This window comes from Mesoplodon densirostris, chromosome 7, assembly GCF_025265405.1.
Source record: "Mesoplodon densirostris isolate mMesDen1 chromosome 7, mMesDen1 primary haplotype, whole genome shotgun sequence".
NCBI classification, from domain to species: Eukaryota; Metazoa; Chordata; class Mammalia; order Artiodactyla; family Ziphiidae; genus Mesoplodon; species Mesoplodon densirostris.
The window spans coordinates 26,444,621-26,588,799 of record NC_082667.1 but is presented as its reverse complement, the minus strand read 5'-3'; the positions used below and the strand labels follow the sequence as shown (position 1 = coordinate 26,588,799).

At 38.3% G+C, this 144,179-nt stretch overlaps 1 protein-coding gene across 3 annotated transcripts; it reads left to right on the top strand.

Moving 5' to 3' along the window:
- The first annotated feature begins 48,734 nt into the window (after positions 1-48,734).
- HIPK3 (homeodomain interacting protein kinase 3) lies at positions 48,735-142,641 on the top strand. Of its 3 annotated transcripts, XM_060103094.1 has the most exons (18): positions 48,735-49,323; positions 73,877-73,924; positions 77,437-78,532; positions 117,245-117,368; positions 125,296-125,415; positions 126,325-126,411; positions 126,905-127,089; positions 128,159-128,318; positions 128,736-128,859; positions 133,229-133,350; positions 133,974-134,095; positions 134,187-134,348; positions 134,505-134,567; positions 134,861-135,157; positions 135,464-135,604; positions 137,105-137,340; positions 137,624-137,751; positions 138,687-142,641. In XM_060103094.1, the coding sequence occupies exons 3-18, from the start codon at positions 77,439-77,441 to the stop codon at positions 139,161-139,163; spliced, it is 3,642 nt and encodes a 1,213-aa protein (XP_059959077.1). In that variant the 5' UTR covers positions 48,735-49,323; positions 73,877-73,924; positions 77,437-77,438; the 3' UTR covers positions 139,164-142,641. The 3 variants fall into 3 exon arrangements, with proteins under 3 accessions (XP_059959077.1, XP_059959076.1, XP_059959078.1); XM_060103093.1 differs by lacking the exon at positions 73,877-73,924; XM_060103095.1 differs by lacking the exons at positions 73,877-73,924; positions 134,505-134,567.
- The last annotated feature ends 1,538 nt before the right edge of the window (positions 142,642-144,179 follow it).

Sequence of the window (144,179 nt, the reverse complement as noted above, 5' to 3'; positions counted from 1 at the left end):
ATGTCTGATGTTTACTCTCTCTTTCCCTCTCCCTCTTCTGGGGTCTCATGCCCCTCCAGGCAGCGCAATTGGGCAATGTTTTTTTTTTTTAAATTTTTATTGGAGTATAGTTGATTTACAGTGTTGTGTTGGTTTCTGCTGTACAGAGAAGTGAATCAGTTATACATATACATATATCCAGTCTTTTTTAGATTCTTTTCCCATATAGGCCATTACAGAATATTGAGTAGAGTTCCCTGTGCTATACAGTAGGTCCTTATTACTTGTCTATTTTATATTGGGCAATGTTATTTTTAAGCCAATTTCAACCTGGGTTTTGCCCATGAATCCACTTGGTCCTCATATCAATGCAGCTCACTCCCAGGGAAGCTTGGCCTCTCCATTCTCCACTTCTTCAGGCCTAAAGCCATAACTTCTCACCTTAGATTCCCCAGGTGTACATCAGACACCATTCCAGAATGCCCCCACCCCACTAACTGTGAGGGATGCTATCCAGCCCAGACCTAGAATTGGTCTCTTTGAAGGCTTCTTTCTGGTTTAGTGTAAGGGGAAACACCATTGTCCTGACGCCCGTGGACATGAGGAATAACAAAATCCTCCCCAAAGAAAATCCCCCTCTCAGGTCACTTCAGCTTCAAGCCTTTAATACCCTCAAAATTGGCTAAGGTTTGCAAAGCTAGTTTTTGATTCTCACCTTTGTAAGTCCTGTTTGAAAGGTGGCCACTCTCCTTGGAATGTGAATGTATGTGGTAGCTACTATTTTCTCTCAACCTTTGAGGCTGTAGCTGAAACTAAGACAGAAAGTGTCTCATTATAACATCCCACTTAACTTACATATCCAGAGAATACTTCTTTAAGGGTACCCAAGAGACAGGTGCTTGCCTCCAGGAGACTGAGGGGCTGCGGGTGAGAGATATAGAGGGAGACATTTCACGGTATAGACTCTTGTACCTTTAAAGTTTTGTACCATGGGCATTTGTTACCTATTCCATATGTATAATAATCTTATCCTCAGATGCTTCCTCTTGTAAAGTCAGAGCAAAAACACACTAAAAATGATGGTTGTTTTTTTTGTTTAATATATTTATTTATTTATTTATTTTTGGCTGCATTGGGTCTTTGTTGCTGCACGCGGGCTTTCTCTAGTTGTGGCGAACAGGGGGCTACTCTTTGTTGTGGTGCGCCAGCTCCAGGCATGTGGGCTTCAGTAGTTGTGGCTCACAGGCTCTAGAGAGCAGGCTCAGTAATTGTGGTGCACGGGCTCTGTTGCTCCACGGCATGTGGGATCTTCCTGGACCAGGGCTCGAACCCATGTCCCCTTGCATTGGCAGGCACATTGTTAACCACTGCGCCACTAGGGAAGTCCCAATGGTTGTTTTTTAAAAGCAAAATTATAACTCAAGGCACGAAGTGAAGAATTGTTGTAACTACATAGATTGTCAAACCAAGAAAGGCAATTTATCTTTAATTCTCCAAGTATCTCAGTATATTGTCTCAATTCTTCACTGCTTATTTCTGCCTTCCTGGTACCACTGAAGTGATAAATTATGGTTGACTCAGTTGTACTTAAATTCTGTTTAACATTTGAGTTTGAGTTATAGAAGTGTAAAGTTGGAAGGAAACTTAAAAAGTATTATTTTTATTTATTTATTTATTTATTTTTAAATTTTTTTTGGTACGCGGGCCTCTCACTGTTGTGGCCTCTCCCGTTGCGGAGCACAGGCTCCGGACGCGCAGGCTCAGCGGCCATGGCTCACGGGCCTAGCCGCTCCACGGCACATGGGATCTTCCTGGACCGGGGCACGAACCCGTGTTCCCTGCATCGGCAGGCAGACTCTCAACCACTGCGCCATCAGGGAAGCCCCAAAAAGTATTATTTGACTGTTCTTTAAGTCATGAATGAAAAGCTGAGGCCTCCATAGTAAGTAATCACAACAGAAACATACTTCAGTAAGTCTTTGGAGTGCAAGGAAGCCTGCCTGTTTTTTGTCGTGTGTGTGTGTGTGTGTGTGTGTGTGTTGTATTTTCTTTTTTATTTAAAGCAAGTGTTGAAGATAAATGAGAGTATTTACTGCATTATATAACCAGGGATAGCGATTGTTCCTGCCTTGTGTTACCCTTAGGGTAGGACTCAGTACTTCCCTGTATATCTCAAAAGAAAATCCATTCTACAAGGCAATAGAAGGAAGTTTTTGTAGAGAAGATGGGGTTGGAGGGTTGCATGATATAACACACAGTAAAATTTAATAAAAATCGCCATTAACCAGTTCTGTTCACTCCCCAAGTTCATCTCCAGACACCAGCTACCTCCTCTCCCTTCTAAGTCTTTTTTTGAGGCAGCCTTGTCAGGTGCACCTGGTTACAGCCTGCTTTTTAGCCCCTGGGATCGTCCCTCCAAACTCATAAATCTCTCCTTTTTCTCCTGCAGAGCAATTCAGCTCTCTTCTGATTTCTTCACACCTAAAATCCTGTTCACCTAATAATATACTTCCATTAGAAGAAAGCAAGTAATAAACAAAATTTTAAAATCCTCTTTGTCTCAACACAAATTTTTTTTTCTTGTCACCTTGCAAGAAAGCAACAATAAGTAACACAGAATCATGTTTCTACAGTGAGGACATTGGGTGTCACAAAACCCCAGACTATTAGAGGTAAAAAGGTCCTGATTTCGTAGATGAAGAAACTGATACCTAGAACAAGATCCATGAAAGACTGTTAGTTATCCTCCAAAATGTTTCTCCATCTTCCAAAGTAATAGATTTATAGCTTGGTGTGGCCACATGACTAAATTCTTACCAATGGAATGGGAACAGAGGTGACTTGTGCAGCTTCTAAATCACAAAAACATCATGATATTCTGAATGTGGTCCTTGGGCTAGTAGCATCAGCATCAGAACTTGTTAGAGTGAGCCCCACCCCAGATGTACTTCATCAGAGTCGGAAGTTTAACAAGATGCCCAAGATATTCACATTTATTTTAAAGTTTGGGAAGAACCACTTAGAAGATAGCGGGGCTACAAGATGGAAGGAATCAGGGTCCCTGATTGTTAAGAGCTGGACCCCCCTAACAACCACCTGCTTTTTCCCCCAATTTTTTTATTGTGGTAAAATACACATAACAAAACTTACCATCTTAACTATTTTAAAGTGTACACTTCGGGGGTATTAAATACATTCATATTGTTGTGCAACCATCACCACCACCCATCTCCGGAACTCTTCTCATTTTGCAAAACTGAAGCTCTATACTTCCCCATTCTACCTTCCCCCAGCTCCTGGCAACCACCATTCTACTTTCTGCTGGATGCACCTACTTTGGAGCTATTAAGAGAGAGAGAGAGAAACAAACTTCTAACTTATTTAAGCCACTATGGTTGGGGGGTGTGCTACTCAGATTCCCCTCCTGTAGGACTGAAACACTCAATTCCTCAGCTGCTACAAGTGCTGGCAGATGACAGCCTTAGCTGAGCTTCTCTCCAGAAATTGCCCTTGACTGAAGGGAGATACCTCACCCAAAGGCTTCCCAGGGATAGCCATTCCAGATCCAATGGATACAACTTGGAATAACTCAGAAAAATCATTCCAGCTACAAAGGTTCCTTGAGTTATTGTGATTGTGTAACAGTTCAACTTTTCCCTCTGCCTAATTCTGCTTCCTTTACTCCCCCACAGGGTTGATCTCGTGAATACTCCCCAATAAAACCTCATTTATTATCCTTGGCCAGGGACAAGAACTATCATAATGGGGAAAACCATACCTCTAGATCTAGCAGCCAAGATAGTAAATAAAAAATAATACCGTGTTCTTGGGAGTTATGATAAAGATAGTTGGCTTCATAGGGTCACTTTTTTTAAATTTATTTTTTATTAAAAATTTAAAAAATTTTTTGGCTGCATTGGATCTTCGTTGCTGCGTGCAGGCTGTCCCTAGTTGCAGCGAGAGGGGGCTACTCTTTGTTGCGCTGAGCAGTCTTCTCATTGTGATGGCTTCTCTTGTTGCGGAGCACAGGCTCTAGGCACGCGGACTTCAGTAGTTGTGGCACACAGGCTCAGTACTTGTGGCTCGCGGGCTCTGGAGCACAGGCTCAGTGGTTGTGGTCCATGGGCTTTGTTGCTCCGCGGCATGTGGGATCTTCCTAGACCAGGGATCAAACCCATGTCCCCTGCATTGGCAGGCGGATTCTTAACCATTGTGCCACCAGGGAAGCCCCATAGGGTCACTCTTATGAGACCTAAAGGGTACAGAGGTGGTTGTCCCTGCAATATCTCCATTTCTAAAAACTACCAAAATGTCTTTCAAAGTGTCTGTGCCATTTTATGTTACCATCTGCAATGTTTAAGAGTTCCAGCTTATCACTTAGCTTTGGTCTTGGTTTTGGTTTTGGTTTTGAGCCATTTGGTGCATAGTTGATTTTATTTATTTATTTATTTATTTATTTTTTTGCGGTATGCGGGCCTCTCACTGTTGTGGCCTCCCCCGTTGCGGAGCACAGGCTCCGGACGCGCAGGCTCCGGACGCGCAGGCTCAGCGGCCATGGCTCACGGGCCCAGCCGCTCCGCGGCATATGGGATCCTCCCAGACCGGGGCACGAACCCGTATCCCCTGCATCGGCAGGCGGACTCTCAACCACTTGCGCCACCAGGGAGGCCCCATAGTTGATTTTAAATTGTATTTCCTTAATGACTAATGTTGAGCATCTTTTCGTATGCTATTTTCCATTTGTATATCTTCTTTGGTAAAGTGTTCAACTCTTTGCCCATTTTTAAATTGGACTGTTTATTTTCTTATTAAGTCTTGAAAGTTCTTTGTGTATTTTGGGTAAAAGTCTTTTATCAGATATGTGCTTTGCAAAATTTTCTCCAAATCTGTGGCCTGTCTTTTCGTCTTTAACAGTGTCTTCAACATTTTTCCAAAGAAGATGTACAGATGGCCAACAGGCACATGAAAAGATGAACAACATCACTAATCATCAGAGAACTGCAAATCAAAATCACAATGAGATATCATTTCATACCTGTCAGAGTGGCTATCATCAAAAAGTCTACAAATAACAAGTGTTGGAACACATGAAAGGATGCTCAACATCACTAATCATTACAGAAATACAAATCAGAACTACAATGAGGTATCACCTCACACCAGTCAGAATGGCCATCATCAAAATATCTACAAGCAATAAATGCTGGAGAGGGTGTGGAGAAAAGGGAACCCTCTTGCACTGTTGGTGAGAATGTAAATTGATACAGCCACTATGGAGAACAGTATGGAGGTTCCTTAAAAAACTAAAAATAGAGTTACCATATGACCCAGCAATCCCACTACTGGGCATATACCCTGAGAAAACCATAATTCAAAAAGAATCATGTACCACAATGTTCATTGCAGCTCTGTTTACAATAGCCAGGACATGGAAGCAACCTAAATGTCCATCGACAGATGAATGGATAAAGAAGATGTGGCACATATATACAATGGCATATTACTCAGCCATAAAAAGAAACGAAATTGAGTTATTTGTAGTGAGGTGGCTGGACCTAGAGTCTGTCATACAGAGTGAAGTTAAGTCAGAGAAAAATAAATACCGTATGCTAACACATATATATGGAATCTAAAAAAAAAAAAAGAAAAAAATGGTTCTGAAGGACCTAGGGGCAGGACAGGAATAAAGACACAGACGTAGAGAATGTACTTGAGGACACGGGGGGGGGAAGAGTAAGTTGGGACGAAGTGAGAGAGTGGCATGGACATATATACACTACCAGATGTAAAATAGATAGCTAGTGGGAAGCAGCCGCATAGCACTGGGAGATCAGCTTGGTGCTTTGTGACCACCTAGGGGGGTGGGATAAAGAGGGTGGGAGGGAGAAGTAAGAGGGAGGAGATATGGGGATATATGTATATGTATAGCTGACTCACTTTGTTATAAAGCAGAAACTAACACACCATTGTAAAGCAATTATACTCCAAGAAAGATGTTAAAAAATAAAATAAGGGTGGGATAGGGAAGGTGGGAGGGAGGGAGACACAAGAGGGAGGAGATACGGGGATATATGTATATGTATAGCTGATTCACTTTATTATAAAGCAGAAACTAACACACCATTGTAAAGCAATTATACTCCAAGAAAGATATTAAAAAATAAAATAAGGGTAGGATAGGGAGGGTGGGAGGGAGGGAGACGCAAGAGGGAAGAGATATGGGAACATATATATATGTATAACTGATTCACTTTGTTATAAAACAGAAAGTAACATATCATTGTAAAGCAGTTATACTCCAATAAAAATGTTAAAAAATAAAAATAAAATAAAATTCAGATATACAGTGTAAAAAAAATTAAATAACAAGTGTTGGTGAGGATGTGGAGAAAAGGGAACCCTAGTACACTGTTGGTGGGAACACAAATTCGTGCAGCCACTATGGAAAACAGTATGGAGGTTTCTCAAAAAATAAAAATACCAAATGATCCAGAAACTGCACTCCTGGGTATAAATATGAAAAATATGGAAACAGTAATTCAAAAAGATACATGCACCCCAGTGTTCAGAGTAGCATTAATTACAATAGCCAAGGTATGGAAGCAACCTAAATGTCCATCAACAGATGAATGGAGGGACTTCTCTGGCAGTCCAGTGGTTAAGACTCTGTGTTTCCACTGCACGGGGCGAGGGTTTGATCCCTGGTCGGGGAATTAAGATCCCACATGCTGGAGGGTACAGCAAAAAAAAAGAAAAAAAACCCAGATGAATAGATAAAGATATATTATATATATACTGTAGAATATTATTCAGCCATAAAAAAGAATGAAAATTTGCCATTTGCAACACATAACATTTCACTATTATGCCTAGTGAAATAAGTAAGACAGAGAAAGACAACTACTGTATGTTATCATTTATTTGTGGAATCTAAAAAATAAAACAAACGAATATAACAAAACAGAAACAGACACAGATATAGAGAACAAGCTAGTGGTTACCAATAGGGAGGGAGAAGGGGGAGGGACAAGATAGAGGTAGGGAACTAAGAGGTACAAACTACTATGTATAAAATAAAAAAAGCTACAGGGATATATTGTGCAGTACAGGGAATATAGCCAATATTTTATAGCTTTATATGGAGTATAATAACTTTAAATGGAGTGTAATCTATGAAAATACTGAATCACTATATTGTACACCCGAAACTAAGACACTTTTTTAAAAAGTCTCTTTTGCAGAGCATAAGTTTTTAATCCTAATAAAATCCACCTTAACAGTTTTTTCTTTCATGGACCGTGCCTTGTTGATATTTTCACCTCTTCCCATGAATCGCAAATGTTATTAATGGCATCTAGAATGGTGAATCCTTTCCAGAAGGTTTTCAGTTTACTTTACCCAGATCCATTAGAGGAACCAATATCTATGGCAGCTACAGCTTTATAAAATGTAAGTAATAAGACTTGAAAGTTGAAATGACTCCTTGAATACATGGGCTACAGAATGGATGTTGTTTTAGCAGGCATGAAAACAACATGAATCTCATGTACATCTCCATCAGAGCTCTTGGGTGACCAGGTGCATTGTCAGTGAGCAGTAATATTTTGAAAGAACTTTTTTCTGAGCAGTAGGTTTCAGCAGTGGACTTAAAAAATTCAATAAACCATGTATAGACATATGTGCTCTTATCCAGGCTTTGTTGTTCCATTTATAGAGCACAGGCAGAGTAGATTTAGCATAATTCTTAAGGCCCTGGGGTCTTCAGAATGGTAAATGAGCATTGGCTTCAAGTCATCAGCTGTATTAACCCCTAACAAGAGTCAGCCTATCCTTTGAAGCTTTGAAGCCATGCATTGACTTCTCTCTAGCTATGAAAGTCCTAGGTGGCATCTTCTTCCAATATAAGGCTCTTTTGTCTACATTGAAAATCTGTTGTTTAGTATAGCCACCTTCATTTATCATCTTAGCTAGATCTTCTGGATAACTTGCTGCAGCTTCTACATCAGCAATTACTGCTTCACCTTGTGCTTTTATGTTAGAGATGCCTTTTTTCCTTAAACCCCATGAACCAACTTCTGCTAGCTTCAAACTTTTCTTCTGAACCTTCCTCACCTCTCTCAGCCTTCATAGAATTGAAGAGAGTTAGGGCTTTTCTCTGGCTTAGGCTTTGGCTTAAGGGAGTATTGTGGCTGGTTTGATCTTCTATCCAGACCACTCAAACTTTCTCCATGTCAGCAATAAGGCTGTCTCACTTTCTTATCATTCGTGTGATCACTGGAGTAGCACTTTTAATTTCCTTCAAGAACTAGTACCTGTTTCATAGGGTTGATGCAAAGATTAAATGATATAATATTTAATATGTAAGGTAAAACCCTGGCACATGACCAGCCTCAATAATATTAGCTGGCATTATCGTTATTTCTGCATGGCTTCTGGCATCTAAGGAGTCTCCCTCTTTCTTTGCTTCAGCTTATCCTCAGCCTGGGCGTCCCATTCAGACTAGGCAACCCTGATTCCTGAGAGTTCATTTTAATCCAATTACTCAAGCTGAAAACCTTGGCTGGCAAATGGAAGGGAGAACACTAGGATTTGCCCTGGTATATGTGCCACATAGAGATTTCCTTGAGTCTCATAGGTATTCAACATGTGCATACAGCAATTGCACACATGACTATAGAAAATGGAGAACCGTTCATTTGTGCCTCAAGTGTCATTATCACTACATTATCAGGAAGGCAGTTTTTCTTTGAAGGCAGTAGTTCTAAAAGGGTTATCGCTGTTTTACAAATACAAATACATCATAACATCTTTATTATCCTGAAATGAAATTCATTGGTACAATAACCCATTCACACATGTAATTTAAAAAATGAAGGCCCCAAGTTGAATACAAAAGAAAAATGAAGGGAAAGTATTTTATAATAAAATAAGTATTTCAGTGTATCAATACTCAGGCATGACCACATTATGAGACAATGAGGCAATGGGATATTTGCACCTGTGCCTAGGATCTTGCGTGTAAGAGCTATAAATGCAGGCTGCTGCAGTTGTGTTTAACTAGTGACTTGAATGTTGGGAGAACTGTGATTGTCAGTGATTTTTTTTTCTGAAATGGTGAGACATTCTTTGTGAAACTCCAAGCAAAACAAAACACAGCCTTCCCTCATTTTACCTAAAAGGCGTGTTTCTAGAAAATTCAGTGTGTATTGGAACTGGGGGAAAACTCTGTATTTATATGGAAAATTAAGGTTGGTTCTAGGCTCAGGTAATTATGAGCAGATATTTCACTAATATCTGGAGAGACATCAAAAGTTGTGAGGGGAACTTCCCTGGTGGCGCAGTGGTTAAGAATCCGCCTGCCAATGCAGGGGACACGGGTTCAAGCCCTGGTCCAGGAAGATCCCACATGCTGCGGAGCAACTAAGCCTGTGCGCCACAACTACTGAAGCCCATGCGCCTAGAGCCCGTGCTCCACAACAAGAAGAGCCACCACAATGAGAAGCCCACGCACTGCCACGAAGAGTAGCCCCCACTCGCCACAACTAGAGAAAGCCCACGTGCAGCAACAAAGACCCAACACAGCCAAAAATAAATAAATTTATAAACAAAAATCAAAAGTTGTGAGGGACCCAGGATAATTCTTTGAAGTGGACAGCATCCTTGGCAACCATCCATTAGATCCCAGCAGGGCTTCTAATAATTATGAATTAAAGATGAAGCCAAATGGCCCTGGAGAAGTTCCACCTGCTTTGAGAACCACAGCTTTAAAGAAAATGCTATCATTATGTATGTTTTTATTATGTCAGGACAGGGGCACTGAAAAGTTCCCAGAAATTTTGTCTTCAGTATAATAATTATTTTACACCATTTATCACCACTTTACAAATGAGGAAACAGGCTCATAGAAATTCAGCTACTTGTCCCAGGTCACATGGCCAAAGGGGCAGATTTAAACAGTTCCAGCTCTTGGCCTCACCCCACCCTGCTCACTACAACCCCTCACTGGGAATGCATTGAAAACCTGTGGGTGTCTGGCTTGGGGGCCCCATAATGAAATTGCTAGAACTTCAGTCTCCTCTCTTACCTTCATTCCCTGGAAATCTCCTAAATTCTGGTTCCAGGGACTCTGCTGAGCTGTGTTTACCTCTCGTCAGTGACCCTCCCTACCTCCTTTCCATGGCCACTGGCTGCTGTTCAGGTTTTCTGCCAGAGTGACCTGGCTGAAGTGGCAGAAGGATCATCCCATCCCTCACCCTCCATTACTAGGTCACGAAGCAGAGAAGACTTTGCTTCCTGTTGCCTGCAGGGTTTCAAGGAGGCAGCTGCTGTCCTATTTGATTTGGTCTTTACTCTCGGTCACTCTCCCTGGGAGTCTGATACGGGCTCCTGAGGCTGTCTTAGAGGCTCTGTGTCCACCCTCACCCAATAGTGTCCTTCCCTTCCGTATCCCAACCATGCTAGTGTGCTCTGCTTCTCTTCCCCTCCCAGGGACTCCTTGTTCCAATTATATGACTGTATGGGAACTTAAAAGGGGGGGGGTCATCATTCAGCGGCTCCTTAGGGGGAATCTCAGCTCTGGTGGCATATTAACCTCATGCTTCTTCAACTGGAGTTGATTGGCCACGGCAGTAATATCCCTCAAAATATGCAGCGGTGTGATGGAGAAGCAACAGGGTAAACAGGGAGTATCTTCTGGGACCCTCCATTTTTCTGAATGGTAAGTGATTTCAAATATCTGAATCTTAGGATAAATGTGGAGAATAGAATACAAAATAGTCTTGAATGTTGGGGATAAAGTTTGTGATGTAGAGAGATTTCTAGCTTCTAGATGTTCAGTATGCCTATCCTTTCCCCTACCCCTTCCCTCCTCCATCTCACCGTCAGACTATCAGAGCTACACATTCACTTTCCTCTGTCGTAGGGATAGAAACTGGGACAATGTTGGCTTAAGACATCTATAGTGTAATCAGATGTTTATGGCAACAATCTGGTCTTTGCCCCAACTCCTCCATTCTCACCCCCAAATATGTGCATTCTCAGAAGATGCCCTGCTTTACCATTCATTTTAGGGTGCCTTGCTGTGTACCCCAGGGCAGGGTCTGACCTTACTTTATATTTGTTTCATACTGGAACCAAATGCAGTGCATTTAGTAAGTGCTCAATAAGTATTAGTTAAATGTAAAGCAATTATACTCCAATAAAGATGTTAAAGGCGAAAAAAAAAGTATTAGTTAAATACATGTATGTATGAATGAATGAATGAATGGAATGCTCTATCTCACCATTAATTCAATGCAAATTAAAATAAGGGATGCCGGGCTTCCCTGGTGGCGCAGTGGTTGAGAGTCCACCTGCCAATGCAGGGGACGCGGGTTCGTGCCCCAGTCTGGGAAGATCCCACATGCCGTGGAGCGGCTGGGCCCGTGAGCCATGGCCGCTGAGCCTGCACGTCCGGAGCCTGTGCTCCGCAACGGGAGAGGCCACAACAGTGACAGCCCCGCTTAAAAAAAAAAAAAATAAGGGATGCCAATTACTACCATTTTATTTGGCAAATGATTTTCAGAGGATAAAATACAGTGTTAGTGTGGTAGAAGTAGGTGTGCCGTGTAAGGTACTCTGCAGGTTTACTCTACAGCACTCAGGAGTCCTGAGTGGAGAGGAAGAACACCATGCTTATATTCATAGTGAGATTGTACAGAGTGAGACTGTACTGTATTGCTGAGGGGCAATTTGGCAACATGTGCCAATAATATTTTTGTGCTCTTGACTCAATGAATTATCTTAGGGAAACGATGAGATATATGTAAAAAGATTTGTTGATGGCTGCATTATTTATAACGAGAAAACTTGGAAACAATCAAGTATACAAAATATGGTACTGATTAAATTAATTGTGGCATATCCACACAATGGGTTATTATAGAATCATAAAATAGTATCTTCAAAGAATAGTTAATGACATGGGAAAAAATTCCATAATGTGTGAAATAGACAGAGAGAGAGAGAGAGAGAGTGAGAGAGAGTTTTATCTTAGGAGAAAAAAGAGGGATTTGAAGGTAGATAAAGAATGATTTTTATATTTTGCTCTGTATATTTCTTTCTTTCTTTTTTTATTGGTCCGCACCATGCGCGATTTCAGTTCCCCAGCCAGGGATTGAACTCGGGCCGGGGCAGTGAAAATGCCAAGTCCTAACCACTGGACCACCAGGGAACTCCCTGTATATTTCTTTATTGTTTGCATTTTTTACAATAAGGAAGTGGTCATATAATATTTGCAAAAGGATATTTTTATTTAAAAAAAGATGAAAACATTTTAAGCAATAAAGGTATTTTTAAAACCAAAGAAATCAATGAAATGGTTTTAGGAGGGGAGATAAGATTTAGAAAAATAATAATAATATTTTCTAAAGTAAGAGCTCTGAAGACAAAAAGATCTGATAATATATGTTTGACAGGGCTAGGAACTAAATGTCTTTTTTCACTTTCTTTAGTGACTTCTAAAAATGAATGTGTTTTTTTTTTTTTTTTTTGCGGTACGCGGGCCTCTCACTGTTGTGGCCTCTCCCATTGCGGAGCACAGGCTCCGGACACGCAGGCTCAGTGGCCATGGCTCATGGGCCTAGCTGCTCCGCGGCATATGGGATCTTCCCGGACCGGGGCATGAACCCGTGTCCCCTGCATCGGCAGGCTGACTGTCAACCACTGCACCACCAGGGAAGCCCATAAAAATGAATGTTTTTATAAAGTACATTTTGGTGTGTATGTGTTTATTTTGGAGCCTATTCACTTATTATAATTCTCATGAGTCCACCGTATTTTCTCAGCCATTTCAACAAATAAAGCTTTTTAGTGAACATGAAGCTGATGGCACTAAATATCAGCCATCTAATATTTAGTACTCAAGATACATATTCTGTAAAAATGTGAAACACTTTTTTTTTAAACATTTATTTATTGGCCACACCATGCAGCATGTGGGAATCCTAGTTCCCTGACCAAGGATCCAACTCATGTCCCCTGCAGTGGAAGTATGGAGTCTTAACCACTGGACTGCCAGGGAAGTCTGTGATATACTTTTTTTTTTTTTTTTTTTTTGCGGTACGCGGGCCTCTCACTGTTGTGGCCTTTCCCGTTGCGGAGCACAGGCTCAGCGGCCATGGCTCACGGGCCCAGCTGCTCCGCAGCATGTGGGATCTTCCCAGACCAGGGCACGAACCCATGTCCCCTGCATTGGCAGGTGGACTCTCAACCACTGTGCCACCAGGGAAGCCCTGTGATATGCTTTTAATGGTGTTGAATTGTATCACTTAGGAGACTTTCAGCTGTAGATAACAGAATACTTAACTAAAGTTTGGTTAAAACAGTGTTTCTAAGTATGCCACTAGCATTTGGCAGGGCTGTTTCCCCCATGGGAGGATATTTAGCATCCTTTACCTCCAAGCACCAAATGCTACTAGTCATTGATTAAATCAAAATTGCCCTACACATTTCCAAGTGCTCCTAGCTGTGCTGCACAACCCCTGGCTGAGGACTACTAGCTTAAATAGTGAGGACATTCATTATTGTCATATGACAAGAAGCTTGAGAAATGGTAGTTCCAAGGTTGATGCAGTTGCTCAAAGATGTCATGAAGAACCCAGGATCCTTCCATCTTTTTGAACTCTGCTATCTACACTATGTTGGTTTTTCACCTTCAGGTTAGCTTCTCATGGTAACAAGATGGCTGCCTCAGCTCCAAGACGAATGTCCTCAAACAATTGTGTCCATAGGCAGAAAAAGGGCGATTTCTCTTCATGGGTCTCTTTTTATGAGTAAAATAAATTTTCTTTAGAGATCCCTCAACAAACTTCCCAAAAAGTCCCATAACAAGGATTGGGTATTTGCCCATGCTCTCCCTACCTGCAGAGTTGGAGACAGGGAGAGTGTTATCTGGCATTTGCTCCTTCCCTATAGGGAGGCAGGCTCGGTGGTCAAAGTGAATGGCTATTGGTATTCTAATGTCTTCAGACCTCCTGATTGAAGAGAAAGACAGAACTGTCTTCCCAGTCAAGTAAGTCTTTGTGGTCTGGAAAAGACTAAAGTTCAAAAACGTACTGCTTTTTGTTCCCTTACTTCATCATATTCCCATTTTTTTATAGTCAATTGGATTCAACGAGAACTCTGGAAGGAAACAGCATGGGGACTAAATGAATGAGACTTCAGGAGGCCACATTTTAGGCAAGAAGGTTTAATGTCTGCAGCTCATGTTTAACATATTTACTCTAGCTTTATTTTTCTCCCAGGGGTTTGAGCTGGCATAGTTGTAGTAGTATAATAGTGGCTCTGGATTATGCCCTCTGGAATATTCCAACTCTGACAAATGGCGGCGATGTGGTTAAGTTTCTTCATCTACAGGCACTGAAAAAAAACAAATATCTCTGCCCTCCTGGAGCTTACATTTTAGCAGAGAGATATACGTAATATTAAGATAGACTTAATGAAGTATGTAGCACATTAGAAGATGATTACTATAGAAAAATAGAGTACGGAGATCTGGTATATTGGGTGGGGGGCAGGCTGCAGTATTGCAGAATGGTCAGAGGTAGCCTTACTGAGAAGATGACATGTGAGCAAAGATTTGAAGGAAGAGAAGGAGTGAACCATGTGGACATATGGGTGAAGGGTATTCCAAGAAGAGGAAAGCTAGGTCCTAAGGCAAAAGTACTAAGGCAGGAGAGTGACTGGTACTGGTATCAACAACAAGGGTATTAAAGTGGCTGTGGCTGGGTGAAGTGATTGAAAGGGAGAAAAGTAGGAGATAAAGTCAGAGAAACGAGGGGAGCACAGCTGATATCAAGCCTTTTGGCCATTGTTAGGATTCTAGCTTTTATTTTGAGTATGATGGGGAGACATTGGAGGATTTTAAGCAGAGGAGAGGCATGAACTGACAGGTTTTAAAAGGATCCCTCTGAATATTTTTCGTGTGTTGAGAATAGACTGGAGGAGAGGCAAGGGTAAAAGCAAGGAAGTCAGTAAGGTGCCTATTGTAGTCATCTGGGCACAAGATGGCTGGGACCAGGGTGCTAGTGATGGAAGTGGTGAGAAGTGGTCAAACTCCAGACATATTTTGAAGGTAAAATTGGCAGGATGTCCTGATAGACTGCATGTATGACTCCCAGGGTTTTGTCCTGAGCAATTGGAAGGATGAAGTTGCCTTCAACTGAGAGGTGACTGTAGGTAGAGCCAGGTTGGGAAGGAATATCAGAAGTTTCATTTTGAACATGTTAGGTTTGAGACGCTTGTAAGACATTCAAGAAGAGACGTCAATTAGCTGGTTGGCTATACGATTCAATAGTTTTATAAATAACTCTTAACTAAGGATACAAATTGCATGTTGAAGCCTTTAATTCAGTGCCAGGAAAATGGTAAATGCTCAATAATGTTAACTATGATGATGATGATGATGATATTTTCATTACTCACCTCTGAAGGTATTCTGACTCCCAGTTTAACCATTCCATCCCTTTAATTCAGCAAAAATAAAATTGGGTTTTATACTACTCCACCTTGATTTTTATTTATAGCACAAACAAAAAAAGTACAACATTAGAGCAAACTTTTTTTCTTTTTCGCGGTACGTGGGCCTCTCACTGTTGTGGCCTCTCCCATTGCAGAGCACAGGCTCCGGACACGCAGGCTCAGCGGCCATGGCTCACGGGCCCAGCTGCTCCACGGCATGTGGGATCTTCCCGGACCGGGGCATGAACCCGTGTCCCCTGCATCGGCAGGCGGACTCTCAACCACTGCACCACCAGGGAAGCCCCATTAGAGTGAACTTTAAAAAGAAATTAAAGCCTCAAAATCTCACTTTCTAACTATATTGTTTTTGGTTTTCCTTTTGTCTCATTTTGAAAACATAATTTAAAATAGTTGAATCATGGTGTATGCATACATATGTATCCTGATTACTTCAAGTAACATTATCCTATAAGCTATTTTGCAAGTTGCTACATAGTTTCCATATTTATGAGCTTTAGTGGTTACAAAATAATCCGTATTTACTTTTCCCCTTTACTATTGTTGCTCATTTAGAGTGTTAACCTATCACTCTTATAAGGAGGGTATATTGCCAGTAGCAGAAGTACTGGGTCAAAAGCTATGAACATTTTTATAACTCTCAATATATAATACCAAATTGTGAAAGACTTGTACTAATTTACAAGGCCAAAGGTTGGATTTTTACATAAGAAAAAAGAAAGAGTAAATTCAAACACATGAAACTAGAGTATTTACAAAATAGATTTCCTAATTTCCTTTTAACGAAACTCTATCCACAGATGTTTTCAGCTGGGTTGCACAGGCTAGGCTCATTTTTCTAGCTGACTTGATCTCTGTGTTACACTTAAATTTTAGCCTCGATTAGAACTTGCTTGCTGCTAGATATGGTGACTGCACTGATATAATCTTTTTGTTACTTATACTAGAATTGATTTAAAAAATCATTTTATAATTAAAAGACTCTTTGTATCATACTCTCTTATTCAGATGTTCTAGTTTTAGGTCTAATTCCAGCTGTTTTAATGCACTGGGGGATAAACAGTGATTTAATCTGGCTCCACCCCACTGCTCGGGCCTAGGTTAGCTATTCAAAGATATTTAAGAGGTAGAAGTAACTGGCTTTGCTGATTAACTGAACATCTAATTCCCCTTCCTCTTTTTTTAAAAATTTATTTATTTGGCTGCACCGTGTCTTAGTTGCGGCATGTGAGATCTAGTTCCCCCACTAGGGATCGAACCTGGGCTCCCTGCGTTGGGAGCGTGGAACCTTAGCCCCCGGACCACCAGGGAAGTCCCTAATCCCCCTCGCTGGGTACTGAAGTAAAAACCAGGCAAGCTGGTTCAGACTTGGGTTAACTATGCCTCCAGGTAACACTATAAGAGCAGGAACAGTAAAAGCCAGTATACTGGTTTATTCTGGGCACAATAATGTTACTTAACAAACTACCCCAAAACTCAGTGGTTAAATCCCCAATTATTGTCCTCCTCTTCCCTTCTCTTCTCTTCCTTCCTTTTCCTTCTTTGATCATTTCGGTGCTGAAGCTATTAGGTAGGGCTGAGCAAGGTGGCACCTATGCCTGGCTGAGTTGGGGGAAGAAGCCATGGCTGCCAGAACAGGGACTGACCAAGGCAGGTGGTGGAGCCTGGGTAAGGTGAAGAAAGTGTCTGCTTGGGGTGTGGTCTACTTGGGGAGTCAAAGCCTGAGCAGGGTAAGAGATCTTCTGCAGGGGGGAGGGGGTGGTGGCAGGGATGGGGGATGGGATACATACAGAGGGTTCATAAAATAATGATATTGAGAATAATGGGAGAATGGTTTGTTTTGAAAAAGGAAAGTACAACTATAGAAAGGGAAAAAAAAAAACACAACTAGAATAAATCCTGTGCTATTGGATTGGGGTTGGGTGTATCAATGTGAATTCATGGTTCATATATATATGTAATATATGTTTATATATATGTGTGTGTATATATATATATGTATATGTATGTTCTGGAATTAGATTAGATAGTAGTAATGGTTGCACAGTATAAGAATACATTATTTTTTTTAAATGGAAAGGAGAAGATTTATTTGTTTTAATCATATTTTATATTATAGTTGATTTACAATGCTGTGTTAGTTTTAGGTGTACAGCAAAGTGATTCATTTATTTTTTTATATTTAATTTTAAAAAATAAATTTATTTATTTATTTTTGGCTGCATTGGGTCTTCGTTGCTGTGCGCGAGCTTTCTCTAGTTGTGGCAAGTGGGGACTACTCTTTGTTGTGGTACGTGGGCTTCTCATTGCATTGGCTTCTCTTGTTGCAGGGCATGGGCTCTAGGCACGTGGGCTTTGGTATTTGTGGTGAGCGGGCTCAGTAGTTGTGGCTCGTGGCCTCTAGAGCACAGGCTCAGTAGTTGTGGCACATGGGCTTAGTTGCTCTACGGCATGTGGGATCTTCCTGGACCAGGGCTTGAACCCATGTCTCCTGCATTGGCAGGTGGATTCTTAACCACTGTGCCACCAGGGAAGTCCCTCATTTATATACATATACATATATCCTTTCTTTTTCAGATTCTTTTCCCATATGGGTCATTACAGAATATTGAGTAGAGTTCCCTGCGCTATACAGTAAGTCCTTGTTGACTATCTATTTTATATATAGTAATGTGTATTTGTTAATCCCAAACTCCTAATTTATCCCTCCCTATCATGTTTCCACTTTGGTAACCATAAGTTTGTTTTCAAAGTCTGTGAGTCTGTTTCTGTTTTATAAGTAAGTACATTTGTATCATTTTTTAAAATTCCACATATAAGTGGTATCATATGATATTTATCTTTTTCTGTCTGACTTCATTTAGTATGATAATCTCTAGGTCCATCCATGTTGCTGCAAATGGCATTATTTCATTCTTTTTTATGGCTAAGTAATATTCCATTGTATATATGTACCACATCTTTATCCATTCCTCTCTGATGGACATCCAGGTTGCTTCCACTTCTTGGCTATTGTAAATAGTGCTGCAATGAACACTGGGATGTGTGTATCTTTTCCTTTTTTTTTTAACTTTTTATTTTATATTGGAGTATAGGTAATTAACAAAGTTGTGTTAGTCTCAGGTGTACAGCAAAGTGATTCAGTTATACATATATCAGTACAATACATGTATCTATTCTTTTTCAAATTCTTTTCCCATTTAGGTTGTTACATAATATTGAGCAGAGTTCCCTGGGCTATACAATAGGTCCTTGTTGGTTATCCATTTTAAATATAGCAGTGTGTACATGTCAATCCCAAACTCCCTAACTATCCCTCCCCCCCGACCCTTCCCCACTGGTAACCATATGTTCATTCTCTAAGTCTGTGAGTCTGTTTCTGTTTTGTAAATAAGTTCATTTATATCTTTTTTTTTTGGTTCCACATATAAGTGATATCATACCATATTTGTCTTTCTGTCTGACTTACTTCACTCCATATGACAATCTCTGGGTCCATCTATGTTGCTGCAAATTGCATTATTTCATTCTTTTTAATGGCTGAGTAATATTCCATTGTATATATGTACCAATTCTTCTTTATTCATTCAAATTATGGATTATTATTATTATTCTTTCTTTTTGAATTATGGTTTTCTCCGGATGCATGCCCAGGAGTGGGATTGCTGGATCATACGGTAGTTCTATTTTTAGATTTGTAAGGAACCTCCATACTGTTCTCCATAGTGGTTGTACCAATTTACATTCCCACCAACAGTGTAGGAGGGTTCCCTTTTCTCCACACCTTCTCAAACATTCATTTTTTGTAGACTATTTGACGGTGGCCATTCTGACCCGTGTGAGGTGATACCTCATTGTAGTTTTGATTTGCATTTCTCTAATAATTAGTGATGTTGAGCATCTTTTCATGTGCTTTTTGGCCATCTGTATGTCTTCTTTGGAGAAACATCTATTTAGATACTCTGCCCATTTTTTGATTGGGTTGTTTTTGGTTTTGTTTTGTTATAGAGCTGCATGACTTGTTTGTATATTTTGGAGATTAATCTCTTGTCAGTTGCTTCATTTGCAAATATTTTCTCCCATTCTGTGGGTTGTCTTTTCATTTTGTTTATGGTTTCCTTGCTGTGCAAAAGCTTTTAAGTTTAACTAGGTCCCATTTGTTTATTTTTGTTTTTATTACTCTAGGAAGCGGATCCAAAAAAGGTATTGCTGCGATTTATGTCAGCGTGTTCTGCTTATGAAGAATATATTAAAAGCCTTTGAATAGTACCCTTTAAAATGGTGAATTTTAAGTTATATGTACTATATCTCAATAAAATTATATATGTATATTATAGACAGATAGATGAGAGAGAAATAAATATAGATGTAAATATGTGTACACACATACATACATGTATTGCCCAGCTCTGTCCACTGAGAGAACCTAGTAGCAACAAGCATGTCTAGTGACCAGATCTTGATTTTTAAATAACATCCTCTACTAAAAAGAGTTAGGGCTCCTTAAAGAAATGGCTATTTCTAGGTCTGGCACAGGGAAATTACAAGATGATCTTGGGATAGCTTATTGTGTCAGAGTAATGAAGTAGCCAAGGAATGTTAGGGACATGTCAAAGGATGCAGAGGCCAGCTCGAAGGGACTCCCATTGGCCAAGTTTGGAAAAATTTGAGCATCAAAATAAACAATGAAAGTAACATATTACAATCTATTGAATAAAATACAAAACTGTAAGTCTATATTGATATAAATCATTGAATAAACCATAAGTTTGATGAGGAATGGGACATTTGCATAGTATTCACAAAATATTTACTAGTTATTTAGAGAAAACTAATAAGTTTATAGTGGAGAAGCCTGGCAGACATCACTTAAATCAAGTGATCAAGTTAACATCATTGGTAATGGGACATATTGAAATCAGGTGTCACTGGACAGGATGAAGTAAGAAGAAAACAGCATCACTTCTGTAATGTTCCTGCTAGAGGGGAGGAGGGCATCCACATGGGTATGTGCCCTGATGGGGAGTATGGAAGCCCAAGTGTGGTGACAAAGGCATCTCTGTAGAGGAAGGCCTGGTGCAAGATGTCAGAACGAGGAGAGAGCATCAACTTTTGGGGTTGACCTGGTGTGTGGCATCAGAGCCCAAGGAAGGTGCAGGGGGGCAGCCTGAAGTGGGATGTTGGAGCCCAAGTGAGCTGAGGAAGTTGTCCATGCAGGGTGGGTGGCCCACTGTGGAGAGGCAGGACCTGAATGGGGAGGAAGGCTTATGTGTTCAGAAGTGACCTGGCCCAAGGTGTCAAAACCCAAACAAAGTGTCTACCTGGAGAGGAGTCCTGGTGTGGGGTGTTGGAGCCAATTAAGAGGAGCAAAAGCCATGCCTATGCATTTCATATTCAAACTGCAAAAAAACAAAGACAGAGAAAACCTTGAAAGAACCCAGAGCGGGGGAAAAAAATCACCTTAAGTATAGAATTATAGTGGAGTTTTCAACAGAAACCACGTAAGAAAGAATTGAGTGGAGTGAAATATTTAAAGTGTGAAAAAAATAAAAACTGAAAAACAAATCTATGAACCTAATGAATATAGTGAATGATATAGTGATAATATCCAGTGAAATTATCCTTCAAAAGTGATGGAGAAATAAAGATTTTCTCAAACAAATAAAAACTGAGGGAATTTGGTGCAAGAAGGCTTACCCTACAAGAAATGTTGAAAGAAAATTCTCAGCCAAAGGAAAACTATATAGGTCAGAAATTTAGATCTACATAAAGAAAGTAAGAGCATTGGGGGCTTCCCTGGTGGCACAGTGGTTGAGAGTCCGCCTGCTGATTCAGGGGACACGGGTTCGTGCCCCGGTCCGGGAGGATCCCACATGCCGCAGAGCGGCTGGGCCCATGGCCGCTGAGCCTGCACGTCCGGAGCCTGTGCTCTGCAATGGGAGAGGCCACAACAGTGAGAGGCCGGCGTACCACAAAAAAAAAAAAAAAAAAAAAGTAATAAGAAAGAGCATTGGAAAAGGAATAAATGATGGTAAAATAAAATATTTTATTTTTCTTTTTTAATTGAGTTAATATTGAATAGATAACACTAGGTTTAAAGCAATAATAGTAAAAATGTATTGAGCGGTTATAACATATAGCCAAGTGAAATGCATAACAGAAATGTCACAAAGAACAGGAGGGAGGAATTAAGAAAACTCTTTTATAGGGTATCTGCACTATACATGAAACAGAACAGTGTGATATGAAAGTGAACTTACATTAGTTATAAATGTATATTGTAAACACTAGAGCAAAGACTAATTTTTTTTGAAGAGTTTAATTGAACAGCAACATTCACAAGCAATGAGCACATCTAGTGCCCAAATATTGGCTTCTAAATACCATTCTCCAGTAAAAGGAACCAGAATTCCTTGAAGAAATGGCTGGTTGCAGTGCTGGTACAAAAGAAGTAAAAGATGCATCTGGACTATATTATGTTGGAATGTTATATTATGCAAGGAATTGTTTGAAGAATAATAAAGACATTTCAAAAAGACACAGAAGCCAGGGTGAATGAGCTCCTAATGGCCAAACTGGGAAAAATTAAGCATCTAAATAAAATAATAGTAAAAAGAAATAATAAACCATTGAATAGGGCTTTCCTGGTGGCACAGTGGTTAAGAATCCACCTGCAGGGGACAGGGGTTCAAGCCCTGGTCCGGGAAGATCCCACATGCTGTGGAGCAATTAAGCCTGTGAGCCACAACTACTGAGCCTGCGCTCTAGAGCCTGCGAGCCACAACTCCTGAAGCCCAGAGGCCTAGAGCCTGTGCTCTGCAACAAGAGAAGCCACCGCAATGAGAAGCTCGTGCACCTCAACAGAGAGTAGCTCCCGCTCTCCACAACTAGAGAAAGCCCACGCGCAGCAACAAAGACTCAACGTAGCCAAAAATAAAAAAACAAAACAAAACAACAACAACGAAAAAACCCCAAAAAACCAAACCACGGAATAAAATGGAAAACATGAGTTCATATTGTTATAAATGAATGAATTGAGAATTTGGCAAGGAATGGGAAATGTATATAGTTTCAAGAGACTCCTACAACATGTTAATTACAAAGGGTAAAAGAGTAGCTTCACAGTGAAGTCTAGTAAACACCACCTTTGTCAAGTGACCAAAGTGAATATCAACAGTAATGGGAGGGGCTTCCCTGGTGGCGCAGTGGTTGAGTCTGCCTGCTAATGCAGGGGACACAGGTTCGGGTCTTGGGCTGGGAGGATCCCGCATGCCGCGGAGCGGCTAGGCCCGTGAGCCACAGCTACTGAGCCTGCGCGTCTGGAGCCTGTGTTCCGCAACGGGAGAGGCCGCGATAGTGAGAGGCCTGCGCACTGCGATGAAGAGTGGCCCCCGCTTGCCACAACTAGAGAAAGCCCTCACACAGAAACGAAGACCCAACAGAGCAAAAATAAATAAATTAATTAATAAACTCCTACCCCAACAACAACAAAAAAACAGTAATGGGAAAATTGAAATTGTGTGTCACCTAATACATTGCAACAAGAAGAACAAAGTGTTATTTCAGTCATATTCCTGCCACACATGCATAATCTGAACCGATTTATGAGGAAACATCAGAAAAACACAGTTTGAAGGAGATTCTACAAAATAGCTGTCTTGTAATTTTCAAAAGTGTCACAATTATGAAAATCCAAGAAAAATTGAGGAACTGTTTCAGGCTAAAGGAGACTAATGAGACATAACAACTAACTAACTATTGTATGAAATTTTTTGGGAAAAAAAAAGTCAATCTGTATCTCTGAAGAAAAAGGACCTAAATTGAAATGACTGAACTTTAAAGAGCTGCTAGTCATAAACAACACTTCTGGCACTCTGAGGCATCCAGACTGCTGGTTTTAAAAGACTTTTAATGATAATTTTATATATTAGCTCTCACTGTAGAATGATAATATTGCAATCTTGCTTCTGTCTATAGAGTCTGTTTTAATAGTCAGTCAGCCTTATCATAGCAAAGTTCAGCTACCGATTTGTTTTGGCTTTGTTTACTTTCTCTAAGCTTTCTTTCGTAAGCGTTTGGGGATTTTTAAGTACTTGATTCAACAGGACTTTCTTGTATTGTGATAATAGAACCAGAGGTGTAAAGAAATCAGTAAATATTTAACAAAGAAAAGAAAATGAATGAGTACACTATTGGGAAGGGCTTATGTTACAAATACTAAGTTTAAATAAAAGCCTAAATTCTTCCCATAACTCCTGATGAGTCCACAAGAATTTAATAATTGTTTTAGGGAAGGATTTTACACTGAACTTTGTGTGAATGCTAAACTAGAATTTAAATTGCCTTCAGTTTTAATGAGTAGACATTATAAATGTAAAGAAAAAAAAAGGAAAAAAAGAGGGAGAAGGAATTTTAAAACCATACAATAATGTTGTCTCTCTAACCACAAAGTTGTGCAATTACCTTTTGTTTTTTGGGTTTTTTCAAAAGGAGTGTTGACGACTCAGAGATAATGTGTAGGCAGGGACACAAATTTCTTGAGTAACATATTTAGGAGAGTTTGTTCTCTGAAGTGTTTTAAGTCAAAAGCTGTATATATTTAGATTACAGATGACCATACTAGTTGGAGTCATAAGACTCTTTAAGTCATTGCAGGACCTCATTTCTGGCCCCATTTTTTCACTGGCCTGTAATGACTGTTACATAAGGCTACATAAAATTCAACATTAACAAAAGATAGCAACAAATATATACATTTAGGGAAACTGTCCAACATGGGAGGCACCTGATGAAAAAGGGAACTTGAGTTTGAGGAGCCATTAAGTTTCTGCTTTTTAAAAAAAAAAAACAACAATACAAAATTAGGTGGTAGGCTTCTTTTGCAATGTCCAGAGTGCCTAGTACAGCGCTTGGCTTACAAAAGACTCAATAAGTACTTGCTGACTTTAGAAAAACTTCCTCTGATATGAGTCCTTAGAGACATATTTCCCAGTCCTGATTCCCTGAGGTTCGTATAAAAATAGAACATGACCAAAATGTGATGCAGAAACAAACTTCTGGAAATATGCAGTACCGGGTCATGCTTTTTTACCCTTTCTGCCAGTATCCACAGGAAAGCTACATACATGGAATTGCAGTTCCACCTTATGTAAGTTTTCACTAACACTCTGGAAACAAATGATCAGTTTAGGCATTTAGTTTTACAATTTTTGAACGTAAGAGTTATCTCTCTCTCACTTAGTAGTGCTTCCTCACAAAAAAATATTCTAGAGAGTCTGGGATTTGACTTTCAAGCTCTACTAATATTAATAAGTAAAAGTTTTCAAAAGGATTCTTTAGGCATAGTTTCGTATATTCTCTACAATAAAATTCTATGTAATAGTCATGCACTGATTAGAGAATAATTCATTCATTATTCAAAGATCTGACTCTTTAAAGGTTTCTAGTTTGAGTAAACATAATTTTCATTCAGAATAGAACAAAGCACCATTTATTTTCTTTCCAAGGCACCATTATTTTTATTTATTTATTTATTTTTAAAGAATCAACTTTATTTATTTATTTATTTTTGGCTGCGTTGGGTCTTCGCTGCTACACACGGGCTATCTCTAGTTGTGGCGTGCGGGGGCTACTCTTCGTTGCAGTGCGCGGGCTTCTCATTGCGGTGGCTTCTCCTGCTGCGGAGCGTGGGCTCTAGGCACGCGGGCTTCAGTAGTTGTGGCACACAGGCTCAGTAGTTGTGGTAGATGGGCTTAGTTGCTCCACGGCATATGGGATATTCCCGGACCAGGGCTCGAACCCGTGTCCTCTGCACTGGCAGGAGGATTCTTTTTTTTTTTTTTTTTTTTTTTGCGGTATGCGGGCCTCTCACTGTTGTGGCCTCTCCCGTTGCAGAGCACAGGCTCCGGACGCGCAGGCTCAGCGGCCATGGCTCACGGGCCCAGCCGCTCCGCGGCATATGGGATCCTCCCAGACCAGGGCACGAACCCGTATCCCCTGCATCGGCAGGCGGACTCTCAACCACTTGCGCCACCAGGGAGGCCCTGGCAGGAGGATTCTTAACCACTGTGCCACCAGAGAAGTCCCGGCAACATAATTTATATTTCTACGGCACTGTGGTTCAGAGACTGAGCTCCTGCAGACAACTACCTTGTTTGAAGCCCTGGCTTCACTGCCTGCTCACTGTGTTGTGAATTCAGTTATCTATACCTGTTTCCTTATTTCTAAAAAGGGGATAGTTAAATCTATCCTTAGACAGTGATTGTCAGGATCATATTACTATATACTACTTAGCACAGTGTCTCTGACACAAAGTAAATGCTATGAAAAGTGTGTATTAAACTTTGACTGAGGTGCAAGGAAAAATGGTTTCAGTTTCCAAAGTGTTTGAAGTCTTAAATCGACTTGCACTAGCATAATTAAGTGCTAAGCTAAAAGATAACATCTCTGTGTTCAGAATGAACTCAGGGTAGGAAGAAATCTGCAACTGAAGTCCTTGGAGGGGATTTTATGGAGGAGTAGAACCTGCACTGGGCTTTGAAGAATGAGTAAGGATAATAACTTAGGACCTTGTGAGAACAGAAGCAACTTTGATCAAACATTTGTTTAATTTGAGGATTTCTTGGCAGTCATTCATATAAAACTATTTTGATTATTTTGTTTTTACCAAATATTTATATGTATTTAAACTGCTTAATTTCTTTATAAATGGTAATACATAATCTAATCAGAGAAAATCCAATTAAATGGTAAATCCTTAATTACAGTTCTTTCAGATCTGAAGAACACACTAATTTACTAACTACTAATGACATAGATATGCCTTCTTCATTCATCTTTATGGAAAACTTGTATCTGTTATACCCCTGAAGCAAGTATATAATTGATCTGCTAGTACCAGACTTCACATAAGAATTACAGATGTTCAAAAAAAAAAAAGGATTACAGATGTTCAAAATCAATGAAGATATTGCTGCAAAGTTCTGTTTAGTGTTCAGTAGGCTGTAACATACTATGAACATTCAAAATATATTGTAATTTCAAAAAAGAGACATAGGAACCCAAAGCTGAAAAAGACCTGTTAGCAACGGTTTAGGCTGACTTCAGCCTTCTTTGTGTTAAAACTAGGAAACTAAGTCAATTCTCCCAAGGGCCTAAGTAATCCAGAGAGTTGCATTAACGCTTCCAGGGGTACCATTTGATGTTGTTGCCTTCTTAATCACCAAACCACCTACAAAGTGGGAAAATTACATGTGTCCTCAAATGTGATTCCTAGGAGCAGGCCCACACAAGTTGAGAAACTGGGAAAGGATATTGCCACAACCTCTGTCAAAAAGCTCCATCTTTTTAAGAACACACTTTGCCCTATTTACGTTCTGCAGTAAGTTTATACAGCTTCCAGAACCATCCCACACTCCCAAGCTTTTCTATCACTGTGGGTACTACTCTTGTGACTCCTTTCCTCTCCAAGTAGTGCTCTGTGCTTCACACTTTCTGCTCATCAAAACTTATCTGTTCTTTGTCTTATTCCTGTAGGGTCTTGCTGCACAAGTTACCTAATTTAATAAAATAATTGTAATAGGAAATCAACAGTTGCTTCCCTTCAGTATTTTACTGGAAAGTCTATTGCTAGGAGTATTCAGAACATTGAAAGCAAAGAATGCTCTGTCATTCTTAGAAATTTCTCCTCTAAATGTTGACTTGGATAAATTATTTTACCCCTAGTGAATCATGAGAGGAACAATCACTTTTATAAAGCACCAAAATGCGATGGAGAAGAGAACCACCTAGGCAAAATTTAGATCTGTTGAAATGTATTTTCAGCTTAGAAATCTATTGTTAATTTGCACAACATGTTCTGAGGCAGAATGACTTCCTAAATTTGAACTTGAAGTTGACAGAGAGAGAAGCAATCTGACACCTCTGTTGCAACCAGCCTATTTTCAACAGTCAGAAAAACAAACTCAAATAAAACTTATCTCAGAGTTTTGGGTAGGGTACCACTGAAAGAATGATGTCACTTTTCCTTTCTTGTGCTTTTAAAGCTCTATGAGGCCATTTCCTGGGAGATGTGTTCCTTTAGTTACAGTGAACATGGGCAGGCAGATAGGTATCACAGGGATGTCTCAATGTCTGAAAATTTGCAGTTTCTGATAAGAGCCGGAAATTTCTATTTTAAGTGGAGGCTTGGTAAGCAGCCCTGATAAATGTTTACTAAATTGATTTAATTACTGCTGATTTTCACATTCTGCTTTTGAGTTCAATCCTAAATATTTGACAATTTTAGAATGTGGAATTCACAACCAACAGATAAAGAAGCCATCTTTGCAAATTTCTCCAACATTTTAAAAAACAGTAATAAGCATTTTGAATTTATAGTAAGCACTTGTTTCAACAAATTGGGCTGTTGTCTCAAAGGGAAGAAGCTTTCTGATAATTGGAGGTCTTGACTATATCACTTTTATGATGAAAAATGGTATAGTGTTTTAGGTATCTTTTGCCAAGAAAATAACTACAGAGTAATACTAAGACGGAATGGACTGTTTGGGAAATGATTCTTCAAAATACAAATGCTTACAGGTAACATCCTTTTAATAAATTAAGTGGCAAAAAAGGAACATACATATCACCGTGGCTGAATAAGTTGCATAATTTTCAAGGTCCAAACAAGAAAATAAAAAAGAGATGAGTGACTATTATGTGTTTGATGTCAGTGAATTAAAATGTATTATAAAGATAGTGAATATACTTTTAATATGCATATTTCAGCTCCTGTCCCCGGGTAACACATCAAGTGAGAATTAGAAGTGCAAGAGATTTATTAGGGATAAGGCCTGTGAAAGATAAAGGAGAGAGAACAGAAGTCAGCTTGTGATGAAGGTCTGACACCTGTGAGAGGAGGGAGGGAAGAACTGAGCAATGAATAGGAAGAACTTTGGGCTGTGGTGCAGCTCTGAGAGTCTTGGCCCTTCCAATGGAGAGCTGCAATACAAAGATTGCCAACCGAGGAGTTCTGTTTCTGTTACCGAACCAAACTTAGGTCTGTTCACCTGATGCGCTGCAAAGCCAATCTACTGGTGTTGGGTTGTCGTGAAGGAAAGCACAGAGTTTACTGCAAGGCGCCCTACATGGAGCCAAGTAAGGAGACGGGGTAGCTCATGCTCAAAAGACCGGAACTTCCTGGTGGCTTTCAGGGAGGCTTTTTTTTTTTTTTTTTTTTTTTTTTTGTGATACGCGGGCCTCTCACTGTTGTGGCCTCTCCCATTGTGGAGCCCAGGCTCCGGGCGCGCAGGCTCAGTGGCCATGGCTCATGGGCCTAGCTGCTCCGTGGCATGTGGGATCTTCCTGCACTGGGGCACGAACTCGTGTCCCCCTGCATCGGCAGGCGGACTCTCAACCACTGTGCCACCAGGGAAGCCCCAGGGAGGCTTTTTAAAGACAGTGTGGGGAACTTCCCTGGTGGTCTGGTGGGTAAGACTCCACGCTCCCAATGCAGGGGGCCTGGGTTTGATCCCTGGTCAGGGAATTAGATCCCACATGCATGCCTCAATGACGAGTTCGTATGACACAACTAAAGATCCCGTATGCTGCAACTAAGACCTGGTGCAGCCAAAATAAATAATAAATTAATTAATTTTAAAAAAAGACAGTGTGAGGGAGAGGCTTAAGGGGTGTATAATCAGCTCATGCTCAATTCCCTGATTTGTTGATGATGAGGTAACAGGATGATGTTTGGGGAATCTCAATCATCAACCTTCTGGTTCCAACTGGTGTGGGGTCTACATGCTGGTGGTCAGGAGGTGGTTAACTTTCTCCACCTGGTAGGGTTTTTGGTATCTGCAAAACAAATCAAGGATATGGCTCCGGATATTATCTCTAGCCCTTGAGGAGGAACTAATGGTCCTTGACTTTGTTTTATGGTTAAACTATTATTATTTTGTCTTGCATGACTATTTTCTTTTGTTTCTGCATTTTCTCACTTCTCTGATTAAATTTGATATTTGGAACCTGGGGAAGGCCTAGGAGGCTAGGAGCTTTTCTACAAACAAGAGGTGGGGGCTTTGGGGTCTGTCCCTGGGAAGGCCGAGCAGGGTCCTGTTCAGTTTCACGTTGGACAGAAATGACCAGGATCCAGGCTCCAAGCTCTGTTCAGTCGTTGGCTGCAAGCTGTCTGGGGAGAGTGTGCCCTGGGTTTGGATGCCATGACAGATCCCAAAGGTGCTGCAGCTGAAGACTCTTAGCTGATGGCACTCTTCAGCAAGTTCTTTCTTGAAAGGATCCCTGCACAGTGCAACTATATGGGCGACACAATATGCATTATATCAAACATGAGGAAGAAAATAGAAATCCATCTGAGTCAAGTTTTCCCTGTTGACTAATCAGACATCAATACTATTTTGTTAAATTTGCATTTTTTTCTTTGCCAAGATGTGTGGCTTATAAGCCAACATGCTATTCTTTGATTCAGATGACTTGCTTCATGCTTTCCAACTCTGGTTCTGGTTTTTCATCCTCTGGATAAAAATTAATTTGTAATGCAAAGCGTCATTTGTCATCTCATGATAATATCTTATTATAGGTAGATTCCATGATTATTGGATTATGTAAGTTTTGAGTATTTATCTGACTTTTACAATATAAAAAATTGTTATTAGGGATGCAATTTTGAAACAAACTTATCCTAAATCTTTGCATTTCTGAATGAGTTTAATCAAAGCGCAACTCAAAGTTCCAAGGCACACTATTTAAAAAAACAAACCATAAACAACCTATTACTCCCTGTAACCATATATTTCTGTGATAAGGAATATTGTGATACTATACAATCAAAACAAAGTATAAAAATTAATTCGAGGAAAAGGCAGATATAAGGCAAATGATTATATATAACTTCTGATTTCTGTTTTTCACATTCATCAAAATGGCTTCATTTCTCCTTTCAACTGACTTGATAGAAGTAAATATAAATGCAAATGAGCTTATAAAATAAATGTATGTCAAAAATTAAATTTATTCTGCATGAAATATTGACATAAAATTGATTTTACAATTTTAAAATTTGGAGAACACCTCTTTTACACTGTAGATTAAAGGGATGTATTTCTTGGGGTGGAATAGAGAATAGGAGCTTTTTCAGGAAATAAAATATACTGAAAAATAAAAGAGGAGAACTCCACAAGGTGAAATGGAAATTGACCAGTTTCTTAAAGACTTGCCTGGTTCTCTCCAAGCCATCAGTTGCTGCCACATCCCATCTTTAACTTAGCGGGATTCTCATGTGAGTGGGAATTGTAGCAGGCAGTCTCCTCTTCAATCCTCAAATCAATGCTGTCAATTTTTTGTGAAATCAAAGGCATATCCTTCTTAGCAATTGCTTCAAAAAATGGAAAGGACTATACAATGAAAAGTAAGTCTCTCTTCTTCTGGCCCCTACTTACCCAGGTAATTTCCTGGAGAGAGTACAAAACAAAACCCAAACCAAAACAAAAAACAAAAAACAACAACACAACCAAACCCTAAGTTATTAGCTTTCTTGGTACATATACAATAACTACAAAAAAATTTCATTTAGAAAATTTTAATTTCTTGTTTATTCTTTCAGAGATATTCTATATATTTGAATATATACATATACCCATAAATCTTTATCTTCCACACTATTACGCGCATGTTATTCACATTGTTCTAGACCTTGCTTTTTTCACAGTATAGCTTGGTGATTGTTCCAGATTAGTGCCTAGAAATTTGCTTCATTTTTATTTCAATAGCTGCACAGTATTCCATTGTATGGATATGCCATAATTTAACTAACTGGATTCCTATTGATGGACATTTGGGTTGTTTCTAATCTTTTGGTATTATAAACAACAGTGCAAAGAATATACTTATACATGCATTATTTCACAAATGTATATCTGTAGGATAAATACCTTTCTCTTTTTTTTTCTTGTATCAAGTTGTTCTTTTTCTTTTTTTAAAAGTTAATTAATTAATTTATTTATTTAGTCTGCATGGGGTCTTAGTTGCGGCACGCGGGGATCTTCATTGCAGCATGCAGGCTCTTTTAGTTGTGGAATGCAGACGTCTTAGTTGCGGCATGCAAACTCTTTTTTTTTAAATTTATTTATTTGGTTGCACTGGGTCTTATTTGCAGCAGGCGGGTTCCTTAGTTGCAGCATGGGGGCTCCTTAGTTGTGGCATGCATATGAGATCTAGTTCCCTGACCAGGGATCGAACCCGGGCCTCCTGCTTTGGGAGCGTGGAGTCTTACCCACCGGACCACCAGGGAAGTCCCAAGTTGGTCTTTTTCTTAATGATTTGTAGGAGCTGTATATTCATATAAAGGAAGCTAGGCTTCTATGTATAAGTCCCTAATTTTTCAAAGTTCATGTTAAAAGTGGGTTGAGGGAATTCCCTGGTGATCCAGTGGTTAGGACTTGGTGCTTTCACTGCTGGCCTGGGGTTTGGTCCCTGGTCAGGGAACTAAGTTTCCACAAGCCGCCTGGTGTGGCCAAAAAAAAAAAAAAAAAAGTGGGTTCAAATCTTTCTATATTGACTTTTCATTTTCTTACTGTGAATGTACATAGTATAAGGGAAAGAGGGAATTGTGTAGATCTCCAGTGAGGATTATTTGTTGAAGTTTCCTTATTTAAAATATTTTCCTTTATAGTACAGTAAATTATTATCTAAAGGATATATAAAATTTTTACAGTGATGGCCCTATGAAATAAAATAACTTTTAATATTTGTCTACTACCTGTGCAGACTTCTTTTCTGTTTGATATTTTGTCATTTTCAGTAATTTGTCTGTTTACTGAATGCCAGCCTTAACAGCATGTTACATTAAGAACTTGAAAACATAGAAACATAAGTAAAGTTGGGCCTTTTGTAACATAATTCCCACAGACAGATGCAAAGCTGTAATACAACCCAGTATTTCAGGAGCAGAGAGAACTATTCTGTAATATTTGATAAGAGTTAAACCCTACTGAACTACAGATGCTTTTGTTGGCATTACAGCAGTTGTGATCTGCAAAATCTTAAAGCAAACTTCCAATGTAGCAAGTTAAATAATATCTAAGGAGTTAGTTTAGTTTTGACTCAAGATTTTTTAAAAAATGAAACCCTTCTATGTCCAGTGTTTACAAATTAATTTCCTTTACTTTTCAGAATTTTTTTCATTTTGACAAGAAAAGAATGACAAAATTGTCATGTATTAAGTGGTGCCATCTTCCTATGATGCCAGTTTTGGAGAACTCTTTAAAGAACAAAAACCTTTATAAAGATGCTTATCTACTTGTACAGAACACAACCCACAAGAGATTTTCTGGACTATTCCCTAATTTGTTGGATTTTTATCAAGTTTCCTGCATATGCTCATTTACTCACACTTAATTAGTCATAATTCTCCTTTAGAAAAGGCTTGTTTTAAGAGAAGCACAACAAATGTGATATCTTTGCATCTTATAAATATCTAGTCTAGGGTTCCCTTAAGCCTGTCATCTGTTTCCTCATTTCAAAACTTAAAACAGTGTTAGGCTGTGTTTTTAAAATGTTGGGTTTGTTTTGCAAATACAGGAAAAGCAACGCTTCCTAATTTGCTTAGATGAGTGCCCGCCTAATTTGGAATTATATCAACTCAAGATAAATATTGTTGTTGTAACAATAGGAATGATCATGTTATACATGTGTGCATACACGTAGATGCCTGCATGTGTCTGTGGTGTGAGTGTATATAGTTAATCTGATACAGGATTTTAGAGAATCAGTATGAAAGTCAATTCATTCTTTAAATATTGCAACAGAGAGACTGAACTAAAGTGAACATACCCGGTTCTACTAAGCACATTCCCTTTCTTTTAGTTATTGATTAACCTATTTCCCCTAACTGGAAAAGTGGTAGCACTTTTTGATTCTTTAAATCCTTGAGTTAGGATTTATTAATAAGAATATTTTTCATGGGAGCATGTTATTTCCTAAAATGGTGTTTTAAAATTAGTTACATATTAGTTCAGTCTTTTAGATACTTAATAGTTGCTAATAGTCATCATTTATGTTATAATTGTACTAAAAAATTAGACTACTGATCTAGCCCAAAATTCTATTCTATATTGGAATTTCCCTTATAATTTCTGTGATAAATGGCTTTTTGTTTTTCTCTTAATTAAGAGAATGTATGGGAAAGCACCTCGTACTGTTTCTGGTACAATTAATTTTTTTGCTAAAAATATTTTTAAAATGAAGACATTTTACCAGTGGATAATCATTAACTTTATTCAAAGATTTACCATAAGGTTCTTCTTTTCCTGATTGTTTATATGTTTTACTGATTATGTGAGTAAAATATGTTTATTTTTATAAATCCAAACAAAACAGAAAGTTAAAGTGCACTATAATCCCACTTCTCAGTAATAATTACTATTAACAATTACATTTATGTAAAATACATATATATTTGAATACATATAAATGTTAATATATTATTTTTTATTTTACAGAAATAAATCATATGTAACAACATTTAAAAACAATGTATCTTAGATATCTTTCTCTGTAAATAAAAGTAGATTTTTTTCTTTCTTAATGCTGCAATGTTTCCATTGTATGGCTGTAACACAGTTAGTTATCCAAACTTTCTAAGACATACATTTCTTTTCCACATTTTAACATTTCGGAAATCAGGATGCTGCTTATATTTCATGATCCATGATGTTTTAGAACTACTATCCACTAGGCAGCATTTGTGACCTGGCTGTCTTTGCCTAGTTGTTTTTGTGAGTTTAGTTACAATTGTTCAAACTGCCATCACTTTAATTCAGTTACGTGCATTGTTGGTGCTATAGGTGTTGTTTAATTGCTGCTTAAAATGGGAAAAGGTGGCACTAGTATTTTTCATTGAAACAAAAATTTATTGACAGAAAGGCACAGACACAGAGCAGCAGGGCATAAATTTGATATTTGGTAAATATTTGTCATTCAGGAAATAACTGTAATTCCATTTTTTTTTGCAAAGGAACAAATTCTTTATGAGATGGAAGAAAGTAAGCTACTCGTAAATAATGAAGATATGTTTCAATTTATTATGAAGATGTATGCAAAAATATTGCCTATCATAAGCCAAGCAATGCAAATGAGAGCTGGAGAACATGCCAAATTACTGAAAATTGATGAAATATACTTCAGAGTAATGGGAGGCTGGCATGACCAATTCATACATCTCACAGGACCATTCTTAAGACATTGTGTCATAGTTTAATTGACAGCAATTTTTCTTTCTTGCTGGCCCATAAAATAATAATGATTGTTTTTTACTATCAACCATGGCTAAGATTAGATGAACCACAGTATCTACAATGACTAGGAGGTTCTGTGCTGAAGACTTTATATAAATTTTCTACATACTTTTTTCTGACTGAATTTTTAAGAATAGACTTTGTTTTTTAGAACAGCTTTAGATTTACAGAAAATTGAAAACATAGTACAGAAAGTTCTCATATATTTCATACCCAGTTTCTCTTATTATTAATATTTTACACTGGTATGGTACACTTGCTACGATTAATGAATCAGTATTAATATATTATTATTAACTAAAGTCCATGGCTTATTCAGATTCCTTTAGCTTTTAATGCCTTTTCTGTCCCAAGGTCCCATCCAGGGTACCATAGTACACTTATTTATTATGTCTTCTTTGGCTTTTCTTGGCTATGATAGTTTCTCAGGCTTTCCTTGTTTTTGATGACCCTGAAAGTTTTGTCAATTATTTTGTGGGCTGCACTACCACTGGAAATTGTCTGATTTTTCTTCATGATTAGACTGGTGTTATGGATTTTTGGGGAAGAAAACCACGGAGATAAAGTGCCATTTTCATCATATTATATCAAGGATACAAAGTATCCATGCAATTTATCATTGTTGATGTTGACCTTGTTCACTTGGGTGAGATAGTGTTTGTTAGGTTTCTCCACTATAAAGTTACTCATCCCCACCCTCACACCTTTAGATACTGTCCCCTTGAAAGGAAGTTACTATGTGCAGCCCACACTTAAGGAATGGGAATTTATGGTCCATCTTCTTGACGATGGAATATCTACATACATTTTTTGATTCTTCTGCATGGGAAATTTGTCTCTTCTCTCCCACTGTTTATTTATTTAATCATTTATTTACATCAGCATAGACTCAGATATTTATTTTACACTCTCTTATAGTCCAATATGATTTTATATATTTTGTTGCTTAAAATGTTCCAGATTGCCCATTGAGAGCTCTTTCAGTTGGCTCCTGTGTCTCTTTGGCATACCCCTCATCAATATGGGTTTTTTGTTTTTGTTGAGCACTTCTTTCCTTCTTGGCATCTAATTGAATCCTTACAACAATTCTAAGAGGTAGGCTTTATTATCTCCTTAGTTACAGATGAAGAAATTGAGGCTTAAAGAGATTAAGTAGCTTGCCCAAAGTCACATAGGAAACAAATGACAGGATTTGAATTTTGCTCTGTCTGAAAGTTTAATAACTTTTAATATATTATGCTGATATGTTAAATTGTAGTAAATTACATATCCTTTTATGAAAAAGAATTCTGCAATCATAATTTGATGGATACATGCATTACTATCTTTATTTTGGACTAAGGGGAGAAATGTATCTCCTGGAGTCAAATACATAACTTTTGGAATCTCATAAGCCTGTGGATGTCTAACTCATAGTTCCAGTTATCTATGGCTCAGGGCTTGCCCACCCTCCTGCGGGAGTTGATTTTCTCTTCTACGGAGAGGTGGCTTACTGCAAGCCCTTGTAGTAGAGTATGTCAGGCTGTAATGTTGTTGCATTGTCTTAAAGGAATATATTCCTTTCATTCATCTGACAAGGTTTTATGAGAATCTACTGTTCTGGTGGAGCTTACATTCCAGTGAGAGGAGACAAAATAAACATGTATGTAAGCAAATGAACATATTTTTAGAGGGTGATAAATGCTAGCAGAAAGCCAGTGTGACCAGAATGCAGTGATTGATGGGTATCCGGGAGGGGATGAAGTCAGAGAGGTAGGTCTGTGGCCCTTGGGAAGGAGCATTCGTGTCATTCTCATTTCATTGGTTGGCTTAGGAAGCTTTCGGGAAGGAAGCTCCATGGTCTCCCTGACTACCCACAGATCTTACCTCACACCACTCTTTGGCTGATCTCTTCTCCCTGGCCACACTGGCCTGGCTCTTCCTGAAATATGTCAAGCTCTTTCTTGCCTTTGGGTCTTTACATTTCTTATTTGATCAACCTAGAAGAAAAAAACAAAAATCAAAACCACTATTCCTCCACATAATGATGTGGCTCCCTCCTTCATATTATTATTTGGGTCTTTGCTTAAAGCCATCTCCTTGGATGTCCTGTTTAAAAATGCTTCCCCCCCAACCCCTACCATCATGTCTCCACTCCAGTCTCCAGGCTCTCTCTATGCCTTTCTCTTGCTTTATTTTTCTTCAGAGCATTTATTGCTACCTGACATTATTTATTTCTTGTTTATATTCTGTCAGCTCCACTACAATGTAAATGCCACACATGGACACAGAGTTTGTCTGTTCTGTACATCACTGCTTCATACCCAGTGCCTAGAAAATTGTCTAGGACATAGCGGGTAATTTTATTAGTTATCTATTTCCATGCAGTATATTACCCTAAAACTCAGTGGCTTAAAAGAGCAAACATTTATTATCTCACAGTTTCTGTGGATCAGGGATTCAGGAGGGGCTAAACTGTGTCGCTGTGGCTCAGGATCTTTTAGGGGCTAAAGTTATCTGAAGGCTTGACTGAGGCTGGAAAGTCTGCCTTCCAAACTCTCATATGTTTGTTGGCTAGAGGCCTCAGTTCCTTGGTTTCTCCAAAGGGCTGCTCTCAACATAGCATGAAAGCCATAATATCTTTCTGTGACCTAGTGTCCAAAGTTGCACACCATTATTTCTGCTTCATTCTACTTTTTTTCTTTTGGCTGTGCTGGGTCTTTGTTGTGGCATGTGGGCTTTCTCTAGTTGTGGGGTGCGGGGGCTTCTCTTGTTTCAGAGCATGGGCTCTAGGCACACGGGCTTCAGTAGCTGCAGCATGCAGGCCCTAGAGCACATGGGCTTCAGTAGTTGTGGTGCACGGGCTCAGTAGTTGTGGCTCATGGGCTCCAGAGCACAGGCTCAGTAGTTGTGGCGCATGGGCTTAGTTGCTCTGTGGCATGTGGGATCTTCCCAGACCAGGGCTCAAACCTGTGTCCCCTGCATTGGCAGGCGGATTCTTAACTACTGCACCACCAAGGAAGCCCTAGGATTCACTTCTTGAAGAGAAGAGTATCAAAGAATTTACGGACATATTTTTTAAACTGATGCACTGATCAATTAATATGTATTGAATGCAGGGATGTATAAGTTGGGTTATACCTTTAAACAATCACTCTGACTGCTGTGTAGAGAATGGACTTTAGTGGGGCAAGAACAGAAGCAACAAGACTGATGACAAAGATGACAGCCAGTGTTTATGGATTGTTTTTTTGTGCCAGGCCTTGTCCAAGCACTTTGCAGCTATTAATGCTTTTAATCCTCAGAACACTCTTATGAGGCGTGTATCATTCTATTGTCTCCATTTTATAGATGAGGAAACTGAGGCACAAAGATATAAGGAACAGTAGTGTAGGTGAAAGATGATCTGATGCTATTGTTACACCAGCTCTGACTGGGAAGATTTCAAATGCCTCTGTGTTCTCTAATTTGTGATCCCAACTCATAAAAACCCTGAGCACAAGGCATTACAGGAATCTCTAAATTGTTTGAAGACAATACCACAGACATAAAAACTAATAATTATAAATACGTACCATAGATTCTAAGTTTCTTCCAATGATATTAAAGTAGCCCATGATTTATCTCTTTTTTTCAGTAATAGGAGTATGTTGTTATGATGAGGATAAAACCATGGTATTTAAATTTTTATTTTAAATGTTTTGGGGAAAAGAAATAACAAAGTTATGGGGCTTCCCTGGTGGCACAGTGGTTAAGAATCTGCCTGCCAATGCAGGGGACACGGGTTCGAGCCCTGGCCCAGGCAGATCCCACATGCCACGGAGCAACTAAGCCCGTGAGCCACAACTACTGAAGCCCGCGCGCCGTGCTCCACAGTAAGAGAAGCCACTGCAGTGAGAAGCCTGCGCACCGCAACAAAGACCCAATGCAGCCAAAAATAAAAATAAATAAAATAAATTTTAAAAAAGTGTAATCTTAAAAAAAAAGAAATAACAAATTTATAAACACAGGAGAGTCATGGGTGTATTTACCCTTTTGCAGATTTTATTTTATTTTTTAAAAGCCTGTAAGTAGGGCTTCCCTGGTGGCGCAGTGGTTGAGAGTCCGCCTGCCGATGCAGGGGACACGGGTTTGTGCCCCGGTCCGGGAAGATCCCACATGCCGCGAAGCGGCTGGGCCCGTGAGCCATGGCCGCTGAGCCTGTGTGTCCGGAGCCTGTGATCCACAACGGGAGAGGTCACAACAGTGAGAGGCCCGCGTACCTCAAAAAAAAAAAAAAAAAAAAAAGCCTGTAAGTATTTTTTAATATAAATTTATTTATTTATTTATTTATGGCTGCGTTGGGTCTTCGTTGCTGCGTGCGGGCTTTCTTAAGGCAAGTGGGGGCTATTCTTTGTTGCGGTGAACAGGCTTCTCATTGCGGTGGCTTCTCTTGTTGTGGAGCATGGGCTGTAGGTGCGTGGGCTTCAGTAGTTGTGGCACGAGGGCTCAGTAGTTGTGGCTCGTGGACTCTAGAGCACAGGCTCAGTAGTTGTGGCACACGGGCTTAGTTGCTCTGTGGCATGTGGGATCTTCCCGGACCAGGGCTCAAACCCGTGTCCCCTGCCTTGGCATGCAGATTCTTAACCACTGCGCCACCAGGGAAGCCCCTGCAGATTTTATAAGGCTAGTTTTTTTGGGTTTTCAGACATTTGAATAAGTGTATCTTCAGCCTCAGAGCTTAATATATAATTATAAATCACCTGAATTTTTTTTCTGAATCTAGATTTATGTGTGATACATGATTTCCTATCATATCAATTACATAAAAATGACACTAATATACCATTATTTTAGTTCATTTATATTTTAAATAAAACAAACTATATATAAACAAAGTAGATTTTCCTTTACATGGTTTCAAAATATTCTGCTCCTTGTCATGCAAAGAATGAATAAATTGTCTTCTTCATTTTAAATGAAATTCTGTAGTCTGTTTGCAGATCAGATATGACCTTTACACAGTAATTCTCAGTATACTGATTAAAAAAGAATGCTTGTTTAGGTTTTGTTGCACATTTCATTTAATTTTACCGCAATGTGAACTAATTGAACTCTACATGGGAAAATATATCATTTTTATTTTTTGCTTCACATTTGATTGCTTTCCCCATAATCTCATAGGCCCTCTAATAATTTCCCCTCCTTTTTTTCTTTCCATTCTTTTCTCTGCAAATATGTTTTTTTCCCTACTAGAAAAGGAAAAAAGTATTACTGCATTAACCCCAATAGCAATTTTAGGAATAATGTTTCCTGCATTATTGCAAAGTTGTGAGCTTGTGCTATATAAAAAACAAACTATGGGGCTTCCCTGGTGGCGCAGTGGTTGAGAGTCTGCCTGCCGATGCGGGAGACACGGGTTCGTGCCCCGGTCCAGGAGGACCCCACGTGCCGCGGAGCGGCTGGGCCTGTGAGCCATGGCCGCTGGGCCTGCGCATCCGGAGCCTGTGCTCTGCAACGGGAGAGGCCACAACAGTGAGAGGCCCGCGTACTGCAAACAAAACAAAACAAAACAAAACAAAAACAAACTATGGGGGCTTCTCTGTTGGCACAGTGGTTAAGAATCCGCCTGCCAATGCAGGGGTCACGGGTTTGAGCCCTGGTCCGGGAAGATCCCACATGCCGTGGAGCAACTAAGCCCGTGTGCCACAACTACTGAGCCTGCGCTCTAGAGCCGGCGAGCCTAGAGCCCGTGCTCCACAACAAGAGAAGCCACCGCAATGAGAAGCCCGTGAACCGCAACGAAGAGTAGCCCCTGCTTGCTGCAACTAAAGAAAGCCCGCGCACAGCAAGGAAGACCCAACACAGTCAAAAATACATAAATAAAAAACAAATTTTTAAAAAACCCAAAAAACTATGAAACCCTGAAAATACTTGAACAGGGTTCAATGTTTCAAGAAAAAGACAAGATTAATTGTTTTTAATTAATTTGAGTACATAGTAATTTAGACATATGAGTAGTGAGCAAGTGACATAAATAACTATACTTATATGTATTGAAGGCAAAGCAGACATTTTGGGGGTCAATTGGGGATAAGGTAAATGTGAACTTAGTCTGAGCAGAAATTTCAGTTGCTATTTGATTATTAACTGAGAGTAATCCAGACAGTTAGGACTCTAAACTTTCTGGTTGGGGCATACCCCCAGGAAGGACTTCAGAATTTTGCATTTAGGGAAAGACAATTCTCTTCTCTCAGGGAAAACTGCCCCTCTCAAAGTGGAACAAAACTGAAAAGGATGGTCCAGACATAACACTGAATGCAGTAAAGGGAAGTAGAGAGGTTTAAGCTTGGGAGGACCAATCATTTTTGCAGTAGCAAAGGAGGAAGGGAGGCAGAGAAAGGGAATCTTGAGGAAAGGCAAACATTTCCTTTTGTAGCTCAACCCTTCCCCTTTTCTCCCTGACTTCTGGGGCTGATCTCAAAAGGGACATAGACTGAGCAATGTAACACTAAATATGTTCTCCAAGTAGCCTGAAATTTTACTAATAGACATTCTTAAACATTTAGATTCACCTAACATTTTTTCTTTTTTCTTCCAGCTTTATTGACCTATAATTGACATACAGCACTGTATAAGTTTATGGTGTATAGCATAATGATTTGACTTATATACATCATGAAGTGATTATCAAAGAAAGTTTACTGAACATCCATCATCTCATATAGATACAAAATAAAAGAAAAAAATTTTTTTCCTGGTGGTGAGAACTCTTAGGACTGACTCTCTTAACAACTTTCATATATAACATAGAGCAGTGTTATTATATTCATCATGTTGTACATTACATCCCTAATACTTATTTGTCTTATAACTGGAAGTTTTTATATTTTGATGATTTTCATCCAAGGTGGTCACCTAACCTTCATGTTGAGCCCACCATATACTGGGTTTGCATAATCTATCTCATTTAATCCTAAACTTCTCTGCAAGATAAGCACTATGATATCAAATTTAAAGATGAGGAAAAAGACCTGGAAAGGTATGAAATGCACCCAGAGTCACACAGTTAACTTAGTAATCTCCTGATTCCTCCTTGCCCAGTCTCCTTTTGCCACTTCCTGGGAGGGTCAGAGGACAAGAAAGCGAGGCTGTATCAGCAGGACTGCTGGGGGTGAGGGGTTGGGGTGGAGGGCATGAGTCACACTGCATACATCACAAACCTGTATGTTTATTGTGACGCCTTTCAGACATATGGCAGAAAAGTGTGCTGCCTCAACAAAATTGATATAGTAAGACAATTTTCTGACAGATGGAAGCAAAACATCATGAGAAGTGCCTTTTCTAATTCCAACAAAGGCTTTATTTGGGCTATTGGCTGCTTTGACTATTTTGAAACATAAAAATTTAAAGGATGGTTTAAATAGCATGCTTTCCTTAAGATTAAACTTGAATTTACTTGGAGGAATGGATATTTTGGTCAAAGAAAGAAGAAGCGAAGCAGCAATCCCACTCCTTGACATATACCCAGAGAAAACCATAATTCAAAAAGATACAGGACCCCAACATTCATTGCAGCACTATTAACAATAGCCAGGACATAGAAGCAATGTAAATGTCCATCAACAGAGGAATGGATAAAGAAGATGTGGTATGTATATATATATATATATATATATATATATATATATATATATATATGTGTGTGTATATATATATATATATATATATATACACACACATACACACACACACAGTGGAATATTACTCAGCCATAAAAAAGAACAAAAGAGGGACTTCCCTGGTGGTGCACTGGTTAAGAATCCACCTGCCAATGCAGGGGACATGGGTTTGATTCTTGTTCCAGGGAGATCCCACGTGCTGTGGAGCAACTAAGCCCGTGCGCCACAACTACTGAAGTCCGTGCGCCTAGAGCCCATGCTCCGCAACAAGAGAAGCCACCGCAATGAGACACCCATGCACCTCATTGAAGAGTAGACCCTGCTTGCCGCAACTAGAGAAAGCCCGTGCGCAGCAACGAAGATCCAAAGCAGCCAAAAATAAATAAATAAATAAATTAAATTAAAGGAAAAAAAAAGAATGCATTTAGTAAGAAATCTGTGATTTGGGCTAGATGCTTAAGGCCAGACAGCTTAATTACAAATCCAGCTCCATTATTTACTGTGCAAACTTGGACAAGATTCTTCATCTCTCTGTGATTCAATTCCCTCGTCTCTAAAATGAGGATAGTAATAGTTATCCTTTAGTAATTAAAAGCATTCAAAACAGCATCTGGCAAATGGTAGGACTTAAAAAATATTTGTGAGGTGCACTTATATCACTTACGAATAGTATGTTCAATCAAAGCCTTTTGGAGGAGTGAACAGTTAACTTTGACTTTGAAGGGTGGTTGGGATTTCAAAGATGGGAGGGCAACACTGATGATCAATGATGGGAGGGGAACACTGATGACAAATGGCATGAGCATGGAGAAATAAAGGTTATCACTGGGGAAAGAGAAAATCACACCTTGGTAGAGTCACAGGGCATATAGGAAAAATGGAAGAAAAGGTTTTATGGAGTCCAACTGCAATGTCCCTCAACAGCCAAATTAAGAAATACACACATTTTTAATAGGTGAAACAGTCTGAAGGTTTGTGAGCAGGGAAATGTCAAGATGAGAACAAGATCGATGGTTTATTTTATTTGTCTGTTTTGCATTTCCTTAGTTTAAACATTTTTTTCCCCAATATAAAAACTATGCTACTCCATTAAATTGCATCATTAGTACATTTAACTTCTGAGAATTAAACTCCAGAAGCTCTGGAGAGGATGGAAAATGTAAACAGTGTGGGTGCTGGCAGGCCTTTCTTCTCCAGAAGCTGATGCAATGGATTCAATCAAACTTGAAGGAGAATGCAACTAGAGATTATCATACTAAGTGAAGTCAGTCAGAAAGAGAAAGACAAATACCATATGATATCACTTATATGTGGAAGCTAAAATATGACACAAATGAACCTATCTATAGAAATAATGTGCCAAGGATTTTAAGGATTCTTCAACAAAGGAGACATCATTTGGGTGTCAGGTGAGTGGGTGCGTTAGTGTCTTCACCATCCTGGAGGAAGAAATTAAAGATTTAACAGAAAAACTGTAACAAAGTGATTGCTAGACTCCATCTTAAGAAGATGATGAAACTGGAAAAGCTGAAAATGTATTATCTTCATAAATTTTCTAAAGCGCTCTAAGAGGTGAAACACATGAAACATTTACCCTATGACAACCTACAAATAGCAGATCATTAATATGTACATATTATTGTGTAGGGTTATATGCACAACGCGATGGTTACTATACCTTGGAAATTCACAAATCAAGGTTGAATTTTGCTGTATGAGATTTTCGTGCTGACTATAGTACCAAACTCCCAAATTAAGATGAGATTTGTGAATTTCCAGATTAAGATGAGGTTATTTTTATCTGTATTTAGTGGGAACCTTTTTTTTTTTTTTTTTTAATTAAGAAAGGAAACAGATCTACAAAGAGTTACTTGAGTGGGCCTTTCTATCATGCAAATGTAGGCACCAGTGAGACAATCCAGAAGGAAAGTTTTTTCTGATCCCATCTGCCCATCCCTGAGGCCCAGGTACACAAAGCTGATATCTAGGGAGAAAGTTGATTATTTGCATAAAGTGGCCAGGAGCTCCGAGGAGGGAGGAGACAGAGGCTCCCTGCTGAACCTCTCCCCTCAGAGATTTGTAGCTGGGAGCTCTTTCTCGTTGACTAGGTCCTCCTCTCCCCACTCCCCACCAAGGCAGGAAAGGACACCTAGGATCTAGAGGGAGACAGCAACTACAGCAACAAATCCCCAGTTTCTTTGAGAAACGGGAATGTGGGTTGATGACTCAGGCTCTGTGACAGAATTCCAAGGTTCTTTTGAAGAGGTATCAGCCTCATCCCCTAAGGCTGGGGAGGGCCATTTCTGCATACTGGAACCTATAGGTGCTAAATGAGGAACAAGGGCAGTGATGAACACAAGGTAAGTCGGAGGAGTACTGTCCTCCTTTGGACTAATTTTGGGGTGTGGGGGTTAGGAAAGACCTGAGAGAGAGAGAGAGAGAGAGAGAGAGGGAGGGGGAGAGGTCTTGGATTTCACATTTGGGTGATCTCAAACAACTGTGACTGTTTGCACTCTGAGTTTATGGAGTGTTTCATACTGTTTACAGAGAAAATTCATTTGTTCATTTTACAAATATTATATTAAGTTACTTTTGTAAGCTTACTGTCTGGGTCAGGGTGAGGAGTAGGTAGAAGAGAAAGAAAACCTATAAAATAGTATCTTAGATCGGGCTAAAACTTAAGGATAAAGATAAGGATAAAAAATGGGGAGTTTATGTATATAGATAGGTGGTTATTGCTGAGGAAGCCTGCATGGAGAAGGGAAATTTGACTAAGGACCTGAAAAGGAGGTGCGTGGATACTTAGGGAATGTTTCAGGCACCTGAGGTACCTGAATGATCCAGGTACCTGAGAAGGGAAAGTGACGTCTTTGAGGAATTGTGGGTGGAATGAGGAGACAGAAAGTGGGAGGTGAGCTCCTTGTGGGCCTTATAGACCATTTTAGGTCCATTGTACGTGTTTTTTTAGCTTATACTCTGAATGAGATTGAAAGGAAAATTTGAAAAATACAGAAAAGTGGAAAGAAGTAAAATAGATGGTTTTGACACCAAAGCCTATAGCTTCTTTGACCATGCTGTGTCTCTCCTTAAATCCTTCAATAGCTCCCTTTGCCAGTAGAATGAAGTTCTAGATCCCAGTCTGGACCTTGCTTCTCCCTCTACCCTCATCTGCTTCTGATTTATCCTCTCACTCTGACTAAAAACTACCAGTTTCTCAAATTTGTACTCTTTATCACATTTTTTTTCTACATGACTTTTGCATAAATCTTATCTTCTGCCCTCAAGTGTTCTCTCTTTCTTTGGGCTAATTCCTATATCCTTTAGATCTCAACTTTAATTCAACCTGTGTACTTGCACATAGTCCTGTGCTTAGGAAGTCCCCAGGATTGGTTTCACACTCCTCTATCACCAACTTGAAATCCTTAATAATTTTGAACAAGGGGACCCACTTTTTCACTTTGTACTGGGCCCTGTACCTGTATGTATGTAACTGGGCCTGTTGATCATCTACTATGCACCACTGCCTCAGTGCTGAGGATACAATGGAGTACAAAAAAGATGTGCTCTCTACTTTTCATATTGGTGGAAGAGGTAGACATTAATCAAACAACCAGAAAATAAACATAAAATGGCAACTGAGAAAAATGCTACAGAGGAAAGATATATGGAAATTTGGCTTAGTCAGAGAAGTCAGGAGATTCTTCCCTGAGGAAGTGAGCATTTAGTGAGTCCTGGAGGATGAGAAATGAACCAGTCTTTCCATGGCTCCCCCCCCCACGACATCCCCATTTGATTAGATTCTCCTATTCTGTCCCCTCTTTCAACCCTGTACTTTTCTTTTATAATGCCTGTTATTATTACTAATTATTTGTATGATAGCCAACTTTCTAGAGAGAATATAAGCTCACAGCGTGTCTCACTTTTCACCACTGTATTCTCAGATCATAGCACAGTGCCTAGTACATAGTATTTAAGCAATATTTTTGAATGAAAAGACTATGAAATTTTTTGGTTATCATCCTTTTATTCATAAACTTTTTTAATGTACAATTTAGTAATCTGCATTTTATTTTATTTTGTTATTATTTAAACTATCACAACATTGTTGTTTTTTTAAAATTTTTAATTTATTTTGGCTGCATTGGGTCTTCCTTGCTGGACGTGGGCTTTCTCTAGTTGCAGTGTCGTCGTGGAGCACGGGCTCTAGGTGCGCGGGCTTCCGTAGTTGTGGCACGCGGGCTCAGTAGTTGTGGCTCTCAGGCTCTAGAGCACAGGCTCCATAGTTGTGGTGCACAGGCTTAGTTGCTCCGCGGAATGTGGGATCTTCCTGGACCAGGGCTTGAACCTGTGTCTGCTGCATTGGCAGGCAGATTCTTAACCACTGCACCACCAGGGAAGCAGTAATCTGCATTTAAAAAAAAAAAAAACTTAACAATGAGAAATTTTCAATTTTTTAAAACAAATTTCATAAACTGGCTAAATCAGGGGCTTTGAAGAATTATCTGGAGGTTGGTGTTCTGAATGTATTGGAGAGGGAGAGATTGGAGGTAAAGAGATTAAGTTAGGAGACAATAGGTATAAAATGGAGGAAGACCTGAACTAATAGTGTTCATTTACTTATTCAGCTATATTTACTAAGGACTTGTTATAAATTAGCTAGTGTATTAGGCATTCACAATACAATTGTAAAAAAAAAAAGATGACAGGGTCCCTTCCTGGAACTTACTGTGTCCTGGAACTTACTGTGTATCAATGACAGGGCTAGAAAGGAAAAAAAAAAAAAAACTTCCCCTTTTCAGCTTCCTTCATAGATGTAGCAATGCTGTAATAAGGAGAATGGAAGCCTTCCATTAGGGGTGACCCAGAGAAATGTTTTGCAAAAATTCTGGAAGTTTGAAGTTCTAGTGGAATATCTTCCTTGTTTCACTGATAGATTTTTCTATTATTGTAACTTTGAGTCATGTTTTTATCCTTTTTTGGTTCTTTTAACTATTTAAAAAAAATCAAAAGTAACTAAATACTAAGTAAAAAGGAATGGCTAATATGCTGCTATCTGAGAGACAGTCAGTGTTTTGTTTTTCTATTTTGGAAACATTTGCAACTGGTTACCCTCCCTAACTTGAAGAAAACTGTTATTCGAAAATGTTATCCTCTACTGCCTCAGGGCATACTATCCTTTTCTCTTTTAAAGGTATTCTTCAGAATACTCTTCTCCCAGTTTGAAAACCAGCAGGGAGTTAAGGTGTGGAATTAAATATGCAGCAATTTGCCACTCCCTTTAGGCCCTGCCTCAGTTACTGCAATAGAAAATGTCTGGGGATAAATAGTTGTGGGGTAGATTCAATCCTCCTAGTGAAGATTATGACGGGAACAAAGAGGGCGCTTCCACTCCTCAGAGAAAGGTGTTCCCAAAAGGTTAAACACTAATTCAGGACAAAAAGAAACGAATATTTAAAAAGATTCACTCTGAATGATACTTAGAAGGTCAGTTGTTTGATAGGGAAGAGAAGGAGCAAGGGAGTGCAGACCGGGGCTTGGCTATATAACCTTGGGTAGGTAACCTAAACTTCTTTGAACCCCTGCTCTACTTAAAGAGTTTGGACCAAGGATCTCAAACGTTCTTTTCATCTCTAAAATTCTATGGTTCTGTGATTCCGTTGAGATGGGCCATTCCGTTGATCTCCTAGTCTCCATGAAGGAGGTAACTAGTCTCTGGGAGTGGAAATGACTACCTTGATGGAGAATTATCAACGCAGAGGTGGGTGAACTTCATATTTACGGGGATTTGGACCATAGAGATGCTCTTGGAAAATTTCCACGCGGGCCTTTTCCCCGTTCTTTAACCTGATTTTACAATTCCCTTGACCCTTTGGGATGGGGGAGCGGGAAGGACCTATTTCAGACTGGGATTGTTCACTTTAAGCATTTCCCCTTATTATTAGACCTTAAAAAAAGAAAGATAGAAAAAAAAAAGGCAAGAAACAGATCCCAAAGGGGTGGCAGGGGAAACTGATTACGGGATCTCGAAAGGCCTGTAAAATCCGCTTCCGCATTTTCAGCCTTTCTTTGGTGTTAGGATCTTTTTACAATATATATTTTTGGCGGAGTGGGCCTAAGACTGAGGTTCGGAACAGTAAAGGGGGCGCTGGCGTGAGGGAGCTCCGGGTCAGACTCCCGCCGGCCGCCAGGCGGGCTCGAAGCTATCAACACAAGGGCGCGGCCGCGGGCGGGCGGGCCCCGGGGAGGGGCTTCACAGAGGCGCCGCGGGCCGAGCCGAGCGGGGCCGCCCGGGCTCGGCGCGCAGAGCGGCCGGGCGAGCGGTGGCGCTGCGGAGGCGGGACAGAGGCCGGCGGGCGCGGAGGAGGGGCCCGAGAGTGGGGCGGCCGGCGGCAGCCGCCTCCGTGACGACTGCCGGCAGCGCGGCGACCTGAGGAGACCGAGCCGCGGGCCCCGCCGCCGCCGCCGGTCCCTGTTGTCTTCTTTCTCTCTCGGCGGGGGCGTCAGGAATGGGCCCCAACCGCCGCGGGCACCGCACCGCGCGCCGCCCGTAGGCCCCAGCAGTGGGAGGCTGGCCGCCCGACCTCTCAACCACCCCTTCGCCCTAGCCAAGCCGTCCCCACCCCAGATCCCCGGGAAGGAAGATGAGGGACACGGGCCCGGCGCTCAGCAGCCAGAGCAGCAGCAGCAGCAGCAGCGGTCGGGGGAGGGTGTTTCGCCGTTTCCTCTCAGCCGCCAGGACAAGATGGCAGCGGCCGCGGAGAGGGGCTGAGCCCGGGCTGGGTGGTGCCGCCTGCTGAAGCTCCTGGCTCCCTGTCCCCGACACGGCCCCGCACCCACCCCGGACATGCTCAGGGCTGCGGCCGCCCGAAGAGGGGAGAGCGCAGGCCTCTAGGAAGGTAAGGGAATAGGGCGAGGGGCGTACCCACCCCGGGGCGGGGGCACCGGCTCCACCGGCCGCGCCTGCCTTCGGGGGGGGGGCAGCGGGCCCCTCCCCTGGACCCTCGCGGGCCCGACGCCCCCGGAGCGGCCCGCACCCGTTGCGCGTCCTGCACCCCCATCCGCATCCCCTGCGCTCATGCCCCGCGTTTCCGTCCCGGTCCCGGCGGGGTGGCGGGACCAGGCGTCTCCCTTGAGGCCTGGGCGCCCCGGGACCTAGGCCACCGGACGCGGGGGCCGCGCATGGTTCCTGCGCGCGGTGGCGCAGCCTCGGGGAAGCCGCGCTTGGGCTGGGCCAGGCCGGGCGGCCCCCGCCGCCTCCTGCCAGCGTTGCGCAACGGCTCTTCCCAGCAACTGAAGTTTTGTTTAGTCCCACATGGGGCCTCTTCCCTCACCGCAGCCTGGGCCGTCACTACGGAGACCTCTTGTCTTTCATTAAAGGGGAACAAACACAAACGCACGCACGCACGCAACTTGAGCGCCGCGGCCGATGGCTGCGTCCCTGGCTTTGTGGCCCAGTCCCCAGCGTCGCCGAGCGGCGGGTTTGGAGGGTGTCAACTCTGGGGACGTGAGTGCGTGTGATTGTTGGGGAGGAGAAATGTGATCCGCCGCTCCGCGTCCCCCGCCGCGGCCGGAGGAAGGCGTGGCGGCCGCGCGGCGGGTCTGCTGCCGGCGCCTCTCGTTAGGGTGGCGGCCGCCCGTTTTCCTTCGCGGCGCTGGGAGAACTCGCGGAAAGACTTCGGATGAGCGAGAATGTCTGTTGTCCTGTCGGGAGGGAGACGGCTGTTTTAAAATGGTATGTGGCTCTTGGCCGAAGCCTGTTGTTTCCCAATCTTATCTCTGCTTGAGGAATTGCGCTTGAAGGGTGTGTGCGTAAATTACCTTGGACCTGTTACAGAGCAGTCATAACACGTTCAGTCCTTGAACCGTGTTTTCACAACCTCTTGCTGCCCTGTTAGAATTTATTTTTTCACCTGCCGTTCGCTGCTTCTCATTAAAAGGAGCTTCTTTTAGCAACAGTGAAGTTTTTCAGATTATCGTCCAGTTTACAGGGAAAGCTCATGGTTGGTTCTGTTGTCAGCTTTGATGTCTCTTTGGTCTAGGGCCAGAAAAGTTAGCTGGTAAACCAGCCTGTGCCTGTGTTTATGCATACCTTCTAGTAGTTTGGAGATGGGGGTGAATTTTTTATTTTTTTTTCTATTTTAGGTATCTGCTTGTTAGGTGTAGCTTCTGAAGTGGAAGGATTTATATTTAAACCATTTCAGTTTATTTCTAAGATTTAATTGCTGGGCGCTCTAAATTTTTGAGAGGTTCTCGATCAAATTTTTGATGCAAACTTTTAAACAGGATCTTTTTTTGTCACCCAACCAAAGACATTTTAATACTGCATTCTCATTTGATTTTTCAGAAGCTAGGCATGCCTCACCATATGTTTGATAAGTCTAGATTCTGCTTATGCTTGCAAGTGCGGTGCTAATTTTATACAGTGAGCCATGATAAGATTTTGATAGGTCATGATTAAACTTAGTATTTAAGTAAACAAAATAAGACTGACCTTTTTTTGAAACATAGTTTTTATAGTTTTGTTAGTTACCTTATGTCTTTATATGCCACTTAAGAGAAATTGAAATGTAACCAACCAAATAAAGTTCCTTACTTTTAAATCAACAAGGTATTTCTTGGTATATTTATGGGTGCATTCCTAAAGTACAGGGAACTCTGATTTATGAAATATAATGCTCACCCTGATTGAGGTTTATTTTTCTTTTATTTTTGAAACTTGTTTTTAATTTGTGTTAAGGTAAAGGTGTGCTGATATATTTGATACTTTGGACATTTCATTGTGCAGTTTTTTTCTTGCATTTATGGGAAAATTGAATAATTTGTTCCTTAATTTTTAATACTCTAGGGACTGTATTTAAAATTTTTTTGTGGAGAGCCTTAGATTAAAACTATGTTTTAGAAAGATAAAATGAGCTTGAAATCTAGAACAGAACCAGCCATTAAATATTTCAGATTTATATTTGGACATTGCTGACTATAGTAGCTAAACATGCATATTAGGCAAGCAGATCATAACATGGTGAGCCAGCCTGAGTCTATTGTCATAATATCTTTTCCATTGAATTTGTCATTATATTGCTTATAAACCAGTCAATGGCTTCTGGGCATGGAGTTTTAGAGTCACATAAAAGTGGATGGTTTTTATGAGGTAATTCTTCTTGTAAACATGCTTGAAAAGAAGTTTCAGATCATACTATTTTAATTTTTTCGATCTTCTGTCATGGGGTATCATAAAACGGTGCAAATTACAGAGGTAGATTGCTGTAGCTTGTATGGCAGGGCACATAAGTATTTGTTGAATGCAGGTTATTGAAAGCCCCGCCCCCCTTTTTTTCTTGCAACTTAAAATAGCAACAGCTGTCAAGTGAACTTTTTGATTGAGCTTCGTTTTAAATATTTGATACATCAGTATTGAGGGAATCTATATGTAAGGGTGGAAGAGGAAAATGTAAATTTCAGAGTGCTAAAATGCTGTTTCCCAAGCCTGTTTCACATCCATTGAATGGAATACTTGTTTGCATGTTATTTTCCATTTGAATATTAGAATGACTTATTCTGGTAACTTTTGAAGTTAACTTTCTTAATATGCTTTTCTGATTGTAGCAGTTCACCACTGAGGATGATGATATAGTACATTAGAATTGCATTATTAGTGGTTAGTTAATTCAGAGGTTTTAAAAATAGTTTCCATATCAACTTTACATACGTTTGAATTTGGAGATGAAAATGACATGGCAATATTTAGATTTAAAGGTATTCCAAGGAACTGTGAAATTTTTCACATTTAAAAATATTCCTCCAGAATTATTCTTGCCTCTTAACTATTAAAGGACATAAAGTAACTTGCTACATGATTATATTGTTGCTGCCAAAAGAAATCTTCATGTATAATTTCTGGGTTTGCAGCTGTCCTAATTTCCTAATATCTGAAGTTGAAACTCCCAGTGTGGTATGTTTAAATTGGAAGTTACTTTTGATGACAAATACCTAGAACTTTGTTGAAATCAAGGAGCCTGTCAGTGTATTTTATTACTTTTGAAAAGGTGTTCCCTCCCGCCCCCCACCCCCACTTGCTGAAAGCTGTGTCATGGGAAACCCTTTCTGTATGATACATATGTAAGTCTAAATAAATTATTTGAAATGTCCTTACTGGTTCTGGATTCAACTGCTTAAAATACATTTTGTCTAGTACCTTTAAGCATTTAACATAAGTTGAACATAGGGATATAGATTTGGAGTAGAAGTTTTGAATCAGTGGAGGATTTTAGGATAGCCAAAGCACTTATGTGACCGACTTGAGGAAATACAGTCCACTTCTTTTGGTTGGATTGGTATAATTAAGAGTGATTTGGGGGCTTCCCTGGTGGCGCAGTGGTTAAGAATCCACCTGCCAATGCAGGGGACACGGGTTCGAGCCCTGGTCGGGGAGGATCCCACATGCTGCGGAGCAGCTAAGCCCATGAGCCACAACTACTGAGCCTGCGCTCTAGAGCCCATGATCCACAACTGCTGAGCCCATGCGCGGCATCTACTGAAGCCTGCGTGCTCTAGAGCCCGTGCTCCGCAACAAGAGAAGCCACCACAATGAGAAGCCTGCGCACCGCAACAAAGACCTAACACAGCCAATCAATCAATCAATAAATAAAATTGTTTAAAAAAAAGAGTGGTTTGGGGAAGAACAATTTAATGTTAGTGTGCTGCTTCTGTAGCTTTGTCACAGCTGTTGGTTTGGACTTTATCTTAATCCCTGTTAGGAGCAAGCTAGAACAGATATTTAGAGGATGTTTGTTATACATTTTACCTAAATGTTTGTTGAATTAGACCTTGACTGATTTAGCAGATCATGCTGTCCTCCTCAGTTGGTACTTGGGCCATGTGTCACTACACAAAGGCAACATATTGCCTAGATTCTGAAGCATACCACTGTATGCTAGGGTGTTAGAGCCTCTGCTCTTACTACTTGTGTGGAAATTAAAAGAACAGGATGAGTATTGGAAATACTATATTTTTAGGGTGGCATTTGTAGTTTGGGGACAGCTAAGTCATTAAACTGATTTACTTTGTGTTTTATATTTAGTAGTTAATGCCAAGTCAATACTTTAGAAAGCTGTCTTATTCTAACAGATAAATCTTTGAAATGAAACAAATCAAGGATAATATTTTTTACCTTAAATGTATTTTCTTTTTATCCAAATAATTCCTCTAATTTTCTGAGAATTTTTCACTGCAAAGGGAGACTGAATGGGAGGGAAGGTAGGGGGACAGATGAGGTAGAAGAAGCTGGGCTGTAGTGGGGGTGACTTAATTGGATTTGGGAGACTTAGAAATCTGTTTTGATTTAAATGTTCCAGTTGCTAGAAACCAGGGTTCTCTTAAGTTATAAGGTCAGTGAAATATTGTGGTAGCTATTAGCGGGGGCTAATCTTCGTTGCGGTGCATGGGCTTCTCATTGCGGTGGCTTCTCTTGTGTGGAGCATGGGCTCTGGGTGCGAGGGCTTCGGTAGTTGTGGCATGTGGGCTCAGTAGTTGTGGCGCGTGGGCTCTAGAGCGCAGGCTCCGTAGTTGTGGCACACGGGCTTAGTTGCTTTGCAGCATGTGGGATCTTCCCAGACCAGGGCTCGAACCCGTGTCCCCCGCATCGGCAGGCAGATTCTCAACCACTGTGCCACCAAGGAAACGCCGTCTTTTCTTTTGAAGATTAGATTTCCAGATACTTTTTCATGTTGCATTTTCTTTGCTGCTTTGTCTTTTTTTTTTCTCCTTAACCAAAAAGGTTACACCTAAAAGAAGTGGAGATTTAGAGAAGCATAAAGAGAAGTATAATACTTTGCTCCTTTGAGCTCTACTTTTTCCTTTAGGTAAGGATCTAAATTGTGAAAGACTGATTATTTAGTATAACTCTTGGTCACATTGAAAATAAAGGATTGCCAGAGGTGGTCAGATAAATTCTTTATTTTATATAATTATTAATGCTGGAGCACCTTTTCTAATTGGAAAAAAAATTGTTTAGGCTTGATGGATATTGAAATAATCAAATCAACAAAATATGAGTCACTGTCTCCCCCTTTTAAAATTTTGTAGTCATTTATTATAAACTATATATATATTTTGTTTGTTTGTTTGCGGTACGCGGGCCTCTCACTGTTGTGGCCTCTCCCGTTGCAGAGCACAGGCTCCGGGCGTGCAGGCTTAGCGGCCATGGTTCACAGGCCTAGCCGCTCCGCAGCACATGGGATCTTCCCGGACCGGGGCATGAACCTGTGTTCCCTGCATCGGCAGGCGGATTCTCAACCATTGCGCCATCAGGGAAGCCCTATTATAAACTATATTTGATTACATATGGCTTACCAAGAAAATTATCTTTAGAATTTGATAGAAAATATAAAACTTGGCTGCATTTGACTAGCCAGTTATTCCCTTTTAGAAATTAAAAAAAGTATTTGATTTACTAAAAACATTAATATTAGTTTTAAATTCAACTTCTTCCTACTTTGTTGTATATTATTCATAAATTAAACAACCTGTTGCAGTTTTTAAAAAACAGAATAGTAAACTTCGCAGAAAATAACTTGCTTAGAAAATGTTTTCTCCCCTATAAAGCAATTCTTTTAAAGGCGTAAAAATTTCACTTGTGTCTATTTTGACTGTGTGTTATCTGTTTAATAATACAATAAGAGTCTTGTAGGTTTGGTAAACTATACTACTTTAGATAAATAATGCTACAGTCTTAAATAGTTAATAAGTCAGATGGACTGATAACATATTGAAAATTGAACCTGACTTTCTACAGACATTTTTAAGAGTATAATTTAATACTTCTGAGGGCTTTAAATCTGTAATTTATTACAACTTTTATTGAGATTAAATAGGGTACAGTGACTTAAAATCACAATGAAAATTACAGGTTATATGCTAGATAACCTATTGCAGTGATACTACGCTTCACTACATTCTCAAAACAAAAGAAAACAAACACGTTTTGAGCCAACTTGTGATCAGTTTCATCGGAGACAGTACAAGTATCTCTATAGCATATTAGTTGTAGTTTTGTATTTTAAGTTAGATAAGAATAGTATTGGGTTCAAAAGTATTAGCTTTTTAATCTGGTTAGTATGCTTTAAATATTTTTTTGTAGCTGGATCACTCTGACCGCAAATAAATGAATTTTATTATGGCAGGTAAAACAATGATAAAATAAGTGTTTGAAAACTATTTTATCTAATTTGAGTGCCCAATAAGTGCAAGGTGTACTGTGCTGTGAATGAAGAGAGTAAGACATGATGATCCCTGCTTTGAGGAAGTAAATTTTATTTTTACCTGTTATTTTTACCAGTTTAGTAGTATAATTGCCTTATAGAGATGTGCTGTATGTTAATTTAAATGAAGGAGTTGGTCATTTCTCAAATATGATTAATCTAGTTCTCTTGGTCTCTCAGGGTTTTTCCTTCTGGACATGCACAATTCTTGCATTGCCTGAGAAAGTTGTTAAGGTTTGCCTTTTCTAATTATATTATTACCTTCTCAGTTTAGAGTACAGAGACCTCCAAACCTCTCTTATGCCACCTGTGGAAAGAAAATAGGTGAAAACAGCATATAGATAGAATTCCATTTTACTGTACTTTAAAAAATATTGAAATTGCTAGCTGTAACTTATTTTTGAAACCACTATTCAGAAGGGATATTATTTCTGTAGTTAATTTGTGTAAATCAAAAGTCTGTTTAACTTGGGCTCCTTAAAAACATTCGTGCAAAGGGCAAGTATTGTATTGTGTTGCTCCTATTATAGTTGTATATGATATATTCTTTTTCTTAAAATAAACTTATTTATTTATTTATGGCTGCGTTGGGTCTTCGTTACTGCCTGCGGGCTTTCTCTAGTTGCGGCGAGTGGAGGCTACTGTTTGTTGCGGTGCGCGGGCTTCTCATTGCGGTGGCTTCTCTTGTTGCGGAGAACCGGCTCTAGGCACGTGGACTTCAGTAGTTGTGGCACTCAGGCTCAGTAGTTGTGGCTCTCGGGGTCTAGAGCTCAGGCTCAGTAGTTGTGGCTCGTGGGCTTAGTTGCTCTGTGGCGTGTGGGATCTTCCTGGAGCAGGGCTTGAACCCATGTCCTCTGCATTGGCAGGCGGATTCTTAACCACGGTGCCCCCAGGGAAGTCCTGTATGATATATTCTTTACGAGCTTTGACAATTTGGTAAGATTTTGATATTTTATATATGTGTATTTAAAATTGAATTCTTGGTTTTTTTGTTTGTTTTGTTTTGTTTTTGGCTGCACACCCCACGGCTTGCGGGATCTTAGTTCCCCAACCAGGGATTGAACTCAGTCCCCAGTAGTGAAAGCGCCATGCCAGGGAATTCCCAAAAATTGAATTCTGCATGGAAACCTACTTAGGGTGTTAGGGACTATAGCATAATTAGTTTGCCAATAGCTTTTTTTTTTTTTTTTTTAACTTGGAGTATAGTTGCTGCCAGTAGCTTTTGCGTAGAAAATAGTTGGAATGCTTGCTTTGTGAGTTGCCCTAAGCCTAGTGTGGCTTTGCTGAAAGTATTTCTAGTGGCTACTTTGTAACTTGTAAAATCTCTTTAAAGTATCTCATATCTGAAGGTATATCTAGCTTGAAATTGTTTCGTATTAATCTGACTGGAAGAAAATGAAATACCTCAATTTATAACCTATTAAAGGGTAACCTAATACCTTACCTTTTGGGGAAGGGTTACGTATAAAGTAGTATCTGAACTGTTCCTTGCGGACAGAGACCATGTCTTAAAGGTTTTTTTTATATCTCCTAAAGTGCCTAGTTGACATTGGGGAATCAAATATAATTATTATAAAAGTAATCAAATACAGGCATTCTATACTCATATCCTTTAATCAAAGGATAGCGTCTTTTATTGAGTAGCTTGACAGGTACCTCAGCAAGCAGTTGTGAATGTGTCATAGACACATTTGACTTCTCAAAACTCTCCTCTTCCCCTCACTCCTTAATTCTAACAGATGAGTCTCTTTCTTATGTAGAGGTTAACAGGCATGAATTACTCCAAATTTCCAACCCTCTACCTCTGAGCATAACTTCTACTGCTACACACTTTGTGTTTTCACTACACTCAAGAAAAGAAATATCTCCTTCCCTCCAAGATTACTCCCTATTCTCTCTTATGGGTTTCATCCTGAATTATGTTTTTCAGCATCTTGAACCTGTCTGATAACTTCAGTTTCCCCCTTTTTCTTGGCCCTTTTTCCTCAGCCTTTTGAAATGGTCAGGTATCTGGCATCCTTAAGCAGCCATCTTTTAATTGTGCCTCCCCAGGTCTGTGGACCTGTATCTTCCACACTTCGTAATGTGTACTCTAGCCTCTACTTGAATTTCTATTCACTTCTTAGCTCTTGGCAGTGTAGCTCTCTGTCCATGCCACTCTAGTGAAGTCTGATTTCAGGTAATGATAATGGCTTAGTGATAATTTTTACTCTTTGAATTTGCAAGGTTTCTATGAATAAATAATATTTTAAGTGATAACATTGTTATAAAATAACCATTTTGGCATATTCATCATGTATAATTAATATGTAATCATTACTTTTATAGCTGAGATTTTATCTAGCCTCTTATGCGGTTGCCTGAAAAATGGCATGAGGTCAGTTTTGGCCAATAAGAAATTTTTAGTTATTATCTAAGAATGAATTTCTCATCAGTAAACTATAACTACTTTTTGGCCATTTTCAAATGATTTAGCATGTTTTTCTTTATTTTATGCCATGGGATCAATAGCTAGCCTTAATTTTGAACTTAAAATGTGTTAGATATTACTTAGGCAACTTCAATCTGAACTAAACTTTCTTTTTTAAAAAATTTATTTTATTGAAATATAGTTGGTTTACAATGTGTTAATTTCTACTGTACAGCAAAGTGATTCCACTATACATATATTTATAGTGTTTTTCATATTCCTTTCCATTATGGTTTATTATGGGATACTGAATATAGTTCCCTGTGCTATATAATAGGACCTTGTTGTTTATTGATTCTATATACAATAGTTTGCATCTGCTAATACCAACTCCCCAATCCATCCCCCCTTCCCCCTTGGCAACCACAAGTCTGTTATATCTGTGAGTCTGTTTCTGTGAATTAAACTTTCTTTTTTTTTTTGAATTAAACTTTCTTAATCATCTTTTTATCTTTTTATTTGTTTATGGCATTAAAAAACCTCTTTAGCCAGATAAATCTGAATACGTTTTTATCATTATAATTCTGATACATATAATTGTATAGTATCCTATATGACAGTGTGGCTTTTTACACCAATATAAAATTTTTTTCTCAGTGTGTTTCTGTGGAGCTTGTTGTAGCAGAAATATTTATGTGACCCTTGCTAAATGCATATAAATCTGCAGTTTTAGTTCACAGCTTATTATATCCAACCCAACAATGTGTCACTTTAAGAAGTTAATGATTAGAGGTAGTCAGAGCCAAACAGAAGCAGTTCTGATAATTTCTAAGAATTCAGGGTCCTTTCTTTGAGAGTACTTTGTTTTTTTAAAGTGTATTTTTAAAAATTTTATTTATTTTTGGCTGCATCGGGTCTTTGTTGCTACGCGAGGGCTTTCTCTAGTTGCGTCGAGCGGGGGCGGGGTGGGGGGGCTATTCTTTGTGGTGTGCGGGCTTCTCATTGCGGTGGCTTCTTTTGTTGAGGAGAGCAGGCTCAGTAGTTGTGGCGCATTTGCTCCGCGGCATTTCGGATCCTCCCGGACCAGGGCTTGAACCCATGTTCCCTGCTTTGGCATGCGGATTCTTAACCACTGCGCCACCAGGGAAGTCCCATCTTTGGGAGTACTTTTGAGAAGCTGTTGGTTTTCTTTACTCTTTAGGGCTTTATGAATTACATTGTTCTCGTTTTTTCTCGTTTTTCTTAAGGATACCTTTTGTGAATCTCTGCCCTGTCCTCAAATTTTTGTCATGAGAATAAGAATGAGATCTTTATTTTTCTTAACATAGTCTCATTTCTGTTCCTTCTGTTGTTTCTCACTTGATACCATAGAGTTTCCTGAAGCACAGGATTTCTGATGCCATTGTGAAAGATCATCCTCAGTTCCTAAGGTATATAATATGACATTTAAATTTTGAAACTCAAAGGTTTCTGCATTTAAAAAGATTTTTGAAGGTACTTCACTAAATTCCTAAAAAGGGACATTTATATAAAGCGGCATATCTGGCAACCAAATATGAATAGAGAAAACATAATTGTAGGGAAGAAAAAAACAGCTTTGGATTTAGCAGTGTAGGTCACATCATGACCATGTAGGGTCTTAACATAATTTGGAAAGAACAAGTAGTTGAAGTTTTTGTTCCAGTTTATTTTTTCAGGCCCTAAAATGTCTTTCATAAAGATTTTTTAAAACTAAAAGTACTAAAATCAGGCTTATACAGCTGTAAATTTTTGTCTTTTCAGCTCTTAGAAATGCAAAACTGTTGTTAGTGTGTGCCTGTGGGGGGGCAGCTACTGTTACCACTTCACACTGGTTTTTAGACTTCTAATTCTTGTAGCATACACATTACTCTGGATAGTACTCTGATAGTACTCCTTCAGTAGTACTGACTGTAGAATGCTGTACAAAAGGAGAATGTAAAAGTTATTTATTTAGCATAGCCCATAATTTAGAAAAGTTTTATAGAACTTGATCTTTAATTCTGTAAATGTTCATTTAGAACTTTGAACTATTATCTCATACAAAAATCTTATATGTCAGCATAATCTTTTCCTTTATATTGCTTTATCAACAGTGGACATTTGATGAAATTATTAATCTACGATTCATCTTCCAATGAATTGTTTCAGAGGTGTTTTAGGTTAGGAGATATTCTTCTGGTAAGGATCATTTGATCTTTGCCTTCTTAATCTTTAATAATTCAGGATTTAAAGGATTTTTATAAGAAATAAAAGTTTTGTGGTGTTTGTTTTGGGACAGATTTCCTACAAAATAGAAAATAATTCATTTGGCTTTCTAGTAAGGGAGTTATTCATAACCTAAAGATGTAAAGCTGTTTAATTTTTCTAGCAGTCCATTGGTAGGTATTGGTATTGATAGATATTGTGTGAGGAATTTAAATAAAGTTTACTTTTGTATGTGTTTTATAAACCAGATGTGAATTATTAATCTTAAAGTTTACTTCAATAAAGAGTGCTTCAGGTGAACTTTTCATTTTTATTCAACTTTTCTGTCGAAATTTCCATTTCTGACTTTTGATTTTTATGTAGCTTTAAAAAAAACCTAGAGAATTATATGCTTTAGTAAGCGTAGCTCTTAAGTACTGTTTTTAATTAACTCTTTTCTAGCCTTTCTAAAGTAAAAACTTGTATTAACAGGGTGAATTCTAGCAGCTTTGAAATGTCCAACAGATCACTTTCTGTTCCAAAAGTTAGAATGTTTTGCTAAGTCAGATGAAGCTTGTTATTTAACATGCTGATTTGTGTTATAGTCAACACATTCCCTAGATGCTTTGCTCACAATACTGCTGGAAAATACCCAAGACTTTAGTGTTTTCAAATGTTTTGTGAGTACCTGAGACAGCAGGTTTATTTTATGAAGCTTTACAATTTGTGGTGGTTCATTTATATGAAAAGGTTTCTTACATGAGATGTTTTAGTGTCAGTAATTTCCTGGATATAATACTGGTAAAATGACCTGTGTAATGATATAGGTATTAAAATGTCCAATGAAGAGTTAAACTTACTATTCACACTAAAAACTTATTTTCTAGTGCACCCTGTCTTTTATTTCTAAGAAGACATGCTGTTTTGTCTTTTATAAATATGCACTTTAAACAAAGTAAGTGAAAAATGGAAGTGTAACTAGATACTGCTTTTTATTGCCTGAATATTGCTAGTCATATAGTTCCATTTTCTAATTCCTATTGTAGAGCCTTGTATAGACTAGTACTAAGGTTCTCTGTCTTTCAAGAATGAAATTGAATTTATTGGACCACATAGTGAAATACTAATTTTAGCCTCTGTTGATTGAAGAAATTGCATAATGACCCAAGGCTCCAAAAACCAATGTGAATTAAGTAATACTTCTTTTTTTTTTTTTTTTTTTAATTTTTGGCTGCGTTGAGTCTTCGTTGCTGCGCACGGGCTTTCTCTAGTTGCAGCGAGCGGGGACAACTCTTAGTTGCTGCGTGCAGACTTCTCATTTCAGTGGCTTCTCTTGTTGCGGAGCACAGGCTTTAGGTGCGCAAGCTTCAGTAGTTGTGGCTCGCAGGCTCTAGAGCTCAGGCTCAGTAGTTGTGGCTCACTGGCTTAGCTGCTCCGCGGCATGTGGGATCTTTCTGGACAAGGGCTCGAACCCGTGTCCCCTGCACTGGCAGGTGGATTCTTAACCACTGTGCCACCAGGGAAGTCCCAAAGTAATACTTTTAAATTAAAAGATTTCCTCTCACTGTTTATGAATACTTTTTAAAAAAAAATTAGTGCTGGCACATGATCCCACGGACTTGTTCTGTGCCTGAGAATTCTGGATTTTAGGTGATCTGGGCCATGCCTAAGATATTCAGCAGTTCATTTCCAAATGAGTAACCCTTGAAGAGCAGCCTTGTGCAAGAAGAACATTATTTTATGCCTGTCACTCATATACTCTTATTTTTCTGTTTAATTTGTCACTTGACAAAAATTCTAACCTACAGAAAATTTACAAGAATAGTACAAAGAATTCCTCTATATATTTTTCACCTAGATTCTTCAAATATTAACATTTTACCCCATTTGCATTTACCTTTTCTCTCTACATCTGTATTTTTTTCCTTCAACTTTTTGTAAGTTGCAGACTTGACGTCCATATACACCTGATTTTTTTCCTAAAAGCAAAGACTGTTTTGTTTTATGTCTATGTTTTCTGTAATCTGAAAAGTTTCTCAGTCTTTGTGTTGTTTGCTGATATTGACATTTTGAAGAATACTGCCAGTTATTCTGTGGAATGGCTCTCAATTTAGATGTTTGTTTTCTTGTGCTTGGAAGTATCACAGTGACATGTATTCCTCTCAGTACATCATACCAGGAGGCATATGATGTCAATATATCCCATTACAAGTGATTTTAACATTGATCACTTGGTTAAGGTGGCATCTGCCAGTTTTTCCTTTTGATTTGTATGTATCTTGTGGGAATGTACTTTGAAATGTATGACCATGAAGGGTCTTGCAAGCTAACAAACTAGCCATGGCTGCTGGCAGAAGATAGACTCTGAGGTCAGAGCTAAAGGACTTTCGTACTCAGCGATAGTGGTAGTCAGTGTGTCAGTATTTCCTGTTTCCCCAATTCAGTTCCCACAGGGTGCTGCAAACAGGGCCCGGTGACTCCTGCACAAGAGGAGTTGTGCTCCAGGAGGGGAACCCCAGGTTTAGGAAGCTTTTATAAGGGGCCGTGAGCCTGCCTGACATGCGCCCAAGAAGGAGTCATTATCTTTTGTTATCCTGGACATGAAACAACCTGCCCTTTGCTCAGGAGGAAGACGCTATCTCTACCTTCAAGGCTGTTCAATATACAAATATCCTTGAAAGGAGACTGCAGAACAAAGGCATTCAGTGTCCCTGCTTGCAAGACATGGGGAAACATGAGAGATCCATGGTGAATTGTCTCCCAACAATAATATCCTGTTATTCTTGAAACTTTCACCCACTAGTTTTTTTTTTTTCCCTTAAATTTTACTGGAGTATAGTTGATTTACAATGTTGTGTTAGTTTCAGGTGTACAGCAAAGTGATTCAGTTATACATATACATATATTCATTCTTTTTCTCACCTGCTAGTTTTTGCATCCATTGATAATTCTTGTTTGAATCAATTATTATGATTGTTGCCAAATAGTTAATTTTTAATTCCATCATTCCTTTATGTTTATTAATTGCTTTTCCCTCTTTCCTGACTTATTCTCCACGTCCCTTACTCATGCCCTCTAGGATAACTTCCCAAGTAAACTACCTGAATGTAGGCCTTTTTATAAGAGTCTACATTTAAGGGAACTTGGGCTAAGTCACAAGGTACCTCAAACTCAGCATGTCAAAAATTGAGTTAATTTTTCCTCTCTCATTTCTCCTTAAAAAAAAGTTTTTTTTTGGTTAACATTTGGCTATCAGTTTTTCAAGCCAGAAACATGGTTTTATCAATTCCTTCCTTCCTTCACTTGTCACCAAGTTCTGTGGTTCTATCTCCTAGCTACCTATAGCTAACTATTGGTAATCAATACTCTCTCATTCTATTACTACTGCTTTTGCTCGGGCTCTGATCAACTATTATCTGGATTATTACCCTAGTCTTTCAACTGTTGTTTCCATTTTTTTTTTGGCCATGCTGAGCGGCATTTGGGATCTTAGTTCCCTGACCAGGGATTGAACTCTTGCCCCCTGCAGTGGAAGCGCAGAGTCTTGACCACTGGACCACCAGGGAAGTCCTCCATTATTGTTTCTTTCCAGTTTATCCGTCACAAATTTTCCTGAGTAATCTTTCTAAAATACAAATATGATTATATTGATTTTTCTATTAAAACCCTTCAGAGGCACCTCATAGCTCCTTACTATGGAAGACAAAGTTCTTCATCATCATCTTTCTTTTTAAGGTTTTCTTTCTTCTTCTCAAGGATCATCTTTTTACTTCAGCTGCCCTCTCCACTGGCTGCAAGTTATGTTCTAGAGCAGAGCTTGGCAAATTTTCTTAAATGGCTAGATGGGAAATATTTTAGGCTTTGCAAGTGGCATATGATCCCTGTTGCATGCTTTTTTTTAAACCTTTAAAAATATAAAAACCATTCTTAGCTTGTGGGCCATACAAAAATAGTCTGGGTTGGATTTGACTAACCATAATTTGTGGGCCCCTCTTCTAGCCAAATAAAGCTAATATGTCATATTTTTCATTAGTCTCTGCTCTCATATGTGCTATTGGTTTGTGCTATTGGACTGTCCCTCCTAAATAGCAGGCTTCTTCCCATCATCCTTCAAAATTTAGTTCAGATTAACTTCTTACTGAATACTTCAGTGCTCCTTCAGGGCATATGTTAATCATCCCCTTTTCTTTGCTGCCTGTGTGCTTCACACATCCTTATGTTACTGCCCTCATTAGTGATGTAGCTATGTGTATACATGTGTTTGCCTCTTGCTAGAAGGAGCTCATTGATGAAAAACATACTTCATTGCTAAATCTTCCTGCTCCTAAATGTCTTTACTTGATTTGAATTGAAAGAAAAACTTAAAAATTGAAAGAAAAATGGGATGAAATAGTGTATGGCTGATTGAATACACTAATAAAATATATCTAAAATGGCATTTTTCTAACTTTTAAAAATACAATTAATTAAAGAGGTTATTCTATTCTCTGGTAGATTTTTTCCCCTTCTTATTTAAAAATTAATGTAAATTTAGGCTATGAAAGTACAGAGAGTAGTAGAACCAGTTCCTATGCAGCTGCCACCCTGGGTGCAAAATAGTTCCTGCAGTTGAAGTCCCTCCTTTTCCCTTTCTTCCTGGCATGTTTATCATTTCTATGCATGATTTTATACTTTTACCACATACTTACTATATCTAAAACCACAATATTGTTTTGTCTGCTGCTGACTTTAAAATAAATGATACATGCTGTTTTGCAACTTGTTTCTTGTTCTATATTGTTTTGAGATTTATCCACGTTGATATATATATAATTTCAGTTAATTCATTTTGCTGCATGTCTTTAATTCTAATATGCACAATTTTTCCCATGTTTAACATCTTTGAAATTGTGATACATCTTAATCAGTGTCTTACTCTTATAATTGGTATTTTTTCTTTTTTTGTGGTACATAACTGTATGGTGACTGTGCTATAAGCCACAGTCATTGTGTGTTATATGAAAAAGCCACACTACTATATCCATCCCTTTTCTGACAATTAGGTTATTTCAAAATTTTATCATTATGCTGCAGTGAACATTATTTTACCTGTTTTGTTGTACTTACGTGTGAGAGCTTCTCCAGGCAGGGTATGTACCTGGGAGAAGACTTGCTAGATTATAGACCACATCCATTTTCAGCCTTGCTTTCTAAAGTGGTTGTACTTCTTACCCTACCTAGTCTCTAAGAGTCTTTGCTGCCCTGCTCCTCTTCAGCATTGGGTGTTGTCCTACCTTTTGTCAGCCTGATGGGTTTAAAATGGCATCTTCCTGTAGTTTTTTGTTGTTGTTGTTTTCTTTGTGATATGCGGGCCTCTCACTGTTGTGGCCTCTCCTGCTGTGGAGCACAGGCTCCGGACGTGCAGACTCAGCGGCCATGGCTCACGGGCCCAGCCGCTCTGCGACATGTGGGATCTTCCCGGGCCGGGGCACGAACCCGTGTCCCATGCATCGGCAGGCAGACTCTCAACCACTGCGCCACTAGGGAAGCCCTTCCTGTAGTTTTAATTAGTATTTTTCTTACTACTAATGAGGTTGAAAAAAAATTTTTTAAAGCCTTTTGGCTTGTACTTCCTTACCTGTGAATTGCCAGCTTATACCTTCTACCCATTTTTTACTGTGTTTTGCTAAACACACTATGACTTCTTTAGATCTTTTGTCAGTTATGTATGTTGCCAGTGTCTTCTCCATAGCTGTGGCTTATCTTTACTGTATCATTTGATAAATAAAAGTTTTCAGTTTTAATCAAGTCACATTTTCCAATCTCTTCCTCTTATAGTTGGTGCTTTTTGTATCTTGTTTAAAGAAAACCTTCCTTCCTTTCTATCAGAGGTTTGTGATTTGTTAAAAATGTAACATAAATTTTAAACGGGAAAGATCCCCCCCCCCCGCCTTTTATATTTATCTTCTAGAAGGAAATTCTAGCACCTCAGTTGGAGAATAATTAGAGCCTGTGGGTGTGAAATTGTTTAAATGTAATGAGGGACAAATATAGCATTATAAACTTCTCATGATAAATTCACAGGTGGTCATAATAGGATAAAAATTGGGGAAATAACTAACTGGAGACAGTTGTGTGTCTTGTGTGTGTATTTTTTTTTTAATTAGTGAAGAACTCTCTTTTTGGATGGTGTAGGGTGAAGTGGGTAAACGTACCAAAGTGAAGCAGATAGTTATCTGTTCAGTCCGTGTAAGATGTAAAGGAGTTATAAATGGCTTTACCTTTGTAGGCTGTACATGTTAAAGAACAAATGAGGAGTGACTAAATTTTGGATAAACTAACTTGATCATTTAAAAAATCGTATTCCAGAATTTGAATGTACAGTGAAAATTTATGAAAGAGTTTTCCATTGGATTTAATTAACAATTCTTCCATTTCTTCCACAAAATACGATCTGTTTCTTTGATGTTGTCAGAAAAAACATTGGTAGGTTCATATGTATTTCATTGTCATAAATTAAAGTCTGGGTACTAATGAAGGTATCTAGACTTTTCTTTTCCCTCAAGTAATTGAATCTTTAAACTTCAAACTTGCAACCTGAGAACGAGGCCAACCATCTGTTGTTGTCAGGGATAAGTATGGTAAAGGTAGAATTAAAATATATGAAAACATTATTTGATAATCACAGTGGATGTAGCTATGAGACATTAAAAAAGTGAATTTGGGGCTTCCCTGGTGGCGCAGTGGTTGAGAGTCTGCCTGCTAATGCAGGGTACATGGGTTCGAGCCCTGGTCTGGGAAGATCCCACATGCCGCGGAGTAACTAGGCCCGTGAGCCACAACTACTGAGCCTGCGCTTCTGGAGCTTGTGCTCCACAACAAGAGAGGCCGCGATAATGAGAGACCTGTGCACCGCGATGTAGAGTGGCCCCCGCTTGCCACAACTAGAGAAAGCCCACGCACAGAAACGAAGACCCAACACAGCAAAAATAAATAAATTAATTAATAAACTCCTATCCCCAACATCTTCTTAAAAAAAAAAAAGTGAATTTGATGTAACTTTCATAGATTATTAACTCATTTATCATTTGAACAATACGTTGAAAATTAGGTCAGTTAGTAGGAATTTAAACTTCAGCCCAAATAATACAGGTTTTCATTTGTGGTATCACAATAATTATTTCAGGAGCTGATTTTTTGGGGAAATATATACAACAAACTAACGTTAATTAAAAGTTATATTTATGAACTGATCCAAGATAAAATGGTTAAAGGGGCATTACAGTAACAAATAGTTGTGCAATTTATAGCTTTGTTCAATCACTCTAAGTAAAAGTGTGATATTTGTTTTTAACATTCTTCTCTATATTTGATGCCTTTCAGTTTTAAAGCTCTTAAGAAAAATGTCCTTTTATCCCTCAATAAAATGATGACAAATTTTCAGTTGAAACAGAAATGAAATTCTGATATTGTTTGCATTGTGTCCAGTTACAAGTATCAAAAAAATGATTCTGAATGAAACTTTATTGTAATGTCTTAATATCCTTTGAAAATATTCATGTGCCTGAAAATATCTTAAAAATGGAAAAAATGTAACTTTTTCTAAGTATATTCATGAAAGCAAAATCTTAAAGTCTATGGATAAACCAAGCTGGAACAATTTATTATTTACATGAAACTAGATTATGGACAGTATTGTTACCTTGAAGATTTCCTTCTATCTCGTTTGATCTCTTTGCTTGTCAGACCTTATGAATCCAAGACATAGCCATTTGTACAGAAATTAGAGTTGTGATAAAGCTGGTGTTTCCAATATCCTATAAAAAATAAGTGAAAAGGTTTGAGATGATAATAGCTTGAGGCTTTCTTTATTCATTTAACTCTGTGCTAGACTTTGTGAGGAATGCAGAAGTAGTGTAAGAACGGCATCATTTCTCTTTGGCCCACTACCTAGATGAAGTAGGTTGACCCTGCTGTTCTGCAAAAGATTTTCTGCAGGTTTTTTAAAAAAATTAATTAATTAATTAATTAATTTTTGGCTGTGTTGGGTCTTCGTTTCTGTGCGCGGGCTTTCTCTAGTTGCAGTGAGCGGGGGCTACTCTTCCTTGCGGTGCGCGAGCTTCTCATTGTCGTGGCTTCTCTTGTTGTGGAGCACAGGCTCTAGGCGTGCAGGTTTCAGTAGTTGTGGCACGCGGGCTCAGTAGTTGTGGCTCACAGGCTCTAGAGCTCAGGCTCAGTAGTTGTGGCGCACGGGCTTAGTTGTTCCGCGGCATGTGGGATCTTCCCGGACCAGGGCTCGAACCCGTGTCCCTTGCATTGGCAGGCAGATTCTTAACCACTGCGTCACCAGGGAAGCCCAAGATTTTCTGCAGTTTTGAAAGTCATTCTAATGATGTGCAAACCTCCTTTCTTAGAATGACTAAATTACTTCATTTGCATGTGTTAATAAAAATGCTTTTGTGAAGACCACCTTCCCCAAAGTACTTTTACTTCTCTGAAGAAGTTTTGCCCTTTAATACTACCTCCCCTAAAGTGCTTCACTTCTTCAAAGTTCATCATACCTGAAATGTTTCAGGAAAAAGATTGAGAGCTACTGTATTCAGATTTAGAATTTTGGGTTCTTTTGCTCCTAAGCATCTTCAAAAATATTTTTGTGTGTTACATAAGAGAAGTGTTAATTTTGAATCTGTTTTACTAGAAGGAGAGGAACTAGAATTTAGCAAGGAATATTGGGAGTTTGTGTGGTGGGAGATAATCAGAAAGAGATGGTAGATCAAAGGAAGAGATAATATTTTGAGGACAGAATGTGAAGTGCTGTGTTGATGTGGGCAGGTCAGACCTTGGGGTTTAATTGAGCTGAGGGAAGGAAAGAGGATTATAAGAGGTGACTGGATCCAATAAAGACCAGAATAGGATGATGAGGACTTGGTAGTAGGTGAAGAAGCACTGGCTTGTGTGTGGGGGGGTGTTGTTGTTGTTTTATTTGTTTTTTAGCATGCTCACTGAGTTTTTATGAAGTACATTTCAGTCTTTTTGTCTCATGCTAATCATAGCATGCTGAAAGGCAGTTGTAATCATTGCTGAAAGGCAATTAATGTGTATTTGTGTGATTTGACTAAAAACACATTATTCCATTAGTGAATTTAGTACTACTCTAGCTGTGTAGACATGATACCATTACTGTTTGAACAGGATGATTCTTTAGCTCTTAGCTTTGAAGCTGGTAGATTAAAGGTACATTTGTACATTTTACCTGATAAAAGAGTCTCAACTTTATTTTTGTTTCCTGTTCCATTCTGTCTCCCTTTATAGAGTGGTAATAAGTTCACTTTTGAAAGTGAACTGTACTTGTGTCTACTTATTTTAGTATATCCTGGAAACAGAGTTGATAGGTGTGTTCAGAAAAGAAATCTTTTTTTTTTTATGTTAGAAAAGAAATCTTAATGCAGGGTTTTTATGTAACAGAATCAGTTGTTTACCTTGATCTAGTGTAGCTGTTTGCTGATTTCCAGTTGAATGAAAATATTCCCTAAGGTAATGTTCATTGAGCCGACTTTTTTGTTTGTTGTATTGACAGCCTTTTTTTTTTTTTTTTTAATTGTGTAGTACTGGCTATGTATTTAATGTTTTGGTCTTTTATCCCTGTTTATTATGAGATAATCTTTTAGTGCCCTGAGCCTCTCTTTAGTTAAAGGAAACATTTTTCCTGTGTTTTTAAAAGGGTTTTGTTTTGTTTTGATTTATTTCTTCTTGTAGATCTTTAGAAATCTTCAATACTGATCACATTTCCTTATTTGTATCTTAACTTAAAACTTGTTTTTTAAATTAATTAATTAATTAATTAATTAATTAATTATGGCTGCGTTGGGTCTTCATTGCTGCCCGTGGGCTTTCTCTAGTTGTGGTGAGCAGGGACTACTCTTCGTTGCGGTGCGTGGGCTTCTCATTGCGGTGGCTTCTCTTGTTGCGGAGCATGGGCTCTAGGCACGCGGGCTTCAATAGTTGTGGCGCGTGGGCTCAGTAGTTGTGGCGCTGGGCTCCAGAGTGCAGGCTCAGTAGTTGTGGTGCATGGACTTAGTTGCTCTGCCTCATGTGAGATCCTCCGGACCAGGTCTCGAACCCGTGTCCCCTGCATTGGCAGGCGGATTCTTAACCACTGCGCCACCAGGGAAGTCCCTAAAACTTGATGTTTTTAGTAATTTAATAATTTCTATACTTTTCAGTGATGGTCTGAAAGAAGGGGGTTTGTTCAGTGATCACTTGGGAATTGGTTTCTGTAGAGCTTAGTCTTAAGTGTAATGTTTAATATTCATCAGTAACTCAAATGAAAAAATACAAAGTTTACGTGTTATAGCTACTGATGACATCAAGCTCTAAGTGTTAGTGTAGCCAGTATTGATGAAGAATCAGATTTAAAAAATTGGAGATTTGAAAATCACAATAAGATACCCCTTCATACCCGTTAGTATGGCTATTGTTAAAAAAGAAGAAAGAAGAAAATAACAAGCATTGGCAGGGATGTGGAGAAATTGGAACCCTTGTGCACTACTGGTTGGAGTGTAAAATGGTGCAGCTATGGAAAACAGTCTAGTGATTCCTCGAATTAAAAATGGAATTACCAGGCTTCCCTGGTGGCGCAGTGGTTGAGAGTCCGCCTGCCGATGCAGGGGGCATGGGTTCGTGCCCCGGTCCAGGAAGATCCCACATGCTGCGAAGCGGCTAGGCCCGTGAGCCATGGCTGCTGAGCCTATGCGTCCGGAGCCTGTGCTCCGCAACGGGAGAGGCCACAACAGTGAGAGCCCCGCATACTGCAAAAAAAAAAAAAGGAATTACCATAGTAATTTCCTGGTGGTCCAGTGGTTAGGACTCCGCACTTTCACTGCCGAGCTCACGGGTTCGATCCCTGGTTGGGGAACTAAGATCCTGTAACCTGTGTGGTGCGGCCTAAAACAAAACAAAACAAAAAACAAAGGAATTACCATATAATCCAGCAATTCCGCTTCTGGCTATATATACAAAAGAATTGCAAACAAGGTCTTGCAGAGATGTTTGTACATCCATGTTCACAGCTGCATTAGCCACAACAGTTGAATGGTGGAAGCAACCCAAATATCTTTTTTTTTTTTTTTTGCGGTACGCAGGCCTCTCACTGCTGTGGCCCCTCCCGTCGCGGAGCACAGGCTCTGGACGCGCAGGCTCAGCGGCCATGGCTCACGGGCCCAGCCGCTCCGCGGCATGTGGGATCTTCCCGGACCAGGGCACGAACCTGTGTGCCATGCATCGGCAGGCAGACTCTCAACCACCGCGCCACCAGGGAAGCCCCCAAATATCTTTTGATGATGGAATGGATAAACAAAATATGGCATAAACATGCAATGGGAAATTACTTAGCGTTGAAAAGGAAGGAAATTCTGACACATGCTGCAACGTGGATGAACCTTGAAGACATGCTGAGTGGAATAAGCCAGTTATAAAAGGACAAATATTGTATAATTAAACTTACATGAGGTACCTAGAGTAGTCAAATTTGTAGATACAGAGTGTAGAAAGGTGGTTGCCAGGGGCTAGTGGGAGGGGACAATGGACAGTTGTTTTAGTTTTAGTTCTGGAGGTGGATAATGGTGATGGTTGCACAACAGTGTGAATGACCTTAATGCCACTGAGCTGTGCACTTAAAAATGATAAATTTTATGTTATGTATGTATATTTTACCACAGTTTTTTAAGGAAAAAAAAGTTAAAAAATTGAGATTTGAACAAGTAGAAGAAGAAAGTTGAGTGAGGAGAATGCAAGGCATTATTTACCTTTAATTAAATGTATTTGTGATATCACAGGATATTTTAAAGAAGAACCTGATTACATATAGGGCTATGTATAAGTTTGGCAGGAAATGATCCAGAACTTTGATATTGGCTAATAAACTGAATATAAGATAGTCAAAGTATTTCTATCTCTGCTACCTCCCTCCGTTTTCAGAAGGCCTGATATTATGTGTAATAAGAAGAAAAAAAAGAAGAAACCATATCTTTATGGTTAGTGGTAGTTTAGTTATCAACATTGGTTACATTGCTGTTTTGGTAATTGTAAAAGGATGTGAAGAATTTGAATAGAATTCAGATGAGTCTTAAAGTTTTTTAGAGGCTTGGAAAAATAAGGCCTATTAAAGTACCTGAGATTATTAAGCCTGAGGAATGGAAACTTAACAGTTGCTCTAACAGGAGTCTTTTTTTATTTTAATAAATTTATTTATTTATTTATTTTTGGCTGCATTGGGTCTTCATTGCTGTGCGTGGGCTTTCTCTAGTTGAGGCGAGCGGGGGCTACTCTTCCTTGCGGTGTGCAGGCTTCTTATTGCGGTGGCTTCTTTTGTTGCGGAGCGTGGGCTCTGGGAGCGTGGGCTTCTGTAATTGCAGCACACAGGCTGAGTAGTTGTGGCTCACGGGCTTAGTTGTTCCACAGCATGTGGGATCTTCCTGGACCAGGGCTCGAACCCTTGTCCCCTGAATTGGCAGGTGGATTCTTAACCACTGTGCCACCAGGGAAGTCCCTAACAGGAGTCTTGACTGTCCTTGGAGTGATTTTATAGGCAGCTCCAGCTCACAAAAGGGTGGTATTTCAAAACTTCATTTCTTAGTCAGTTGGTAAGAACAAATGATAAAGTCATGAAATATAACTGCATTAGTAATAACAGTATATATTGCAATGAAAAATAATAGGAAATATGTAGTATTGTACTGAATCAGTGTTTTGGACTATGGACTTCAGCAGCTTCTTGGAATACTAACTATACTCTGTAAAATCCATAAACACCAAGTATAAGATACTCTTCTCAGGTCATGAGTTAATCTGATGGAGTGTGGGAGAAGGGAAAGACTTAATACCTGTGGTAGGGAGTCACAGTAGTCAAGTTGATTAGTAATTTAGAGTTCTTTTCTTGTGGTCTGTTATAACAACTATCTCCAGCATTACCCCCTCATCCACTTCTTCTTATGTGCTATGTAAATTATGTGACATTCCTACCCCGTGTTTATTTTCTAAAGTTTCCTTTGAGATTGGTCCCACAGAGTACAGTGGTTGGTGAGGGGTAATTACTTTTTCTAAGCTTTCTTTAGTTGGCCCTGGTTGGAACCTTTGGGCTGTTTGCCTTCCAGCTTAGCATGTTGGAAAAGAAAAGGTAGGGACAGCTGGATTCAGAAATTGCAGTAGTTTTAAAAAAAAAAAATCTCTAGGTCAATTACTTGGATCTCAGCTGTTGTTCACATAACACCTTTATTTAACATGGCATGGATTGGCCTAGCGTGGTATGCATTTTATTCCCTAGGACTTCATCCTGATTTTTCAGACTTGAGGGCCCTGAAGTGGTAGGACTTGAATTTGCCTAGGGTTTTGTACAGATGAGATCATTGGTTCTCAGTAGTGTGAATAGTTGTGAATCTGTCAATAAATGGCCTTGGGAACTTGTATACATACAGATACCTGAACCTCACCACAGATTTACTGAATCAGAATTTTTCTGGAGTTTTAAATATATGTTTACTTAACTTTTTGTTCTTAAACATTTTTTTTAAAAATATTTATTTATTTATTTTGTCTGTGCAGGGTCTTAGTGTGGCACGCGGGATCTTCGTTGTGGCATGTTTAGTTGAGGTATGTGGGATCTTGAGTACGGCATGCAGACTTCTTAGTTGCGGCATGTGGACTCTTAGTTGCAGCATGTGAACTCTTAGTTGCGCCGTGTGTGGGATCTAGTTCTCTAACCAGGGATTGATCCCGGGCCCCTGCATTGGGAGTGCGGAGTCTTACCCACTGGCCCACCAGGGAAGTCCCTTACTTAACTTTTTATTAAGGAAAAATGTATACATATTCAAAAGTAGATAAGATAGTATAATGAACCCCTTTTTATTCACTATCAAGCTCCTATGGTGAATGATTTATGGCTAATTTCATTTTATCTGTATCCCCATCCACTTTATCTGTTATTTTGAAACATATCCCAGATATATTATTTCATCTTGAAATTGTTTCATCTGTATGTTTTAATAGGTTTCCCAGATGATTAAAAAACTTTTTTGGGGCCTCCCGGGTGGCGCAGTGGTTGAGAGTCCGCCTGCCGATGCAGGGGATACGGGTTCGTGCCCCGGTCTGGGAGGATCCCATATGCCGCGGAGCGGCTGGGCCCGTGAGCCATGGCCGCTGGGCCTGCGCATCCGGAGCCTGCGCATCCGGAGCCTGTGCTCCGCAACGGGGGAGGCCACAACAGTGAGAGGCCCGCATACCACAAAAAAAACAAAACAAAACAAAACAAAACAAAACAAAACTTTTTTGAACAGGTAATATAGGTACATAGTAAAAAATAAGGTGGTAAAAAGGACGTACAGTGTAAAGTCAATCTTTCTCATTGCCTCCAGTATTCTTGTTATTCTTCTCTAAGGCAGAGAAACCTACAGCTTCTTTATATATGTACACGTATTAATGTATGTGCAAAAATATTGATAATGTAATTCCCCTTATTAATTAAACACACATGGTAATATCTGTTGTAAAGTACACATTTTTCTGAATGTTGCCTTTTTCATGTAACAATATTGGGAATCAGGTTATAGCAGGGTAAAAAGATTGTTTTCATTGTTTTTTTTAAGACTCTGGTTGGTCTGTGTATCAAAGTGTATCTAACTGATGCCTTTTGGATGGATGCTTAGGTTGTTTCCAGTGTTGTGTTTCTTTACAAACAGTGCTGCATGAGTGTCTTGTACTGTACCTGAGTTATCTGATTCTTGATCAGAGAACATATCCATTTGCAATTTTGTTAGGTATTGCCAAATTTCTTTCCCACCATCTATGTATGGTATGTAGGGTTCTCCAGGCTCACCAGTTCCATTTTTAAAATGATTTTCACGTGTCTCCTGTTTATGTTCATGTTCTTCTTTAAATCCATTAGTATATTTATAAGAGCTGTTTTAGAAACTCTTGTTTGTGAGTTTCGTCATCTGTCATTGTGTCTGTTTCTATGGGTGTGGGTCACAGAAGTGCTTTGAAATAAGGAGAATCATGATAATGTTAAGTTGTTGAAGATGAGGTTGGGGAGCTTCACAGTGTTAAGTGAGTTAGAGAGTGAACTTGATATGTTTAGAAGGAGTTTTTGATGTGGCTTTGCCTCATTAAAAAGATGATAATTGGTGGAGTTTTGAAACCTCCCCTGAGTAAAAGTATAGAATAGATGCCAACAAGATTTGAAGAAAATGGATGAAAAGGTTTGGAACTCCAGGATTTCAATTTACGATTTTCTCTTACACATTGGACAGCAAGTCTTAATTTGTGTAATAAGGTTTTGTAGCTGATTTCTTGCCAAAGGCAGGTCAACTTAGGAAAGTGGTAGGTTGTAACAAGAATTGTTTATGAAGTTGAAGGAGGCATAAATTTATGCCTTTTACCTGAAGGGGCATTGTATTTTCCTGCTCCTTTTACTACACCCTAGCTATGTGACTTTGAACCAATTACCTAGTCCCTCTGAGCTTTAGTTTCCTTAACAGCAAATTGGGACTAAATAAAATACTGCAAATAAAGCATTTGTTCAACTGTTGCATAGTAGGTGGTAGCTCTTATTATTTTAAATATTATATATATTACATATAGTGATGGCAATCTGTTGTTTTTGAGTTAAAGAATTGATGTTTGATTTGTTAAAATAGTAGGAGACTGCCCAGAATATGATACAGATTTTTAAATTGTGGAGAACAGAAATATTTTGAAGTTAATTCAACCAACCAACATTTATTGAAAACCAACTCTATATTATGAGCACTTTGTTTCAGATCTAGTGTGAAAGACTGTTGTATGTGCTGACAGTTACAATGTAATGTCAGGCATGTCATATCATGAATGCTAATTAGAGGAATATGTAAGCTTTTACGAGAGCACTGAATGCCCAGTTCTGCCTGGAGAGTGAGTGGTGAGTGTGGGTGTTCCAGGCAAGGCTTCAATAAGAAGGTATTGTACAATGGAATATTACTCAGCCATTAAAAAGAATGAAATAATGTCATTTGCAGCAACATAGATGGACCTGGAAGTTGTCATACTGAGTGAAGTAAGTCAGAAAGAGAAAGAGAAATATCGTAAGATATCACTTACATGTGGAATCTAAAAAAAAAAAAAGATGAACTTATTTACAAAACAGAAACAGACTCACAGACTTAGAGAATGCACTTATGATTACCAGGGGGGAATGGATAGTTAGGGAGTTTGGGATTGACATGTATATACTGCTATATTTAAAACGGATAACCAACAAGGACCCACTGTATAGCACAGGGAACACTGCTCAATATTATGTAACAACATAAATGGGAAAAGAATTTGAAAAAGAATAGATACATGTATATGTATAACTGAATCACTTTGCTGTAAACCTGAAACCAACACAATATTGTTAATCACCTATACTCCAATATAAAATAGAAAGTCTAAAAAAAAAAGTATTGTCTCAGAAATTCCCTGGTTAGGATTCAGTGCTTTCACTGCTGAGGGCCTGGGTTCAATCCCTGGTTGGAGAACTAAGATCCCACAAGCCAAAAGAAAAAAAATGTATCACTTTGATTTGAATGTAAAGGAGTTTGCTACAAGGGTGGATGTGGAAAATGACGTTAAGTAAAGAGGACATTGTGAAAACGAACTCTGTCTGGCTTATATACTTATTTTTACAATTGATTTTTTTTCTCCCTGAGGCAGTCCTGGAGCTTTAGGTTTATGGAATGTAACTACGTTTATGTAATATATATTTTCGGTTTTGGTCATTGGTTCATAAATGATATATTGGTAATAGAATGTTTTACTTTTGCCAAATGTGTACAGTTTAAGGATCTGTACCTTTTCTTTTGGAGGGAAAATGGTTGGTATAGTGCTTAGGGCATATCTTGGCCATTGTAGCTTAGCAGTAAATATTTATTGATTAAATGAATGCACTCAGCTGTTTAGTCCCGACCTTTCATGCAGTACACAAAATATCTGAAGTACTAAGTAACTAAAATGGAACATTGAAAATGTTTTTCTCCTCCAAGGGGAAAAAATCTTAATGGAATTTAACTATTTTTATAAATGTTTTCTTCATGAGATTTAAAAAATTAAAATTTTGTAGCTAACATGGCCCTTTTTTTCTTTTGCAGGTATGGCCTCACAAGTCTTGGTCTACCCACCGTATATTTATCAAACTCAGTCAAGTGCCTTTTGTAGTGTGAAGAAACTCAAAGTAGAGCCAAGCAGTTGTGTATTCCAGGAAAGAAACTATCCACGGACCTATGTGAATGGTAGAAACGTTGGAAATTCTCATCCTCCCGCGAAGGGTAGTGCTTTTCAGACAAAGATACCATTTAACAGACCTCGAGGACACAACCTTTCATTGCAGACAAGTGCTGTTGTTTTAAAAAGCACTGCGGGTGCTACAAAGGTTATAGCAGCTCAGGCGCAGCAAACTCAAGTGGAGGCACCTCAGATTGGGGCGTGGCGACACAGGTTGAATTTCCTAGAAGGCCCCCAGCGATGTGGATTGAAGCGCAAGAGTGAGGAGTTGGATAATCATAGCGCAATGCAGATTGTGGATGAGTTGTCCATACTTCCTGCAATGTTGCAAACCAACATGGGGAATCCAGTGACAGTTGTGACAGCTACCACAGGAACAAAACAGAATTGTACCACTGGAGAGGGGGACTATCAGTTAGTACAGCATGAAGTCTTATGCTCCATGAAAAATACTTATGAAGTCCTTGATTTTCTTGGTCGAGGCACTTTTGGCCAGGTAGTCAAATGCTGGAAAAGAGGGACAAATGAAATTGTAGCAATCAAAATTTTGAAGAACCACCCTTCTTATGCACGTCAAGGTCAGATAGAAGTGAGCATATTAGCAAGGCTCAGTACTGAAAATGCTGATGAATATAACTTTGTACGAGCTTATGAATGCTTTCAGCACCGTAACCATACTTGTTTAGTCTTTGAGATGCTGGAACAAAACTTGTATGACTTTCTGAAACAAAATAAGTTCAGTCCTCTGCCACTAAAAGTAATTCGACCCATTCTTCAGCAAGTGGCCACTGCACTGAAAAAATTGAAAAGTCTTGGTTTAATTCACGCAGACCTCAAACCAGAGAATATTATGTTGGTGGATCCTGTTCGACAGCCATATAGGGTTAAAGTAATAGACTTTGGGTCTGCCAGTCACGTATCAAAGACTGTTTGTTCAACATATCTGCAATCTCGGTACTACAGGTAGGTGACAACTATTTTTTGGTTATTTGATGTTGAATTTTTGCTGAATGAAATAATTTTGTGTGTGTATGTGGTGAAAAAGACTGCTTTGGATAAATAGAGATCAAGATAAGTTCAGTTTAGGCTTGAGGTTTTAAAAATCTAGGCATACATAAAAAGGAACGAAATTGAGTTATTTGTGGTGAGGTGGATGGACCTAGAGACGATCATACAGAGTAAAGTAAGTCAGAAAGAGAAAAACAAATACCGTATGCTAACACATATATATGGAATCTAAAAAAACAAAAGGTTCTGAAGAACCTAGGGGCAGGACAGGAATAAAGACGCAGACATAGAGAATGGACTTGAAGACACAGGTGGGGAAGGGGAAGCTGGGATGAAGTGAGAGAGTGGCATGGACATATATACACTACCAAACATAAAATAGATAGCTAGTGGGAAGCAGCTGCATAGCACAGGGAGATCAGCTTGTGACCACCTAGAGGGGTGGGATAGGGACGGTGGGAGGGAGACACAAGAGGGAGGGGATATGGGGATGTATGTATACATATAGCTGATTCACTTTGTTGTACAGTAAAAACTAACACAACATTGTAAAGCAATTATACTCCAAAAACGATGTAACGAAAACCCCCAAAAAACACAAGAGAAGGCAGGAAAAGAAACAAAGGACAGAGGGAACAAGTGAACTCATATTAAAAAGAAAAAAATTGGGGCATAAAATCTGCTCAAGCAGAATAGAAATTCCTACTGCAAAGTTCTGTGTTAAAGACATTGGTTATTTTTTATTTTTTATTTTTTTGCGGTACACGGGCCTCTCACTGTTGTGGCCTCTCCCGTTGCGGAGCACAGGCTCCGGATGCGCAGGCTCAGCGGCCACGGCATCTTCCCGGACTGGGGCATGAACCTGTGTCCCCTGCATCGGCAGGCGGACTCTCAACCACTGCGCCACCAGGGAAGCCCGACATTGGTTATTTTTATTGTTAATAGAGAACCTGAAGGAATGATAGGTGATCAGTGATGATTAAACAGAAGTCTAAATATTGAGAAAAGGTTTATAGTAATTTTTGTACATATCTTTGGGCATTTTTCAGCACTTAAGAGAGCTAGCTTTTTAATGACACATCTGATGTAACTGAACAGTTAGAAAAGTTATAAAAATTCAGATTAGTGATTTTAAGATTTAAACACACTTCCATGGCTGCCTCAGATGTTCAGGCCACTTCTTCATAAGTTTTATTATGGTCTTTCCATATATGCTTTAGGTAAATGTTGTTTTGATGTTGGTGCTATGGGTGGAATTTGAAGAAGAAAATAATTTCTGTGTACTACAGTGTCATGATTAATGCTAGCCTGGAGTACAATAGATGGTCTTGAGGGTAGCTAATGATTACTGTGATTCAAAATATTGTCTTTAGTTTGTAAATGTTTTTGAATTCATAGTCTTTTTTTTTTTAATTTATTTTTGGCTGCGTTGGGTCTTCGTTGCTGTGTGCGGGCTTTCTCTAGTTGCGATGAGTGGGGGCTACTCTTCGTTGCAGTGCGCAGGCTTCCCATTGTGGTGGCTTCTCTCGTTGCAGAGCACGGGCTCTAGGCGTGCGGGCTCAGCAGTTGTGGCTCGCGGGCTCTAGAGTGCAGTCTCAGTAGTTGTGGCTCATGGGCTTAGTTGCTCGGTGGCATGTGGCATCTTCCCGGACCAGGGCTCGAACCTGTGTCCTCTGCATTGGCAGGCGGATTCTTAACCACTGCACCGCCAGGGAAGTCCCTGGATTCATAGTCTTATAATTTTGGGAAATTCTTTTCATTTCAGCCTAAATGAGTTTATCATCTTGATGTATTCTGGAGCCCCACGAGCCCCAGCACAGTGGGCAGATATAGGATCTGCCAATATTGGCCATTATTAATAAGTTAGTAAATAGATGAACACATGCAGTTTATTGTTGGAAATTGTTAGAACATGAGGATTATATATTTAGGCCCAACACAGGGTAGTTATTTTCTGGTATTGCATCTGCCTTTGTACTATACCTCTCACCCTGATTAGCTTCTTGCAAATATATGCCTTAGTACCCAGGACAAGATAAAGCAGAAATTAGCTACTACAAAAATCAGCTCCAAACATATGTTCTACCATTAATAGTTTATCAGAAGGAAACCCACATTTATGTCACTTGGTGATAATTAAGTTTACTAAAATATATGTTAGAAATTAGGAATATAGCCTAATTTACCCTTTATATTCCTGATGTTATAATTTTTAGTATTAGAGTGCTAGATACTGTTCTTAAAGCCTTTTATTTTTTTAAATTTATTTTTTATTTTAAAAAATTTATTTAAAATATCTGTTTTTAATTTATTTTTATTTTTTGGCTGTGTTGGGTTTGTTGCTGTGCGCAGGCTTTTCTCTAGCTGAGGCGAGCAGGGGCTGCTCTTCGCTGTGGTGTGTGGGCTTCTCATTGAGGTGGCTTCTCTTGTTGCGGAGCGTGGACTCTAGGCATGCGGGCTTTAGTAGTTGCAGCACATGGGCTCAGTAGTTGTGTATGCGGGCCTTAGAGTGCGTAGGTTTCAGTAGTTGTGGCGTGCGGGCTCAGTAGTTGTGGCTCTTCGGCTCTAGAGCACAGGCTCAGTAGTTGTGCCACATGGGCTTAGTTGCTCGCGGCATGTGGGATCTTCCCGGACCAGGGATTGAACCCGCATTCCCTGCATTGGCAGGTGGATCGTTAACCACTGCGCCACCAGGGAAGTCCCTTAAAACCTTTTAGATGGTTTAAAAGGTATTGTAGTGTGGCACTGTAGTGAGTCTTAATTGACATCTCCTGTAATTAGACTTATTTGATCCTCTGTGCTCTTGACAATTTTTTTTCAATTTAATGTAACACAAGATTAGCTTTTAGTTAATATTTTTCTGGAAAAATTATTTTAATATCTGATTTAACAGCATGAGAGGAATGGTGTTGTTTCCCTCTTGCCTTTGTATTCTGTGGATTTTGTCTTAGGAGCTTTTAGAACTCAGCTAGCATATTATATAAACCCCCAGGCTCCAGCTGCTTGGGCTCTATTTTTAGTTCACTTGTTAGTAAATGACTTCATTATATTTTGGTCCTGCATTATTCGGCATATCAGATTTAGTTATGTGTGATACCTAGACTCCTTTTCGTTATTTGAAATCTTTTGGATGAGAGTAAAAAGGAGCTTTATTTTTTATACTTGAGATGACCTGTTTATTAAATGTTTCAAGAGAGTAAAGGAAATCCTTTAAAAAGCAATCTAAGACACTAAATATTTTATGATATTGGTTTTTAGCATTAGGTCTTTGCACAAATATTAGCCTCTTTGGGGAATAGAAAAATAAGCTATGAATAATTGCTAAGTACAACTAGTAGTTTCTAATTTGTTTTTATACATACATTTCAAGTAAATAATTTACCTGAATTTCAGAAGCTATACAGTTGCTAAATTACAGGTTCTGTTTTTAGATAAAAAAAAAAATGAGGCTCTTATATGTAAAAACAGTAGTTGGTGTTGCTTGGATAACAAAAATTTAAAAATGGAGTTTATGTCAGTTGGATCAAGAGTTAGAAGAGTTTGTAAATATTATGGTAGATTGGTGAAAATGTAATATAGCCCTTAATCAGCTAGTTTTTTTTTTAAATTATATTATTTCATTTATTTTTGGCTGCATTGGGTCTTTGTTGCTGTGCACGGACTTTCTCTAGTTGTGGTGAGCAGGGGCTACTCTTTGTTGCGGTGTGCAGGTTTCTCATTGCAGTGGCTTCTCTTGTTGTGGAGCACGGGCTCTAGGTGCACGGGCTTCAGTAGTTGTGGCACGTGGGCTCAGTAGTTGTGGCTTGTGGGCTCTAGAGCGCAGGCTCAGTAGTTGTGGCACACAGGCTTAGTTGCTCCGTGGCATGTGGGATCTTCCCGGACCAGGGCTTGAACCCATGTCCCCTGCATTGGCAGGAGGATTCTTAACCACTGCACCACCAGGGAAGTTCTCAGCTAGTGTTTTAATGTCTAGTATAACTTTGCATAAAAATAGCAGGTAACCATTATTTTTCAGTATTTGTACTTTTTATTTGGAGCTTTGTCAATTCTGCCTTAGTTTTTTTTTAAAATATTTATTTGTTTATCTATTTATTTAAGGCTGCATTGGGTCTTTTTTTTGAATTTTATTTATTTTTTTATACAGCAGGTTCTTATTAGTTAACCATTTTATACATATTAGTGTATATATGTCAATCCCAATCTCCCAATTCATCACACTGCATTGGGTCTTAGTTGCGGCATGCGGGATCTTTCCTTGCAGTGCACAGGCTTCTCTCTAGTTGTGGTGCGTGGGCTCAGTAGTTGCAGCATGCAGGCTCCAGAGTGTGCAGGCTTAGTATTTGCGGTGCATGGGCTTTCTAGTTGTGGCATGCAGGCTCCAGGGTGTGGGGGCTCTGTAGTTGTGGTGCAGGGGCTCAGTAGTTGCAGCGTAGGCTTAGTTGCCCCATGGCATGTGGGATCTTAGTTCTCTGACCAGGGATCGAACCCAGTCCCGTGCATTGGAAGGCAGATTCTCAACCACTGGACCACCAGGAAAGTCCCTCTGCCTTAGTTTTTGTTATAAACCTGATTAGGCAATAATCAGAAGTGTCTCATACTTGATTTTTTTTTTTTTTACTCTTTGTTTAAAATAGATTGTATTTAAAAAATGAGGGACTTCCCTGGTGGTGCAGTGGTTAAGAATCTGCCTGCCAATGCAGGGGACACGGGTTCGAGGCCTGGTCTGGGAAGATCCCACATGCCGTGGAGCAACTAAGCCTGCACGCCACAACTACTGAGTTTGCGCCCTAGAGCCTGAGAGCCACAACTACTGAGTCCACGTGCCACAACTACCGAAGCCTGTGTGCTCTAGGGCCTGTGCTCCGCAACAAGAGAAGCCATGGCAATGAGAAACCTGTGTACCGCAATGAAGAGTAGCCCCCGCTCGCTGCAACTAGAGAAAGTCCGCGTGGAGCAAGGAAGACCCAACGCAGCTAAAAAATAAATACATTAAAAAAAGAGAAAAAAAAATTTTTTTAATTGCTAAAAAAAAAAAAAAAAGCAGGAAGTGAAACTTACCAAATTAAATATTTTTGAGCTAATCACAGTGGGAATACACATAGCCCAGGTTCCAAAGTAAATGATTTGCATTTAAACACAGATTCATGTGTTATTCTATTTTTTTGAACTGTGCAACACAGAAACATAGTAGGGATATCTTAAAATAGACAGTGGATTGTGGCCAGAAATTGTTGACTGCTATAGATGGTGAGGCTGTCTAGCTCTTGTAGTGATATAAGCCAGAAGTACATGCTAAGGGCATTGATTTGTTCAAGGTCAGCATGTTCTAAATTCAGCTGCTTGAGTATGGTTTCTGTCAAGAACACGTAGGGCTCTTGAATGCATAAAAGGTTTTAGCAGCAGAAGGTGCTGTATTTATGAGGTGTGGTGGCAACATTCAGGTCATAAATATCTTTTTCTTCTTTTTTAAATATAGAATTTTAGCCTGTGGTTCTGAGTCATTTCAGAGCATAGAGACAGGAAAGTGGGCTGGAAAGTAACCTGTATAGCGGTTGTATTCTTTGCTACTTATTTTTAGCATTAGTTGTTGTTGAAGTAAATGCTGCTCTTTTCCATGTGACAGTTGACAAAGAGATATGTAATGGTAAAAAACAATTCAGGCTTATCAGTTTTGGTTTAGGGCACTCCCAGCCCCTCCTGCCTTTTTAGACCCTGAAGTATCAAAGACAAAGTTCCTGTAACAAAGTTAAGGCACACAGAATGACCCATAAAAAAATAACTAGTATTTTATATAGGGTACTTTATAATAACAGAAGATTGTGTATGTATACTGCATCCTTTTTTCAAGTGCTTCTACATATAATTCCTAGTTTGTTCCTCATGTCTCAATCTCTGTGTTCTTAGATAGACGCTTGGTGGAATTCCTATTTAACGAATAGAAAACTGAGGCTTATACAGTTCGCACAGGTCCAAGTTTACAACGCAAGATTAACACAATTTCTGTTGAGCTCTTTTTGTGTGCTGGCACTGTGCTAGGTGCTAGGGATACAGATAAAACATGGTTTCCATTTAATGGGGGAGAAAAATAGTTTGTCTCAAGAAGTTCTAGGGTGGAAGTGTGTGCAGGGTGCTGTGGGAACCCAGAGGAGAGCCCTTAGCCTAATGTGAGGGTTCAGAGAGGATGTCTGGGGAAAGATGACCCTTGACTTGAATGAGACTTGAAAGTAGAGAAGGACTTAGTATTGACTAGTCTTTTTTTTTTTGTTTTTGGCTTGCCAGATCTTAGTTCCCAGACCAGGGATTAAACCCAAGCCATGGCAGTGAAAGCGCCAAGTCCTAACCACTGGACCTTCAGGGAATTCCCAGGATTGGCTAGTCTTAAGGAGTGTTCTCTCACAAACTCACCCTTACCTTAGAGCTCAGTATTGGCTGAAATTGCTGGCAGCTTCTTCTCTGTATCATAAAAGTTGTTTTTGCTTAGGAATCTTTATTAGACAAAAAGTTGTCAGCTGGGTTTAGTTTTAACAGAAGATTCCAAAAGTCTATAATGAAGTGGTTTTCAGTGCCATACATTGTGGTCACAGTCATAGATTACTACTATATCAGGCCTTCAAATAAAAATTTTGACAGAGCTCTTAAAGTTTTTTTTTTAAAAAACACCTTTATTGAGCTGTAAATCACATGCTATGAATTTTACCCATTTAAAGTGTACAATTCATTGTCTTTTAGTGTATTCACAGTTATGCACCATCACCACAATTTTAGAACATTTTCCTTACCCCTCAAGAATCCCGATCCCTGCTCCCCAGCACTCTTTAGCCATCTTTCCACAATCTTCCCACCTCTAGCCCTAGGCAACAAAAAATCCACTTTCTGTCCCTACAGATTTGCATTTTCCAAACATTTCATGAATGTAATCATACAGTATGTTTCTTTTTTTTTTTTTTTTTTCTTTTGCGGTACGCAGGCCTCTCACTGTTGTGGCCTCTCCCGTTGCGGAGCACAGGCTCCGGACGTGCAGGCCCAGCGGCCATGGCTCACGGGCCCAGCCGCTCCGTGGCATGTGGGATCTTCCCGGACCGGGGCACAAACCCGTGTCCCCTGCATCGGGAGGCGGACTCTCAACCACTGCGCCACCAGGGAAGCCCCTATGTTGTCTGTTTTAACTGGCTTTTTTCCAATTAGGGTAATGTTTTCAAGATTCATCTATGTTGTAGCATGTATCAACACTTCACTTTTTTTGTTGTTGTTGCCAAATAATTCCATTGTATAGATATACCACATTTTATGTATCCATTCATCAGTTGATGGAGACCTCAGTGAAAAGATATGTGAATAGAAAACTCTAATATAGCCCCATGATTAAGTCTTTCATTCAAAATATTTAGTGCCTACAAAGTGTAAAATATTGTGCTGGGTGCTGGTTATACATTGAGGAGCAAAAATATAGACCCTACCATTACGATGTTTACAATCGAATGTTTAGATAACCAAAAAGTAATGGGAAAAGAACAGGGAGAGAGACTAACAGGATACTTACTTTTTTTGTTTTATCTTGTTTTTTAACTTTTACTTTGTAATAATTTTAGACATAAAAAAGTTGCAAAAATAATACAAAGAATTATATGCAGATTCTCCAGATATAAGCATTTTACCACCCTAGTTTTATCACTCATTCTTCTTTTCTTTCCCTCCCCTCCCTTCCTCCCCCCTCCCCCTTCCTCCCCCTCCCCCTCCCTCCCCCTCCCCCTCCCTCCCCCCTTCCTTCCCCCCTCCCCCTTCCTCCCCTCCCCCCTTCCTCCCCTCCCCCCTTCCTCCCCTCCCCCCTTCCTCCCTCCCTTCCCTCCCCTCCCCCTTCCCTCCCCTCCCCCCTCCCCTCCCTCCCCTCCCCCTCCCTCCCTCCCCTCCCCTCCCCCTCCCTCCCTCCCCTCCCCTCCCCCTCCCTCCCTCCCCTCCCCCTCCCTCCCTCCCTCCCCTCCCCCTCCCTCCCTTCCCTCCCATCCCCTCCCCCTCCCTCCCTTCCCTCCCCTCCCCCCTCCCTCCCTTCCCCCTTCCTTCCCTCCCCTCCCCCCTCCCTTCTTCGTTGCTGTGCAAGGGCTTCCTCTAGTTGTGGCAGCAAGCGGGGGCTACTCTTCATTGTGGTGTGCAGGCTTCTCATTGCAGTGGCTTCTCTTGTTGCGGAGCACGGGCCCTAGGCACGCAGACTTCAGTAGTTGTGGCACGCGGGCTCAGTAGTTGTGACTTACAGGCTCTAGAGTGCAGGCTCAGTGGTGGTGGCACACAGGCTTAGTTGCTCCGCAGCATGCGGGATCTTCCCGGACCAGGGCTCAAACCCGTGTCCCCTGCATTGGCAGGTGGATTCTTAACCACTGTGCCACCAGGGAAGCCCGTATCACTCATTCTTTTTCTGTGTGTGTACACATACAGATACACAGGTATATTTTTTCTGTTGTTACAGTGTTTGAGAGCAAGTTTTAGATGTAAAGCCCCTTTACCTCTAAATAATTATAAGAGAAATGTCCTTATGTTTAGGAATACACAGTATTCTTAAACATAAGGACATTTCTCTTGCATAACCCCAGTGCAATAATCAGAATCATCATTGGTTAATATCAGTATTATTGATTTGATGAACTGTTTGAACTGCTCAGTACTATTTGATTTGAGGAAATGAAAATCAATTTAGTACTAGTAGCTTATTTATAGACTTAATTCAGATTTTGCCAGTTGTCTTACTGTTGACTTTTTTCTTGCCCAGAGTTCAAGTTCACACATTGCAATATGTATATATATATATATATATATATATATACACAGTGGTATACTACTCAGCCATAAAAAAGACTGAAACTTTGCCATTGCAACAACACGGATGTACTTAGAGTGTATAATGCTAAGTGAAATAAGTCAGACAGAGAAAGACAATACTGTATGATAACACTTATTTATATGTGAAATCTAAAAAATCAAACTAGTGAATATAACGAAAAGGAAACAGATATAGAGAACAAACTGGTCATTACCATTGGGGAGATGGGTTGGGGGAGGGGCAAGATAGAGGTAGGGGGTTAAGAGGAACAAACTGTTATGTATAAAATAAAGATACAGTGATATATTGTAGAACACAGGGAATATAGCCAGTAGTTTATAATAAGTATAAATTGAATATAACCTTTAAAAATTGTGAATCACTATGTTATACACCTGTATATACTATTGTACATCAACTATATCTCAATGTAAAAAAAAATCACACGTTGCGTTATTTGCCACGTATGTCTCTCTAGTGTCCTCTTATCTGGATTAGCTCCTTATTTTCTTTGCCTTTCATGATCCTGACACTTTTGAAGAGTACTGGCCAATTGTTTTTTAGAACTTCCGTAGTTTGGGTTTGTCTGATGTTTTCGTGTTATGTGTTTTAACTTACAGAAGTGATGTTTTGTTCTCACATATCGGGAGGCACATGTTGTCAGTTCGTCCCATTACTAGTAATGTTAACTTTGATCACTTGACTGAGGTGGTGACTTTCAGACTTTTCTACTATAACGTTTTTTCTTTGTAATTAATAAGTATCTTGTGGAGAGATACTTTGAGACTATTCATATATACTGTTTCTCATCTTATTTTCACAGACCAATTTTAGCATCCATTGATGAATATGGCCTTTAACAGTTATTAAGTGTGGGGTTGCAAAATGATGATTTTCTAACTTTATCATTATCATTCCTCTGTAAGGAATTCTCCTGTAAGGAGGAGCTTTCCTTCACTCTGTTTGTTGTTGTATAGACTTATAGATTCATTTTCAATGGGTTATAATCTATTACTTGTCATTTGTTTTACCGCACAATTGTCCTAAACTGTCTAGTAAGAAGAGCATTTTTAAGCTTGCTCCTGTATCCCTTCAACATGGCCCTATCCTTCCTTGAGAGCTTACTTGCTGACAGCACAAGATGTTCCAGGCTTACTTTGTACTTTTCCTGCTCCATGCTTGGTATTGGCCATTTTTCTAAGGACCGTTGGTTCCTGTTATTGGAGATAATGGTATTTAGGAAACAAGATCTGGATGCTAGTCCCAGATGTGCTCATTGGTACTAGGGTGTTATTGCTTTTAGGTCCTTTGAGTGGCAAAGCTAGAAGATGTGTGTGTGTGTGTGTGTGTGTGTGTGTGTGTGTGTTTGTCTGTCTTTGTGTGTATATGTAATTCTTTATCTATCTTTATATATTAAAACAATGAATTCATACTGACATGTTTAGTTCTGACACCTCAGAGTTCATTCTGTCTTCTTCCTTTATTTATGATCTCTTCTCTGACATGAAGAAACTTGGCTCTCATTATCCACAATGTTACTTCTTTGCTCAATTCTAGAATACACTTCAAGTAGTTTTGGAATTGCTAACCCATACCACTGCTAATTTACTAGCTGGAGTATGCATTTATTTATAGTTGTTTTATTCTTTAGCCTTAGACTTGGAGGATGTCTTCAAAGTACTGGGTTCCAAAGTTAGTTAGGTTAGTTCTTCCTCAACTCCCCTTTCCCCCATCTTCAATGTGATTATTATTTATTTGAAATATAATTAAGTTCATTGCATTGTATTCCATTTTGGGTCCTTTATATCCTTGTTTATTTATTTGACTATTTGAAACATTAACATAGTTCTGAAAATCAGAGCAATATTAAAATATTATCTCAGAAGTGTCATGCCCCCTCTTCCGTGACTCCCCTCATTCTTTCTACCTCATTCCTACCCAACCCCTTTTGGTAATCATAATCATTGATTTTTAAATTTATTCTGTGGGGTGTGTGTGTGTGTGTGTGTGTGTGTGCATGTATGTGTATGTGTTCGGCGGCGGGTGCAAGTAAGCAGACAAATGTCTCAGTTCCCCTTTTATAAGAAAGATAACATACTGTAGATACCTGTTTGCGCTTGGCTATTTTCCCTTAACAGTGTTTCCTGGAAATCGCTTCATGTCATTTCACAGAGATCTTTCTCTTTCTGTTTTGCTGCTTAATACCCTTTATTGTGTGTATTACCATAGTTTATTTAGCCATTTTTCTTTTTTCTTTTTTTTTTGGCTGCACCACACGACTTGTGGGATCCTAGTTCCCTGATCAGGGATTGAACCTGGGCCCTCAGCAGTGAGAGCACAGAGTCCTAACCACTGGACTTCCAGGGAATTCCTAACCATTTTTCTAACTATTGTGTATCCCAATTACAAACAATTGCAAAGAATAACTCTGTACATATGTATTTTTGTCTTGTTGGAATTGCATCTTCAAGGTAAATTTCCAGAAGTGGAATTAGTCAAAAGGTAAATACACGTGTAGTTTTGTTAAATATTGCCAAATTCTTTTCAGTAAGGACTGTATAAATTTGCATTCTAATCAACAATGTATGATAGTGCCTGCTTCTCTATTGCCTTGCCAACAGAATATGTTGTCATTCTTTTAAAATTTTGCCAAGCGTGGTATATTTGGGGTATTAATTTGCATGTGTCTTATGAGTGAAGTTAAATATCTCATGTTTAAGGATCATTTTAAAATTATAGGGTGTGTGTGTGTATGTGTGTGTATGTTTGTGAATTGCCTATTCATATCTTTTGCCCATTTTTCTATCAAGCATTTGGTCCTTTGTCCCTCAGATTTTAAGATTTCTTTATATATGAGTGATATTAGCTCTTTATGTATGATATATGTTGCCCTTTTTTTCATTTTTTATGTTTTTTGCCTTGTGAAAATTTTGTATGTGTGTGTGTGGTCAATTTTATCAATCTTTTATTGCTTCTGGATTTTAAATCATAGTTAGAAAACCTTTTTTGTACACCAAGTTTAAAGAGGCATTTGCCCTCTTTTCTTCTAGTACTTATTGAGATAGTTTTTTAGCATTTAGATCTCTAATCCATTTCGAGTTTATTCTTGTAATTGGTGTGAGGTGTGGATCTAATGTTCTTTTTCCAAATAGCTAATCAGTTGTAGGGACCTACTTTAGATTGGGTGGACAGGGAAAAAACTCTAAGGACATGATATATTAAACTAAGATCTGATGGGAGCCTGACATCCACCGTGGTTGGAATGAGAGACCTAGACAGAGGAAAGAGCACACGTGAAGGCTCTGAGATTAGAGAGAGCTTGGTTAGATAAAGAATCCGAAAGCCTGCCAATAAGACTTCGGCCTGTTGGAGTGGGTATAGTAGTAGAGGTGTGATTGAGGTTGGAGGGTAGCCACAATATGGTTTATGTCTTTCTCTCTCTGGCTGCTCTTTCAAGGGGGAAGGGGACAAGAATGAAAGTAGGAGTAGAAAAACCATTAGGAAGGAGGCATTAAAGTAATCAACCCACAGAGAAGAGGTGGTGCCAGTGGAAAGAAATCGATAGATTTGAGATACGTTTTAGTATTAATGGGTCTATTTTGTTTTTTACTAGAATTAATTTTTTTCCCTTGAGATAGATGCTTTGTTATGGTTGATATTTGTTGACTTAAATTGTGTGTGAGTTTAGACAAACACCTGACTTCCATGGCCTCAGCTTTCTCATTTGTCAAATAGGAATGTCATTATGATTCAGAGTATATTTCTATATATATACACTTAACCTGGAAAGCTCTACTAGACATGACTGCCTGAATCAGAGGAAGTGAAGTAATAGCCTTTAAAAATTTTTAAGCTAAATCATGACATTTTTTTTTTTTTTTTTTTTTTTTTGCTGTACGCGGGCCTCTCACTGCTGTGGCCTCTCCCGTTGCGGAGCACAGGCTCCGGACACACAGGCTCCGCGGCCATGGCTCGCGGGCCCAGCCGCTCCGCGGCATGTGGGATCTTCCGGGATCGGGGCACGAACCCGTGTCCCCTGCATCGGCAGGCGGACTCTCAACCACTGCGCCACCAGGGAAGCCCGACATTTTGTTTTTAAAGTTAAGTTATTTTAGGCTGTTTTTATAATTCCCCCAAATCAATGGTTATTGTTTATTCCCTAGAAATGACTACTTTTTCTTATCATATATTAAGAAAAATATTTAAACAAAAACAGTGTCACAGAATACATTGTTTTGCAATTTGCATTTGGTTAACTGTATATCTTTGGACTTTTTTTTTGTCAATATAAGTTTCTGTAGAGTAATCTTACTCTATGAAACTATTTAAATAGAAATTTCATGTGTGACCTCCATTTAAATACTAATTGAACACATCAACTGTAAAGAGACAGTTATAAGGCAGTAGAGAAAAATGGGATGTCAGACGATATTAAGGAATTACTGAATTTTTTAATGTGTGATAATAGAATTGTGGTTATTATTATTAAAGTACCTCTTAAAGTTTTATATGTTGAGGTTTTTTTTTTTTTTGCGGTACGCGGGTCTCTCACTGTTGTGGCCTCTCCCGTTGCGGAGCACAGGCTCCGGACGCGCAGGCTCAGCGGCCATGGCTCACGGGCCCAGCCGCTCCGCGGAATGTGGGATCCTCCCAGACCGGGGCACGAACCCATGTCCCCTGCATCGGCAGGTGGACTCCCAACCACTGCGCCACCAGGGAAAGTCTACCGTAGCTTTTGTAATAAGTTTTGAGATCAGGAAGTGTGAGCCCTCCAACTTTGTTCTTTTTCAGAGATGAATATTTGGGGTCCCTTGAATTGTTTTTATTTATATCATCATTTTCCCCCAAATTTGAGGTCACATTGAGAATTTTTTTATTGATGTATAATTGGCACATAATATTATATTAGTTTCAGGTGTACAACATAATGGTTCAATATTTGTATATGTTGTGAAATGATCACCACAGTAAGTCTAGTTAACATCTGTCCCCATACATAGTTATAGAAATACATATTGAGAATTTCAGTGTTAAAACTACCTTTAATATATGTCAGAATTTAAGAATGTAGATTGACCAGTGGGTATAGTCAATACATAATGCATTTTGTCTGTGTTAACATTTTGATTCATCTTTCCTTTTCAGCTTTATAGTACAATTTACCCTCAGAGCATCCCTTGCCTAGTAATACTTTCTGAACATGCTGTGTACTTTTTACCCCTATTCCTTTGTCTAGGCCTGAATATCCTTCTCTGTTCTTCCTAAGAAAATTGTATTCATCCTTCAAGGCTTAACTTAGATGTTACCTCCTGGATGGTCTTTTCCTGAACTACCCTGTAGTCATTCCTTCTGAGCTATATTTAGCATAGTAGGGTATTTATATGTGGAATAGGCACTCACTGAGCCTTAATTAGGAAATACTTACTTTTATTGTGAATTACTGGAACATAGACTCAAAATTTTAAAGTTGGAAGGGACTTTTGATATCTTCTTATACAATCCCCTACCCATACATGCATAACTTTTAATAGTATCCTAACACATTTATTTGTCCAACCTCACCCTGAGCTCTTTTCAGTAATCACAGGAGACTTCCTTTTTAAAACTAGGTCCTGCTTATACCCATGGGTACTTAAGGTGTGTGGGAGTATTTCATATAGTAGGATAAGTATAATCTTTTTGTGATGTCACTTTTTTGTGGTCTTAAATTTTAAGAAATAAATACTTTTTTGGGGTAATTACAGGTATATTATAGAAACAGATACAGAAGTTCATAGACCTCTTTTAGATGTCTAGACTGTTCTGAGGCCATGAGTTTATTCTTCTCTATGTAGTCTTTTCTTTAAGTTTATATCGAGGGAAATTTTTTTGGGAATTACATGAAGTAGGCCTCTTTGTTTTCAGGCATCTTTCACTGTTAAAAAAATTTCCCTTTTGGTAACTAGAATTCTAACATAGACTCACCCCCACTTACATAAAGTAACTGATTCTCCTAACCATAAGAAACTTGATTAACAAGTGGACTAGATACATGTATTTTATCTGAGGAACATAAACATATCTCAGTTTAAAATCCTGAACTAAGGCTTCCCTGGTGGTGCAGTGGTTAAGAATCCACCTGCCAATGCATGGGACATGGGTTTGACCTCTGGTCCGGGAAGATCCAACATGCCACAGAGCAACTAAGCCCATGCACCATGACTACTGAGCCCGTGTACCACAACTACTGAAGCCCGTGCACCTAGAGCCCGTGCTCCACAACAAGAGAAGCCACTGCAGTGATAAGCCCATGCACTGCAGCGGAGAGTAGCCCCCACTCGCCACAACTAGAGAAAGCCTGTGTGCAGCAAGGGAGACCCAACATAGCCAGAAATAAATAAACAAATAAATTAATTTTTTTTAAAAAAAGAGAGAATCCACTTGCCAGTACAGGGGACACGGGTTCGAGCCCTGGTCTGGGAAGATCCCACATGCTGTGGAGCAACTGAGCCCGTGCGCCACAACTACTGAGCCTGCGCTCTAGAGCCTGTGAGCCACAACTCCTGAACCCGCATGCCACAACTACTGAACTACTGAAGCCCACGCACCTAGAGCCTGTGCTCTGCAACAAGAGAAGCCACCGCAATGAGAAGCCCGTGCACTGCAACGAAGAGTAGCCCCTGCTCACCACAACTAGAGAAAGTCCCTGTGCAGCAACGAAGACCCAATTTAGAACAAAGTGTATTAGTATCTTGCTTAGAGGACTGTCCTTGGGCTGTCTGTGCCAAGGGACTATAGTTTAGATAAGGTCTCTTTAAGTACCTAAGGAACTAAACTACTTAGTTTAGTTCCTTAGGTACTTAAAGAGAAGTGAAAGAAGGAGAGAAAAGAGAATACAACTACTTTGCCTTGTACTAAATTCTGTCCGTTTGGAAACAGCTTTGGAATTAATCTAGATATTCTAAGTATTAAATCCTGTAAAGGTTATTTAAGACCCCCTTCAGTTCTTTGTGCCTAGGCACTTGTAACTTCTAATTTCATTTCTTCCCAATTTTCTCCTTACTTCCCTTCATCCTTCCTGAAATGAAATTAAAAATAATATGGCATTTCCCATATAATCATTTCCTGTATTTTGAAGAGCCCATACTTTATTCTCCCTAATAAACTCTTCTCAGATAATCTCTTACTTAATTCTTTTATATAATGACAAATCAGTGCTTATGATTTCACAAATGATTTCAGTAATAACGAAAAAGAAACAACGTGAAAAATATCATAGGGTTTGGGTAGAACTAGCAGACTAGGAATTCTGAATTTTAACCCTAATTCTAGTACTGATTTACTTAGTATATGTGACTCGTGAGGAGGCTACTTAACTTTATATATTTGCACATTGATGGTTTAAAGCTGTATTATGATCCTCTTGCTGTATAGGTGTGATGTTAAGTTATAAGATAACAGTACATAAATGCTAAGTAATACTAGTACAGCGTAGGACAAAATCGTTTTGTAAAAGCTTGGTCACAGTGAGTTTGTTAATTCTGTTGATTTTAGATGTAAAATACGTAATAAATGTAATGCCATATGAACGGCTAATCAGTAATTTTATGTCAGATTGGAATGACTGTTCTAGAATTGAATATAGTAGTTATATAGAAATAGAAATAACTAACAGTATAACAGGTTAAAAAGAAAACTTTCGTGATGGTTTTTAAAATTAAGTTGAATAAAAGCCTGTAATTTCTAAGGTTATCAGTTTTTCCCCTTGTGCTATATAGCTTTGTTTCAAAGGTGTATATAGTGTCATGAATGTACTGTAATTGAATGTGATGATGTCATGGATTAGATGTTGGTCCTGACCCCACACACCTCAGAATGCATGTGCCTGTTTGTTTCTGAGTCTTCAGCATTTTCCCGTGAATGGAATTCAGCACCCTGGATGTTATTAACAGAGTGCCTGCTGCCACGGAAGAGTGCCAGTTCAGTGGCCAGTGAATAATTTAGTCATCAGTTGGTGTGGCAAGATTGTATTACTTAGGAGAGAATTTAATATGTGCTAAACTTTGACATTAAAAAGAACAAATGTGTGTGTGTTTTTTTTTGATAGAACAGTGAATTACAAAAAGTTTTGAATATATTTATCTAAAACCAGTGTACTAATTAAAATTTATTTGATTTAATGTTTTTAGAATTATAATAGTTATGGATGCTCACTGTCAGAAAAAATTCAATAATACAGAAGGCTAAGAAGCAAAACAGGAACAGTTTTCCCCTTTATTGTGACTCTGCTTTATAATTTTTATATGTTTTATTCTTTAAACATTTCTCTATGATGTACATTTCATTTGTTTTCTGATAATGCTACCAGGAACCTTCTGGAAGTCCTTGGACACTTGAAGGTACATTTCCACAACATTTCTAGAAGGAGAATTGTTGGGTCAAAGGATATGTACGTTGTGCTGCTGGGCACTGCCAATTTCCTTTCAGAAATGTTGTACCATTCCAGTGCACAGTCTTACCAATAATGTGTGAACGTGTCCTTTTCCTCACATTCTTGTCATCACAAAGGTATTTCTGGTTTTTCAAATTGGTGGCTGTAAATAGGCAAAAAGCAAAATCATTTAAATTTTATCTTCACTCTTCATTACATTTTTTTTTTTTTTTTTTTTTTTTTTTTGCGGTACGCGGGCCTCTCACTGCTGTGGCCTTTCCCGTTGCGAAGCACAGGCTCCGAACACGCAGGCTCAGCGGCCACGGCTCACGGGCCTAGCTGCTCCGCGGCATGTGGGATCTTCCCGGACCGGGGCACGAACCCGTGTCCCCTGCGCATCGGCAGGTGGACTCTCAACCACTGCGCCACCAGCGAAGCCCTCTTCGTTACATTTTAAAAAGTTTTACATCTGTCTTCTCTGTCATACATTGTACTGGTAGATACTCTTTTATGTGGGGAATGAGAATGTAAAAGTAAACAGAGTTCATATAAAAGCAGCATTTATTGACTGCTTAGTACCAGCCACTGTGCCAGAAACTTTTCATAATTACCCTTTACCCTTATAGCAACCATGATAAGTGGTAGTACTGTCTTTATTTGACAACTGGGGAATTTGAGATTCAGATACGTTAAGCAACTTGCGCAGTGGTACACAGCTAATTGCAGAGCTGTGATTTGAGCTCAGTTCAGTTTATCCATTTTACCATGCTCCTTCTTCAGAGATTTCCCCTCATCTTCCTGAAAGTCCTCTGCTGAAGGACACTGATGACTGGTTTGTTAATCACCAAATTTGGTAGATTTTTTTTTTTTTTGAGTCCACATTTGGCTGGACCTCTGTCTTTCACTGCTGTTAGTGCTTTATTTTATTGAAATGTTCTGTACTGGTTTCCTAAACACTGTACCCTCAGATCCTTTCACTTCTCTGACAAACTTTCTTGTTCTTTTTTTCACCTCTTAAATGAGTACATTCTTCAGGGTTCAGTTTCGGCCCCTTTCTCATTCAATATAGTTGCCTCTTGGAGATCTTACTCTCTCCCATGACTTCAGTTTGTTTGCTTAATATCGTAAATTTTCAAATACCTTCTTGTAGCCCTGCTCTCCCTTTGAACACCTAGTTTGTTTCCAGTTATCTCCTTGGGCAGTCTCTGGATGTTACTAACTCATGTTCAAATGATTCATCTTTCTCCCAAAGTTTTCTCATCCTCCCATATTACATATCAAAATTATTAAAGGAACCATTTCCTTTGTTATTTAGTGTTGGCTGTTTCTGTGCTATGTATCTAATCATTGTATGACCAGATCCTATTGATTTTACCTCTGAAATATCCTCATATGTAAATTTTGCCATGCTCTTCTCACCGCCTTGTTCTGGTCTGGCCTTCTGTACTAGATTAGTAATTGATTTTTTAACCTATAGTGTCTGCCTCTTACTCTTCTTATCCTGCATTGTTAGAGGTGTGTTATGGATTAGTTTGAGAGATCACAGATGTGTGCACACACAGATGTATTAGAAGACTTTTTTTTTTTTAACTACTTTGCTCTTTTTTACCCCTTCAGTTCTGATCAGCAAATGTCACAAACTAATGACCTTTTGGAAACCTAATTGTGGTGGCATCAAGATTATAGCATGCCTTTGTCCTTGAAATAGTTGTATACAATTGGAAAAGGCTGATAAAGTAATCAAAAAAGGGATTAGAATACTTAAAAATGTGTGGGTAAAATGTTGTACTTAGGAAGCATTTGGTAACTTTCAATAGTTTTTATCGTACACCCTCTGATAACACTAGCCCTGTATATCTGTTATGTCAGGAGTCTCTCTGTGGTAAGGAGCTGTTTCATATTGTAGCGGAATGCTCTCTGGCATTATAAAATAAACGTGGATTTTTTCCTTTCCTTCCTGTAAGGCTAAGTTAATCATCAACAGTTCCTAAAGATAAAAATATTTGTATTAAGGATGTTGGATGTACAAGCAAATAATTAGAGGTGGAAACAGCTACATAGGCATTTAGTCCAACTTACTTTATAGAAGAGACTAGTGAAATGCAATATGCCTAAATGAGATTTGGCATATCAACATTTATAAATAACTCTTTTACATGTATGTAATGGGGTGTATTTATAGATTTTGAGTAATAACAAAGTAATAATAAATTCTCTGAATCTAAGGATATAGCTTCTCTGTAAATGGGAAAACATAATGGAAGAAATTGACAATCAGTGACTGCAAAAGTCATCTGGAAACGGTATCATTTTCAAACAAAATAGTTTTAGAAGTATTTAGAAGGAATAAACTCATTGAATAAACTCATTTGAGTAATATGATGGTGAAGCTACGTAACATGACAGAAATGTATTTGAATCTTTTCAAGATTTTATTTACTCTAAATTGCTTTTCATTAATATATAAGTCCTTCAGAGAGACTAATATGTCATTGAATTAGTAACAAGATTCTAAACACGATATAGTATTTTGGATATGATGATATTCCTTTTTTAGGGCTTATAAGAAAACTTTATCTTTTTAGTGGTTCATATGAGACATTAAATACAAAGTGTTTTCAAAGAAGGATAGAATTTAAGTAAAAAAACAAATGAAACATACTTATGTCTGGTGCTAAATAATACCACATTATTTATTCACAGGTTCATAATTTCAGCTCTGCCACTTATTGTGTCCCTTAAAGCAAGTTGTTTAACCTTTCTGAACCTCAGTTTACTCATATGTAAAATAATATTAGCTACTTTAAAGGTTCTTATGAAGGTTAAACTCCATAATGCATGTAAAACAATACAGTCTTGGGACATTTTATAAGTAGAAGTTACTTAAAAAAAAGTGTATGGTTTAAAGGAAATTAATAATGGTAACAAGGTGATAAGGAGTCTCCGATAATTATTCTCTGGTGGCCTACATTAGGTATATGTGCTGCTTTATTCTTTGGAGTAGAAACTGTGAAATCTTAGAAATTGTGTTAATATTGGTTAATACAGACATTTTGGGAGGAGGGGTGAACTTACGTTGACGTATAAGATACAGTACACAAATTTTAAGTTTACAGCTTAATAAATTACAGTGTGAACTGACCCATATAACCACCACCCAAGTCAAGTTTATTGACTGTTTGGCTGTCCTAGTTTGTGAAGTTTCTTTTGCCTAATTTTCTTTTTTTATAAATTTATTTATTTGTTTATTTATTTTTGGCTGCGTTGGGTCTTCGTTGCTGCTCACGGGCTTTTCTCTAGTTGTGGCGAGCGGGGGCTACTCCTCGTTGCGTTGCGCGGGCTTCTCATTGCCGTGGCTTCTCTTGTTGCGGAGCACATGCTCTAGGTGTGTGGGCTTCAGTAGTTGTGGCACATGGGCTCAGTAGTTGTGGTTTGCAGGTTCTAGAGCACAGGCTTAGTAGTTGTGGCACACGGGCTTAGTTGCTCCGCAGCATGTGGGATCTTCCCGGACCAGGGCTGGAACCCGTGTCTCCTGCATTGGCAGGCGGATTCTTAACCACTGTGCCACCAGGGAAGCCCTTGCCTAATTTTCTATTTGCTTGGCTTTCTTATTGTTCATTTGTGGTTTTTAAAGTATATATTCTCTATATGAAACTTTAGGAGAAAAATAACTTCTTCCATTCTGTGGTTTGCTTTTCACTCTCTTAAGGCTGCCTTGGGTGAGTACGTGGACTCTTTTAATACATAATAATCTTATTTTAAAATAGTTTTATTTCTCAAAAATTTCATTTATAATTAACACCGTTTGTGTCCTATTTAAGGGATCTTCATGTATTCTGAGTTCACTAAGATTTTTTTCTGCTTGTTTTCTTTTAAAACTTTTATTGTTTTACTTTTCACATTTAGCTCTGCCATTTTTGGGGGATTGATTTTTGTGTGTAGTATGAGCTAGGGATTAATGTACATTTTTTTCCACATGGATATCCCTTAACTGAGCACCACTTATTATTCCACTACATGGAAGGGACAATTTTGTCACAAACCAGGTGACCTTATATGTGTGTATCTGTTTTTGGATTCTTTGTTCTGTTCTATTCATTTGTCTATTCTTATACCAGTATCACAGTGTCATTACCATGATCGATAGTATGAGTCCTTTTGCTTATTCTTCAAAGGATTGTTTCTGGTCCTTTGGATTTCTTTTTTTTTTTTTTTTTGCGGTATGCGGGCCTCTCACCGTTGTGGCCTCCCCCGTTGCGGAGCACAGGCTCCGGACGCGCAGGCTCAGCGGCCATGGCTCACGGGCCCAGCCGCTCCGTGGCATATGGGATCCTCCCAGACCGGGGCACGAACCCGTATCCCCTGCATCGGCAGGCGGACTCTCAACCACTTGCGCCACCAGGGAGGCCCCCCTTTGGATTTCTAGATGAATTCTAGAATGTGTCAGTTCTACAAAAAATACTTTTATTTTTGAAGTATATATATATATATATATATATATATATATATATTTACCCCTGGGAATGCTTGGGGAGTTATTTTCCTTAAGCACTTTAAAAGATGTTATAGTCTGGTGTCCATTATTTCTATAGAAAATTGGCTCCTTTGATGATGGTATGTTCTTCTTTCCCTTCTGGGTACATTTAAGGTTTTTTCTTTGGTTTAAGCAGTTGACTATGGTGTGTGTGTGTGTGTGTGTGAGTGAAATTCTGCTTGGCCTTATTTAAATCCCCTCCCTCCCCCGTATTTTACTGTGAAACTTTTCAAACTTAGAAATAATTTGAAAGGATATACAGTGAACATGCATATACTCACCACCTGGATTCTACAATTAAGATTTTGCTATATTGGCTTTATCACAGATATCCCTGTATCCATTTGTCATTCCATCTTTATTTCATGAGGCAATTCAAAGTAAGTTACAGACATCAGCACACTGTACCATTAAGCATTTAGGCATGCCTCTTATAAAATAGCTCAGTATTTATTTATGATTCTTTGTTTGGAAGTACATGTTATATACAGTGAAATGCACAAATCTTAAGCACTATCCCAGTGAGTTTTGACAAATGCACACACCTTTGTAACCCAAATTCCTATCGAGATATAGAACATTACCATCACCCTAGAAAGTTCCCTCATATCCGTCCCTCCATCTCGGCCCTTTCATTCATATCAACTGATCTGAGTTTTTTCATGACAAATTAGTTTTTCTGTTCTAGAACTTCATGTCAGTGGAACATACCTTTTTTCTAAGGTTTATGTCTCTCAACATGAGCATTTTGTGATTTATTGGTATTTTTGCTTGTATCAGTAGATCATTTCTTCTTATTGATGAGTAATTTTTCTGTCACAAGATTTCCAGGCCTACCTTATACTTTTCCCCACTCAGTTCTGGAATCAGCCATTTTTCCAAGGGGCCTTAGTTCCTTTTACTATGGGAATGGTATTTAGAAATCAAGAATTTGTTTTTTTAACAAGTAGATTCCAGGTTTTTTTGCCAAAACTTTCTATCATTTCATTCATTCTCTTGAACTTTTTTTAATCATTATTTTAAAGTCCCTGTTATTATTTCAATAACTAGGTAACTGTGAGGCTGCCTATATTGATTTTTCCTCCTTTTGTTTCTTTGCATTTGATTATAGTTCCTGTTAGGCTGGTATCTTTTTGTTTGTTTGCTTGTTTGTTTCTTTAGCACTGGACCTTGGGTATTAAGTGTTAGATAGCGTCACTCCTGTGGTATTCCTGCTGAATAGATAACCTGAACCTTCTCATGAGGAAACATTAACTAAACACAAATTGAGGGAAATTCTACAAAATAACTGGTTTGTATTCTTCAAAAATGACAGTATCATGAGAACCATCAAAATGCTGAGAAGCGCGTTCAGTATTTTCTCCTTATATTGTTGTCTACTCAGAAATAAGTATGAGGGGCCTCCCTGGTGGCGCAGTGGTTGAGAGTCCGCCTGCCGATGCAGGGGATACGGGTTCGTGCCCCGGTCTGGGAGGATCCCATATGCCGCGGAGTGGCTGGGCCCGTGAGCCATGGCCGCTGGGCCTGCGCGTCCGGAGCCTGTGCTCCGCAACGGGAGAGGCCACAACAGTGAGAGGCCCACATACCGCAAAAAGGAAAAAAAAAAAAAAAAAGAAATAAGTATGAGGAAGTTTCACTGTAATTGAGTAAAATTTGCTTTTGGCATTTATTTTGATGATTAAGTTAGGATTCTATGGATGCTGAATTGATATAAAAGGAGAGGATAGGTATCATATCCGAGAGTATCTTTCTGCCTTTAAGGCATTGCATTCTTGTCTAAAATGGAAAATTTGGCTGACTTGAGAATAAAATGTAATTGAGTATGCAACCATGTGAAGAATAAATTTTATTTCTGGGGAAAAAAATGTTGTGGAGCTCTTCCAGATAAGGGGAACTAAAGAGACATGGGTCTGGGAGTTATTTATTTTTAAGAATTGTTTATTGTAAAAGAAGACATTATTGAGACAGTTGACAAAATCTGAATAGTAGCATCACATTAATATTGATTTCCTGGTTTTGACAAATACGCTGTAGCTATGTAAGAGGCTCCCCTTGTTTTTAGGAAGTAAACACTGAATGAAGTATTTAAGGGTAAAGGGATACAGCGTCTGCATCTTAACTCAAATGATTCATAAAAATCATATTTGTGTGTGTATATAAAAGGATAATACAAATGTGGTAAACTGTTAACATTTGGGAAATCTGGTTAAGGGTGTATAAGAATTCTTTGTATTAGTTTTGTAACTTTTCTATAAATCTAAAAGTATGTCAACATAAAATGTTATAAGGAGGGGCTTCCCTGGTGGCTCAGTGGTTGAGAGTCCACCTGCCGATGCAGGGGACACGGGTTCGTTCCCCGGTCCGGAAGATCCCACATGCCGCGGAGCGGCTGGGCCCGTGAGCCATGGCCGCTGAGCCTGCGCGTCCGGAGCCTGTGCTCTGCAATGGGAGAGGCCACAACAGTGAGAGGCCCGCGTACCACACACACACACACAAAATGTTATAAGGAAAAAAGTATGAGAAAAATAGTTATATATTTGCTGAGTTAAGTGAAATTTAAGAATTTCATCTTTAAGAAATGGCATGCTCTAGAGTGCCACCAGGTTGTGTAAGAGATCACTCACTTGGTGAGTGATCTAATCTTCTACCTGCTTGTTAATGCATAGGTATGTGGTCTTATGATTAAATAACACATTTGCAATAGTTCATAAAATAAAATGATCTATCTACATGGTGTTGAGGAGCTTGGATTTTCACTGAGACTGTGTAGGTTTGTTTATAAGCCCTCCCACTTGCTGAGAGAACTTGGAAAGTTACTTCTGTGCTTTAGTTTCCTCATGGCTACAGTGGGATAATACAGTACCCACCTCTTAGAATTTAATGAGATAATGAATATAAAACTCTTAGCACAGAATCTGATTCCTCATTAGAGCTCAATAAACATTTTTGTTATTTTCAGTAATTTTGCAGAATTGAGTCATTTATTGCAATTAAATAATTTTTGTTGTCTGATTTAGTTTCAACACACTGTATAGATTATGAACTTCTTTTGGCATCTACTGATGATACATTATGATTTTAAATATATCTCATAGTCAAATAAATTTGAGAAATCCTGTTTTTTTTTTTTGTTTTTTTTTGTGGTACGCGGGCCTCTCACTGTTGTGGCCTCTCCCGTTGCGGAGCACAGGCTCCGGACGCGCAGGCCCAGCGGCCATGGCTCACGGGCCCAGCCGCTCCACGGCATGTGGGATCTTCCCGGACCGGGGCACGAACCCGTGTCCCCTGCATCGGCAGGTGGACTCTCAACCACTGCGCCACCAGGGAAGCCCCCTGTATTGTTTTGTACTTCCCTCCTAATCACCTGTAGAATAAAGATTACAGCATTTATCTTATTACCTCACAGAACAAAATATTTGAAAGGGTTGTAAAATACAAATGCAATGTAAAATATTAATAATATAGTCCATTTATATGATCTGTGATAATTATACATTGACTTTTCTACATCCAGTAGCATATAAACCAATATATAAAAAACAGACACTTTCAACCTCAGTTGCTGACATGTTTTTCCTTTATTTTCCACAGATACTTTTCATATTCCTCTACCAAGCTTCTCTCTCTTGATATGTTAATAACAATTTCCTCAGTTTTCTCTCCCGTAAGATGGAATTTTGAGATCTTGCAACTGTTCTTGGTAGATAAAACATAAGATAAATAGGGCTGTCTGTAAGTGAAATAAATTTCTGACTCCTACCTTTACAAAATATTAGCTATTGATCAGTCATAGATGTGCAAATTATTGATGTATACATCTTTTCGGACGTTGGGCTCTAAGTGATACATTTAGAATACTGGTAATGACCATTAAATCTTTGCTATCACCTATCCTCTACCTCTCAGGTTTACATTTAATAGATTTTGAAGGTATTTATTATTACTGCAGTTCTTTGTACTTGGCGCTTTGATCTGGAGGCGCTTTGATCTGGATCATTGTGCAGCATACTTAAAAGATTAAGTAGCCTTGCAATTACGATATTTTTAATTGTGGTATTTTTAGCCTATGACTCAAGCTACATTTGAATGAGTGTCTATTCTAAGAGCCTGTACTTTGATTACATTTGAACACATTATTGAATAGTTGCGGTTACAGTCATAAAAGCAATTTGTGTGAAAATCCAGTATTCTGTAGCGTTGTTATTGCCTACAGCAACAAGTTTCTTATCATGGTAAACACTCGTGACTTCAAAAAGAAAATATTTCTAGAAGTGATTGGCTCTTTTGAAATTTATTCGCCTTTCTGAGAGCGTTGAAGTTTTGTTGGTTGCTTTAAAAAAGCACCATTCTGCAGGATATTTAAACAAGTGCTGATTAAGCTGGAAGTAAACTCCCTAGTATATTTTAACAGTCATCCTTCTTTAAAGTTCCAGTTGTACAAATGTTCTTTCATATTTTCATAGATTTTAGTTGCATTATGATTTGGAAGATTCTTGGAGGTATTCCAGTTCCCCTGTTGTACTTCGAGGAGTCTCCTTCGTGATAGCCCCTGCAGACAGTGTAGAGCCTCTCAGGGATACTTCCAGTATTCCTTCCCTCCCAGCGTCAGAGATTCTCAGTAGGCAATTGTTCCTGGTAATAAAAGGAAATAAAAAAATTGAGTTAACACTGATTATGTAGTTTGATAGTTATAGTATTAGAAGAAAACACGAAATTCCTATAAAATTTAGGTGACTGAACAATTTTAAACATTAGTCTTGTATTGTATGAGATGCTTGTTTTAGTAACAAGTATTATGGAAATGTATACTTCTCTGTCCTTTCCAGGTTGATTCCTCAGAGATAATTGCTGATAAAACTTGGATGTGTATCCTTTGCTAGATTTGCTGTGCTTGTATAAACACATGTTTATTAGTGTCTGCATTTTATAACCACTTTAGGTCTTTGCTGTCTTTTGCTAAGTAAAGGGCTTTGCCTTGTAAGAATTTATTGAGTGCCTGACGTTATATTTATTAGTAATCACACCTACTGGATGGTCGCATCTACTATTGAACTTATTTCCTTATTGCTTTTGTAAAAGGTTGTTGTAGTCATCTTTTGGAACACAGTATCTGCCAAAATAAGAGCCGTATTTTAACTGAGAAGTATCCAGCAGATGTCTGTGTATTTAACATGGAAGATTATTTATGGTTAAGATGAGTAAATGCTTAAAGATCAGGAAAAGGACTTAGTAAAATGTCAACTATAGTTCTTTTAACATATGTCAACTATAGTTCTTTTAACATAAGTGTATATCTCACATTTCCCGGTTAGTCTAAAAATCAAAGGTGATATATTGAAAGAGAAAAGAACACATTAATGATAAGTATAGCATCTCAGTGGGAGGACTTCTAGTAAGATAAAAGTCTGATAGTTTTAGTAATCCTAGGAATTATTTATTTTAACACTTAGTAGTTAAAGCATTGATCCTGAAGCCATAACACCTGGCTTTCAATCCCAGCTGCTCGTCACACTAGCTCTATGACCCTTAAGCAAGTTGCTTATCCTTGTGTCTATTTCTTTATCTATTAAAAGGATTGGTATGAATATCAAATGGGTTAATATTTATAAAGTGCTTAGAGCATTGCCTGGTTCATAGTGCTAGGTAACTGCTTGATGTTACTTCTGTTATTTATTTTAAAGGATTTATACAGAATGAAAAGTAGGTTTAAAAAATGACAGTGAAATACTTTTTTCATTTGTCCTAGAAAGCTAAAGACCAGTTAGCCTCAAAAAAGGCATAGAACTATTAGGTCAGTTAGTATTTTCTTATTCTGTGGAAAATAAAACTAGAACATAACTTTAATTGAATTGTTAAAAAATACCTTTGGTGTCAATTTCTAGGTTTTCTGTTAGTTTGGCTTTCTGTGTTTCTTTCAGTTACAAGATTTTATAATTGAGATGGTATGGTATAGAGAAAGGCTTTTGGAATAAGGCATTTGAAATCTCATTTCCATCACTTTCTGGGTAACTTTGGGTAGTGTATCAGTTACCTGTTGCTGTGTGACAACTCCAAAACTTAGTTGCTTCAAAAACGATTTATTATTTCTCATGATTTTGTGGACTGACTGTACTCAGTTGAGGGGTTCTTCTGTTTTACGTGGAACATTTTGTTTACCAGCATTTTTGATCTCGGAACAGAACAACAGTGCTGAAATCTGTTTTTAGAACATTTTATTTAAATGAGCTAATGTGTTAAAAGTTATTTCTGTGATGCCTGGCCATTGTTAAAACTCAGGAAATGGTGTTGATTTTTATTTAATAGTCAAAACAATTCAACTGTCCTAAATGTAAAGTGGCTAGCATGTAAAAAAAGTCTCTTGGTTGATACTTGTTTGGCTCATGTGTTTGAGTTAACAAAGCTATTCACAGCAGAACGCTAACAGCTTCCACTGGTTGATCAATTCAGTGAACAAATAAATGAGTGAATGCCTACTATATGCCAGACAGTGTTCTCAGTGCTGGGAATATAGCATTGAAAGAATTAAAGCTCTTTCCCTCACGGGTTTTATATTTAGTGGGGGAGGGGAAAACAGATAATAAGCAAATATATATATATCAGTTGGTGGCAAGTGCTATAGAGAACACTAAAGCAGGATAAAGGAGGAGAGGTAAGTATGTGTGCTGGTGGGGGCTTACCCTTCTGTTTAAGGTGGTCAGGGAAAGCCTTTCTAATAAGATCTTTAGGCAGAAACTCAAAGTAAAATGAGGGGATCAAGTCCTGCTGTTCCCTCTGCCTGGAACCTTCTTCTAGATAAATGTAAAGGTTTTGAGGCAGCAACTATGGTTAGAGACAGTAAGGAGGCCAGTGTAGGTGGATGAGAGCAAACAAATGGTATAATGGTGGGAAATACTAGATACGGCTTTGGGCTGAATCACATATGACCTTGGAGGCCATTGTGAGGAATTTGACTTTACTGTGAGATGGGAAGAAGCTCTTGGGAGGTTTTGAGGAGAAGAGTGATGCGGTCTGACTTGTGTACTAAATGGATCACCCTGGCTGCTAAGTTGAGCGTAGATGGTAGAGGACGGGGCAGAAGCAAGAACAGTTGGGGAGCGTGCAACGAGAGATGCTGGGGGCTTGCACTGGGGTTGTAGCAGTAAAGGTAAAGCAAAATGGTCAAATTCTGGATCTATTTTGCAGATAAAGTCAATGGGATTTGCCGATAAGTGTGGGAAGTGAGAGAAAGAGGAGAGTCAGATTTGATTCTCGCACAAATTATGGGCCTGAGAAACTAGGAGGATAGAGTTGTCATTCCTGAGATGGGGAAGGCTGGAGGAGGAGTGGGTTGGAGGGAATTATGAACATGTTTTGAACATGTTCCGTTTGAGATATCTAGTAGACACTCAGTAAGAGATGTTGAGTAGACAGTTGGATATGTAAGTCTGGAGTTGGGGAGAGAGGTCTGGGTTGGAGATACACATTTGGGTTTTAAGAATAGAGGTGGTATTTAAAACTGTGTGATTGGATGAGATCACCTAAGGGAAGTGAATGTAGTTAGAGAAGATAGGCATCCAAAGACTGAGCCTTGGGGCACCCCAGAATTTAAAGGTTGTGGAAATGCAATGGAACTGGAAAGGAATCTGAGAAGGGACCGCAGGTGAGGTAAAGAGGAGAGCAGAGTGGTGTCCTGGCAGTCAGTTGCATACTGTTTAAAGCAGGAGAACACAATCAACTGTGTCAAATACTGCAAGTCAAATAAATCAAGGATGTGGCAATGCAGTGGCTGATGGTGACTTTGACAGGAGCTATTTTGGTGGAATGATGGGGTAATGAAAGCCTGATTAGAGTGAGTTCAAGAAAGGGGCAGAATTGGAGGCAGCTTTTCTTAACAGTGCTTTCAAGAAGGACTGGTGTAAGGGGGAATAGAGAAATGGGTGATGGCTGAAGGAGAGTATATAAACAAGAAAGTTTTTTTTTTCTTTTTTTTTTCAAAATGGGAGATATGGGATAGTTATATATATATGTAGAGAGAAGGAGGGAGAGGGAGAGAGAGGTTGGTGATGAGAAAGAGTGGGAAATTGGTGGAGTGATGTACCTCAGTAAGTGAGCATGGGTGCCTTAGATAGAAGCACTGACAGATGCAAGTGGGCTAGTAGATGTGGTGGCGAGAATGTGGAAGTTTCTTTCAAATCCCCCCCTGCCCCCCAGTAAAGTTGGATGCGAGGACAAGAGTCAGGAGTGAGGATGAGGGAGGAGGTGATGGTTTGAGAAGAGAGGAGGTGTGAATTAGGACAGTGGGAGTATGAATAAATTAAGAGAATGTATATACTGTTTTACATTTTACATAGATTCTTTTACTTAGTCCTTTGGATAATTTTCAGAGCATGCTACATCAGTAAAACCCCATTTTAAAAATGAAAATACTAAGGCTCAGGTAAATTCCTTGCTGTTAGAGGGATTGCTAGGTGTCTGTTGAGTGTTTAAAATCTAGCTCTATTTAGATGATTTGCATTATTTGAAGTCAGTGCTTCCTTACCAGACTCCCAAGATTTGTCTTCCCAGAACATTCTGCAGAGATTTTTAAGTACCACTGTAGCAAAACATTCTTATGAATGTTTTTACCCCAGAATTTACCCATGACCTGTGGTTGACCCCCAAATGAGAGATCACATGTTGTGCCATTCCATTTGTATGACATGTCCAGAACAGGCAGATCTAAAGAGACAAAAAAAAAAAAAAAAAAGACAAAAAAGAGACAAAAAAAAGAGACAGATCTAAAGTGACAAAGTAGATTTGTGGTGGCCTAGGGATGGAGGAGTTTGGGAGGAATGGGGAGTGACTGGTAATGGATATAGGGTTTCTTTTGATGGTGATGAAAATTTTCTAAAATTGATTGTGGTAATGGTTGCATAATTCTGTGAATATACTAAAAACCATTGATTGTACCATTTGAATGGGTGAATTGTATATGGTATGTGAATTATGTCTTAATAAAACTGTTATTATAAGAAATGCCTTCTGCATCACCTGCCTCAAGAGAAGAGTGTACTGATTTTATTAATTTTATCTTTATTGAGTTTACCATTTATTTACCTTTTCCAAGTTTGTGCTGCATTTCTCTGGTATCTTCTTTTTTTGTTGTTTTTTAACATCTTTATTGGAGTATAATTGCTTTACAATGGTGTGTTAGTTTCTGCTTTATAACAAACTGAATCAGTTATACATATACATACATTCCCATATCTCTTCCCTCTTGCATCTCCCTCCCTCCCACCCTCCCTATCCCACCCCTCTAGGTGGTCACAAAGCACCGAGCTGATCTCCCTGTGCTATGCGGCTGCTTCCCACTAGCTATCTATTTTACGTTTGGTAGTGTATATATGTCCATGCCACTCTCTCACTTTGTCACAGCTTACCCTTCCCCCTCTCCATATCCTCAAGTCCATTCTCTAGTAGGTCTGTGTCTTTATTCCCGTCTTACCCCTAGGTACTTCATGACCTTTTTTTTTCCCCTTAGATTCCATACATATGTGTTAGCATACGGTATTTGTTTTTCTCTTTCTGACTTACTTCACTCTGTATGACAGACTCTAGGTCCATCCACCTCACTACAAATAACTCAATTTCGTTTCTTTTTATGGCTGAGTAATATTCCATTGTATATATGTGCCACATCTTCTTTATCCATTCATCCGATGATGGACACTTAGGTTGCTTCCATCTCCTGGCTATTGTAAATAGAGCTGCAATGAACATTTTGGTACATGACTCTTTTTGAATTATGGTTTTCTCAGGGTATATGCCCAGTAGTGGCATTGCTGGATCATATGGTAATTCTCTTTTTAGTTTTTTAGGGAACTTCCATACTGTTCTCCATAGTGACTGTATCAATTTACATTCCCACCAGCAGTGCAAGAGGGTTCCCTTTTCTCCACACCCTCTCCAGCATATATTGTTTCTAGATTTTTTGATGATGGCCATTCTGACCGGTGTGAGATGATACCTCATTGTAGTTTTGATTTGCATTTCTCTAATGATTAATGATGTTGAGCATTCTTTCATGTGTTTGTTGGCAATCTGTATATCTTCTTTGGAGAAATGTCTATTTAGGTCTTCCCATTTTTGGATTGGGTTGTTTGTTTTTTTGTTATTGAGCTGCATGAGCTGCTTGTAAATTTTGGAGATTAATCCTTTGTCAGTTGCTTCATTTGCAAATATTTTCTCCCATTCTGAGGGTTGTCTTTTGGTCTTGTTTATGGTTTTCTTTGCTGTGCAAAAGCTTTTAAGTTTCATTAGGTACCATTTGTTTATTTTTGTTTTTATTTCCATTTCTCTAGGAGGTGGATCAAAAAGAATCTTGCTGTGATTTATGTCATAGAGTGTTCTGCCTATGTTTTCCTCTAAGAGTTTGATAGTTTCTGGCCTTACATTTAGGTCTTTAATCCATTTTGAGCTTATTTTTGTGTATGGTGTTAGGGAGTGTTGTAACCTCATACTTTTACATGTCCCTGTCCAGTTTTCCCAGCACCACTTATTGAAGAGGCTGTCTTTTCTCCACTGTATATTCTTGCCTCCTTTATCAAAGATAAGGTGACCATATGTGCGTGGGTTTACCTCTGGGCTTTCTATCCTGTTCCGTTGATCTATATCTCTGTTTTTGTGCCAGTACCATACTGTCTTGAGTACTGTAGCTTTGTAGTATAGTCTGACGTCAGGGAGCCTGATTCCTCCAGCTCCATTTTTTGTTCTCAAGATTGCTTTGGCTATTCGGGGTCTTTTGTGTTTCCATACAAATTGTGAATTTTTTTGTTCTAGTTCTGTGAAAAATGCCAGTGGTAGTTTGATAGGGACTGCATTGAATCTGTAGATTGCTTTGGGTAGTAGAGTCATTTTCACAATGTTGATTCTTCCAATCCGAGAACATGGTATATCTCTCCATCTATTTGTATCATCTTTAATTTCTTTCATCAGTGTCTTATAATTTTCTGCATACAGGTCTTTTGTCTCCTTAGGTAGGTTTATTCCTAGATATTTTATTCTTTTTGTTGCAATGGTAAATGGGAGTGTTTTCTTAATTTCACTTTTAGATTTTTCATCATTAGTGTATAGGAATGCCAGAGATTTCTGTGCTTTAATTTTGTATCCTGCTACTTTACCAAGATGATTGATTAGCTCTAGTAGTTTTCTGGTAGCATCTTTGGGATTCTGTATGTATAGTATCATGTCATCTGCAGACAGTGACCCCATGCACTGTGAAAATCCATGGATAACTTCACAGTCAGGGCCCTGTATCTGCGCTTCCACCTCCGGGGACTCAGCAACCACAGATCCTGCAGTGCCATAGTGCACATCTATGGAAAACATCCACCTATGAGTAACACACACACACATGCACGCACACGCACAGGTTTCAACTTTGTTGTGTTTATTCTCGTGGCCACTCATCCTTGACATGTGCATACATACCTATTTGAACAGTAATGTAACAGGTAACTCCCGTCACTTGTGTTCTACTTTTTTACTTACCATTCAGACTTAGTTCCTGATTGACCCTAGGGTTTGTAATTTTGTTTACAACTTCATAAAAATAGAAAGTCCCTCACTGATCAACAGGGAGTGTATGAAAGGAAAATTGACCCATTCTGACTCAGGGCAACATTTCCTGGTTTTGAAAGACACACACCTGCTTGGTAGTGCTTACATATGTCCAAGTACTGATCCACTGAAGTGGGGTTGCTTTCTTTCTTGGTACCAAACTTTGCATTCTTAAAATACTTCGCCATCTACCTATTTATGCTGTAGATTTGTAATAATAGACAATTTCCAAACGTCTGAACCTTGTCTCAATCATGGGGCTCACACATTCTGTCTGGTATCTTCTTATTGTCAAAAGTAGAGAGAAGCATGTAACTGTACACTTGTATGTAGAGGAGTATCATCAAGAGAAGCCTGGATAGCTGTACCTTTCATTTTTACTGAGTGACATTTCTGACAGAATCATCAGAATCTGGCCCTTAGTTTTGTCATTTCAGAAATTATTTGATCAGTGTCCTAGACTTGACCAGACCTGGGTTCTGTCACTAGATTCTCAAGAAACTGAAATATATCAGCATTATGCTAGTTTATTAACTTTAATGAGAAACGTTAGGCAGACTAAATAATCAAGTTGGCCTAAGCATTATATTCTCTGTATTTGAAAAAATAAGTTAGGAGTCATATTATGATCCCTGTTTTCTTGATGGCCATGAAATCATCGCATGAGTTAATAGTTTAATGGCATTTGCAGGGATAACCCAGGGCATCTTTCTCTTATAAGAATATATTTGTTCCTAGAACTTGACATATTGAGTTCCTGAACTGAGACATCCCTTTTCCTAACACGGCTAGGTTTCTCTGCCAGTAATTGAATTTTCAGCTTAAAAAAGTAAATAAAAATGAAATAAAATAATTCCACTAATAGTTATCTTCTTTTCTGAGTGATGGTATTTCACTATGTTCTTAATTGAGCCATCTACTTCTAACATTCTTTTTGAGTTCTCTAGCAAAAGACCCACAAACCATTCAGAGTTAGTTTACCCACTTAAAAAAAATTTTTTTTAGCTTCCCCACTTTACCTGTATGTTATACCAGTGTTTCAAGGTTTTAGAAAAGTAAAAAAGGATTTGGTCTTAATGAATATTGATAAATTTTATTAAAGGCATATGGCAAAAAAGGAAACATGGCATTTTATATATAGATTGCCTTTGTTACCATATAACCTAAGGTTTTGAATTGGCTTGTGGATTTGACACTTGTCTTCTAATTGTGAGTTATTATTTATAGAGTGGTGAACAACAGGTTTAGTTATACTCTCCATCCAATGGACATGTTTAATGTGTGCCTTGCCTGTCTACAAAAGTACAAATGATATCTGTTCCCTGCTATATCCTTAGCACCACCACATTATAGCTGCTCAGAGGGGAGTTAAGTTAGATGAGAAAAGAAGTAGAAGAATTTCCTTTAGGTGTAGAACAAAGGATCTATTTTAAGAGTGGTCCATCAATCAGAATCTCTGCTGTGGTCATTTATATACAAAAGTATATTTAGCCCAGAGGAATAATTTGAGAGCCAGTTAAGATACAACCAGAAAACCAAGCTTTATTCATTACTGACAGATGGATATATTATTCTTTAGTGCATCATTTGATTTTAAAAGTTTATTTTATTGTAAGACTGGCCAGCAGAGCTCTGACAGCTCTGGCGGTTTCATCTAGATTGTAAATGCTTAACGGTATTGCTTTCCCACCTTTTTACATGTGCTGATACGTATAGAAAATAGAATGTTTTATGGCGTGCCACGGTAACCTGGAGAGAATTTAGGCACATTTGACTCAGACTTGGTGAAGAAATTTATTACATTTTCTTTATGATATGTAGTATTATAAAATACAATGCCAAAGCTTTGGGGAAGAGAGTTGTGGCAGCCTTGGAATTGTGCCCTTCTGATCCACCTCAAGAGAACCTCCTGCGAAGAGCAGTTAACTGACAGCCTCCAGCTGTTGTGCCTTTTGGTTATGCCTCAGTGCTCAGCAGAGGCCCCTTTGCTGCTGGGCTGCTCTCAGCCAGTGATCAAACACAGTGGGGGTCCTAGAGCTGTTCTAGTTGGATGGGGAACTAGCCTAGCAGATAATTTTTGCCTGGGGACTCCCCATTGACCCTGCCAAGATTTTCTCTTAACAGCACTGCTGTTGGAGGTTCTTTGCACCCAATTCTTCCTTTGCACCTCTTTCACAGGTGTCAGAACTGCTCAAGGTCTGAAGCTCTCTTCACCTATTCCTTCTTCCTGTCCCTGTGTATCCTTCAGAGACATTTTTCCCAAGAAATTTCTTGCACATCTTATCTGCTTCTCAGAGGATTTAAACTGATGCAATAATACATAATGAATTTGTATAAAACTTGCAGTTAAAGTTCTTTCATTTTTTAAAATGAGAAAGTTGAGTTTGCTTCCATAAATACAACTTTTGAATCTTAGATTTGTATTTGAAGTGGTTTTATACAATTCCTAGTCAAGAGTTTGAAAAAATAACTCTATATTCTTGTCACTGTCTTGGCTTGAAACTTGGCTCATTCATTAAATGGTAACAAATGGCAGAAGGAATTCATCACTCTTTGTCTACTTGGCAGAAACTCTTCTTAATTGTTAACCAGATTTCAAATAATTTTGGTCTCTTTAAGTTGAATATCCTAGATACTATCATTTTGTTAATTTTCCTTCATTACCAAATGCAATGTTGAAGTTTTCTACAGTAGCCAATTTCAAGTCCCATGAATTTTTTATATTAATTCTTTCAAAATAATCATAAAGCTCTTATACACAGCTATAGCTCAGTCTTATTAATAAGTCTTCAGGATTCAAATTAGTACATGATTAAGTATCACTAGTGAATCTTATTTACTCCATACTTTTGAAACAGGCTGCCTTTTGCTTTGAACCTTTTAAAGTACAGATTAGTATATACCCTTTATAAACTCTTGTGTCCATTTCTCTTTCTTTCTGCCTAGACTTCTGTTCTTTGAGGCCTAGTTCAAACCCACATTTCACACTGATGCTTTCTTTCCTTTGTGTGAATCAACCTGTGTTGGCATGACTTATCCGAGAAATGTTTACTGAGTGCATATTCTCTGCTACGTTCTGTGTATAAAACAGTGAACAAAAAAGGATAATATCTCTATATTGTGAATATATAAGATTGATAATTTAGTGTAACCTATTTTTTTCTCTTTTTACAATACAGTTTAGCATTTGATTTTAGCTGAATATAACTCATGTGTGTACATCTGTACACTTGCTGAGTATTTTGTCAAAAGAATGAAGACCTTTTATAACTATGTTTTAAGGTTCTTTTATGCCTCATAACATCTCCCCATGACACTTACTTGTTTTTCACAAGTACTTCTGCATTAAGAGTCTACTGAATCTTAAGTATTAATTATAGCAGAGGTGTTTAGGAGTATAGAGTCACTGGACAGATCCCAAATCTATGGTAGAAAACAATTTGTTTATTATCCTTTGAACTTATTCTGATCAGAAGAGCTGTAGGGAGGAGACGGAATAGTTTTCCCATTGGGTTTAACTACTTGAGTCTAGTGCTTTGGTTCTCCACTTTGGCCATGTATTGGAATCACCTGGGGAGCTTTAAAAACTACTGATGCCTACCTCCCATCCCCAGAGTTTCTGATTTAATTGGTATGGGGTGTGGCCAGGACAAAGGGATTGTAATGTGCAGCCAAGATTTAGAACCACCGCATTAGGAGGTAGTGACAGTCAGCACTCTCAGTTAAAAAAAATTAGGAGAAGGGTTATTTTTTTAACAGTATAAAATATACACTGAGGAATCCTGGGAACAGTGCCATCCCAATAGTAATGAGGACCCATATCTCACTGAGGGAGTTCCAACTGGTCAAGTCTGGGAAAATTAGAGCATCAAAATAAGTAATTATAGTAATAGATTATAACCCATTGAATAAAATAGGAATCCATTATACTTACATAGGTAAATACATGAATAAATTGAAATTGATTATTTGTACAGTCTCAAATTGAAACTCTACAAAATACTTCATTACAGAGGGGAAAGGAGAAACTTGATAGTGGAGAAATCTAGCAGATATCATGTTAAGTAGTCAGAGTGAATATTATCAGTAGTGGAGCAAATCAAAATTTTGTACCACCTGATAACATGTAATGAGAAAAAACCCCCATCACTTTTTAAACATTTCTCCCAAAGATCTATAACCCTCATCTAATTACAAGAAGACATCAGACAGACCCATACTGAGGGACATTCAACAAATAACTGGCCTGTAATATCTTATGCTAGGGTCATAGCAATCAAGGAAAGACTTGAGAGGCTATGCCATATTGGAAAAGACTGAAAGAGATATGACAGCTAAATGCAGTGCATGATTCGGAATTGGATTCTTTTTCATAAAGGACGTTATCAGTGTCATTGGCCAAACTCACAGTCTGAGGCTTAGATGGTGGAGATGTATCAGTATTTGTTTCCTGATTTTGATGATTGTATTGTGATATTGTAGGAGAATATTCTTGTTTGTAGGAAATACGAAGCATGCCATTATTTGGCAAATTACTCTCAAGTGGGTTAGGAAAAAGTATTTATTGTACTGTTCTTATAACTTCTCTGTAAGTTTGAGACTGTGCAGGATAACTATGACTGTATGACTTTGTATTTAGAGAACTCTTAGAATGTTAATTTTCTTGTGGAAAAGTCATGTGAAGTAGCAACATAATTTATCAGGGAATTGTATCTTTCATGAAATAATTTTCCAAATAATCAAAGCTCTTCAAGTGCTAAAATGCTTTTTTAACTGTTTTGATGTATCCTGTACTTTTCTGCCTTTTAAGGCTGAATATATTGAACTTGGTCTTATCTGTTTTGGATAACAAATAGCCCAGTTTTTATTATTATCTTCTCAAGTAATACCCACGTCTAGATCCATGGTTAGCCTTTGGGGTTTTGTTTTGTTTGGTTTGGGTCTTATCTTCCAGTGTCTGGCTTTAAGTTCTGTTGGTGTCATGGTGCATGTATTTTTAATTTGTCAGTTCTCTTTCTAGTGTGTTATTTCTAATCTCCTGTAGTCTCAAGAACAAGGTCTATGCTTTTCCTTTTTTTACTGTCATGTTAGTAAAACTCAGATTAAGTATAGATATTTTATCATAGCAATGTTGTACTCATAGCACCCCTTGAAGTTTAATTCAGGATTATGGCTAGGTTTCAACAAGTTCTGAAAAATGAAGAATTACTATAAATAGTAGATGATCTCGCTCTCATTTTACAAACTTCTCTTAGAATGTCAGATGAATCGGATAATTTTAAAAGAAAACCGCTGATTGATTGATTGATTATTATTATTATTATTTTTTAATTTCAGAGCTCCAGAGATTATATTGGGGTTGCCATTTTGTGAAGCCATAGACATGTGGTCACTGGGATGCGTGATTGCAGAATTATTCCTTGGATGGCCTCTCTACCCAGGAGCCTTGGAGTATGACCAGGTAATAGAACTGTCGTGATAACCCAGTAGAATTGGTAGAATGTAAAGAAGAATAATAGACTTACAGGAATGCATTTTCCCAGATATACAATACATGTGAGACTCCTTTTAGAATAAATTGGCAAAACCTTGGATCTAACGGAATTTAAATTCAGGATCTCAAAACAGAACTTGATTTTTAAAGTGTTTTCATAAACAAGGGTATAATCCACAGGCCTGAAAACCTTTTGGGAGAATTTTTTTGGTACCATTTTTATATTATACATATATAAAGGGCTGGACTGTGTCCATTTAAATAATAGTGCTTTGCTTGGGTGACAGACATCACTTGGGTGATGACAGCTGAAATGTCAGCCTCTCCCAAGGAATAAAAGTCATCATAGCTACTGGTCTTTAACCAACAATCTTTACTGGTCTTAAGTACCTCAGTCACCCTAACCCTCTTTAGTATTTTTAGCTGTTTTTGGTGGTGCTAAAAGTCTAGGTTAACCTTATTGAAATGACTCTCAGTAAAATCCAGCAAATCACCTCATTACACACTTTTCATGGTAGTTTTCAGGTGTGTTCATTAGTCTCTCTAAGCTACTAGACAATGTTGTTTGCTATTTATTTGGTTTTTAATATCAAGATTCTTTTTTTGGTAATTGTTATCTTCTTCACTATTATTTGAAAGTTTCATAGCATCTCCCTTATTAGAGAGATATATATACTCAACTCATATTTTAGTAGAAAATGTTAGTCAGAATTAACAGTGGTTACATATATTTTGTCTGGCTTGTATTTTTATTTAAATGTTATACTATTTAACTTTCAAACATGAAAAAAATAGAAAACAGAACATTTTAAAGCACACATAACTTGTAGCAACATGCCTGATTTCTAAGGTTTAGCTTTCTATATAAAAGGGGATATGAGAGGTAGTTAATTTAGTGACTTAAATGTTGCTGAGATGACCCTAAAAGTCATTTAATATTAATTATTAAATTAGATGTTATCATTAACTTTAATCTATCCTCTTCCAATGACTTTCTACCCATAAAATTTTTCTTTTAGGCCAGGTTTTTTTTTTTTAATATTCTCTACTTTCCCCCTCCATGTTGAGCATACCTCTTAAAAGACCATTTCTATAAAAATTTCCATACATTCTAGCTTCCTTCATCTTTTTACCCAATCATTAACTTTGATGCAGGTGCCAAACTGTTACTAGTTTTGAAAGAGTTAGTGATCTAGTTGGAGAGTCCCATAATCCCTTAGCTGCTGAAGTACTGAGGTACCTGTCAAATTCTAGAAATATACCTTTGGCTTTGTGGACCACAATTTATGACATGCGTAGTACTCTGGAGCAGGACACCATCTAGTGGCAATATAAAGGTCAGTTTGCTATTGTACTCTGGATTTGGATTTTACAGTTCTAGTGTTGGACAACTAATGTTGATACTGAAAGGGACCCTACAGATTATCTAGTTACTACCCCTTCACATTTTATAAAGGAGAAAACTGAGGCCCGGAAAAATGAAATGACTTGTCAAAAGTTACAGTGGTAATTTAACACAAAGTCCTGACCAAAGCTCAGTTTTTCTAAAATCTGTAATAGATTGCTTTTTTTTTTTTAAACTGGGAGGTGTTATCTGATCCAGATTCACAATATTTTCAGAATGTATATTACTTTAATTCCAAAAGGGTACAGTAATTGAAAAAAATTATTAGCATACAGCATCAATAGCCACACAGTTATCAATTCAGTGTTTTAAAAGGTATTTTCCAAAATATATGAATGCAAACGAATAGCAGTGATGTGTTTTTTGATTCCAATCTTGGACTTCATACTCATTTTCAAATATGATGCTTGCTGTAGAGGTTTTGATAAATGTCTGTTTTCAAGATAAGGACTATCCCTTTATTCCTAATTTTAAGTTGTTTTAAAAATCTTAAATTGGTTTTGGACTCTGAAATGCTTTTGTGCATCTATTAAAATATTCACGAGTGGGGTTTTTTGGGGTTGTTTTTTTACTTTAGTCTATTTATATGGTTGAATTTCATAAAATTTCCTCAACTCCCTGGATTATGACCATCTAATTAAGATGTGAAAGGACATGCCTCTGTCTGTTATCTGTTTCCTATTCTGGGCATCAGCTGCCATGATATACTTGGATATCCAATTGCGGTGTTGTTGCTATTTTATTTTTTTAACTTATTCTTTGCCTTACAGTGGCAGTACAGTGGGCAATAGTAGTAACATTACTAATGAATACTTATCGAGCTCTTTTGGGTGCCAGGAACTGTCAACACTTTAACTCATTTAATGTTCACAACAACCCTGTGAAGTTTTATAGATGAGAAAGCTGAGGTGTGGGGAAGTTTAATAAGCTTGCCCAATAGTCTAACATAGGCAGTCTGAATCTAGAAGCTATGCTATTAGCAGTAGACCACCTCTACACTACTTCATGGATAATGATACTTTCAAGACACTAAAAGAGTCCAGCTGAACCCTGCTCTAGTCTGCCCTAGCTCCCTGGCACTGGCCCTCTTCCAGACTCCACCTCTACCCTACCACTGTCAATCTGCTATTGCTCTAAGTGGGTTTTCACAGTCTGTATATTAGTTATTCAGATTCATCAACCTCCATTGGTATTCTGTCTCCAGATTTGAGTTCTAGGGAAGGAACCAGCAGCCTATGCTAGTTTATCGTTTTGTCCCGTGATAACTTTTTCTAAAAATGAATTTTTTAATTTTTATTTATTTTTGGCTGCATTGGGTCTTTGTTGCTGAGTGCAGGCTTTCTCTAGTTGCAGTGAGCGGGAGCTACTCTTTGTTGTGGTGTGCAGGCCTCTCGTTGCAGTGGCTTCTCGTTGCGGAGCACGGGCTCTAGGTGCGCGGGCTTCAGTAGTTGTGGCTCGCGGGCTCTAGAGCACAGGCTTAGTAGTTGTGGCAAATGGGCTTAGTCTTTCCACGACATGTGGGATCTTCCCGGACCGGGGCTCGAACCCTCGTCCCCTGTACTGGCAGGCGGATTCTTAACCACTGTGCCACCAGGGAAGCCCCCGTGATAACATTTTGTACAAATATTTATCTCTCAGAATATATGTTGTACAAGATATTCTTCTTCTGCTTTGCTTTTATTAATAACATTGCTTTTAACAACAGGAGTGTTCGTATATTACAAATACATCAGCATTATTTATAAAGAGTGGAAGCCCAGCCAGTTAATTTGGAAATTCAATTCAACACAAGCACAGAAATTCTATATTTTATATCTCTAGCAACAGCTTCAAAACATTATAAATCTAAAATTGATAGAACCAAAAAAAGACAAAGCCACAATCATAATTAAAGATTTAAAGCACATTTCTTTCAGTAATTGTTAGAGAAAGTAGATAGAAAAATATCAGTAAGAATATAGAGGATTTGAACACATGATTAACCAAGTTGACCTAGTGATACAGGCATAGAGCACTACACCCAATACTACACACAAAACTGCAGGATACATACATTTTAAGTGCACATGGAACATTTACAACAATAAAGACTTTCTGTGAAATATATTGTAACATCTCTTACTTAACCCTTGTTGATATGTCTTTTGTGTAACCTATATTTAACCTTGTAATATTGGGTTTTTTTCAAAGGAGGTGAAAAAGACTTAACAGTATACGTATAGTTAAATACTTCTAGGCCAAATTTGAGTCACTAGGAAAAACTTCAGACTATTTAAATTCTTTATTATGGGCTTTGTGTTCTAGCTCTTTAATCATCTGTGTCATCTCTTAAAGTCTTTCCAAGGCAATTTCTTCTTTGAATTTTGGATTCTGCAACTAGGCACTGACCATGTTGAGAACATATTTTGTCATATGTGCATTTTATTTCCTTCTGTACACAAATGTATTTACTGTGTATGTGTAGAGAAGGCTGCCCTGTGAATTGGTACTGTGCTTGGATCCCTTCCTGTCTTAATTGTAGGTATACTGTCTCATTAGTGCTATATGTACTTGATTTGACTTATATTTACTGGGGAAATATCAGTAACATTCTAGGAAATTAAATAATATTTTTATGGATGAATGGACAGTATTTACTTGGTCAATGTTGCTTGTTCTTGAAAAATGTTTGTTAGAGTTTAGGTAGAATCTTATCCAGAACAGCTGGAAGTCTGAATTTATATTCAAATTTTATTATACTTGGTAATATCAAATTATATCTTACGTAAGAAGAATAAAGCTCACTCCAGGGGTGGGGGTGGGAATCTTCAAAGAATTCTATTTTGTCATGCTATTCAGGTTTCAAAGAGACCTTCTGAAGTTGGCTCAAGGAAGAGTTCATTTATTTATGTGTGGAGTGTCAAAAAATCCAAGAATGAGCTTTAATATGACTGGATTTTGTGAAGTCTGGAGTTTGAAGGTGCTTTTAGATTCAAGGCAACACTTAGAGAAATGAATAGGCTTTGGTAGAATTTCACTCTGGTGCTCGATCTTAAATTAAGTATAACTTAGCTGCTCTTGAAGTGCTTTTATCTGTTCTGATTCTAACTTGCTACTCAGAATTCCTGCTCACTCTTAACTCTGATTATGTTAACATGGTCATCAAACTCTAGCTCTACCTTATAACCCTTCAGCTCATCCTCCAACAGTATCTGGAACTTCTTAGTTTGCGTTTCCGACACTGTAAATCTGATTTGCTTAGCTTAATTCTAGTTGAGTTCACAAGGCAAATTTATGAATTAATTGCTTCTAGGTCAGGTCCCCACCCTTCATCCACTGGAGACAGGAGGGGCATACAGATGGAACAAGTTCTTTTCAAATGACTGGCAGGCATTACGACCAAAAATAAACTTGGCAGGTTCCTTTGCCGTTTTTTTTTTTCAGTGCCATCTCAACTTCTTAGGTATATTAATTGCTCTATGGTATTCTCTTAGCACTTTGTTTTCTTCTTTATAATGGCATTTCCTAGTTTAATTGCAGATTATATGCTTAAATATTTATTCTACTGAATTTTTTGAATAAATTTTGAAGATTGGCAACATATTTTATTGTTTTGCATAGCTTTAGCATCTGACCCATAATAAATGCCCCGTGTATGTTTGTTGAAATTGAATTGTTGAGCACCTTTCTTACCATCTGCGATACTCTGATGCAACATCGAGGTACTAAGCTCTTAGTACTTCTCATTTTCTGTTTCCATAAAACAAGGAACTCAGGCACTTGGGGGATATGGGGTGAGGGGGAGGTACTGCACTTTAATGTAACGAAACTAATTTGTAAGGTGGAGATTTTAGTTATCATTTCATGTAAAATTGGGGATACAAATATGCGTGAACATAGACTGTTGTTAGGAGGCGCATAGTCTAGCAGGGAAAACTGACGTGTAAAAATAATTGTAATGTAGTGTTATAAATGCATTAAAATTGTTATGTTCTAGGTGTGATGGTAGCACAGAGGAAGGTGATTGCCTCTGTTTTGGATGGTTAGGCATAGCTTTACAGAGGAGAATTTCTTGAATTGAGTCTTGAAGTTGGAACAGTAAAAGTTTGCCACGTGGATTCGGTGAAGTGGCAGGGAGGGGGGTAAGGAGGGAGAGGAACAGGGATGTTGATAAGTAGGGGTTAGAGAGCAGTCTAGGAAAGGGAAACTAACCCATGCAAGGTTTAGCAGGTGCTAGAGGGGGCTGGAGTACAGGAGCATGTAAAGAGCCCGGAAGAGATAAAGCTGGAGGGCCTGTGTGCCGTGTTTAGAGATTTGGAATCCATCCTGTAGGCAGTAAAGTAATTTTATACAGGGGAGTAATAATCAGATTTGCATTTTATCAAAATGGCTGTTAGCAGTTTCTTGTTCTTAGCAATGTGAATAATGAATTGGGAGTGAGTGGATGGGGTCATTAGGGAGGCAGGTAGACTAATTAGGAGGCTTGTGAGATTGTATAACTCAGAATTGAAGAAGACCTGAAAGAGGAATGGAGAGGAGAGACAGTTATGAAAAATACTGATGAGGTAAAATTGTTACGGTTTTGGATGTTGGGTGATGAGGGCGAGGTACTTGTTGGGCATAAATTTCCGGTTTCTGATTCGGGTGGTTGGTGGTAGTCTCCAAAGGGGGAAATACATGAGGATTAACAGGTTTAAGGAAAATCAGTTTAGAATATGTTCACTTCGAGGTACCTAAAGGCCTGCCAGATGGAGAGTATCAGTAAGCAGTTGGATCTACAGCTCCAGAGCTAGAGATAAATATTTAGACATAGAATTAGGGATAAAACTATGGGCACGTGGGGCTTGTAGAGGGAAAGAAGACAGATAAAACTCTAGAATGCAATGCTATATAACAAATGGAGGAAGGCAGTTAAAGAGTGCCAAGAAGTAGGAAGAGAAATAGAAAAGAATGATGTGGAAATGAAAGGAACAGAGTTTTCAAGTTATTCACTTGAAAATGGCCAATAGTGTTGAAGTAAGATAAGGATTAATATGTGACTATTAAATGTGTCAGTTAATAACAGGACATTATCATTTCGTGAGAGTAATAGTAAAACTCCAGTTGTTGTGTGTTGAGGTTAGAATGGAAAGTAAAATATGGACCACTATTTTAAGGCTTTTAACTGAATGAGAAAAGTGTTTTAAATAGTTAAGGGAGTTTTTTTGGGTTTTTTTGTTTTGTTTTTAGGCTGGAAGATATTAAACATTTTTGTAGATCGAGGGCAAAAATCTCATACAGAGGGAGAAATAGAAGATTCAGGAGAGGCTGGACTAGTTGTATTTGAGGTTTAAAAGAAGAATCCTGTGTTCTCAAACACAATTTCAAGGAGTTAAGCCTCTGTTTATTCCCTGTGCTGCCCAGTTGTTGATCTGGGGAACAAGTATTTGAGGGCCAACTATGTACCAGACACTGTCACGGGTGTACGTGTAAGAAAACAAAACAAAGTTCTTCCCTTCATGAAATTTACATTCTACTGCAGAATGGGGTAAGAAAATACAAAGTAAATGCACAGAATATCAGATGATGAAAACGCACAGTAGAGAAAAATACAACAGAATAAGTAGAGATAGGGGTACTGAGCAGGGGAGAGCTTGTTCTTATTTATTAGTGGGGCATGAAAGGCCTCATGAATAAGGTAACATTTGAGATGAGAGCTGAAGGAAGTGAAACACTAGCCATGCAGATGTCTGGGGGAACAGTGTTCAAACAGAAGGATGTTAAGTGCAGAGGCCCTGAGGCTGGAGCTTTTCAGTGTCCTCCTGAGAGAGCCCATCTACACCTGTGTCCTCCTCTACTGGCTCAAACACACATATGCCAGTGATATAGACGCGTCCCCTCCAGTGCTCCCATAGCCCTAATTCACCGTGTCAACTTGTCACTAAGTCAAGTAACTTGTCAGTTGCCTGTGTATATTTCTCCAGTTTCTCCAGTGGTTTCCCAGTGTTACCTCTCAGAGTAAAATCCAAACTTCTTAACCTACTGATAAAGCCCTTTGCCTGCTAGATCAATTTCATCTCTTGCCATTTCTCCCTTAGTGAACTTCAGTCTCTGAATGTGTGCATGTATTCTTTTTATTTTCCATATTTACTCATATTATAACCTTAGCATAAATCATAATAATTCAGATTTTTTTCCATTCCTTCAGGGCTAACAAACTGTTTGTTCTTTTTGACCCAACTTGAGTATCACCTCATCTGGAACTTTATATGACTACAATTATTTTATGTGTCTCTTCTTTGTCTTTCCATAAGGCATGTATTTATTATACCTGTATTATATCAATATATATTACACTGTATTATAATTGCTTACTTGTATGTTCCCCACTGGACTGATTTCTTAGGGCACACACACTGTACATCATTTAATTCTTGACCTAACATCTAGCTTAGTGTCTGATATAGTTGTTCAATAAATATCTTAATGCAATAAAAGAATAACTCGTCTGTTTTGTAAATTATTTTTCAGATTCGATACATTTCTCAGACTCAAGGTTTACCAGGAGAACAGTTGTTAAATGTGGGTACAAAATCCACAAGATTTTTTTGCAGAGAAACAGATATCTCTCATTCTGGTTGGAGATTAAAGGTAATTCATTTAAAAAATACTTAGAAAAACATTTTCTAAGATGCCTCATGTTCACAGATAATACCCTCTGTGCCTATTTTTCTTTCATTGCATTTTTTCTTCTTTTGAATTTTCATTTTTGACAATCCCCACCACCCCCTTTTAACGAGGAGAGTCCTTTCTGAATACCTTAGCTCGTTCTCTAACCTGGCAACACAATTATTAACTCATTTTAAATAGTTTAAAAAAATTTTATGTGTATCATTTTGTGTTGTTTATCTTCCCTACCCAGTTCTACATTTATTAAGCTTTATAGGACAGGGATTGAATCTAACCACTTACTACATAACCCAAGTACCTAATTTATTCCTAGGATTAGTAAATCTTTAATGATTAACTTTAGTTATTTTGTTAAGGAATTTATCTATATGTGTAATATTTTTTGATCTGAACCTGAACTTCTCATTTTTTGTATACTTCTAAAAACTTACATTTAAAAATTTATTTTATTTTATTTATTTATTTTTGGCTGCATTGGGTCCACTCTTTGTTGAGGTGCGTGGGCTTCTCATTGCAGTGGCTTCTTGTTGCGGAGCACAGGCTCTAGGCGCATCAACTTCAGTAGTTGTGGCTTGCAGGCTCTAGAGTGCAGGCTCAGTAGTTGTGGCACACAAGCTTAGTTCCTCCACAGCATGTGGGATCCTCCCGGACCAGGGCTCAAACCCGGGTCCCCTGCCTTGGCAGGTGGATTCTTAACCACTGTGCCACCAGGGAAGTCCCAAAATTACATTTTTGATAGTTATTCTTTTGAAACTACTACTTGCCTTAGAATATTCAATATATTAGGCTGAATGTGCCAGAATTGAAGAAATAAAGGACTTACAAATGGTGGGTAATAAGATATTTTCCTTCTCTGATATATTCGATAAGACACTGGAAGAACATGAGGCTGAGACAGGAATGAAGTCTAAAGAAGCCAGAAAGTACATATTCAACAGTCTGGATGATATAGTGCATGTGAGTACCACAGTCACATTTGTCAATCTTATGCTTAAGTTGGTGGAGTTGAATGCCAAGAATGCCAAAACACGTTAATCATTTTCTACATGACGTAGAATGCTTGCTGTTTTTAAGCTTTTCAAACAAAATTGATTCTAAGGTTTCAGGAACGAAATTGCATTCATCTTTATCAAATATTTAATTTGTATTATTCAAGTATTTTCTTTAAAAAGGAAAACTCTAACAGACATGTTTCTCTTTCTTATATCTCTCTAGAAGTGGATATTTGTTTAGTTAAAAAAATTTTTTTTTTCCTGCTTTGAATGCTCTTTGGTACCTCAAAATATTTTTGAGGATTTGTTAAACTCAATTGTTCTTTCTTATTTCAAAATAATTGTAGTTCTTTGTTCTTTCCTGTGTTGTGGGCTTTTTTTGTAAACTGTGAGACTTTAACGTATACTACCTTGTATGGCTTATTTTTATTCGATGACTTGAAATTTTGATTTTGCAGGTGAACACAGTGATGGATTTGGAAGGAAGTGATCTTTTGGCTGAGAAAGCTGATAGAAGAGAATTTGTTAGTCTGTTGAAAAAAATGTTGCTGATTGATGCAGATTTAAGAATTACTCCAGCAGAGACTTTGAACCATGCTTTTGTTAATATGAAACATCTTCTAGATTTCCCGCATAGCAACCAGTAAGTTACTCTAAAATCTTTTAAAATGATTCTGGAGAAATGATAATGCTGTTTGTGGTAAACCACTGTGTTAGAAAAATGATTCAGTTTCTTCATTAAATATAAGTAAACTGAGTAAAAAGAGGTTAAGCTAACTTGGCCAAGTTCACATAGACAGTAAATTGTAGAGTAGAAATAGAATGCAAATCTAAATCACATTCCAATGTTCTTTTTCCAAAATAGCATACTGAGGATGACTGAGTGATGTCGTTTTACATGACATTCTTACCTTAATAACCAGGCATATTTATAGTTAAAGGAAGTGTTAAGTTGTTCCTCCCTCAATTTTGAGTCCTGCAAACTCCATTTTCAATTTCCTTTCACAGCATTTGCTTTTCTTGTCCCCTTTCTTTCCCCTCTGTGTTGTGGTAGGAAAGGAGGTTTTTTTTATGGGTTAGTAGAGAAGAGTATATGCCCAAATTGAGAAGGACTTAGAAGAGTTACCTTAGGCAAATCTTGTGAATTCTTTGAACCCCAGTCCTCTTTTTTATAGGCTGAAGAGAGTAAAGCAAGTGACTTAAAATAGCTTCTTTTAATATTTTAAAAATATTGAATGAAGGAGGTGAAGGAGCAAACTGATATTCGTTATTGTGAATTACAATTAAAATCGATGTTTTTATAAAGCCCAACTAGTCTCCACACCCCCAATACTTAAAAATGTCTAATGGTTTCTGTATATAAGCACTTTGAAAATAACGTAATAACCACATACATGGTGCCATTAATTTAGGGATGTGGAGATCTAGAAGTTTAGAAAAAAACTACTTAGAGTAGGGGTCATAAAATTATAACCAAAAAGTGCTCACTATTGCTTTGCCGTCTCAAGAAAATATTCCAGATATAAGTATATTCTTCTGCTTGCTTTGAAATTTGATCTTAACAGGATTTCCTGGTAGAAATACTATTGGAAATATGCAGATTAAGTGCAAGCCATAGACTTTTTTTCCTTTTGGAAATAATTTTTAATCTTAAACTACTCTAAACATTAAAAAAATAATATTACAATTACCTTTCGATTTTTCTTTTGCAGTGTAAAGTCCTGTTTTCATATTATGGATATTTGTAAGTCCCATCCGAATTCATGTGACACAAATAATCACAATAAAACTTCACTCTTGAGACCAGTTGCTCCAAGCAGTACTGCTAATCTGACAGCAAATTTTACTAAAATTGGCACATTAAGAAGTCAGGTAAGAACTTATAGTATTTGATAATTTATGCTCCTCTTTTTTAAAAAAAAAAAAAAAGATTGCTCATTTGCTTTTGAAATATGCAGAAGTTTCCATGTCAGCAGTTAGAAGTTCCAGTGCTGATGAAGTCTTACTATGGCTGTTCTGTTAAATCTCTAATATTTCAGGGTAACAATTGGAGCATATCTACTCAAATCCATTTTTTTCCTTCACCTTTTGTTCTTTCAATATGATCTACCTGCCCTTCTATGTCTCAACTCTACAAAAAGTAGACTTCAGTAAGATCAATTTCTGGGTCCATTTTTATCATAGAATTATGATTTTTTGAAATGCATTTGATTTCTACTTGTAAAGTATGTGTACAGCAATTAGAAGCCTGCTCTGTATAATGAATGCCATGTACATCTATCGTTTCAGGCATTAACCACATCTGCTCATTCAGTTGTGCACCATGGGATTCCTCTGCAGGCTGGAACTGCTCATTTTGGTTGTGGTGATGCTTTTCAGCAGACACTGATTATCTGTCCACCAGCTATTCAAGGTATTCTTTTATTTAAATTACACTTTGAATTTAGGCATGCATTACTTTAAAATAAGTTTAGGCATCTCTTCATTAAATATACTGCATGGGTTTTGCTACATTTACTGCTACATTTGAATTTAATTTAAGCAGGTCAGTAGCCTTTAGACCAGTGATACTTCTTGACTGCAGCTCCACTGTAGTCATCAATAACAAAATGGACCATATGACAGTTGTATTTCCTGTAGAGTCTAGCATGATAACATACCTTAGTGGAAATTAATGAACTTGGAAAGGTATGGATTATCCTACACTGGGTATAACTGCTCCAGATGTTCATGTAAGTACTTATCTGCATGTAATCACTGGACATTACAGTGATTGAGAGCTCAGTTCTTTAAGTTTTGGTCAGAGGATTTCTTTCCTAAAATATTGTAGTCTTGTTCTTTACCCATAGCTTAGTTTGTTTGTTTGTTTGAAGATTGATTTTGATCAAATTGCCCTTATTTAGATAAAAATATCGAATCAAATCCTCAAGTGAGATGGTGACAGAATACCTTTGAAGATGCCATAAATTTTCACACCGAGGAACTTCTTAGTGGCAAAAGGGTGATAGCAGTGAACTTTTTGACTGGAATAGCTAGCATAAAGCCCTCTTTCCTAGGTCCTTCGGTAGCGTTTTGTCCTTGCTAGGCTGTAACATCTAGTCATATCTTAAAATCAAGAGATTGATTCCAAATGGGCCCGAAGTGACTCTTTGAAGCATGGTGGTAATGCTGTATAGTGTAAGTGAGAGCTCTTGATGCTAAGTCGGCCTGGGATCTAGTTCTCTTTCTTCTGTTTGCTCTGCCATCCCAGACAAGTCTGTTAACTTGCTTCAGCCTTTGTCAAAGAAAACAGACTGAATAGATACTATCTTGATCGTTTCCAGCTGTAATATTTCTGGATTCTGAAGGTTATATTTGAAATTTTTATTTCATTTAAGGATGTGAGCAACTTTTTAAAGTTTTTATTTTAATCTTCCCCACAGTGCCTAACAAAGCACCAAGAATATATTTGTTGACTTGCTTGGCTGGTAATGAGAGATGTGAAAACATAGCAGCTCTTTAGCCACTTTGGTTCTACCAGGGTAGCTTTGGTCTGTTATCTGTGACAGTGACCCATGGCTGGTTTGGTAATAAAAATACCTGTATCATATTGTCAGCACTCTTAAAGATGCTGTTGTGTTTCTTTGTTTTTCTTCAACTGTTTATTGTAGAGAAGTTCAAAGAATAATAATGTCCTTTCTCCTAGATTCAACAAGTATTAACATGGTGTATTTGTTTTGTCTGTCTATTACACATACACATACTGTTAATAGTAAGTCATAGACATTTTACTTCTAAATACTTGAGCATGCAAGACTGATGCTTTTTTGTTTTTCAATTAGTTACTACGTAAGTGGTATCTTGACAAATACATTTTCACTTAGATGAGTTTTTAATCTGTACTAATAGATTCTCAGGTTCTAATGATCTCTTCCGTGTACAAAATCAGTTTGGGGGTCACCTACCTACAGTGTGGTATATTTCATCAAGATTTGGAATAGCAGGGAATTCCCTGGCGTTCCAGTGGTTAGGATTCTGGGCTTTCACTGCTGGGGGCCCAGGTTTGATCCTTGGTAGGGGAACTAAGATCCTGCAAGCCGTGCGGCACAGCCAAAAAAGAAAAAAAAAAAAAAAGATTTCAGGTTTTTTTCAGAGCTACCTTCTGTTTGTACCAAAAGGCTTTGTGGACACATTTCTAAATACAATTGAGCATCATTCTTAAAACATTCAATGATGTTAAGCAAATCTTTTATCTTTTTATGTAGCTTATAATTAATAAAAGGTTAGTAACCTTTCTGTACATATGTTAACAACCGCAAGTGCTTCCTAACAAGGATAACGGAAAGAAAAGGAGATATTTTCAGGCTCATTAACTCATCAGATGTGAAGAACAGTAGTTTTAGAATTAATAGTGAGAGAAAGCAAAATATTTGTTCGCTTAAAGAACTAACAGGCGCAGTTGCAGCAGCATAACAGGCAGGCTCTGCAATATGTTGTCTCACTGTTTTTTATCTTAGTATAGTGTCCACTTAGAAATGAAAACTTTCCCTCTAATCCATTTTGGCATCTCTGTAGAAAATCCCAGTATTGACCTTCTTACCTTTACCTCATAATGTGCCAATCCATTTAAAAGAAACATATTTAAATGCTTATTGGGTAGCAGTTATGGTACCATTATACTTCAGATTTTAAAATAAAATTTATGTCTCTTGTCCTTCACTTTAAATTTTTTACCTTGGGTCTACACTGTTTAAGTTCATCATGCGTTTCATATATTTTAGATACTATAGATATAACGTGTAGGTATAGCTATATGGATGCCACATCCCTAATATTGTGCCATGTTTAAAGTACAGAAGACTTAGACAAGCTTTTACTTAACAAATTTGAGTGTAGGTTCTTGTATTTACTAAACAAGCATTTAACATTATTTGGCAATCTGAAAAGCTACTTATTCATCCCCTCTGGATGAAAACTGCTATTTTAGAATCAAATGCATTCCAGCAAAATTCTCCTCTGTTGTACTAGAACAGTCTTTAAACTTTTTGTGTCATGCTTTCCAGGTATCAAGCAAATGTAATAAAAGATTAAAATTTTAGGTAACCTAATAAGCATATAGAAAGTTGGGATCTGAACCCACTTTTGAATTTGATTTAAAAAAAAGATTATAGGAGAATTCTTCTTGTCTTAAGGCATTGATTCCGAGGAGAATTTAAGGGCAATCTTTTTTTGGGGGGATTTAAGAATTTGCTCTGTGGTTTCATCCTTATCAAAGTGAGGATGCTTTTTTCTCTGATGAGATTCTCTATTGCTGCAATATATCTACACAGCCTGGGTGTGCTTATATTCCATTCCTTGGAGAATTTGCTGATCAAGACATGCTTTTTGGAAAGGGTAAGAAGGTCAGTTTAAAAAAATAACTCATAGATCTTTGTAGATCTAATTCACATGTAGCTCTTTTTTTTCTTTTTCTTTTTTTTTTTAAACTTTTTTTGGCCATGCGCTGCAGCACCTGGGATCTTAGTTCCCTGACCAGGGATCGAACCCTCACCCCCTGCATTGGAAGCGCAGAGTCTTAACCACTGGACCGCCAGGGAAGTCCCTCACATGTAGCTCTGTAGGTGGAGCTCAGAGGGTAGAACACCCTGCCAGTAGAATAAGTACCTCTGTGAAGAACATAAACACAATAAAATTCTCCTTAGAATTATCACTTACAAATATTTGTGCAATAAAAAGTGTAAGGTTATTATTCAGTAGGAAAAAAAAACGATTGTTTTTGAAAAAATTTTTTAAATGGCTGATCACACAAGGTCACTTTTATCCAAAAACTGATTATGTTTAAATGATCTGCCAGCCCATATTGAAAGTAAGTACAATACAATAGACTGGAATTATGAAGTAGTGAATTTATTTTAGTAACTCAGCTTTCTAATCTTAGGAGATATCCCTAAAATCTTGTTAGTCAAAGTTCTTAGTTGGTGTAATACTACTTTACTCTCTTAAAGTTTAGTACCATAAGACTTAATATTTGCAAGGTATGACACAGACATATTAATATTAACAGGATTAACGTGGGTAGTAATCCTGCTTTCTCATTTCCCTAGGGGGTAAGCAAAATGGAACATGTTTGTCCTGGAGTTCCAGTAGCTCTCCACTAGAAATACTAGTAGATTAAACCACAATGATAAATGCTTAGTTGTATCATCATATTAGGCAGAAAAGTTTGTTTTTTGCTTTTCCTTTAGAGGTTGAAATGAGTGTGCCATTCTGAATTTTATTGAATCATGTAAACCATCATGGCCATTGAAGTTGAAGTTGTGATACATTCCTCCTTTGATGACGTGTATAAGATCCTATCATAGTTTTAAAGAAGAGAATACCAAGCATAGCTAAAAGTTTGTATGAAAAGATGAACATTTACCTGCTAGAGGATAAGGGTGTTGAGCCAGATTCACCTTTCCGTGTCTTACCAGTGGCAGAACTTTCTAAAAGGAAAGTAAAGCTATAATAGCAAACTTTAAAGGGAATGGGAAGTTTCAAAAACAAATCATTCAACTTTATGCATTTTAAAATGGTAGAAAGAGTAGCTTTATAACAATTTTTGGAATGATGTACCACAAGGTAGATAGACGGTATCTCACTTTCCAAATAGATTGCTCTCTAATATTATGAAAATTTTATGCAGGGGATTTTTTCATAATTCTAATAAGAATTTTAGCAATTCATAAATTTAAGAGTTTTATAAGGTAACTCAGAGAAAAGTTTTTTCTTTTATTTGAGAACTGTTCTTTTCTATTTCACAGGTATTCCTGCAACACATGGTAAACCCACTAGTTATTCAATAAGGGTAGATAATACAGTACCCCTTGTAACGCAGGCCCCAGCCATGCAGCCACTACAGATCCGACCAGGAGTTCTTTCTCAGGTTGGTAATAATTCATTATTTTTACATATGTGCTGTCCTCCTTTTACTCAGGTAGAGGCACTAATCCATTTGTGCTGTTGGAAACAATGAAAATGACCTAGATGGGAATTCGATCCTTGTAGATTATTGACTTTAACTTTTATAATTATTAGAAGATTTACTTTATTTTTTAATTATTGAATTTTTTTATTTTTTAAAATTTTTTATTTTTTTAACATCTTTATTGGAGTATAATTGCTTTGCAATGGTGTGTTAGTTTCTGCTTTATAACAAAGTGAATCAGTTATACATATACATATGTCCCCATATCTCTTCCCTCTTGCGTCTCCCTCCCTCCCTCCCTCCCACCCTCCCTATCCCACCCCTCTAGGTGGTCACAAAGCACTGAGCTGATCTCCCTGTGCTATGCGGCTGCTTCCCACTAGCTATCTATTTTACATTTGGTAGTGTATATATATCCAGGCCACTCTCTCACTTTGTTCCAGTTTACCCCTCCCCCTCCCCAGATCGTCAAGTCGATTCTCTAGTAGGTCTGTGTCTTTATTCCCACCTAGAAGATTGTTACTTTGAGTTAACTTGTATCATACTAGTTTTTCTTTTGGTTTTGTTTTTTGCTGCAACAGACATGGTCTGGTAGAACACAGCAGATGCTGGTACCTGCCTGGCAACAGATAACACCCATGGCTCCTGCTACTACATTAGCTTCTGAGGGTATGGCTGGTTCACAAAGGCTCGGAGACTGGGGGTAAGTTAAAAACGAGGGTACTTCTTTGTGAATAGTTTGCAAAATAGGTATGGTAAAGTAGGGATTCAATTTTTCTAAATTTTCTCCCTAGGAAAATGATTTCACACGGCAATCATTACGGCTCAGTGATGCCTCAACCTCTTCTAACCAATCAGATCACCTTATCAGCCCCTCAGCCAATTAGTGTGGGCATCGCACATGTTGTGTGGCCTCAGCCTGCCACCACCAAGAAAAATAAACTGTGCCAGAACAGGTTGGTATTGATATTTTAACTTTCCTCTGCATTTTGAAAATTAATCATTAAAATAAATTTTGCATGTACACCAAAGGGTCACTCTGTTGTATTCAAAATGACCTCTTTGATAGCTTTGTTACAAACACTAAGCCAGCTCCCTTCTCAATTTCTCAGAGGTATTTTGGTAAAACTAATGGAATGGGAGCCAGGAAGAGAGGAAATAAATGCTTTCAGTTGGTAAGATTGTCTTTATTGCCCTTTTGATTTATTATCTACCTATAATTTTAGACAGTTTTAGATACTCAGATATCACATTTACCAAAAAAAAAGACTATTTGAATATATGTAAATGCAATCTGCACTCATATTTCTAGAGGTATTTTATATATCACAGACTCATGATCTGTATGTTAGTGTGTTATAATCTTAACAAGTGAAGGTTTGCATTGTTAATTATAACAAGCTATCTTAGAAAAATGTCATGTATATATTTTGATGATAGAAATAACACATTATTCCTTTGATTGCAGGAGTAATTCATTGCAGAATACCAATATCCCACAATCAGCATTTATTTCTCCAAAGATAGTAAATGGGAAAGATGTTGAGGAAGCAAGTTGCATAGAAACACAGGACAATCATAACTCAGAAGGAGAGGCAAGAAATTGTTGTGAAACTTCTATCAGGCAGGACTCTGATTCATCAGTTTCAGATAAACAGCGGCAAACCATCATCATCGCTGACTCCCCGAGTCCTGCAGTGAGTGTGATCACCATTAGCAGCGACACTGATGAGGAAGAGACGTCGCAGAGACATTCGCTCAGAGAGTAAGTGCCAAAAGCAGTTCCCTGCGATTTTCTTGCATCCTTAAATAATGATGATGGCACCCTCTGCTGCAGTGGGAAAAAAAAACTTTGTGATTTATTACTTGTCTGTTCATGTCCTTCAGAGTAAACTTCCTGAATAGTATTCAGCATGATTACTATAGCATTTTTCCTGTATTATGAGCTTTAGATTTTTGTCCATGTAGGTCACTTAACTGTTTCATATCCTTAATAAAATAATGTAAATTTTGGCTACTTGGGGAGTATGTTCTCATTTTTGACCCAATTTTCCCTTCCCTCTTTACTTAGATGTAAAGGTAATCTGGATTGTGAAGCTTGCCAGAGCACCTTGAATATTGATCAGATTTGTTCATTAAGTAGTCCTGAGAGTACTCTGAGCACCAGCTCCTCAGGGCAGTCCAGCCCATCCCCTTGCAAGAGACCAAACAGGTAAAGGAATTTCAATAGCAGTACATTATAAATATTAAGTTTACTAAAAAGCCTATGATTTCTTTTGTTGTTGTTTAAATTAGTAAGTACCTGCCAGTTTACCACAGTGACTTCTCTCTTGATCATAATATTTGAACTAGATCACCTTTTTATAAACTCAGGTTTTAAGTAGTAATTTTCTTTACTATTACAGAACAGATCTAAATGAAAAATTGAGGTTCTAATAAATGATTTTTAAAGAATCATTTTGTTTTTGAAAGGGTGAAAAAGCCACATTCTCAACTCCAGCTCCACAGACTACTACTGTAATTTAAATTTGGAATAAGAACATATACTTCAGCAAAATAAAAAGGAATGTTTTCCATAATAAAGTAATGACCCACTGTCAGTAGAGTATTTGCTGATTTTTTTCTCTCATAGTGATTGATTTGCACGGTTTCATGCGTATTTCCTTCCTACCCTTCCTTTTGGCCAGGGACATGCCTTGCCACTAAAGTAGTGAGCTTCTCCTAACCTGCATGATGTACTAACGCATTAAGAGATGAGCCATAAAAATTTCAGTGAAATACATTTGATTTTAGCTTTTAGAAATCTTTTTTTTAGTGGAAACAAAATTTGAAAACTTTCGGCTTTAATTTTATTCGTCTTCTCTTTTTTCCGTAATCAGGAAATATGGTTTTGAATAGTTTGGTTATAACTAAGCTCTGTGGAAGCATAAAGAAGTATTAACACATCTTCTTAGAACTTGTTTATAATGTGTTTTGGAAGTTGATATTATACATACGTATATGTAAATACACACATACGTGTAAGATGTGTATATATATAAATAAGATACAAAGATAAAAATATATAATTAAAATATACATATAAAAAGAGATGCTTCAAATTGTTAAGTATGAAGTGAGTAGTAAAACAGAATATGAATGCTGTAAAAATCCCAAGGAGTTGGGGGGTGGTAGGCAGGGCCCAAGGGTCAGGGCGAGAAGAGAAATGGGACACTGGCTAGACCTTCAAAGAGGTGGGAAAGACCTTTCAGATAACTGGTTAGTTAAAAGGACCCAAATTATTACTAAAGGCACATATATAACATTAGAATTTAATCTGACATATGCAAGCTGCATGCTTATATGTTTGTACATTTCGTTTCGGTTATCCAGAACAGTACTTCTTTTGTACTGTCTTGATGAAATCTTCTGTAATTTATAAATGGGATTTTATGAACTGCTACTAAGGATCAAGTGGGAAGGGAAAGGAGGGAAAAATAAGTGCCAAGAGTGTGTTCCTAGACAGACAGAATTAGGGTTAGCAGTCTGAAAAGAGAATTAATGTGAGAGTCTAGGAAATCTATGAAAAATGTTTTTTTGATAAGGAAGAAATTGTAATTAGGTATGAAATAATTGAATAAGATTCTTATCAATTTGCTGGGAGTCTGGAAATTATTTAACTTTAGATTTAATGTTGAAAAACATTGTTCATAAAAATACTTTCTTGTTGTAGTATGTCAGATGAAGAACAGGAAAGTAGTTGTGATACTGTGGATGGCTCTCCAACATCAGACTCTTCAGGACATGGCAGTCCGTTTGTAGAGAGCAGTTTTGTGGCGGATACTCATCAAAACACAGAACTGGTAACCTCTGCTGACACAGAAACCAAACCACCTGTTTGTACTGTTGTGGTGCCACCAATGGGACTAGAAAATGGATTACATGCCGATGAGCATATGGCAAACACAGGTAAACTGAGTCCTCTCTATTTCCCTGATTGGCCCTTAAAAGGTCGTAATTTAGGAACATTAGAGCCAAAAGTCATCTCTGAATTTCCAGCTTAACCCTGCCAAATCTATTGTACAAAGGAGATATCTTCTAATATCACCCAGTCCTTGGAAACCATGAGATCTTTTCTTTTTATTTAATTTTAAGGTTCTCAAATCACTATTGTGTAAAATGTCTAAAGACCTTTCTAATTTTTATATAAGAAGGAAAAAGCAGCTACTTTCTGGTATTTTGTTGTTGCCAGATTCTGTATGCCAGCCATTAATAAAAGGACGATCTACTTCTGGAAGATTAAACCAGCCTTCCGCAGTAGGTAATCGTCAGCAAAAATTGACATCAGCATTCCAGCAGCAGCATTTGAATTTCAGTCAGGTATGTTTGTGAATTTCTGAGTCTTTGGGATTCAAATTCAGCAGTTTTCTAACTGGGGGGAAAAAGATTCTCACACTGTATAAAATCTTAATAAATTTTTCCCTTTTCATTATCCCAAGTGACTTAAAAAGTAATTGGCTTAATAATAGGATAATTATCAGATTATCCATGGAACTTGAATTTTTCAGAAAGATTAGGTTCTTAGGTTCTCTTAAAGTTTTTTAGTGTGTTTGTTGTCTTAGGCCCTTTAAATCAGAATGCACACCAGTGCATTGATGGTTACATTTCTTGTGTGTTAGTTGTGATGGTGAGAGATGCCTTATTGAGTACTTGCCATCTGGTCAGCACTGTGCTTGGCAGTTGTGTTTCACTTGGGGGAAAGAAAAGATCATAGGTATTGGAGTCAGACCTGTGTTCACATCCTGGTTTTGCCAAATGCTATGTACAGTACCTTGGCCAGGTCTCTTCAACAAGTCTGGACCACAGTTAATGGGAATGATAGCTATATAACTATAATTAGAATTAAATACCGTCTCGTACGTAAAGTGTTAAGTCTTACATGTAATAGGTGCTCCGCAAATGGTAGCTATCAGTAGTGGTAGGAATAGTGACACTACTAGCAGGGGTGGTGGCAATGTTAATATTATAATAATATGCAGTAATACATGTTAAAATGCTAATACTAATATATATATATATATATATATATATATATATATATATATATATATATATATATATAAATATAAAATGATCGATATTTTTCTCCACTCTGTTTATACTTAGTATAAGCTAAGATCTGAGAGATCCTCTGTGGGTTATCAGTCACAGAGTATCTTGTAGTTTTCCTTTTTTCCCTTTCTTTTTTTTTTTTTCCCCCTTTCTTTTTGACTTATAAAATATGTAATTAATCTTTTTGTTTTGTTTTTGGATAGATTCAGCACTTTGGGTCTGGGCATCAAGAGTGGAATGGAAACTTCGGACATCGAAGACAGCAAGCCTATATCCCTACTAGTGTTACCAGTAATCCATTCACTCTTTCTCATGGAAGTCCTAATCACACAGCTGTGCACGCCCATCTGGCTGGAAATACGCACCTCGGAGGACAGCCTACTCTACTTCCATACCCATCATCAGCTACCCTCAGCAGTGCTGCACCAGTGGCCCACCTCTTAGCCTCTCCATGTACCTCAAGACCTATGTTACAGCATCCAACTTATAATATCTCCCATCCCAGTGGCATAGTTCACCAAGTCCCAGTGGGCATAAATCCCCGTCTGTTACCATCCCCAACCATTCATCAGACTCAGTACAAACCAATCTTCCCACCACATTCTTACATTGCAGCATCACCTGCATATACTGGATTTCCACTGAGTCCAACCAAACTCAGCCAGTATCCATATATGTGAAAATTCAAAAGAGTCTATTGAGGAAGCTCAATGATATAAACATTTGATTAAAAATAAAACATGGTATTTAATAAAGATTAACCATGGCACAAGAAAATTATTTTTGAATCATGTAGACTTGGGTGCAATTTAAACAACTTTGAGCTTTAAAAAAAAAACTCACTTTTAATGTGTTTTGCACATTTGGTATAACTTGTCTTTGGTCATGTTATCTTCTTATGTAGTAACTCTAGGCAGGTGACTTATGGGAGCAGAAGTCCAGTTTTGCTCCCGCTATTTTTTATAAAATTGCCTTCTAACTAGTGCAAGACACGTCTATATTTGGGAAGCCATTCTGTGTACAGACTTAGAGCAACAGATGCACATATGTCAGAATTACAGCATACAAGTGAATTGTATTATCTGTGTCTTAGTGTATAAATGTTGGGTCACTTACCTAAGAAATTGAGCTATTGTTCTTTACATTTGCATGTGTCTTTTGCATGGGCAAAATGTTGCCTAGACTTTGCTCTTAAATGTTGTTCTAATAATCTCAGCTGCATTGTAAACCGTTCCCACACATAGTGCCTTAAATATTTGAGGTTGTTAATGTTATTACTATATATAAATGTTGAGGACTGCAGCACTTAAAGTTCAGACTTACTCTTTAGTTTCCTTTGATGGAGTAATGTTCATTTTTGGTTTTGTGTGGTATGATTTCAGGTTGTAGCTGTTTTTCCTTACTAAGAGGGCAGCATGTTTGCTATAGCTGAATTCTGCTGTCTTGATTTTTCAGAATGATCTAGCTTCAAGAAAAGCAAGCAGGTAGTAGTGCTTAAGAAAAATTGATTCAGTATCTAATGGATAGTTGATACCTGTCACAACACAGCATTTTATATACTGTTCAGTGAAACTGCAATACAATCTAAGTTTATTTTGGGAGTGTGTGCTGTATAATTGGATTTAATAAAATGTTTAGAGATGCAGTGCAGTAGGCATGACTTTGAGTAGATAATGAAAGAAAATGCAAAATGCTCATTGATTCATGATGTGGTTTCATCCTAGCTTGGGCAAACCATGCAGTATTTAATAAATAGTAGCAGAATATTTACCATTGAAGCTTGAAAAGATGTGAGTTCTTTGTGTGCAATTTTTCATTTATGCATGTGAGAGGGTTTGTTTTGTTTTGTTTTGTTTTTAAGTATTTTTACCTTGTAGTACTTGTTTTGCTTGTTGGTGGTGTTTGCTTATTTAATACATTCCGTCAGGGACAGAAATTACATGCTTGTTTTCCTAGGAAGTGCGTCTTGGGGTTTTCCCTCCTTTTTTTTTTTTTTTTTTTTTTTTTTTTGGTGGTGGTGGTGGTGGTGATGTTTAAATGAAGTTGCTTTTACAGCACCAAAGACTTAATCATCCATTTCCTATATAAAAGGTAGCTACTTTTTGCATAGACCTCAAGTATATTGTAGTGTAGAGGTGGAATTTAAAGGAAGGTATTAAGCAGGCTGTGTTTTAGCTTATGGGCAAATAATAAATTGTATCATTTATCTTGAATGTATCATAGATAAGCTGCTATATAACGATTGCCACTTCAGATAGCTGTGAAATTAGGTGATTAACTAGTTGTTATTTAGCCTTCTAATTTCTGTATAAGTCTAATTACATGAAATAGAAGTTGGGGTTTTGATTTTTTACTTTGCTTTTCTGTTTGGAGTGTCATTGTAACTACTGTATTGTAAATGACGGAAAAAATTGCATATGTTATTTTGGGGTGTGTTATTTGCATCAGTATTTTATCTCTATTAATGTTTGTGCTCATCACTGCATATAAAAAAAAACTGGGATGTATCAATGTAACTTAATTTTTAATTTTCATACTGGCATTGTAGACACTTGAGAAAGCTGTATCTTGCAGGCTTGACTTAACTTTTTTTCCTTAAAAATCTGGAATATAATCTTATAGCATTTACTGGAATGAACAGTACAAAGCATTTGAGTGTAAAACTCCAACTGTTTTGGATTTACAGCATTTCTTTGATAAATGAATTGCATACCACTAGTACAGATCTAGTACAGCGTTGACAATAAGCTAATAATGGATAAACTTTTCTTTACTCCATTAATACAAGCAGTGTTTTATTTAATAATCATCAATGAAATAAATGTGCCTGAAAATTAATTTTAAAAATTACAGTATTAGATCATAAGATAAAAACCAGCAGTACATTTTTAGTCACACTGAAAATGAAGGACTTAATTTTCCCCACAAGTTTCAGTGTTTTTAGTAATCAATTCTATGCATTTTATATAAATAGAAATATATATATATATATTACACATAAAAAGGAGTAGCCTAAGATTAATTTAAAAGATTATTTACAGATGGCAAATTTATGGAGTCACTATTTAAGTAAACTTGCTGCCCTCCACAGCCTTCTAATTTTATTTATCTGGTCCAGCAGTTTACTGGTGTCTGCTCACTTGTTGGAGAAGAATCAATGCTGGCAGCGGATGTTTCAGAAACACCAAGTGCAAAGGATTGATTGATGTTTGTACCAGGTACAAAACTGGCGCAGTTTTCTTTCTGTTCAGGGCCATGTTCACTACCCTGAAACATCGTATTTTCTGTATTTCTGTTCCAAGACTGAGATGTCTTGTTAAATTGATGGTGAATGATAAACTTCAATGTTTTCATAATATAATAGTCCTGTTTGATAAAGGCGTACCCAAGTTAAGTACACTGCTCTTAACTGATTCTAATCGTGTGCTTTTTATGTGTTTAAGAACATAAAAAAAGATCCAAGATCCTGCTAAAGTCTAAATTTAGCATACTGACAACAGAATTTGTACTCTCTTTAAACCATTTTTACCAGTTTTCTTTGGTTTTACTGCTTTCTTAAATAAAACACTGCATGACTTCCAAGTTGCGTATTTGTATACTACTTTAATTTACAAATTATTTTTTAATCAAATATATTGATATTTCGTTTCTTTTCCTTCAGGGTGTTTAAATATGTTACTGTAGTAGCAAAGCTTTTTCATTTTAAAAATCTCTACTACTAATTTTAAAGTTGATTTGTGTTAAGTAAAAGTTAAATCATACACTGCAAGGTGTAGGAAGATTTGTTTTAAAGAACCCAATGATATAGATTTGATTACTAAGTTTGAACTGTTAACTGTTTAACAGTTTTAGACTTGTGGCTTTCTTTCCTTTGGTTTGTTTTTGCTTTTATTTCTATGCTACACTAGTTTGCCATGTAGCAATTGCACTGTGCAATATTACAATAAGGACTGGGAAAATTTTTATGGATGTAATGTCTATTACGGTTTGCGATAGTATTTCTCTCTAGTTCTCAGTGATTTAAATGTGACCAAGCCTTCTGTACTTTGTCACAAAAAGCGGGTTTTCCAGGTGACTATTTTGGTGAGTGTCAAAATAAGAATTTATGGTGTATTACTGTCGATTCACTTTGAATTAAAATATATATATTGCAGCAAACAGCTTGTTGACTTTTTTTCCACCCCAGTACTACTTACAGGGTAGGGAAGGAAGAGGTTAGGAGCATTGAGTTACCTAACTTAACATCATCGCATTTAATTCTCAAAACCACCTGTGAGATATAATATTATCTTCATTATGTAAATGAAGAAAAAGGCTCAAAATATCTAGGTAAGTTGCCCAAACTCCCAGCACTAATGAGTCGTGAATCTGAGACGTGAACCAGGCTGTCTAACCAAACCAGTCTACTTTCCAGCAGTTCTTTTTTAAACTGAAATCTGAGGTAGTGTGCCACAGTACTGTAACCACAGGATGACCAGGGCCTGCTTCCCTTGAATATTGTTTTCTTGAATTTTTTTTTTTTTTTTTTTTTTTTTCTTTTTGCGGTATGTGGGCCTCTCACTGTTGTGGCCTCCCCCGTTGCGGAGCACAGGCTCCGGACGCGCAGGCTCCGGACGCGCAGGCTCAGCGGCCATGGCTCACGGGCCCAGCCGCTCCGCGGCATATGGGATCCTCCCAGACCGGGGCACGAACCCGTATCCCCTGCATCGGCAGGCGGACTCTCAACCACTGCGCCACCAGGGAGGCCCTTGAATATTTTTTGAGGTAAATATTTCTGTTCAATATGCATGGATGAAGAATAGGGAATTCACATGTATTTTTAAGATATAAAACATAAGACTTCAAAAGCATGTGGTTTCCAGTAGGCCAATTTAGGCTGTGCCTTCATACACCACCTTATACTTCCAGGATTTAACTTTAGAGAAACATCAGGAGGAAAGTTTCTCAGCGCCCCGCCAGAACATATCAGTGAGAATATGTATTTTCAGTCTCTCTCAGTAAACTTTTACTCGATGTATATGCACTTGGGTGTGTCTGGCTTCTTTTCGTTCAACATTTTATTTCTAAGATACATCCATGTTGTATGTAGTTGTTGATCATTTACCACATTACTGTATAGTATTCATCTGTGTGCGTATGTAATCATTTATCTGTTTTGTTGATAGACATTTGAGTTGTTTTTACTTTTTGGCTATTAGGAATCATGCTACTACAAACATTTTTTGTTCATATCTTTTGGTGTACACGTATGCATTTCCTTTGGGTATATATGTAGGCATGGAATTTCTGGGTCATAGGGTATACAGATGTTTCACATTATTAGATACTGCAAACAATATTCCAAAGTGGTTAAATTAATTTACACTCAATGCAATGTATGAGAGTTCTAGTTACTTTACATCCTCACATGTATTTTTTGTTTCTTTCCATTTAGTCATGGGTGTCAGTTGTTCAAAATTATGTGAACATTCTAGCCTAAAGTACTGATCCCACATATAGGTGAAATCCAGATTTTGCAATTTTCTTGAAAGTAAATTGGCTTCTTGAGAGTACTAGGAAGTATTTAGCTATTTAAATGGATCTAGGAATTTAAAATATTTTTTTCTAAAGAGATTAAAAAGTCTTTGACCAACACACGTAAACCATTCAGCCAGTACCTAGCAGAGTGCCTGTCACAGCAGGTATGTCAGGAGTCA

Excerpts from the sequence above, each read along its gene's own strand:
- HIPK3 (XM_060103093.1), top strand. The coding sequence starts at position 77,439 with ATGGCCTCACAAGTCTTGGTCTACCCACCGTATATTTATCAAACTCAG. Across the intron at positions 117,369-125,295 it reads GAGCCTTGGAGTATGACCAG|ATTCGATACATTTCTCAGAC; the intron begins GTAATAGAACTG and ends ATTATTTTTCAG. Across the intron at positions 134,568-134,860 it reads GAAATAAATGCTTTCAGTTG|GAGTAATTCATTGCAGAATA; the intron begins GTAAGATTGTCT and ends CTTTGATTGCAG.